The following is a 103,180-nucleotide window of genomic DNA, read 5'->3' as shown; positions in this document are numbered from 1 at the left end:
GAAAAACGGTCTACATCTTACACTATGTCCCTTTAAATCATTAAGAAGCCTTTTTTAAATTTATTCATGTGTTTTTATTTATTTTGTTTAATCTTATATTTTTCGTGATTTATTAGATTTTACTTTTATTTATCCTTACGTTTATATGTTAATCCACTTCAATATTCTATTGTTGTCTTTCCTGATTTGTTCTCAACTATGCTGTTTGGTGTTTAAATTCATTTGATATCTGCTGGGCCCCACTTCGGCGTTGGGGTTATGTAGTACAACTCTGTTGTGTAATATCTTCCAAATTAAAAACAAAAAAGTTATTAAAAAACACTAGAAAGGTCCATCCATTCATTTTCTGAAGCCGCTTATCCTAGCAAGGGTCGCAGGCTTGCTGGTGCCTATCCCAGCGTGCTTCGGGCAGTAGGCGGGGGACACCCTGAACTGGTTGCCAGCCCATTGCAGGGTGACACTAGAAACACATGCTGACAAATATTGTACGTTTATGATGTAACTTTTACGTTTACGCACCTACAAGGGAAAAATCAATCAAGCTGTTTTCGTGCTTGTTGGAAAACTTTTGGCCGAGTGTCGAGCTGTAAGGTCCGCCCCTTAAGCGTCCCGCCCGTTGCCGCGCGTGCGATACCACGCGCTAATCAGCTGACGAGCCGCAGCCACGTCTGCGTGCGTGCGCGCGCGTATTTAAGCTTGTGGCCAAGCAAATGAGCGCCCACGTGGACGCGCACGAGCGAACGCCCTACGTCGTCATGCCTCCGCTGGAAAGGAGCCAGCAGCTGCACGGCAAACCTTTCAAGCAGAGGAAAAGCTTCGGTAAGACCCGGCTTGCCCCTAACAGGAGCCCAAGAGCTTTTTTTTTTTTGTGGTGAAAATGTCCTTTTGTTTCGTGTGTAGCCACCAGGAAGCAAGAAGTGGTGGGAATCCGCTCCAAGTTCCCCAACAAGATCCCGGTGAGGCTCTAACTTGGCTTGCACGCCCTCGCGCTACTAGAGGACATTTTGCAGCTCTCAAAATTATATTTTTCTGTGCGGCTTGAGTTGGAAGAAAAAAAAATGGTGCACCCCAATGATCCATCAGCTGATTTGCATGTTTGCGTGTGTGCGTGGACACCCCTTCATTGGCTTTATAACCAATGTTAAGGATTGACTGCACTGGAGAAGGAAACTTGGGAAACCGGCATGATAGCTTGACACCTTTACACCTGTGTCTTCAAACACTTTTATTTCCTCAGTAACGGGAAGTGCCAATCGTAAAGTTGTACTTTGCACAAGTATCAGTACTTTTTGAATTGTCAGGTGATCATTGAGCGCTACGAGCGGGAGAAGTTTCTTCCACCTTTGGACAAAACAAAGTTCTTAGTTCCTCATGAGCTCACCATGAACCAGTTTGTCACCATCATCAGGTAACACAAATGATGATCAGAGTAAAAATGCTTGGCTTTGGCTTGTTGAGATGGGATTGGTCACTTGAGCTATCTGTTAGCGTATTTAAGCTCCCTGGTCCTTCCAGGAATCGCATGGCTCTACTCCCCTCGCAGGCCTTCTACTTGCTAGTGAACAACAGCGGGCTGGCCAGCATGACGCTGAGCATGGCTCAGGTCTACGGGGACCACAAGGATGATGACGGCTTTCTCTACATGACCTACGCCTCCCAGGAGATGTTTGGACAGCTTTAGCGCGTGCGCTCAATGTACAGATCCAAGTTATTTTGCAGATTTTAATAAATAAATCTTATGTACATGTCGCTGCCGTTTGCCTGTAATGCTTGGCAGCAATATGGCTGCAAGAGGATATTATTTATTTTTTTTTTTTTGCTAAATTGCCATCCTCACCTTGTGCTCTCACACCTATGACCTTGAACGTGCTGGACGTGGTTTTGTGGCATTCGGGTTCACCTGCACGCCTGGATCGAGAGCCTAGCTGAGGATATGTGAAAGATGGGCAACCGACGCAAGTGGCACTATCCTGCATGTTTCAGATGTTCATCTCCAACACATTTTATTGCAGCAAGCAGGCCCAGTATTGGCTCATGGTGAACTTGCTGATTTGAATGGTGTGTTTGATCAAACCTAAAAGTTGCAGGCTAGAAGCCTGGAATTCCTCAGCCGTGGGCTCGTGTGACATGCATGCAAGGAGCACAGAAAGTGCTCTTTGGGTGAATGTAGTGCTTTTGCGAACCAATAAAGGTGCAAGTCTCTTGTCGTGACCCAAGAAGATCTTGTGTACACTGACGTCAGAAAAGCCCTGCGGATGAATACGATTCAAGAGTTTTGTCATACGTATAGTATTTAAAATATATATATACACAGTGGGCCCCCGTGTTACAAGATGAATCTGTTATGCGGTTGGGCTCGTAAGGCAAATTCACCGTATGGCGGGCAATCTAAACCTATGTTAAATTGCTAATGTGTTTAGAACCCCAGGTAAAAACATCAAAATTGTACACATTAAAAATTGGTACCAAAATAGTATAGTAGGTGCTATGTACATAAAATATACATGTATACAATCAGAAAACAAAAATAGGATTTATTTACCTTTGAGTGGCAGCGCTTGTTATGCCCAAATTCCCTAGTAAGGTTAGTCTAGACTTGGCTAGCTTCATATTTGTGGATTATCTCCAGCATCGTTTCCATACAAAATCTTACCTCTCTCTTTAACATCACTAACAATCTTGGGACCCATGGCTAACCCATTCAAGTTTGAATTAAGCAGTAAAATGCACTATACAGTTTTGTAACCACTCACAATAGAAGAAAGCTTTACCGTTCCGCCATTTTGAAACGAGTGAGGCATACGAATAGAAGACTACCATCTCCATGAGGAGATGCGGACCAATAGAAGACCAGTAGTGACGCAATGCATGGAGGCATTGACGGCAACAGAAAATAGGTGCAATTACCTATACCTAAGAGTATAAAGATAAGAAAAGTCTCCCAGTCATACTGGACTTCTGGACATCATGGTTTAGAAGAAAGACTTATGGGAGGACCTGTCTTAGCCGTGTGTGTGTGCCCGCAGCAAGGGAAACGGTTACTCGACCATTTCCAAGCGGTTTGGTCTCCCTGTGGCAACCGTCCAGAGCATAATAAACGACCACATGAGCACTGTTAAAAAACCTCAGCGGGCATGGCAAGAATTGTAAGGTGTATCTCAAACTTGCCAGGAACGTATGCTGAGAGGTTAACATCAACCCTCAGACCCCAACTAAGGCCCTAATACAGCCATGTCCAAAGTCCGGCCCGGGGGCCAAATGTGGCCCGTGGTCAATTTCCATTGGGCCCGCAGCCTCTGTCATAAAATCAATAACGTCTGGCCCGCATGGAGAATGAATACAATGGGCACCAGTGCTGTTACGTGCGTGTGCTAATTGCTGCCACCTATAGGCTCAATTAGGAACAGTAAATTAGTATATGAGTAATTGACTGTATGAGCCACTAACTTTCTAAAATGGCGACAATCAACAAAAGGAGGAAAGTTGACTGCGAGGACCGACGGTTCAAGGATGAGTGGAAATTGGACAATTTCTTCACTGAAATACGGAACAACTGTGTCTCCTTCATTTGTAAAGAGACAGTGGCTGTTTTTAATGTGTTCAATGTGAAGCGACATTACCAAGCAAAAAATGCTGACATATATGGCGAGATCACAGGTAATGAACGCAGCGAGAAACTGAAACATCTTGAAGCTAGTTTAATCTCACAGCAGCAATATTTTACAACTTTTACCGACAGCTGGATAAAGACAAGTTCCGAGAGATTCGAACATTTGGTAAGAAAATGCTAAGCTTGTTCGGGTCGACGTATTTGTGTGAGAAGACATTCTCAGTTATGAGATTTTACTCTTAAATTAAGAGCCGTGTGAGGACACAGCTTTCGGACTCTCACTTACAAGACATCTTGCGCATTCACACTACTGCCATAGAGCCACACCTGGCTTTTGTCCTGCACTCCACATCTCAGTTTCACCCATCACACTCATGCGGACAAGTCATTTTTCATTTACGATAAGGCTGAAAACGTTTTTTTTTTTTTTTTTTAGTTTTCACTCCATAATAATAACCATTTAAAAATCCAATCAACATTTATGGTTACTAATTTCATATTTTAAATGAGCCCTGCACTTGTTATGACTTTTATTTGTTCATTTCTCTGTTATTGTGTTTACATTTTTTTATAAATATTACACTGCCATGGTGTCATATTTTTTTACGTTTCAAATATAATTTGCACCTAAGAGTACAATTACTTCTGTTCAACTGTTACAAAAAGTTAGTGTTAAAAAAAAGTGAAGTTAAGTGAATATTCAATTTCAATATTTAATGTCAATTCAATTTTGATATGCACGTTTCAAAGGAACCAAAACACATGCTTAAAATAGCTGAAATGAAAATCAAAAAGCAAACGTGAAACACAGAACGGCTCGCTGAAATGTATTTAAATGTATTTAGTTATATGTAAAGAACGCCCGCCAAGGTTGGCCCCCCTCCATTTTTAACACACCAAATCTGGCCCCCTTTGCAAAAGGTTTGGACACCCCGGCCCTAATAGAAACACTTGACCAGACAGGGACGACTGTCTCAAGGTCTAGCAAGACTTAGGAAGACAACCCTGCTCAAGAAAAAAACATGGTGAGGCTTGCCTGGCTTTTGCCAGAGGTCACCTCCAGCATGACTCTAGATTTTGGTCAACCACCCTGAGGTCTGGTGAGACAAAGTTAGAGCTCAGCCACAACTGGATGGCCCAGAAGGACGATTATCCGAAACAAACTGTGAAGGCAGTGAAGAAATGTACAAGGTCAATGATGTGAATGTCTTAAAATAGTCAAGTCAGGATTCTGACCTAAATCCGATCAAAAACTTGTGGGGAAACCTAAAGATGAGAAAGATGGCTCGGAAAGTCACCGACTTGACCCAGCTTGAGGCCTTTGCCTGTGAACAATGGGCCAATATTCGACAGGAGGAATGCAGAATGCTGGTTGACACACATAGGAATGGTTTGGGGGTAGTCTTTTTAAAAACAAAGGCTATGGTATTGATTATTAACTAAGACATATTTTTGAACATAGCATTTTTTATTTTTCCATCACTAAAAGCCTGTTATATTTTGAGTTTCTTCAGTTGTGGATTATTTGATTCTTTTACTTTTTTGTTACATATCATGAAATCATGAACAATTTTGCATAACTCAAAAGGTTTTGCCAAAAACATGAAAAAAAAAATCCTAGGGTATGAATAATGTAGAGGACAAGTGTGTAAAATACTTCTGTTGTGATCATTTTTTTTTAGCCATATCACTCAGCACTAATACGTATTTGGACAATTTCAACTTGCAATGTCCCAATTTATTTAAATTTTCAAATGATCGGAATTGGAGAGAGGTATCAGGTTTGAATTTAAATTTTTAAATGTACTAAAACAATTACATTTATCACGACATATTAAATGGCAGAAAAATAAAATAAAATTATAGTATTCAACATAGCAACACAACCAGAAAAAGCAAAAGTGAACAGAGCTCGGTTGTTGTCGCGGGAGGCTAACGTAGTGTTTAACAATCATCATATCTGTCATTCAGAAATATCAATATGTACAAATTGAGCATTTGTGTTCACAGAAAGGATGGAGCTGCGTTGAACATGACTTGTTTAATATACCAGCTGTAGAACTGATCTGCCTCACTACCATGCAAAAGCAAAAAAACAAACAAACAAACAAAAAACACTCTGAATGTTACTTGGTTGAATAAAGACTCGGTTATCATCAGACCCTCCAAATCAGGTGCAAAATATGCAAAAGGGTCTTCCCTAATTTCAAACAACGGTTCAAAAGAATGCTTCAAACGCTCCTCCCCTTGTCCACAATTGGTGCACTTGAGAATAAAAAAAAAAAGTGTAATTCAGGAGTCAAGGCAAGAAAGAAAGGAGTCTCTAGGAAGGAAGGGTGGTATCAAACATCTCCTTCATGATTTAATGAACTTTGTGTCATGTATAAATATATACACTTTACAGATGGCTGGGCCACAATGGAGCACACGCTGGCCGATTAGCATCATGCTAGCACGTATTTACACTGGGGGGGTGCAGTGGTCGCAGCCGGAAGGCACCAGATCGGAGATTGCGTGCGTGCTAAGCGTGTGCTGCATTGTGAAATGAGGACAATGTGAAGACGTCAACAGAATCAAACAAGAAAAGAAAAGAAAAATAAAATAAAGAGGAAACAGAAACGCGTGCGGATTAAAACGGGGACGCGCGCGAGGAAAAAGAAGGCCTGCTGGCTTGCTTCCGTGCTATTGCTGACTCGGGGTAAAATTTGTGTGGTCGTCGTCGTGGCGGGGGTAGCTGCACGCACCGTTTGCAAGGCGGTCCTGGCGCCAGCCCGATCAGCAGCAGCCTCCGGACGAGGTGTTAACGGGCTTGCTCTGTATCTTGACGTTGGACTTGTCGGCGCCGGCAGCGGCGGCGCCAGGGCCCATGCGCTTCTTGATCTCGGCCGCCATAGTCATGAAGGCCTGCTCCACATTGGTGGCGCTCTTGGCGCTGGTCTCCAGGAAGGGGATTCCCAGGCTGTCGGCAAACTCCTGAACACAAACGCTTTCGAGGTCACGCCTCTCCCAATCAAAGTGTCACGGACTGGATCGACATCTTGAAGTTCATGTGCAAATCAAACGCAAGCTCGTATTTTCAGTAAAAAAAAATAAACCAATTGAGGGTTGACCCATATGGGATTTTGGAGCCCGATGCCAATCTATGCCAGAAGAAAATGAGCAATCATGGACCAATTACTTAGAATAAAAATATGAATTATATGAATACAGTAATCCCTTGTTTATCGCGGGGGTTACGTTCCCAAAATAACACGCGCAAAGTGAAATCCGTGAAGTAGCCAGCTTTATTTTTTTATTTTTATTTTACAATGCACTACTAAACTATAGAATAAAACCTGTTTTAAAGCCCCAAATTTGTTTGAATCAATCATTTTAATATAGTAATACAAAGCCCCAACTATGCCTCTTCGTCCTGAACCCGCACATTGTTATGAGTAATCATCGAGCTCTTTCTTTTTCTGAACAAGAAGATTTTATAAACGGATATGACCGGACATCCAATTAAAGTGAAGCCTCTTATATCATAACAATACACTTGAAATTTCAATTTATTACAAAAGAAATCGAGGTAAAAGTCAGATTTCCAAAGCTGTGCATTTCTCCGTTGCTCTCGGTAGGCACACAGACGTGTGCGTTTCCTCTCAGCACGCCTACGAGTCACGTGATTGGCTCACAGAGACCAGGCTGTCAATCAATGTGCTTACTAGCACGTTTGTAACGTGTGTGCTGAGCTGAATGCACACGGGCACAGGAGAGACGAAAGCAAGCTTTTGGATCCTCTTGCCTTTTGTAATAAATTGACAAGTGAAAAACCAATACAGTACAGCGTCAATATTTTATTTCGAGACAACAGTAAAGCCCCTGAGCCAATCAGGATTCAGAGCACAATGCGCTGTAAAAATGATCCACTGTAAAAAAATCCATGAAGCAGCGAACCCGTGAAAGATGAACCGCGATACAGCGAGAGATTACTGTATAATGTCATGTGTTGTATCGCAATGCATTTTAATCATATGCAGATTTTCCTGTTACCTATTCCTGATTGAGAGCGGGACTCAACAGTAAATATCCTGCTACTAAAAATAAATTCTGTAATCCCCTAAATATAAGAGGCGCCCTTCATTTTGGGGTTGAATTCTGGTATATATATATATATTTACTTGTTAAGTGTTTGCCACTTCCCACATTGTGAGCGGTCAGTGAATGCCTAACCAGTCTAACATTGAATGCGCTCCAAGCAGTTGTTTTCCTTATCCTTGCGACACAGCTTGAGTTCATTTTGCCATAAATACCCCAAATTGTGCACCAACCGTGTTGGGAGGCGAATAGAGAAATATTCCTGTGCATGAACAAGGACGGACTCGGATGGTTGTTTGGCCTGCTCGTGTCTTTGATTGAAAATAATATATATTGCTAACAGAAGCTGTTGTTAGCTGCAAAAAGCACTGGCTGCTCACAGCCAACTGGTCTGCCCTCTAGCATGTCCTGTTACGCAAATGACTGAAAATAAGAATATGGCCGAGCATTTTTATATCGGCCATATTCGGCTATGTTACCATTTATAAGACGGAACCATACCGTTGAACTTCGTTTTGGGGAAAAAAGTGTGTCTTACATTTGGGGAATTAAGATAAATAAATAAATGAGCTGTCCCTTTGACAGAGTGTGTTGCGCGGTCCAAGTAATGAGCTTCGAAGGCACAGGTGTCAAACTCAAACCCCGGGGGCCAGATCCAGCCCATCACATCATTTTGTGTGGCACACGACAGCAAAAGCAAATCAATCAACTTGATAAGGACTATGAACCCTTCTAACCTCACTTCCAAAATTTTAAACTGTCATGTCTAATAAATAATAACGGTGAGATTTTTGCAAGGTATTTTGGTTACTTTTGTTACAATAATTTCAACAATAATGCTACAAACTCATATCCCTTACTCGTGTTTTCAAAACTACGAGGTTTGTGGTCTACAGTAATAATACTGTGAGATGCTTAAACATCTACTACTTGTTTTCTCATCGTAACGTCCCAATGAGTTAAGTTGTATCTATAAAATGGCCAAATGACAAAAATGACCTTGCCACCCTTGTAATCTAAGGGCAATTTGTTGGCTGTCATATTCAACATGTATGCTTCGTTTATGTTTTTCTTTGTAGTCTATGATTCTTTAATTTTTCATAGCATAGCACAGCAGCATAGCATGCCAGTGAGACGCTGACCTTGGCTGTGGTGTAGTCCACCACTTTCTTAGTGGTCAGGTCGCATTTGTTGCCGACCAGCAGCTTGTTGACATTCTCGCTGGCGTAGCGATCGATCTCCTGGAGCCACTGCTTCACGTTGTTGAATGACTCCTAAAGCATGCACGCATGCATACACACACACACACACACACACACACACACACACACACACACACACACACACACACACACACACACACACACACACACACACACACACACACAAAAGATGTTTCTTGGCCACGTGATTAGGTACACCAAATAACAACAGCCCCGGCTTCATCAGCAAAATCTCTTTATCCCGCAGATTAAAGTACGTGGCAAGACATGGAGGCAATCAGAAGTTGTTGCCGGGAGATGGCGCGATTGCCACAGTGTTCTTTGTATCCTAAGCGTTGTAATGCTGTCTTGAACAAAGTTGAGAACATGTGCTACTACACTACCTTTGTTTCTAAAAGAATTTCAATCAAGGCAGACATATCGCACCTTAATTCGAAGATGCCGTTATGTATTTTAAATGCTAGCTATAATATAAAAGCAAAACTTGTTTGGAATTTTCTGTCATTTTCACTTTTTTCTAAAAAATGAGCTCGGCCAGACACCAAGAAAAACAAGTCCAAGAGAATGACAAAGACGAAGAAGACCTTTCATCACTTACCTGATCGGTGACGTCGTACACTACAATGATGCCGTGGGCGCCTCGGTAGTAGCTGGACGTGATGGTGCGGAAGCGCTCCTGCCCAGCCGTGTCCCACTGCCACACCACAACAGGGAGGGAACCAGCGACAACTCGTTAAAGGCGCCGTACCCGCCGCCTCACCCACGCGCTCGCTCATCTTCTCACAATCTGCAATTTGATGGTCTTTCCGTCCAGCTCGATGGTCCGGATCTTGAAATCTACACCGATGGTGCTGATGTAGCTCTCCGTGTACGTGTCGTCCTGAGGCAAACAACACAAACAGGCAGACGTACACACGCAACGCCCGCGCGCGCACACACACAGACACACACACACAGTCAGAAATACACAAACATGCAAAACAAACAGGCATACAAAAAGACAAACAGAAAAGATGAACATACAGACATTGGCGGAGGCAAAAACAAACAAGTTTAAGCGGTTGTCACGGCGTTGCCAGAAGAAGAAGAAGAACTTACTGCAAAGCGAAGCAGCAGACAAGACTTTCCAACGCCAGAATCTCCAATCAGCAGCAGTTTGAATAAATAGTCACTGGGGACAAACATACACAACACACACAAGTTGCTGAGTATGCCTTGTATACTTGTGTTTTTTTGTTTGGTTGTTTTTTTTTTTCGCCGCCCATTATGAGGGACGAACGTCGTGTCGTATTTTTAAACGGCTTTAGAATATACTGTGGAGTGCTTACAATGCAAATCTTACCATAAAATCCTTAAGAAAAACACCAGTTAGTAGTGAAAATACTTGAACCTAATAATTCAAAATGTTATTACAACGTACAATGCAAAAAATTTAAAACTCCCTAAAATTTTTCCAAGTTTGACAAAAAATACAACTGCAATGTGCAAAGCATTAAAATAAAACAGAAAAGTGATTTTAAAATCTTAAAAAATATTTTAAAAAATAAATCAAAGGTTTCAAATGAGCACGAAATCATCAATCAAAACAGCGGTCTACAGAGCAAGTTTATAAATATTTTGATTAATTAAACTCTCGCCGTTGCGAAAGTTTACGTCTGTGATTTCACTCCCCCTGGAAAATGTGGCGGAATTTAATACAAATACTTTCATCTACGCCTCTTTCATATTTGATTTATACATACATTTTTCGTTTGAAAGGTGTACTGAATTAAGTCGTGCAAGTAAATTATCACAAGCGTTGAGTGATGACGTCAAGCGGGAGTTACGTAATAACAACACGACTGTTAGCACTGATGCTAACTTTGACTCGCGGATGTGGCAACTTCCTGTTGGCAAAACTCGTGACTCTCCGTATCGCATCATATTTAAAAGCTCGTTTGTCGCCTTTCTTCTTGCTGTTTAGCATCCACGCAGCAATATACGTCATAGATATTAATTTATTTATTTGGGGGGTGGGGGGGCAACTCGTCAAATTTGTGACGTTCGGCTAAGACCAAGTAGCCGCCCGGTTAGCCCGCTAGCCGGTGAGATAATCGAGAAAGTCGACATCATGCGACAGTAGCGACAAGCCGGCATAGACACACGGGCGACACAATGTAAAACAACAATAATAATAATAATACGAGGCTAAATAGGTCTATACTGGTGCTGCTCTGGGCAGGAAAACAAAGCAGCTGACGTTAGCTTAGCTGCTGACAGCTCAGCCGGCCGCTGAAGCGTTCGTGTCTCCCGTCGATACACAACACTTACTATTCGGGATTCATCTTCAACTAGCGCTCAAGGACGCTCCTCGCGGCGGATTTGTCTGGACTTTTTGGTGGCAGGTCAGCCGCGAAGGGGAACGGACGCGGACGTAGCGGAGTCTCCAAAAGGCAGAAAAGGGAGAAAAAGAAGTGCCGAAACTGGTTGTCGCAGCCAGGACGGCGTAATCGAATCAAATATGGCTGTCAGCCCCGCCCACGCGGAAATACCAGGAGTGCGGCGTTGTGGGTAGTGTAGTCCCGTCTGCTTGCCAGGCTACTTTTTTGGGGCTAGACAACCGAGTGACGACAGTCTGAACTGCAAAAGTGACAACAACGCGTTGTGTTTGGGCTTGCACTGGCAGATACACCTCAAACCTTTACTCGTTTCTCATTTATTTGGAAAAAGGTGCATAAATGATGGGATGTGGATGATTGTGATCGTTTTTGGTTCTCCGCGACCACCACAATAATTCTTACATACAACCAATAAGGTGAGCTTTTATTGCAGACTTTCAACTTCAAAATGCGGCTTGGTCACAAATATGCTGAATGTCTTTGCCGGTTAATATTAAAGACATATATCCCCCCCCCCCCCCCCCCCCCCATAACCAACGAATGCACTTTTGTGAAACCATGCTGTTTCTTGTTCATATTTATTACGCACCAATCGGGGCAGCGTTCCCAATTTCGTGATATACCCGCAGTATATTTATATTTTAGGCATTTTATTTTAATGCGGGGTATTGACTGCATTGGTGTGTGTGGGTGTGTGGTGGGGCAGACATAAAAACATGAATGAGTGAATGTTTTTTGAGGCGCAACACTTTGGTGTCTCCTTTTGCTGTCTCAAACGGGCTCAATCGATAAAGTGGCGTGGTATGTTTGTGCTGAGAAATTCAGCTAAAGTTGCACAGAACAATGCAATCAAGTTGGATGGCAGCCAATGACTTCACTAAGTTTTACAAAAGGCTTTTCCAAACATTTCTGTGACTGGCTCGAAAGTCACATCCTAATTCAGCAAGAAACTTCAAGAGTTGTATGACAAATTTAGACAAGTTTTTTTCTCATATGTCACTGGCGTAAGGCTGCAACCTCACAAGCCACAATTTGGTTAACTTTTTTGTCAGAATAATTGTATATAGGCTATCCCATACTGTATTGAATAAATGTATATAGGTTATTCCATACTGTATTTGTTTTTTTGCAATAAGTATATTGGTAGATTAGTATGGATGGATGTTTTTGAAGAAATTGTGAGAAGACAGCACGTCTCCTACGGTTCTAGGAACAACAGGAGGCGCCATGAACCAACGCAAGGACGGAACACATAGTCTCAGTTTTTGTGTTCCTGAGAAAGAAGATCACACCAGCATGGAAGTGCACCTTCCTCCATCCCCATTATCAGAAACTGATTGTTTGCATTGTTGCCAGAGCTCTCCTCCAACCCTTCAGAGCAGCAATGGCTTTTGTGCCTATGGCCAACCCAAATGAATGAGGAGCGTACAAGATGTGCAGGTAGACCGGAAGAACCCCCCCCCCCCCCAAAAAAAAAAAAAAAAACAACAAAAAACACGCAATGTCACTCTGGCATTGTGAGCTGTCAAAATTAATCAAGTATTCGGTTATCAAATAAATTGACTTGTATTTAAATGATCAGTAACCATTTGGAGCCGTTCTTTACCTTAAAATTGTTCAAATCGTGTGCTTTCAGCCTTCAAATACCTGCTTTTACTTTTGACCAACCAGTATCAAAAAGGTTACTCCCTCTCATTTGATATTGTTTATTTTTTTTTCTTTCCAACTCACTAAACAATACCAAATAAATGCCAATAATTTGTAAACAGACAGTAATCAAGGACAAATGTTTTTCATACATTTTCAGGATAAAAAAAAGGTTTATTTGACGAATAGACTGAATAATTGAAGAAAGAAATAATTAATAAAAATATTTGATAGTGACAGCCCTACTGGTCATCTTATGTCATTTTTCTGTCATTTCAACACAGAGAGCCCATGATACCTGGCACAAGTTGTTTTAATTCACAGCATATTTACAAATCATGATATTTCACGAAAGCCTGAATACACTCACCACCCCTGCGCTGGAAAATGGAAAATGGCTGGGTGTAGCCTTTGAAGCATGATCATTTTGGCACCAGCGCTCGGTGACAAGACGACTTGGGACCCGCCAACTCAGATGGCGACGTTTCGGGCAGTTCAAAATATCCGGTGCAGGTCCGCCTGCCGTTTGTGGAGGTACAGGCGCGGCTTCATCAAAACCGGTTGTCGTCGGGGCCGTCATTTGACCTTCAAAGTATTTTGGCTTTCTTGCGTGCTTGAAAATCACGTGTTTTGCTCTTGATGGACTTGACCAGCAAAGATAAGCCAGGGTCCCTTGACGCCCGGTCTCGGTCCTGCTCGGGTACGCCGTCCCGCACGGGTGGACCATGGTCAGGGTCGGGCAGGCGCTCTGGCTGTTCCATCTGCTCTCGCTCCCGCCGGCGGCGCTTCTCATCCAGGATGCTCTGCGTAGCCCGCGTGCGCTTGTAGCTGGGGTGTGACGGGTCCAGGTTGAAGAGGTTGGACGTGAACACGGCCTGGAAGCGGGGGTCCGACACATCCACCTGAAAAGCACCGCGGCGCCATCAGCTCACAATCTACCTCAGCCGGGTTGGGCCGTGGCAAACTCTGACCTGGAAGTGGTCCTCGGGTGGCGCCTCTCCCTTTTTCATCATCTTTTTCTTCTTTTTCCTGCTCAGGTTCTGCTGCTCCACCAATTTGTCATAGTTGAAATGCTGGCGTCGCTCGTCCCCGTCGTCCTCGTCCATCAGCAGGGACATCTCAGCCTGAACATGCGCAACAGAACATTTCTCAATCGTTGAAACGGCATCTCAAACGGCATCGGGCCATATGTCTCACAAGTTCAACTTCCTGTTTCATGGTCGCACCAGCTAAGCTGAAAAAGCTTTGGGCCTGATGACTTGCGCATTTTCAACATCAACAAGTTCCATATTTGATCAATTTCAGATTTCATGTGATTCAAAGTAAAAACGGGCGAGTGCTGTTCAAGTTATCGCCAGTTGCATACTTGTGGGACGTCTTAAAATGAAAGTGACATTAGAAAAACGCCTTTAGTTTTATCCAATTTGAAGGAAAAAAAGGCTCTCCTGGGAAATAGTGGTCTTTCTTTAACTTTTCATGACCATGGATGAGAATTCACGTCTTTTAAAATGGTAATAAAAATAATAAAAGTCTCGTTTTTTTTGTTTTTTTTTTAAGGAGGGTAGCTGACACCCTTGACTAGTGCTTATCTAATGTGAAGCCATTTGAGCACTGTACTGACAACTGTGACCATTGGATGGTAGTGTTGACATACATACAACACATACATTACATATTTGTGATTCTAAGTAAGGAATAAAATACAGCATTTCATATGATAGCACATATGTTTACATAGACAGAGCACAAAATATTCTGTCGGTCCTGAACGATGAGTGAAAATGCAAAATGTACCGGCCTTCTAGAGGTTTCCTTCTTGGCACTGAAAGAGTTAAAATTATTTAATTGTTTGAAGGGAAAATTGCATGCATCAAAAAGTATCTGTAAATGGTATCGGTGACTTTGAGAGTTGAGTGGTGCGAACTCAAATTGGTATCGTTTCACATGCTCAATTTCACCATTTGATTTCATTTTAAATATTGCTTGACTTTCAGTTTTAACCTGATTCATTTCCAGGAACGGGCAGTCACTGACAGAAACTTGTTTTGCCAGCAATTTCATTTATTTATGTTTTTATCAGGTATTCCTGTATCCAACCTACAGACACCTTCTCAAGTAGGCAGCCCCGGTAATAAAGCTGTTAAAGTTTGGACTGATGAAACCAATTTAGTGCTTCAGGACTGCTTTGGCTGTATTTAAAACCGCAGCCGTGTGTGAAGACACTGTAGATCAGGGGTCACCAACATGGTGCCTGCGGGCACCAGGTAGAACATGAGGATCAAATGAGTAGCCAGCAGGCCTGTTCTGCAAATAGCTCACAAGTGATAGAACAGTGTGATTTTCTAGTAATAATACAAACAATTATGCATATATTACATGTACATACCATACAGTATTTCACTTGATTTACATTTTGACTAAATGATTGTTCACAATAATTAACGAACAGCTGTAGTAAATATGTAAATCAAGTGTAAAATGTAAATGTATACATGTATAATTGTTTTTAAAATTCACCAATTTTCTATCTAGTTGGTGACCCCTGCTCTACATTATGCATATCGCCACAACGGTTCCACGGATGATGCAGTCAACACTGCCATCCACACAGCGCTCACGCTCATAGAGGACAAGGAAACATTTGTAAGAATGCTCTTCGACGATTACAGCTCAGAATTCAACACAGTCATCCCTGACAAACTGACAGATAAACGCTTTACACTCGGTCTGGCACCCCACCTCTGCAACTAGGTGCTGAACTTCCTCACAGGCTGACCCCAATTAGTTATAATCCACAACCACACGTCCAGCACCAGAACTGTAAACACAGGGACACCCCAGGGCTGTGTGATGAGTCCCTTGCTTTACACACTCTTCACCTATGACTAAATTAGCATAATTAAGTACGTAGATGACACTACAGTCATTAGACTGACCACTGGTGGGGTCCAGACAGCTTATAGGAAAGAGGTGGCAGTCCTTGTGGCCTGGTGTCGGAGCAACAATCTCCTCCTCAACCAAGACAAGACCAAAGAACTAATCATTGACCCAAGGCGGCAGATGGAGCCACACAAACCACCACTGAATATGGGACAGAGGTGGAGAGGGTAAAAGTCTTCAAATTCCTTGGCACCTACATCTGCGAGAATGCCACCTGGTCCCACAACACTCGACAGAACATCAACAAGTCACAACAGAGACTGTACTTTCTGAGAAGAATGACATTTGGCATGCCAGCAAAGATTCTCAACAACTTCTACAGATGTACAATCCAAAGTGTCCTCTCCACCTTCATCACAGTCTGGTAAGGCAACTGTACAGTACAAGACAGGAAGGCTCTCCAGCGTCTGATCAAGACCTTCCAGTGCATCTGTGGAGCAGCCTTCCCCGCAATACAGGACATTTACCACATCAGGGTTCTTCAGAGGACACACAACCCCATCAAGGACACTACTCATCCACAACACAACCAGTTTGAACTGCTGCCATCAGGCAGATGCTCCAGGAGCCTGAGGGCCAGGACTGCCAGGCTGGCAAACAGCTGCTACCCACAGGCCATCCGAATTCTGAACAAATCCCTCACACACTAATCTGCCTCATCACCAGTCACTTTACTACATGCACACATGCGCTTTACAAACTCTGCACAGTGCAGGAAACCTGCTTAAATACATAATATTTTGCACTATCATCCTCCTATGAATACAGTTTCTTCCACTTCATCTACTCCATAATATGCTTAGAATGTAAGTCTATTCATTTATTAGTAGTTCATTATTACTGCCTTTATTGCTCTAATACTGTTTTTTTTTGTTTTTGTTCTGTTGGCTACTTATTATTTCACGCAAAGTTTTGTGATAACATTCATGCGTCTGCAATGTTGTGTGTGCGTGCATGACCTCGCGTTGTCGTTCATCCTCGGTGCGCTCGTCCCCCTTCTTATTCTTCTTTTTCTTGTCTTTGCTCTTGTAGTCTACGAAGTTGCGGGCAGAAAAACACAACATGACGGCCTGGGCGTCATGCGCTAGCTGACCGCGCGCTAGCCAAGACTCACCGGCAGACAGCAGCTCCTGCGCGAAAAAAGGGTCGCGGAGGTCCACAGGGTCGGGAAGTTGGTCGTCGCTCAGTTGGCCGTCCTGCAGATTGGAATGTTGCGTTAGCATTGTTGCATCAGTGTCGCTCGCGCCGCTGACGGCGCGGAAGCTGTAACCTGCTGGTGGAGCTTCTTCTTGGCCTTCTTCTTGTCACGCTTCTTCTGCAGGAAGTCCTCCCAGGGCGTGGGGGCCGCTTGCTGCTGCTTACGCTCCAGCTTTTTCTTCACCAGCTCCTCCGTGGCCTCCCTCAGGCCTGCGACAACAAAGCTCTTGTCACTTGGAAAGACGACGGATTTAAACCAGCAAGAGTGTTTCAAACGAAGTTTAGGATTTCAAACTCAGTTTTAAACTAGCGCTAGGTTTTCTATGGAGTAAGATGGCTGTCAAAAAGACCACTCTAAATTGCATTGACTTTGAATTGTGTTCATATGAGTACCACTCAAAATTGTGTTGAGTTTACTAATTGAAGAGTTGCGAGTGCAAGGGTCTTCATTACAACTCTGATTTGATCAACTATGACCACACGAGACACCGCTTCACGTCTCTGCATCAATCTCTCCTTTTGGATTCGTGGATCTGATCCTTTGCATTTGTGGATCTGGATATATAAATTAAAGTGACACTCGCCAAGCTACCAGGCAAAGGCAGTCGATCTGCGAGTCATTTGAGTCGCACATGCACAAAGCAGAAAAAAAATGGCCCGATTGAACACGAACTGAACCCCAAACAGAAGCTTCCAATAGGTCATTAGGTTTCAATCTTAAGTATAATGCGTGCTAATTTTTAATAATGCTCAAATGACGCTTTTGTGAGCAATTTAGGGCCAATTTAAAGTTAAATGGCAAATTTTGGGAAGCTTCTGTAACAGCAGAAACAAGCACTGCAGTTGATTTTGGAAAAACCCTTTTCTTTGAATTGCACACACCAATGCTTAAGTGGAATCCTTAACAAATAAAGATGAACTAATACCAATTAAAATAATTTACAGTATAATTTACAGAATCTCATAAAAAAAAAAAAACATTGTGATGGACCAATTTATATGAGTGATTTTCAAACAATTTATGGATGTGGAGTCACAGGTCATGAGCCTGAGAGTCCAATTTAATCAATAATTAACAAATAAATTGGACAGTAACATTGCAAACTATCAGCTGTTGATGTATGGGGTATGATCGCTGTCAAAAGGATGTATGCATGCGGGACTAATGGCCACGTGGATGACTCTCAGATCGAATTAGTTTGCCTTGTAGCTTGGTGTGTCGTCATCTCAATTTGCATATTCAATGCAAATGCGAAGGATCAGATCCATGAATCCAAACGAGAAATTGATGCAAAGACATAAAGCAATATCTCGCGTGGTCATAGTCCTGCAAATGAGAGTTGTACTCCCAAGTTTTGTATTCGTAACCTCAATACAATATAGAGTCACACTCGTATGAAAACAATTCAAAGTCAACACAATTTAGAGCAGGGGTGGGCAACTCCAGCCCTCGTGGTCCGGTGTCCTGCATGTTTTCCAGTTTTCTCTCCCTAACACACCTGATTTAAACCATTAGCTCATCAACAAGCTCTGCTGGAGCTTGAGAATAATCCTAATCATTTGATTCAGGTGTGTTTGAGAGAGAAAACAGGAAAACATGCAGGACACCGGCCCCCGAGGCCTGGAGTTGCCCACCCCTGATTTAGAGGGTTACTCATTCAAATTGTTATACACGCATACATCTTTTTGACAGCCATCTTATTCCATAGGTTTCGGATTTGGGATTTAAATCAAGGAGGCGGGGGAGTTGTAATGTGTTGAGTCAAGATAGGAAGAAGAAAAAAAACAAAAAACAGATTCTGTCCTTTTTGCAAAGGGCAAAAGAGGACGGGGGCTTTTGAAAAGGGCTGTTTGCAGTTAGTTTTGCGGCGGCCGCCCTACCCGGCACCCAGGTAACCTCCATCTCCATGCTTTGGTCCTCCTGCGGCCGGTCGGGTCCTCGCAGCAGCTGCCGGTACTTGTCCAGCTGCTCCTGGCTCTTGCCAACCTCTGGCGCCCGCTTGCATTGCTCTGCCTCAGCCTCCTCCTCTGCCTCCTCACCTTCACTGGATGACGACGCCAGGTAGGCCTTGAAGTCCATTTCCAGGAGCTGGCTTTTGTTGAACTTCTTGCTGAGAGCACTGACACGCTCCGGGTCCGTCTCATCCCAGGTCAGCTCCACCTGCACACGGTGGCGCACGCTTCCATTAACAAGATGGCCGCCGGCAGGGAGGAGCTAACGCTGCCTAAGTACACTTGACTTGGATTTGATTTGAAATGGAAATGGACAGGCTTGAGCTAATTCCTATGACATCACAGTGTAGAGCCAGCCGCCCGGTCACCTTTGATGTGGCACTGGCCGACGACGTGAAAAGTTTGGGCGTGTACGTGGCCAAGTTGATGTCGGTCGCCACGTCTTTGGGAGGGTCCTCGAACGTCATGTCGTCCGGGATGAACCTGGACACGGACACACGCACAAAAAAGAAAAACAATCACAAAAACACACGCAATCTAGAGTTTCAACAAATAGTTGCCAACTAATTGATAAAGATTTTGAACCTCCGATCCGTGGATTAAAACCCCTTTCCGTTGTTCAAATCCTCAAAATTTCAGCTTGTCAACAGTAATGCATGTATGCATTCTTGCAAAAACACCACACACAAAAAAAACAACATAATAATAATAATCACATACAAAAATTAAAAACATCACACAATACCACACACTTGGCTTTGGGGGGGAGTTGGCCAAGCCAGGTATGTCAACTAGTTAGACTAAATAGATGAAAGCTCTACCTGAAGCATGTTTTTTGCTACCCTTTTCTACAAGGACCTTTTTTGAAGACGTGTGCAATGTTGCAAAGGCAGCAAAGGGAGCAAAATGACTCCAGGGGACAAATTTGGGATCATTTGCAATTTAAAAAACAAACAAACAAACAAATAAACAATTATTTCTAGTCATGCTGTAGTAGTATTTGAATAAAAACAAAGAAAAAATAGAAAGAAAAACACCCACGCAAAGAGTGTGTTGACTCACAGCTCTTCGTGATTTAGGAGATATCGGCCTTCCATGAATAACAATCTTAGCTCATGGAGATTGCCAAGATAAAATTCAGCAAAAAGCATAGAATGCAAACAATCTATAGAGTGTATTCACTGAGTTCACGATTTCGCAAGTAGGCACCTTCTTGTGGGTCAAGCTTATACTTGTTTAAATGGTCAGTTATTGAAAAAGTCAGACTCCTCTACCTCTAACGTTACTTCTGTAAAGAGAACTTATGTGGAAAGTTTAGATCAATAGTCCCTGGAGCGATACAAGTCGAAATTTTGTTTGATAAACTTAATTGATCCGTACGAAGCGAAAAAAAACCTTGAAAACTTGAGACTGAAAATATCAGTACAATATCCCGATATCGTCAATTATTTAGTCAACACTGTAAGTGCATACTCATTAAAAGACATGAAACCTTACAAATCACTTGTCAATTCCTGCAACTATATTGTGTGTGAATGGGTGAAAGATGTCCAGCATCTCTCCGTCAACAATCAAATTCTCTTCATTGCTAACGTAAGCCATTGTATGCCATCCTAATGAGTTGGCCTGTATTGCAGATAAGGGAGAGAGAACCACTGGCCGCACACCTACTCCTCATTCTAATCAGGGGACTATTTAGGTACAGTCAGAGCTGGAGGGCGTTGCCGGATTATTACGTCTGCAGCCTTCCAGCGTCCATGCCAGTTCCTTGTTCCCTCAATTCTTAGCGCTTTTGCCAGAGTGATTTATTTGCTACTTTTTCTCTTTGTCTCCAGTCTCCCAGTTGGTCTGCATTTTGCTTTGTTACTTTGTATTCTCTGCGACGTCCTCCTGCTGGATGTGCCCCCAAGTCTTAGTAAGTTACTTGCCTTTTTGCATAGGCTCTTTAAACTGTACTTTGAGTCTCCTTATCATCTTTTTGTTGGAGTTTGAAGAACTTTTGTCAGACCCCACGCGGTGCGTGCTTTTTGTGCTAATAAACCTTTTTATCGACTCCACGCTCTTTCCTGTGTGCCCCCGGGGTTCACAATCAACCTGTCTGAGTCATGACTGTGACATTAACAGACTTGTAAAATAGAAATCGGCATGATATATTCCCATCACATAACAGTAAAACGTATTTTAGCAATCTTACAATACGCAATATAGACTTTCAACAAAACAGTCCGAACGCACTTTTGTGTATATTTCGTCAGTTGGAATTACATTCCATGTTTTTCTTCTACGCTCAGAGTTCCTTCGTGCGTTCGCATTCCTGGTGTCTGACAACAGGCACAGTATTCCGAAGAAGCTTCTTTTAACAGTGTTGTCCGCCCTATTGTTGCACCAGTGAATGACGCAGGTGTTTACCATTGTCAAGTACCTTTCACACGATCTCCTTGGCTTTTGTCACTGACCCCGGCAAGTGTCTGTTTGCCCCACAATATGGCCACCGGGTCGGGTCACTGACGTCACTTGAATACAGTGTGCCCCCAGTTTACGAAATTAATCTGTTCCACGGTTGGGATCGTAACGCGAATTTGCCGTATGGCGAGCAATCCAAATCTATGTTAATTAGCTAATGCGTGTAAAACCCCAGGTAAAAACATCAAAATTGTATATACGTATTCAAAATTGGTATCAAAATAGTATAGTATAGTAGTAAAATAGTGTTGCTTATATATAATATACTGTACATGAATACAATCAAGTAACATCATAAATAAATAAAAAAAAAAAAAAGGATTTATTTACCTTCAAAGTGAAGTGACAAGCTTATTATACCCATATTCCCTTGTGAAGGTAGCCTAGCCGAGGCAAACTTAGCCTTCTTTGTATTTCTTGGTTATCTAAAGCTTCGTTTGCATATTAATCATAGTTTTACTTCTCTAGCGTCACTAGCAATCTTAGGACCCATGGTTAACCATTTGAAGTTTGAATTAAGCACTAAAATGCACGATAATAATATTGAAAGCACTCTCACACGAAAAAAAGTCTTTAAGCAGCCATCTTTGTGACCCTGTGCGCAACCAATAGCAGACCAGCATCTTAGTGACCCGTGACGCCGACCAATAGTAGATCAGTATCTTAGGGAGTCGTGACGCCGACCAATAGCGGACCAGGATTGTAGTGAGGTAAGCAGTGACGGGTGTAACGACGTATGAGCGTGTTGCCCTTAGAAGACATGCCATGGTTGAATTTTTTTTTTTTTATGTCATAAAGGTGGAAAAATGGCGTAAAGAGGGGACAAAAAAAAAACGTCGCGGTCCACATCGTGAGGTGAAAAAAAAGGAAGGCAGGGAAGTCATAAACCGGGGGTCCACTATACTATCTATACTGGCTCTATACTAAGTTTTAGCTGTTCCAAATTTTAACCAGTGGGGGGCAGTTGAGCATGAGAGAGGCCCAGTAAGCAGGTCAAGAAGTAGAAGAACAGGAGATTATTATTGACCTAACCTGATAATGGTTAACAGGCTGGCCCTGACCAGGACCAGATGGATGGAGTGTTTTGATAATCAACCTCATAACGGATGTTTCATTAGAAAATTAACACAAGCACTGCAAAAGTCTTATTCAAGTTAATACCGTATTTTTCACACCATTTTTTTTTTTTTTTTTACTTGAGGACCACAAAGGGTTCTAGAATTTGACAAAAGGGTCGAACCAGGACCAGATGGATGGAGTGTTTTGATAATCAACCTCATAAGAGAAAAAAAAGTGTGATGTTTCACTAGAAAATTAACACAAGCATTATGAAGGAATTTATGTAATTTTATCCATGATAATGAAGCTTCACTGTGCATTGTGCCGTTTTCAACCTCGAATACGCATTTCAGTCAACTGACGCCCACAGGTCTCGGGCTGTGGGGACCTCCAATGTATCTCCATTGACCTGGCTATGGGACCACCCCTTTTGGTGGATCGGCGAATACAAAAGATGGGACTGGAGGACAAACCGGCATCATTTTCACAGTGACACGGGAATCTCTGTTTAGGACAATTGGCTTGTAAACTGCATTAGACAATTTGGTAACAATAAATCTTCAAAGTGTTGTTGACGCGATGAACGCGTGCATGTGTGTTTATCCCGGATCATACCCGAACCCGCAGGAATCTTTCACAAAGGTATGTAAACAATACTGCATTATTCAACTGGGTCTGGAATCAAAAATAAGTTAAACGTGAAAGATCCAACAATTACAAAAGTGTTATTCAAGTTACTACCGTATTTTTCACACTATTTTTTTTTTTTTTTTACTTGAGGGCCACAAGGGGTTCTAAAATTTGACAAAAGGGTCGAACCAGGACCAGATGGATGGAGTGTTTTGATAATCAACCTCATAAGAGAAAAAAAAAGTGTGATGTTTCACTAGAAAATTAACACAAGCATTACAAAAGTGTTATTCAAGTCTCTACTGTAATTTTCACACCATAAATTGCAATTTTTTTTGAGCCCTGTGTGGCTTATGTGTTGTGTGATTTACTTGCCACCAGGGGGCAATCCACCAGTACAGCAAATGTGTGTATGTGTTCAAGGTGTGAATTTATGGAAAAATAATGTGAATTAATGGCAGTGCTCACGGACTTTCAAAAATATTGTTTTAAAAATATGAAAATGATGTATAAATTGAATATGCTCTTGTTTAAGTGTTTGTGACGTGTAAATCTGATATAGATTTACATTTAAAAATTAAAACATTTCCATATATCATCTTTCTGAGTAAATATGTGATGTGTGACCTGCAGCTTATCTGTGACAAAAAAAAAAACGTGTTCAATTTTTGCTGCTGTGGCTTGTATACTGGTGCTCCGATTTTGCCTGCGTGCCAAACGCATAATTTTTGACAGGGGACACATACTTTCAAATCAACGCGTGTCCCTTGGACGCATTATTATTATTTTACATCAAAATTAATCATCATCTGTCTACTCTTATAATCTTATGAACATTTTTGACAACTTCGTCTGCCATGTTTGTTTTGATCTTGCGGAAAAAAAGAATGTTAATTGAGGGAAAAAAAAAGAACACAGCTTTGTTGAATATACAGTATGCTGCTCACGCCATGAGCCTCACCGCATCATCATGAAGTCCAGTGGTCCACAACCACTGGTCCACGACTCGGAACCGGTCCATGGATCAACTGGTACCAGGCCGCGTGGGCCGCACCCGAAATGTTTTGGTACTGATTTAGTTCAACAGTTCATTCATTTGTGCCTCGTTTGGCTTTTCTAGTCTAATCTGTACATGATCAAAGATGATTACAATGGAGAAAGTTTACACTTGAAATACCATTTTATTATAAAAGAAATCTAGGGAAGAGGTTTCCATCGGTCTGGTGAACATTTCTGTCTACTGCCTGTGTGTTGACAACATCAGCGCCGGAGTGCGCTTCATGAGTTATACAGTGCATGCCTGTGAAGTTTTAATCTACTCCCACAGGCACGCTCGTGTCAGTCACGAAGCGTACCCACAGCAATAGGCACCCACACACACACACACACACACACACACACACACACACACAGACATACAAGTATCTCCTGCGATAAACGAGGGTTCACTATATATCATGATTTTATCGGTCCAACCTACTTGGTAATAGATTTTCCATCATGAGGCCCAAAAGCCTAAACGAGTTTGACACTCCTTCTCTGGTAGGTGCAGAGCTTCTTAAAAAGTTGTCTTAACGGGCCATATTTTGCCCATGTTGGGAGTAGTTCCATCCACTCATAATAACAAAGAAAGAGTGAGCAACTCTCGTTCACCCTTTATTCTTACTTATAACAAAAACGCAGCCTACCTTAGGTCCAAGACGGAGCAGCTGCTCTCGTACTCGAAGCCATCACACTCCTGGTAGATCTTAGCAGCGGTGCCGGCCGAGTCGCACTCGGCCACGGCGTAGAAATACTTGAGGCGCTTGAACTGGTAGTCGCGCCTCTTCTCTCGGTACAATCTGAAGACACAGCACGCAAATCAGTCTATTTTGCCTTACCGCATTCAGCCTCGGCTCGCATTGCGAAACAAGTGACTATTTCGTATGGGGTCTTCTTTTTATTTTTATTTTTTATGAAAGAAATATTTGTCAAGGGAAAAAAATGGCACTAAGTTTTGCATAATAAATGGATGCTTTGCTTGTCGTTGTACTGCTAGGGTCCCCAGCCGTTTTATCATCACGGACTGGTTAAGACCGCTTAAGATTTTTATTGTGGACTGTAATTTTCCGCGGCACACCTGACAGTGTCTTGCGGCACACTACACTGGTTGAAAAACATGGTGTTAAAGGATAAATTAAAACAGTTCCAAAACATCATTATTTTGGGTGCGTCCCCAGAGCTGTTGATCCAAGGACTGGCACCAGGCCGCAGACTTGCACTTGGGGACCTTTGTTCTACTGCACGAACTTTGCATTATGGGAGTCAAGCTGAGCCACTCAAATAAGTCAATCAAAGGCTTGCAAATGTCAGAAGTTGTCTTTTAGTGCCCCCCAGTGGTTTTGGGGTTCCAACACAAAGATTTCTACTGCACCCCATTCGCGAGTTGCTGTTGAAAGGATTCATGAAAAAACCCTGGGAAATGCATAACAAAACATTGGGTTTTCAATATGTCCTAAATTGACAATACAGTATTTCCATTTTCTCATGGCAGTAAATGCGCCTGACATGGGCTAAATTTGACATGTGGAGGGTGTACTTCTCGATCTCCCGTTTTGCAAGCATTTAGAAGGGATGGTGGGATAGCATATTAAAAGACGACATGTTGTGACAATCTACGCGATAGCTTAGCCCCCTATTGGTTTTATTAGTATGCTTTTACTTTGACATTACACATCAAAACTAATCCAAAAGTCTAAGTTGGGTCAAAATGAAAATAGGCCAGAAGCCCCAGACACATGGCAAAAAAACACCATTAGCCTCATTCATTGATATTGAAGCAGTTGACAATATGAATGCTGTTTATTATGAAAGCTGGTGCTGGTGTGTTGGTGACGAGTGCCGAGACCATTTAGATCATTTTATTTGACATTTCCAGTGAATTTACAAGTCCAAGGAGCAATAATATTTATTTCGGGATTATTTTGAGCATTGTAAGTTTACTTAAGTTTAGTCATGCTTCCGCTGTGATATCATTCAGGCCAAATATAACTGCTTCTATTTATAGGATATGTACCGTGCCGACCGGGAAAGAGGGAAAATTGTGGTATGATGCCTAATGAAATGCATTGGGTAAAAAAATATTTTATTATTTTATTCATTTTGAAAGTTTTAAATCGTCACTTGATAAATGATAACAGGTACCATAATTCCCCAAATGTAAGACACACTTTTTTTCCCCCCAAAAAATGAAGGCCAGAAGTATGGGCGTGTCCTATAAACGTTAACTTTAAAATTGGATTTTAGAGGAAGATTGATCTGTGAGTCCATAACCCGAGTTTTGACGCACAGATGTACATTTTTATTTTGGCCATATTCTTATTTTAAATAATTACCGTAATGAGACAAGCTAGAGGAGGGGGACGTCAGTTGGCTGTTAGCATCAAGTCCCTGTTGCAGCTAACAACGGCTCGTGTTAGCTGAGCTTGTTACGGCATTATTTTCAATAAAAGAAGCAGGCAGCTGAACCAATGTCCGAGTCCACACACAGGAATATTGCGAAAACCTAAAGGAAATAATTATGATGTCTACAGCTGATTCTGATCTACAGTCATAAGGTTGAAACTAACCCTAACCCTGCTCAACTTCGGGTGTTTATGCTTTAGAAACATTCGATTTTGATGAACAAAAAGAAGCCCCCACATATAGCAAATAGGGAAAAACTGAGACATTTACTGCCCATTTGCAAGAAACCCGACTACATGTAGACAAGGCATTATTCTCTTTTGCAACAGTTTTGATATTGTTGCCAAAGTGTTGGTGTGTCTTATACATGGTAAAATAGAAAATACCAGAATTTCACATTAAAATTAAGGGTGCGCATGATAAGACACGAGTGTGTCTTATATTTGAGGGATTACGGTATTTATTTCTTGCTCGGGCACCTGAAAATACATGCACTTGAGGATGTCAATACCTAAGTGGACAAACGGCAATGTTTTGTAGCCATTTTTGCGAGTCAAACTAGGAAAGCTAGCAAACTACAAAAAGAAAGAAATAAAAAAGTGGCTTGGGTGGAGCGCGGCCCTCACGACGCGGTCACCTGTCGTCCTTGGTGTCGTCCTCGGAATCGTCAGGCAGCGCCCGAAGCTCCGCCGGTCCCTGGGACTCTTCCAGCTTGAGTCTCTCTTTGCCAAACTCCGACGGGTAGATCTGCAGTGGCAAAAACACAAAACCGACAGGTAAGTTTTCACTTGATTCTTATCTTCAACAACAGTATGTCCACTCGTCTACAGCGCATTCATGTAGTTCAACTTGAGCTGTGAAGCGCCTTATCTTGCTTCTTGCAACGCCAAGTGTTTTGCATATAAACAAGGCAACACTTGAAAGAAAACCTATATGTGAAACGTGCTCTCTACTGCAAGTAAAGCAGCCTTCATTTGCCTTCTTGGAGCGCACTCGATTGCTTTCAAAGGAGAAGGACAAGTCAAGACCATTGGTTCCCAACTTTTTTTTTCCCATGTATGTAGTCTCATGGAATATTTTTTCCAACATGGATGAAAACAAAAGATAGAAATGCAGTGCTCATTCTACCGCTGAAAACTGTTGGGTCATGCATGGGTCCCGACAGAAATGTTTGAAATCCAAAAATTACCCGAAAAAAAAATAAGCCTATTTGGAGCGCACACTATTGCTTTCAAAGGAGAAGGACAAGTCAAGGCCATTGGTTCCCAACTTTTTTTTCCCAATGATGTAGTCTCATGGAATATTTTTTTCCAACATGGATGAAAACAAAAGATAGATATGAACAACAACAGATATGAACAAATGTCACAGTACTATTTATCAAATAGAATGAACTTACATGTAGCATCTGTCATCGTCTTCTTCATACAACAGCCACATATATAACAGTCCATTTTGGTCGAAAGTCAGCTTTTCACTTTGAGTGTTCATTTGGCTAGATTCAATATGTCTGCTTTGTTCCTCTTATCAAGCTTTTGAATCATTTTCTTTTCGCTTCTTCACTCATTCTGCACTCATTGGCTCATTGTTACCTGACTGTGTATTATTTGACTTGTCACACATACAAAAATAAATGCAGGGGCCAGAAGATAGCACTTTTTAGAAGGCATTAGAAGGGGGGTTGAAAAAAAAAAAAAAAAACAGGATCCCAGAATCTTTGTAAGGACAAACAAGTCCACTGTGCAATTTAAAATAAATTTGAATGGTTTAAAAATTTGGCCCACAATTTGACAGTGATTTTTTTTTTCCTCCTGAAGGTAGACCATTTGAGAACCACTGCACCATCCAGATTCCAGGTTCCATCTTGATTTGAAAATATGCATCCTCCTTCATAAATAATTTGTCGAAACACAAGCACTGGTAATGTTTGTGGGTGGCTTGCACATGGTAGGACCTTGGTGCATTACCTTGACGGAGAGCACGGCGCCCCCTTCAGGCTTGAAAGAGTTGAGCATGGCCAGCAGGTCTTTGGCCTTGAGCCGGTCCCAGTCCACGTTGCAAACGGCCAATCGGCGCCAAACCTGGAAAAGGCGGTCGGGTCAGGCCTGCACCGGGGGCAGGCGGGCTCTCGGGCCCGAGCGAGCCCACCTGCTCGCTGCGCGGGGCATCCTTGCAGAGCTCGCCCCAGTCGTGCTGGATCTCCTCCTCCTGGCGCTGAAGGAAGGCGTCCGCCTCGTCCTCGTCCCCGTCCTCGTCCGAGCTGGTCTCCACATTGCCTTTGCCACGAGCCAGATCCGGACCACTGTCCTCTTCGGAGTCTGAGTCCGACTCCTCGTGCGACTCGCTGGCTTCCTTTTCATCTCCCTCCTCCTCCTCGTATTCATCACCTGAGCAGAAAAGTTGCTAGCAACAAAAGCTGCCCTGTCTTTCCCTCCAAATACAATGAAGTGCCTGACTGGAGCGAAGAACTAAACTAATGTTTTGATCATCGATGAATTGTTGAGTGCTCCTGTTGAACTTAATTACACATGTATGAAAACACGTGTGCCAAAATGAGAAATAGTATAATGATTATTTGTACTTGAGAACCCCTCGATTGAATCACTCGTATAACTGAATTACAAATGCTATTCGTCGTGATACAAAATGTTAATTAAATGCAAATGAGTTCATTGAAGATTGAAGCAGATATCATTAAGTAATTGAATCAATCGATTGAGAATCAAAAATCAATTCTGAATCAAATCGGAGACCCCAAAATCGGAATCGAATCGTGAGACAGTCAAAGATTGCCACCCCTAATATAGACCATGATTTCATTGGTCAGGCCCACTTGGGAATAGATTTTCCTTCATGCGGCCGGCAAGCTTAAACAAGTTTGGCACCCCTGCTCTAAAGCATGGGTGCATTTCACCAACAGCAAGCCTGCAAAGTCAGTGACATGAAGGCTGTGTAAAACTGAACTGGCGTTCCAAGGAAGCATCAACATGAGCATTTCAAACAAAAGCACTCCAGTATGGATGGATGTTCTTCGACTAAAGTACGCAGAAGCTTATTCAATTTGTCTGGTCTAATAATTGTCACGAGGAGGAAAAATAACAACCGCGTGACTCGCTTTCAGTCATTGGAGTGGCATTCAAACACCGGTCAAAGTGTGGGAACTCCGAAACAGACTGAACTTTGCTGCATTAAAAGACAAAAAAAAAAAAAAAAAGAACAAAAAAAAAAGAAACAATGCTCACCTTTGATTCATGAGCTGCCATACAATTATTTTGAATAAAATCATTGCCATTTGTATTGCTCAACATGAAAAAAAGAAGAATTATCCTTTTTTTATCCGCTGTAGCAAACAAAGACGAGCGGACTATTTTTTGTTGAAGAAAGGCCAAAACGTAAAGCAAATGGCTGCAATAATTACTGACAGCATTCTAAACATGTTTATTAAAAGGAATAAAAGGAGGGTATCAAAAAAATGATTGATATTTTGCTAAGCATTATAAGTTTGAGTCGAATAAAAAAAAATACACATACAGTAGACCCACAGGTTACGGTGTCCCTGGTTTGCATTTTTTTTTCAAGTTACAATGTGGAATATTGAGTTTTTTCGTCCCCTCTTTAAGGCATTTATCTGGCTTCACGATTAACACCCACACCTGTCATAACCTGTGGGGTTGGTTGTGTTTGTTGTTTTGCCTCCCTCTTGATGCGTTTTAGGTAATTGCTCTTATTTTCTGTTGTTAGTCATACTTAATTGTATGCATGTATATTATATATAAGTAGCACTTACTATACTATTTTGATTCCATTTTTAATATGTATATACAATTTTGATGTTTATACCTTGGGTTTTACACACATTAGCTACATAACATAGGTTTGGATTGCACGCCCTACGGCGAATTGCGTTACGATCCCAACCGCGGAACGGATTAATCTCGTAAACTGGGGGCCCACCGTATATATTTTTGGGGCTTTCTAGCTATTAGCACACGTTTACCTTAATTTGATTTATTTAATTTTGTTCTTTATTTTTGTGTAATGAATATACCGGTAATAATTCTACAAGTTTTAGAGTTACATCTATGTATGTAAATACGGCGATCCCTCTTTTTTTTGCGGTAAATTGGGACCGGAACAAGTTGACTCAAGTTGCAAAGTTAAGTTGAGTGTCTTGCAGGTCACTATAATGTCTTCTACAAGACACGTGATTGGCTCCTGGCGCGACCATCGACCAATGACGGCAGGCGTTGTAATATACTCCAGCTTGTTATTCACACCTTGTCGGACTCATTCGTAAAACACACAGGTTGTTCTTGCTTTTCCAAGACAGAGGAGCAAAGACCTTCACCGGACCGTTCGGAATCTCTTACCTAGATTTCTTTTATAATAAAATGGCATTTAAAATGTAAACGCTCATTCTTATCATGTTTGATCATGTAGATTTGACTTTAATCCGACATCCGGATGCCACTAATATGACCGCGGCTGCCGCAAGACTTTGTAGGATGGAAAGGGGTAACTTTTCCGTGACTGTATAAGGTTTAATAATTTAATATTTAAGTAAGTATGTGTACTGCATGTGTCTGTCTGGCATGCAGGAAACCGTCACAGCACGTCTCTTTCCGCAAAATAATCCCCCGCCCTAATCCGCGATGGAGTGAGGGCACGATAGGCGAGGCGCGAAATAGCAAAGGATCACTGAACTCTGTATTGTCTTTGAGGTGAACTAAAGGGCTCACAAGGTCATTTGGAATCTCCCTTAGAGATCATTTCAAGCAATAAATAAAAATAATTTTGATTAATCGCTTAATTGTAAAAATTATTGCTGATTAAACAACTACTGAAATAATCGTGAGTGACAGCCCTACAACCTCGTAAAAAAAGGGATCTGTATCATCTGTAGTCATCAATGGCACGAGCAAAACACTTATATTTTCAATATAATTACATCAAGGTTATTTCTATAATTGTTATGTCGCAAAAGAATGTCATTGTTATGCTGTTATGCAGGTTTTTCTAATTTAACTTGAGTGATATTTGTTTTCAATGAATATGGCGGCCACAAACATCACCCCTTTCCATCAAACAGATATTGAGCTTCCCTCACCCGCCTCCACTCGCTTGTCGTCCTCATCTTCAGAGATCTGGTAGAAGCGTCGGAGGTCCTCGGCAGTGGAGTGGTTGACGGGGCGCCCTCGCTTGTCCACCGTGTACTTGACTTTGAAGCGCTCATCGTGGAACATGGATGCGAAGCGCTTGTCGATGGTGATCTTTCGCTGGCTCTTGGGCATCTCCCAGAAACGCGGGTCCCGCTGGACGCGCCGGAAGCGCTCGTCCGCTGTCGGCGCCTCGTCTTGCCCGTTCTTGGAAGACATGGCGGCCACCTGGAAACAAAGTCATCACGTCACTTCTGCCATTGCCGTACTTGCTGTTTTACTTGACATTTATTTGCGGAGGTTATCCATTTCATCAGTAGTGGATTTTTTGGGTCTCTTCTTTCATGACATCTACTCCCTACTTTACAGCTTGTGTTCAGTTTTGTTGCTACACACCAAACTGTGCAAAATTTGCATCATACACCAGAGGTCCCCAACCCCCGGTCGACGGCCCATGGATCAAATGGTACTGGGCTGCATTGGCCGCACCCCAAATAATGATGTTTTGGAACAAGTTTATCCATCCATCCATCTTTTATAGCCGCTTATCCTCACAAGGATAGCAGGCGCTTATCTGAGCTTGGTTTATCCTTTTTTGTGTTTTGTTTAGCTTGATCATTGTTTTTTTTGGTGCTGCCTTTGGCCACTGTAGATATTGCATTTTGTAATGAAGAAGGACTGTGTGGCTTCATCTAACATGTTCTGTCTCAGCGAAATCTGGTCCACGAGTGTCTGTAAGTTCTACTTGATATAATACGCCCAAAATTAGTTTGTTGCCCCAACAACTTGTGACTGTGGATAACATGCTAGATAATGTTAGTTCTTATCTTCAGCATATTGTATTGTGCCGCCTTGGATGCGTTCTCGCTGGTTAGTATTTTTGTTTGTGCTAGGTATTTCCCTTGGCATATGTTAGCATATGCAAATGTTTTGCACTGAGAAGAACTCATGTGGGCCACATTGTAGTTTCTTTCAGAGGGCCAGTATGACTGTGAAGTCAAGATACATTTTAAGTGTGTTCGGCACACATTTACCAAGTTTTGAAATCAGAGGCAGGTAAAATCAGTTCAAAAGAGAGAAAAAAAACGCTTGTTTGAAGACAGCTTGCAAATTTGGCAGAGATGAAAATTTCAGGTCCAGAAAGTAAAAACCCTGCCACATTTTGGCTTTAGCCACTGGTACTTCTCTTTAACCTGCAGTAAAATGAGCTTATTAACCCGCTAGTTAGGTGGAAGTACTTGTGGCTAAAGCCAAACTGTGGCAGGGTTTTTACTTTCCAGATCTGAAATTCCAATCTCTTAAATTTAATATTTTAGCCAGAAACCTGAAGTCAAATCAGCATTTAGACGGCCACACAAAATGATGTGGCAGGCCGGATCTGGCCCCTGGCCTTGAGTTTGACACTCGTGATCTAGATAGACAGACAGTGCGCTATCAATGCACTTAACAGCCGCCAGAGGCTAAGCCCAAAAAAAAAAAAAAAAACACTCAGCCAAACAAGGCACATAGCTGTTAAATGATCAACTAACTCAGTTTCAAAACACCCAAATTATTTCATGGACCCCCTGCAGTCAGGCCACGACACCCCGGGGATCTGAGGACCCCACTTTGAGAACCACTGATGTAGAAACAGCTGTTAAAAAAACATTGAATTAAAAAAAAAAAAACAAAAAAAAAACTTAAGACGCTAAAAATGTCTATAGATTTACAAAATAGGTAGAGGTTCTGTTCATTCCTAAATGCTTGCAAATATAATTTATTTGATTGTGAAGTTTGAAAGTACAGTAGAACTCATTTACAACAAAATCATGTTTGCAGCCAGGAGAAGGGACAGGGGACTTTTCACTACAGCAAATCCATGTCTCGGCTGTAAACATAAAAAGTGTGTTGTGCAATCCACAATCTGACCAAAACATCCAACATTAAAAAAATAAAATAAAATTGCCAAATCTACAATAAGGATTCATTTTCATACTTGCATCAATGCCTTGCATAATGTCTTCACTTTGCTTCATCCATCTTGCATCTTTATTACTTTTATCTTGTCTTCAAGTGTTAAGCTTGGTTTAAGCTTGACTTGTCCGCGACTTCCGGCCTGCTCCACGCGTCAAAATGACATTATTTCGGCAACCACGCCCCTCCGCGAAAAGTCCACGTGGGCCAAATTTTTCGCAACTTCTGGAATATTTTTTACGAGCGGACAACATGTCAGGCGAACTATAGCTTATGGAAGTTTGCCGGTACAAACACCTTTATTATTCGTCTGAAAAGGAATACCGTGATCTAAATACCGTAAACAACTCCTGGCGAGCCCCACAGGGAGAGATGAAGAGTCTGTCTAGATCGTTTGAATCATCTATGATTCTCTTCCTGTTATAGAGTAGTGTGGTTTGTATGCTGTAGAGTCCATTTACTGCCACCTATAGTATGGGAGAATATCGTCTGACAGCGGGGGAAAGCTGTTCCAAGTACAGTGGGCCCCCGTGTTACGAACTTAATCCATTCAGCTGCTACGCTCGTAACTCGAACTGCTCGTATGACGGGCAATCCAAACCTATGTTAATTAGTGAATGCGTGCAACGCGTGTAAAAACCTTAGGTAAAAACATCACGACTTTATACACATATTAAAAATTAGTAACATAATCTACTGTACAGTTAAATTAAATAACATAAATATACAAAGGAAAAATTACATTTACCTTTGGGGCGACGTGATTTGAGCTGGGTGGAGTCGTAGGGGAGCAGAGACCAACCCGCAGAATTTATTGAATTATTTTCTTGAACAAGAACTTTTCTCAAACTAGAACATATCACCGGCGATTTCCTTCGCTTTAATCCATAATAGAAGAAGCCTCTCCATTTTGTTGCCGACCAAGGTCCGTCCCCTGGCAAGGAAAGTCTTGCCCTTAGAAGATTGCTGAGCGGTTACGGCCATACTCACGAGCAAGGTTAACTATGCGTGCACCTCCTTCGTATTTTTTTATTATCTCCTGCTTGGTTTCTATTGTCATCATCCTCTTACTTCTTCCTTTACCGCCACTTGCAATTTTAGAAGCCATGTCTAACAGATAAAGTTTGCAAAGTCTTCACAACATTCCTTCCTTCTATTTTTCACTCATTTTCTCTCCTTCCTTCTATCCCGACCAGCTGTGCCATCAAGCTAGATAAAGGCGTTCGACGTGACGCCGGCCAATAGCATATCCGCATCTCCGTGAGTGAGATCGGGACTGTGACCTTAATCGACCAATAGCATATCGGTATCTCCGTGACTGACTCCGTGACTGACACCGTGACTGAGACAGTAACTGTGACATTGTAAGAGCAATGGCGTTCAGCATGAACATTTGATTTCGTTGATGCTGCAATGCAAAAATAATTGTACAAACACTTTGACCGGCATGTCGGATTGTTCGTAAGACGAAAGGTATGTGCGTATGAGGTGGACAAAAAACGCAGCAGTCCACGCTCGTAAGTCGAAAAGTTCGTAAAAGTGGGAGTTCGTAGACCAGGGGCCCACTGTATAAAGAGCTGCAAAATGCGTACTGATGCGTCTAGTATAAATCAAGCTAGACTTTTGCTGCAGGCTTGTTTTTGCTATCGTGAATTTTAGTGCAAAGCTAATTCAGAAAAAAAACATTATGTATTACGCAAAAGGGGGATTTTTCTTTGTTTGGAGAAGTAAGAAAAAGGGAAAGGCTTCAATGCATTTATTTTTCACACTGGGTGGTATATTTGCACATGCAGGTTTTCGTTGTAGAGGAGTTTCACTGAATTTCCACCGAATGGAATTGAATTGACAGTTTGATGATTATGTTATTCAATGTTCTTCTTCCTTTTGCATGCAAAACAGGTTATGCTAACAGTGAGACATGCATGTTGTGGGACACATGTTCCATGTATAAGAATTACTATCAATCCATCTATTTTCTATAACCACTTATCCTCAAAAGTGTCGCAGGCTTGCTGGTGCCTACCCCAGCTGACTTCAGGCAGTTGTCAGGGGACACCCTGAAGTGGTTGCCAGCCAATTGCAGGGCACACAGAGTGTCAAGGTTATCTTTAAAAGTAGACTAAGACAAGCCCTGCTGCTAAACAGCAAAATAGTAACTCAGACCAGCCTAAATGGACTTTTTGTTGCCGGCAAAGGGAAACACTTGGCGTACATTCTCATACGTTGCCAACAGCGTTCTCCTCGCTCAAGCATCCCCGCCTGCTTTTTATTCATTCAGCAAAGCCTTGCACATTACAGACATAACACAAAAGAGATACCCGGGCGCCACCAACAGCTGGACCAAGGTCCCAGCTCATACTTTCCTGTGTCAACAGCTTTATCTAAGGACTGGGGCAAGATAAACTAGGTCTGCATAGATGGATAGCAATGCACACTATTATAGACAAGAAATAAGCACATAATGATAACAACCTAATATATGATTACCTTCACATAGAGACAATCAACCATTCACACACCCAATCACACCTAAGGACAATTTAGAATGTCCAATACACCGGCCATGCTCAGAGAAAACCCACGCGGGCTTGGGAAGAACATGCAAACTCCACACAGGAAGGCCCAAGCCAGGTGGATATGAAGTCGGGTCCCTTTAACTGTGAGGCAGAGGTGCTATTCAACTATGCCATTGAAGTGTTATACTCAAAACACGTTCCACAGTTGCAAGAGACAGCAATGAAACACAAAGACCACAAAAAATAAACAAGCAAATTTAAATTTCATTTGAATAGTTTCAATTTAGATTCGATTTGGTCATTACAGGGTGTGGGACTAGAAAAAATAGTTTAGGAAGTACTACAGGCTTAATTGGTATACTGAAAACTATTGTTGCAGGATTCTTTTCTCTTAGTTCTTTTTTAGACGTACTCAGAAACTGCGTGTTTTAGTATTGTGTGTGCAGATTATTTCAAATGTGATGGCTGGGAAGTATACACCAATTCTGGAATGACTAATCAATTATGATAGGTTGGTCTTTTTGAATTTATTGCACTGACAAGTCAGTATGGATGAACTTCCTGTTTTTGAAATGTAATGATGAAACAAAAGCAAGGCAATGTCACACGATAGTTTGTCCTCGCCACTGCTTTCCGAGAGCCAAAGCTACGGATGAACGTATGCGAAGGATAACACAATGTTGACTTGTTAAAAAAAATGGACACCATAGAAATGAAATGAAAAAGTTGCGTGTTGTTGAGCCATCGAGAAAACACAAAGACGCAATGGGAATAAAGTTGGGAGAGCTTTTCGAGGAAAACGCGCGTGCCGTAGTACTAAATGTAAATCTTACCACCAGATCGTGTCTTTTCAATATCCACTAGGATACACGTGCTTTCCCAGAATGCAACGCAGCTCAGTACTTCCGGGTTTAGCAAGACGGAATCCAAAGCGGGACAAACATAACAAACCGCGCGTGTATCGCCGCTATAGTATTTCAAGAGGCTGGTATGGCGTTGGAATGCTGTAATCTATCTTTCATCACTTTTTATATATTTTTTGTGGAAACAATGTGCCGTTGTTAGCTGTGAGAGCATTGTGTTGCAGTGTAATCTTGTAATAAATACTCTTCGCCAATAGGCGGCAGCACAGTTCTTTTGAGACAGGATCTTAAGGGGTGTTCGACGTCGCTTGATTCCCGTTGATAACACTTTGATTAAAATAACTCCGTATTGTTATTATAGTCTACAGACTTTTAAATTAAACATTTTCAGCTGATGGGTTGCATCGACAAAATGGATGCCTTGGCCCAGAAAAGGCTGAAAAACACTGGTTTACTCCACTTGCTGCTCTCTGCAACCCATATTTTTCCAAGTTGGACGTTAAAAAAAATCCAAAGTGAGCTTTGTTTGCAAAAAAGGCTTTGAAACCATACAGGATGTCAAATTTTAACATCAGAATTACACATGCTTACCAGTGGAGGCCCTAGAAACTGGTGTTAAGGATTTCCTTGTCGCAAGGACGTTTTGCACATGTTCACTTTCCACTCCGGGTTGGATGTTATCAGAGTGTTGGCGAAGATAGCAAATGTTGCCTTTTGTTTTGTTTCATTTCATTTTGTTTTCAAGGGTCAATCAGTGTTGCAATGATTTGCCAAACGTTCTTAAAATAATCCTCCCCCTTGAGCAGTATTTCGTCGATTTTGGGGTCATTTTTTCCCATCATTCTCGCAGTATTTTAGCCATTTAGTATTTATGCTATATTGACATATAACAAACAATCAACCAAGTGACAAAAGGCAATGTGTCGAAAAAGGAGAAAGGAATGGTTGGGTTCAAGCAGGAGCTCTGTGGACAGACAGACGGACGGACAGCCTGAGATTAGGCCTGCTGGGTGTCGGAACAGACCCCCGCACGCTAGTCGTGATCCCACCACAGCGCCGGCCACGTGAGTAATTTGTCGTGCACGCTAGCGACATAATCCCACGAGCACCGCTCTGCGCAGTTCACGCCTGCAGATGCCCATGGAGATGCATCCGCCGCCGCTGCCACCAACCCAACACCCTGGCTGCCGCCTTGACTGACCGGAATTCAAATCAACTCTGCTCAACTGAGTCACGTTTATTTGTATTGCCCTGAATCACTGATGTGTCAAAGGGCCTCACAGGTGAAAACAGAGTAAAACAGAACATCATAAATGCCCAATACAGTAGCATCCCCTGAACAAAGCTCCCAGTAAATCCTAATCTGGGGAAAATTAGAAACCTTCAGAAGGAACTGAGCAGCACCCTTCCAGGCTCAACAGGTTGCACTAGATGCCAAGTGTTAAAAATAATACATTGTGCTATATTAGACAGGAAGTTTCCAGTGCAAAAATGCCTTGACAGCAGGTGAATGCATTGTCAGCAAAGACTTGCATGGATTGAAGAGAGAACGCTCAAAAAATCACACGTCTCTTTCGAGTAGAGCGGCGTCGACCGATGCGACATTCTGGGAATGGCATGCAAACGGTGGCAGACAGTTAGACACTGATCGCTTTTCTGAGTTTTGTGAGAAACCTGGTCATAGTCTTTACTTGACCGAAATACAAGCAGAATCATATAGAGCTGCGACTGTGGCAAGACCATGCAGCCTATTGCTGGCATTTTGCATTATCCGTGCTGCTCAGTCCACTTGTAAATAGACGTACCTCACCTTGCATTCTGCACATGCACATTATTTTAGGTATCTGTACAAAAACGACCTACCTACAGTTAATACATGTTTTCTTATAAAACGTTCTGGTCAATGTGTGTCAAGATGAATCGTACAAACTCATGTTAGCTAGCACATCAAACACTTTAACAATGATGTTGGCTAGCTGCTAACGTTAGCCCCACCGAAACCATCTATTTTTGTAACATCTGTCTGTAACTGATCTTGAATTTGAATATTAACATTGAAATCGTGAAATACACTGACAGTTTTTTTTCTAAAGCACAAACAATGCATAACTATGCTGTGAAGCTAAGTAATAAAACGATTAAAAAACATTTGAAAAAGATGCTGTATCTTGTCATGTCATTAACGGTTTACAATACAATACAGATCAAACGATTTGTATTGTTTTTAGGCTTAAGACAACCTTCCACTGGATGTGTATGAGCATAATGAGACCCATTTAGAATGTCAAATCCATATTTCCAGTTATGGTGTTTAGAGTAGGTCATATAAAAGTTCTGTAATAATAGTGTAATGCATTACATGTCAAATTCAGTAATTTTGTAATGTAACAAATTACTTTGAAATGACAGTCATAATTGTGGTGGAAAATTAATATTCAGCCCGTATTAGTACAACATTTTGTTGTTCACTGACCACCTGGCATTGTGTTAACAAAGAAATTTCACTCTACCATGCATGAGAAATATTGGTGCAGCTAGGGTAAACTGACCATAATAGGTCAGCCAGTTCTGTCATGACCTGCCACGGTCTCCTCCTTGTGGGACTTTGTTTTATTGCAGGACAGGCCTAAGCAAGTAAGGGGTGGAACCACCGGCTGCGCACCTGTTCTCAATTCCATCATCTATTTAGCAGCCGGAAAAGGGCGGCGGCGGCGGATTATTCTCTGAACCTCCGTTGCGTCCCTTGCTTTTCGAGTTTGTTCTTATCGTATTTATTTGTCCGTCTCCTGGTTGTCTCCCTCAGTTGTTACTTTGCTTCGTGAGTATTTTCCGAGCTTTCTTTTGTCGTTACTTTTTCTCCCCTCGAGCCCGTTTTTCGAGCGCCTTATTTTGTAACTTGTTTTTGACATAATTTTCGACGTCGCCGTCCTGTTGGTTCCGCCCCTGTCGGGTTTTGATTTTATTTATTCTCTCTTCCCGTTCGCGTGTTACGTGCTCCTTTTGTTATTAAATTTCCTCCTCATGCGTTACTTTACTCATTTGTAAATTTACTCAACTCCGCTGCCTGATGAGCATATTGAACAGAGAACTGTTTCTTTTGTGTGTTTACGTCTGGTTTTCATCTTTTAGGCGTTTACTCCCGTGTGAGTGAATAAGAATCTTCACTTTTACGTGTCACTTCACACTCTCTTTGAGAACACCAGACTGTTGCCTAATTACAGAATTGCACCGAAGACTCGTGTCTTTGACGCTTCAAATAACAGAAACCTAAATAAGACATTGTGGCGGACACTAGGACCATGTCTCTCACCCAGTAGGCATGATGCTATGATCCTTTGATGCTTTGAACCTGTTGGCTTGGTCTTTGCTGTTTTGGACTTTGTTGTTTCAGTTTTGTGATGGCATGCGAAGAGTAAAGATCTCCACTAGCACAGCAACGTGTGGTTTCTTCGCCTCGCCACAACATTTTGATTTCCAGACTTTTTATCTATTCTGACTAAATTCTAAAAATTCCACAACATATGAAATAATGCATTACAGTTTTGAAGTAACTTGCCCAACACCGCCCATGACGATATAAACTTTGAAATGCAAAGACATAAAAGGCCTATAACATATTTTATTCTTTCCACAGTATATGTGCATATAAATTACATTTGGCACGTTGGTGATTTATTTCTTATTAAATATGTGTTTTATGAGACCAATTTTTCTAACCAGAAAGTAAAACGGCTCATTTACTCTTACCTAGCTGCTGTGCCATCCTTTGTCATGAGCACTCATCTTCTTTAGCTCCATGGCTGATGGAGACTATTCCAACAGCCTGAGTAACGGTATCAAAACAGGCATTTTACTGACATTAAAATGTAGAACGACATCAATACACTGCTCTCACTATCACGTGTTCCTCATATCAAACCAGTCCCTGTGAAAATCCAGTATTCAAAACAATAGTTCCGCCTGCTCGTGAATTATTGACTACTGACGTTGATTATCTCGCTGTGTGCTCTTTCAGGTTCCTTCAACCTAGAAAATGTAATAAATAACAAACCGGAAGGAAGACAACTAGCAGACAGGAACCTGACCTTCTCAGATCTCCATCCGGTCTGGTTACACACCCAGGCCGCTTATCATTTATTCATATGGGTTGGCCCGAGAGACAAAACCATTGCTGCCATTAAGGCTTGGAGAGACACATGGCAACATCCTTGAAAAATCAGTTTATGATCGTGGGGGTTGTAGGTACGAGTACATGCTGCCATCTTCTTTCACAGGAACACAAATATCGACCCCATGCTGTTCCGTCCCTGCATCGGCTCATGGCGCCTACTGTTGTTCTTAGAGCAGTAAGAGAAGTGCTGTCTCTTCACGCCTTCTTCACAACTCCAACAGAAAACATTCATGCCTAAAAATCTACCAATAGACTTATTGCAAAAACAAATATGTGTTAACATATACATTTATTGTAACCTGCTTCTAAACACACGTTTTGGCCACTTCAGCATTTTCTACATGAAATTGTTGTAGCTAATAAATGTTTGATTCTTCAGCTCTGGAACCAAAACCAAACTAAAAGACGTAGAAAAGGTTGGCGTGTATTTACTCTTGCACTAATGCCAGAAGCCAAAAACAAGTGCCCTTTTTATTCAGCAACATATTAAATTTGACAAGTATATTTGTTTACTTTTCAACTATACTGAGGTTCAGAAAATGAAAAAACTGCAAATTGCATGACCACTTATAATAAACTGGGTCAATTTATCCCGAAAAGTTTGCTGACAATTATTTAGTCAAAATCAGCATTAGTTTTGCTGGCTTCCTTGCCCTGTTGGCAAGCAATTGCGGACACAAAACGCATTTTGACAAAATTAAAAATGGTTACATTTTTAAAAATAGTTTAAACTGAATTGAAGAGTCATGAATGCTTTCACAATTTAATATAAGATAAAATGAAATGAACACAAATATATAATTTGGGGATTAAAAACCCAATGTTCTGTCAGAACACTATCAATGCACTCTCAACAGAGGCGGTGTCAAAAAACAAAGCCTAAGCCAAACAAGGAACAAATCTGTAACTGTTAAATGACAAACTAAATCATTAACAAAACACTGAAATTATTTCAAGGATCCCACTTTGAGAACCATTGGTATAGACAAAGTGCAATTGCTTGCTTGCTTGTTTGATTGACTTTTACGGTATTGAATTAGTAAGTAAAAAAAACAAAAAAAAAAACAATGTGGGCCATTCTATAATTGTGTCTTTCTATTTCTGTATGCAGCTCTAAGAGAAAAAAAACATTGGACACCCACGCATGACTGAGTAATAACACTTAATGAGAGATGCCACCTCTGAAGTGTTAAAAGGAGTGCTTTACTTGCTCCGTGTGTGCATGTTTGTGTGTATATTTATCGTGCTTGTGCATGCGTGTGTACTGCATGGAGGATTTAGGCCAGGAAGAATGAAAGGAGGCACTCGTCCGCTCTTGACATCCTGATGCCTTCGTCAAGTTTTTTGAAATGCATGCAGACTTCTTGCTAGCGTTTCAATTTGGATCTTGCACAATATTTCTGAACTGTAGCGTCATGGCCAAAAGTTTTGAGAATGACACAACTATTAATTTTCACAAAGTCTGCTCCTTCAGGCTTTTTAGGTGTTCCTGTCAGACGGTTCTAAGGTATAATAAAATACAATTAGAAGCATTTTAAAGTATCAAAAGCTCTTATTGAGAATTATACAGCATTAATGCACTAAGTCAATATTTGCAGTGCTGTCCATTCTTTTTCAAGACCTCTGCAATTCTCCCTGGCATGCTGTCATTCAACTTCTGGACCAAATCCTAACTGATGATGGCAGTCCGTTACTGCATAATCAATGCTTGGAGTTTGTCAGAATTTGGGGGTTTTTGATTGTCTACCCGCCTCATGAGGATTGACCACAAATTCTGAATGGGATTAATATCTGAGAAGTTTCCTGGTGAAGAGACCAACATCTTTACGTTTTGCTCCCCGAGCCATTTTGTTATAACGTTTGCTTTATGGTAAGGTACTCCACCATGCTCGATAAGGCATTCTTCATCACCAAACTGCCCTTGGGGGGTTGGGAGAAGTTGCTCTCTGAGGACGTTCTGGTACCATTCTTTATTCGTAGCTGTGTTTTTAGGCAAGATTGTGAGAGAGCCCAATCCCTTGACCGGAAAGCAACCCCACACATGAATGGTCTCAGGATGATTCACTGTTGGCATGAGACAGGACTGATGGTTAGTCCTCACCTTGTCTTCTCCGAGGAAGCATTCTTCCAGATGCCCCAAACAATCGGAAGGGGGATTCATCAGAGAAAATGACTTTGCCCCAGTCCTCAGCAGTTCAGTCCTTGTATCTTCTGCATAATATCAGTCTGTCCCTGGTGTTTTTACTGGTGGGAAGTGGCTTCTTTGCTACTGTCCTTGACATCAGGCCTTCCGCTAAACGTCTGCTGATGCACTCATACCTGCCTGCTGTCATTCCTGAGCAAGTTCTACACTCGTGGTGCAACAATCTCCACCTCAACACAGACAAGACCAAAGAACTGATCAAAGACCCAAGCCGGCAGATGGAGTCGCACAACCCACCACTAGTCATCAATGGGACAGAGGTAGAGCAGGTGAAAGCCTTCAAATTCCTTGGCACCTATATCAGCCAGGATCTCACCTGGTCCCACAACGCTCAACGGATCATGAAGAAGTCCCAACAGAGACTGTACTTTCTGCGGAGTCTTAAGAAATTTGGCATGCCATCAAAGACTCTTGACAACTCCTACAGACACACAGTCCAAAGTGTCCTCTCCACCTCCATCACAGTTTGGTACGGCAACTGTACAGCACAAGACAGGAAGGCTGTCACAGAGCAATCTGACTCGTTCCGACACAACAAAGCGATCTGTCACAAAGCCACCCATCACCCAGTATAAAGCCTGGCCCTTTCCCTTCGCAATCTGCCAGATTGTCTCCATGCGTCCAGCAGAGCCTTCCAGCAATACTTCAGACCAGATTATCCGTCCTGAAGAATTTTTGTTAGAACCCCACGCGGTGCATGCTTTTTGTGTTAATAAAACTTTTTCATGCTGTTTCCTGTGTGTCCCGCGGTTCACAAACCTGTCCGAGTCACGACAGTGACACTGCCCTTATTGCTCTATTATTGTTTAGTTTGTTTTTGTTTTATTGCCTATTTTATTATTTGCTTGATTATGGAATGTAGTCTGCTCAGGGAAGTGAACAGAATACGAATTTCATCAAGTAGTATTACTATGCATATGATAAAAGTCTTGAATCTTGAATCCCTTGACTTGAAACATCTTCAGGAGATGGTCCTGGAACTTGCTGGACTTTCTAGGGCGCCCGGGAGCCTGTTTGGCAACAACTGAACTTCTCTCCTTGAAGTTCTTGATAATTTGATAGATGGTTGACTGAGGTGCAATCTTACTCGCTGCTTTAGACTTCCCTGTTAGGCCCTTTTTTGTGCAATGCAATGATTCCTGCACTTGTTTCCATGCAGGTAACCATACTAACAGATGAGGAACAATGGTGTCATTCACCATCTTCCTTTTAGTCACTCAATCATGACAGATTGATCTCCAGCCTTGCCCTCAACACCTACACCTGTGTTAATGTGTGTGACACCTGTGTTCCATTGAAATGGCATTGCCTGGCCTTAGTGGAAGGGCTGAAATGCAGTAGAAATGTACTTTTAGTGATAAAGTTCATTTTCAAGGCAAAGAGGGACTTTGCAATTCATTGCAGTTGATCTGATCACTTCTCAACATTCTGGAGTTATATGCAAATTGCCATTATAAAAAGTGTCTAACATAGAAAATAGCAAAATTTGATCCCAAAATGAAGGGTGCGTCTTATAAATAATTACGCTAAATTGGAAGCAATTTGCCCACATTGTCCGCTCCTCGTTTGTTTGTTTGTTTGTTTCCTCGGCGGGCGCGTTGAATCCACGTGCAGATGTGGGTAAATCTCCCGGTTGACCTCAATCCCGGCGCAGGCTCCCGTGGGCACGTGAGCAGCGGCCCCGCCCCCTCCCGGCACACGAGCCCTTTTTTGCCCAACTCTTTACACCGCAAGCATCCATAACGGGGGCGGGCAGCATGCAGCGCGGCCTGCTGGAGAGCAGCTGGCGCCGCTTCGGCCCGGCGGGGCGCGCCTCCTACGAATGGGTCACCCCAGTGCCATCCGCGCGCGAGCAGCAGGTGAGAGCCCGACGCCAGAACCCCAAAAGTTCTGAAACTGAACTTTCAAATCGCCGCGCTGCTTTTTTTGCGCGTAACCAGCCTTTAACTAGCTGCTGAATATTTAGCCCGAGAGATGATTTTGTCTTGTATTTAAATTAGATTTTTTTTTAAATAAATAAAAAAACTTGAAATGTTTCATGATTATTAGTAACATTAATGTTTTCGGATGAATAGTGATGTCGTACTTAAACTCTTTTGGACAGTATAAAAAATAATACATTGGAAGTTGTTGTTTTAAATTTATATAAATACTGTATAGCATGATTTTATTGGTCCGGCCCACTTGAGAATGCAGTTTTCCTCCATGCAAGCTTAAACGAGTTCTCTTAAATTGCATGAAATGAATGGATGTTTCCTGTTATCATTTTTTTTCATTCCTTCATATAAAAAAAAACTATTTTAGAACCCATAAGATGCATCCAGCCTCTCTCACCATTAAAACACACCGTTTCCGCTTCCCCAACACTTCAAAACATCCCAGCTACCATAATGTTTTGAGATGAGAAGATTTTCAGCTCATCAGCAAGGATCAGCAGGCGTAGCCGCACATTGGACACAATGCTCTGCATGTCTGACTTCAAAATTTGCTTGAATGACAATGCTAGCGCAAACGGCTCAGGAGTTATGGTGACTTGAAAAACATCTCGCTGACTGGGTTAAACTTCTATGCGGGCCGTATGTTTGACACCAATGCTTCACATAGACAAATACACAGGCAGATCGATAGACAGAAAGGGTGGTGGATATGTGGACGTACGGACAGACAGACAGACAGACAGACAGATAGACAGATAGATAGGTAGGTAGGTAGGTAGGTAGGTAGGTAGGTAGGTAGGTAGGTAGATAGAAAGATTGCTATCTATATAGTTCGATCGACCGACCGACAGACAAACAAGCTGTCTGTCTTTCAAGCGAGACGAAGCTTGAGGGTGTGGCCTCTGGTTCTCCGTTATCTTGTGCGGCATCATCAGATCAGACTTTGCGTGTTGATGACTTGAGATGAGAAGATTTGCAGCTCATCAGCGAGGATCAGCAGGCATAGCCGCACACTGGCTGCAGCTGAAGCACTCATCGGCTCACCCGTACGCATGTCCATCCCCAGCTCCATCCTGAACCCTGGCATACTTGACCCCAGTCACCCCATTTGAAAAAAAAAATGTCTCGCTATGCCCCTGATATGTTTGAGTTTTATGTGTAAAAAAAAAAAATCAACGAATGAAAATTCGTCCAAAGTTTGTCCGGTCAAATGCCAGGCTGCATTCCCAAAAAGCAATGGAAAAGCTAATAGCCAAGCAAAGTTGAAAGGCAATTATGACAAGAAGCAAAACTGACGTGCGGCGCTGCTCGGCCTGCAGGGCTTCGACTGGAAGGACCTGGGCCATGACGGCAAGTACGAGGCGCTGCCATATGTGCTCCTGCCAGCAGCGGTTCTTCTGCTGGCCCTGCTGGCGCTGGTGCTCTCCCGCCGCTGCCGGGCCTCCAAGCCGGCCCCGCTCGACCTCATGGCACTGGAGTTGGGGGACGGCGAGAGCGGCGCCGAGCTGCTGACCTCGCTGAGCCGGCACGCCAGCACCGGCTCAGCCAGCTCCGATGGCGTCTTGCTGGTGGTCTACCTGCCGACCCCCTACCGGGAGAGCCTGGGCAAAATCGCCCGGGCCGCCAGCCTGGCCAGCTCCAAGGACACCGAGTCTGTCAAAATGGAGGATCCGGAGGCCGAGCTGTGCCCGGGGTTGGGCTCCGGCGGACGCTACGTCTGAAGGGGGGCTTTTGCTTTCCTAGCTTTTTCTGCCACCTTCTATCTCAAGCAACTCGGCTGCTGGACCCCCTGACATAATGCATTTCCAAGCCCCTAACCCAAACCTTAAGCAACTGTGGTCCTCGAGGGCAGCTATCCTGCCTTTTTTAGATGTTTTCGCCCTTCAACATACTTGATTCAACCCATTAGGGTCATGATCATTTCTGCTAATCAGCAAACGGTTTGAATCAAACATCTAAAACGTGAAGGATAGTGTCCCTTGGGAATCCCAGTTGCCCATTCCTGGGCTGACCCAAACCTCAGGCAAAATCCAATCCAATCCTTTTAAAGCAAGTCCCCTTTTCCTCAAAAAACGGGTTGAATTTGCGGGGTCCACCCAATGGTCTCCACAAAGGCACGCACACACACAACCCTTGTAGTGGGCCCAGCGAACTTTTTGGTGGAAAGCCGAGAGCCAATGACTCAATCAGGACCTCCTGTAGTTCCGTGTGGCGTCCGCCCTTTTGTGATGTTGTACTGCCCCCTGCTGCCAATACGTAATAAAGAAAACCGTGGAATGGAAAATGTGGCGTGTGTTGCGCTTCTCTCTAAGAACCTTCTTTCATTATCATTACTGACGTGAGTCATGATTGTCGAACAAACGTGTTTTTAAATTCAAAACGTCTTATCCTAAATTTAATAAATCAAACAACTTAATTCACTGAGCGTCATGAGCAAGAGTACATAAAAAACGGACAAATGGATTTTAATGGCTCAAAATGTGCAAATGAAAAATGCCCGTTTACTTTAATATACCGTAAAATAAAAACGTAAAAAAATAAAAGTAATTGGGCTAATAAAGGTTTAGTTATGACTAAATTAAATTCAGATAGCTAATGCGTTTAGTTTAGGTGAACTAGTAAGTCTTGTTAAAGAAATAGTCTATGCCCATTTTAATGTATCTAGAATCTAGCAATTATTTAATAAAGCATTTTGCACAGACCCTCTTTTATAAATCATATTCAAAGGTCATGAAAAGAAATTAAGTTTAAAAATAAATAGCAAAATAATTACTGTATTTTGTTCAAATCTGTACATACTGCAAAATACATTTGATTAATTATTGTTAATTATATTGCATTTTATTTCAGTAATTAAATTCATTCCAAGCATTTTTTAAAAAGAAATCAAGTGAATCACTAGACCAGGACCAATATGCTGGCCCTACATCAGGTGAACTATATTTACCTAACAACACCCATCTCTTCAATGGGTGTTGGCGCCTCAATCAGAAGTAGCCACTGGGAAGAAGTTGCACATTTTTAATGAAGAGTCAACGAGAAAACAAGATACAGCAAATCCGAGGAAGCCCTTGCTCAGATATGTTTTTTATTTTTTATTTTTTTACATCACTGAAAATTGCTTGAACATGTGCCACCTGCTCATCCGCATCCTTCAAAGAAGTTGGTGACTTGGTAACACTCCGCGTGGGCTCTCCGGAATATGTTCCTGCGGGTTGAACAAAGAGACACTTGCTAATGGCAAAGACGGACGCATGTTGGGACGTAGCATTTTACTGAATTGACCAATCTGACGTCGGACAGATTTGGAGCCCCTTACAAAGTAGTGCAAAATAAAACCCTGCATTCAAAAGTACTTTTTTTTCTTCTTCCACTAGTGGTATCAAAGCAAACTTCAAACAGCTGAAAGAAATGATTTGTGGGGACAACATGTGCACAGTCGTGCTTGCCAGCAGGGGGCGGAGACATGACAGGGTTGACAGCCCATCTTTCCTTCCATTGTCTCCCTTTCAATAGACGCCACTGTCTTCCTCAGTTGGCTGACGGATTGAAGGAACCTTCGTCAGTACTGTCTTTGGGAAATTGCGAAACGGACTCCGATGGGTCGTAAAATGGCAAGCGTTGAATGGAAGACAATGGATGTAAGTAAGGCTCGGCTTTTCAGCCACCCACACACTCCAAAGAGGGTGTGACCTGCCATTTTTCTCATTTGGACATCTCCCAGCATGAACTCAGTACTGGTGAATGGCACTGAACCTTTACCAGATTCAAGGTTCAAGGCTCTGCGTCTATGGCTTTCAAAAAGACGTATGCGCATGTCACCGTTCGTATGAGTACGCCTCTCGTGAGATACCACTTCACAACTTTGCAAGAAACCCTCCTTTGAATTTGTGAATCTCTCCTTTGGATTTGTGGATCTGATCCTTTGCATTGGTGCATCTGGATATGAAAATTAAGACGATGTCACGGGGAACTACCAGGCAAAGTCTGCGAGTCATTCACGCTGCGCATGTATAAAGCAGAAATAAATGGCCAAGTTGAATGTGAACAGAACGCCAAACAGAAGCTTTTAAAAACCCATCTTAAAGGATCATGTATGCGCAATTTTAGCAGTGCAAATAAAGACTTTTCATATTATCTATTGTTTACTTATTTATTGTGATTTACATGGCAGTTAATCTCTTCAAAAACTTTGTGACGGACCAATTTATAATATTTTTGAATGATTTTCAAACAGTATATAGATTCAGAGGTGGCTCGGTCGCGCAGCGGTTAGCACGTCTGCCTCACAATTCAGGGATCCGAGTTCAAATCCAGCTGGCTCTGGCCTTCCTGTGTGGAGTTAGCATGTTCTTCTTGAGCTCATGTGTGTTTTCTCCGGGCACTCCGGCTTCTTCCCACACTCCACAAAAACATGCATTGGACATAGTAAATTGTCTTTAGGTGTGATTGGGTGTGTGAATGCTTGTTCGTCTCTGTGTGCCCTACAATTGGCTGGCAAGCAGTTCAGGGTCTCCCTCACTTACTGCCCAATGTCAGCTGGGCTAAGCACCAGCAAGCCTGCGACCCTTGTGAGGAGAAGCGTCTCTAGAAAATGGATGGATGTAGATTTGGAGTCACAGGTCATTAGGTTGCAAGCTACGGTCATAAGCCTGTCAGTTCAGTTTCATTAAATAATTTATGAATAAATTGGACATTTACGAACAATCAGCCATTGATGTATAGGGTATGATCGTTGTCAAAAAGAAGTATGATGGAGCACATGACCCTCTAATGGACTGACTTTGCCTGGTACCTTTGGTGACGTCCCCTTCATTTGCATATCTAGATCCACAAATCCAAAGGAGCAATACATGCAAAAACGAGCCTTGTATTCAAAATACTATTTCCTCTCGTAAGTTTTCAATTGGTACACTTATCTCAATTTCGTGTCGTACTCATTCCAATTGTTAAACACCCATATGTCTTTTTGACAGCCATCTTACTCCATACACATCCCAATAATTTTGTTTTCAGAGCATCTCCTGAAATTCGTTATCATTGGCAATGAGTGTCTGTCACTTACATCCAATAGCGACTGACGGCAAAGCATTTCACGTCATCCGTGATGTCGTCGTCGATGAACGCTAGAATGGAAAAAAGGAAGCTCGTTCACCGGTGACGATCAAGAAGCTAGCAAGAACATAGAGAAGCTCAAAAATATTCAGCAATTTCCTCAAATACAAACACGGATACGCAAAAGTGATGTCGTCCTCATGATGGGTCTTGACAGCTATTTTGAAGTGTGCCAGGCTCACCCATTGCCATTTTGCATGCTAGTCTTGGTCTTGGGCTAAATACCTGTCTTGAGACAGGTTTCAAAGTGTTTCTGTCACATCTCGAACTCAAACGTATTTTCGTGGCCTTGTCTCGGTCTCGAGACCGGTCTTGACCATTTTTTAAGTGTTTCGGTCTCATCTCGAACTCAAATGTATTTTTGTGGTCTTGTCTCGGTCTCGAGACCGGTCTTGACCATTTTTTAAGTGTCTTGGTCTCGTCTCGGACGAAAAGGCATTTTTACAATCTTGTCTGTGCATTCGCGCATTTGTTTCTGTATTGGGCTCAAGACCAGTCTTGAGACAGTTCCTGAATTGTCTTGCTCTTGTCTTGGACTAAAGGGCATTTTCATGGTCATGTCTCTGTCTTGGCCTCCAGACCGGTCTTGACCATATTTGAAGTGTCCCAGTCTTGTCTCATAATCAAAGGCACGTTTACGCGTACTAGAGCGGGTCTTGAACATTTTTTAAGTGTCCCGGTCTTGTCTCGCACCCGAAAGCATTTTGACAATCTTGTCTTCGTCTTGAGTGCAATTTTGAAGTGCTCCGGTCTCATCTTGGAATCATAGGCATTTTCACGGTCTTGTCTCTGTCTTAGGCTTAACACCGTTGTTGAGTCCATGTTTGAAGTGTCTTGGTCTCGTCTCCATATCAAATGCAACTTTTACAGGCTTATCTTGGTCTTGGACAGACTTAGAATTTTTTATGCTGACCTGCTCAAGACCAGGTCAGTACTATTGTGATCGGTGTGGAATGTAGGTCTTCCTGGGGTCATCTGAAGTGCAGCACCCCCCGGTCTTTGTCTGGGTCATGGCTGCTGTCATGGCTACAGCACTACGGTCTACAGCAGGGGTGCTCAATGCATCACACGCAGTCAAGAAAAAACATCAGTTGTGGGACATCATTTGATTTTGTTGTTTTTTTAGCACTCTGAAGTGACGGTTGAACGTGACAACAGAACAACATTGTGTTTCATCAAATGCTGCTCACTCTCAAAGCTTATCAAGCAGACCGTTGTCACAACCATGCTTCCAGGAGGAACTACAAAGAATCATTGTGTGAAGGCCGTTGGTAACAAACATGATTTGTTATGGTAAAAAAAAGATGAGCTATTCATTTGTTATTATTATTATTATTTTCGTGGCCCAGCGGGAACAACCGCCAAGGCATACGCAGATGTTAAGTGTAAACTGGATGACTCACCAGCGCAAGGGGCGATGCAAAAGTTGTCCGTCCAAGGATTATCTGCGAAGCAAAAGTCCACGTCCGACAGCTGGAAAAGTCCGTAATAAGTACGGGAAAAAGGCGGCTTTGCCCCAGTGGGCGCGTCCAGCTCCCGTCGCCGCCGCCGCTGCTGCTGGACTCCCTCCGAGCTCCACAATCCAGCCACGTGCTTCTTCAGCGCCTCCATCTCGGCTTGCTGCGCTATCTGGACGCTGTCGGAATCGGGAAAATCTACGGGCAAGATTTCGGGCACTGGACTGAGTAACGCCGTGATTAGCTGTGGGCTCGTAGTTGTCTCAGAGGCTATCGTCTCTTCAATGGGTCTTATGGGATTGCTGGTTGTCGATTCGGTGGGTCTTGTGGCATTGCTGGTGGTTGTCGTGTCAGAGGGTCTTGTTGATGAGATGGTTGTTGTATCAGGGGATGTAGTGGTAGTGGTTGTTGGAGACTCAGGGGGTCTTGTGGAGGGTGTGGTTGTTGGTGCAGGAGATGTTGTTGTGGTGGTACTGGTTGTTATTTCAGGGGGTCTTGATGTGGTAGTTGTGGACTCAGGAGTTCTTGTGCTGTTGGTGGGTGTTGGTTCAGGAGACGTAGTGGTGGTGGTGCTGTTAGTGGTTGTGGAAGATTCAGGGGGTCTTGTGGTGTTGGTGGTTGTTGGTGCAGAGGATGTAGTGGTGATGGTAGTGGTATTTGTCGGAGACTCAGGGGGTCTTGTGGTGTTGGTGGTTGTTGATACAGGGGATGTAGTGGTGATGTTGCTGCTAGAGGTTGTGGAAGCCTCTGGGGGTCTTGTGGTGCTAGTAGTTGTTGGTTCAGGTGATGTGGTGGTGGTGGTATTAGTCGCTGTCGGAGACTCAGGGGGTCTTGTGGCGTTGGTGGTTGTTGGAGCAGGGGATGTAGTGGTGGTGGTGATGTTGGTGATTGTGGAGGATTCAGAGGGTCTTGTGGCGTTGGTGGTTGTTGGAGCAGGCGATGTAGTGGTAGTGGTACTGCTAGAGGTTGTGGAAGACTCAGGGGGTCTTGTGGTGTTGGTAGTTGTTGATGTAGGGGATGTAGTGGTGGTGGTGATGTTAGTGGATGTGGAAGACTCAGAGGGTCTTGTGGCGTTGGTGGTTGTTGGAGCAGGTGATGTAGTGGTAGTGGTGCTGCTAGTGGTTGTGGAAGACTCGGGGGGTCTTGTGCTGTTGGTGGTTGCTGGTGCAGGGGATGTAGTGGTGGTGGTGCTGCTAGTGATTGTCAGAGACTCAGAGGGCCTTGTGGTGTTGGTGGTTGTTGGTGTAGGAGATGTAGTGGTGGTGGTGCTGCTAGTGGTTGTCAGAGACTCAGAGGGCCTTGTGGTGTTGGTGGTTGTTGGTGCAGGCGATGTAGTGGTGGTGGTGCTGTTAGTGGTTGTCAGAGACTCAGAGGGCCTTGTGGTGTTGGTGGTTGTTGATGCTGGAGATGTAGTGGTGGTGGTGCTGCTAGTGGTTGTCAGAGACTCAGAGGGCCTTGTGGTGTTGGTGGTTGTTGCTCCAGGAGATGTAGTGGTGGTGGTAGTTGTCGTTTCAGGGGGCCTTGTAGTGTTGGTGGTTGTTGGAGATCCGGGGGATATTGTTATGTTGGTTGTTATTTGAATTTCGGAGGGGATTGTGGTATTCACTGTTGTTGGAGCCTCTGGGGCTCCTGTGGTGTTGGTTGTTTCTAGAGGAGCAGGGGGTCTTGTTGCATTGGTTGTTGCCAGAAGTTCAGGGGGTCTTGTTGCATTGGTTGTTGCCAGAAGCTCAGGGGGTCTAGTTGTGTTGGTTGCTTCCTGCAGTTCAGGGGGTCTTGTTGCATTGGTAGTTTCTTGAGGTTCAGGTGGTCTTGTTGCATTAGTTGTTACCAGAAGTTCAGGAGGTCTTGTTGCGTTGGTTGTTGCTAGAAGTTCAGGGGGTCTTGTTGCGTTGGTTGTTGCCAGAGGTTCCGGGGGTCTTGTTGTGTTGGTTGTTGCCAGAGGTTCAGGGGCTATTGTGGTGTTGGTTGTTGCCAGAGGTGCAAGTGGACTTGTGGCATTAGTTGCAGTGAAGACGGGCAGTGTGGAGACAGTCCTTACCGAGCTGGTGTTCAAATTTGACATTTTCTCCAATTCACATATGACTGTAAACCACAAAGAGAACATTCATTGGTGTTGGGATGCATTACAGGCTCGTGTCCAAAACCTTAACACCTTTATCATTTTGTGTGGAGTTTGTTAAGATGCAGACGGCATCTAAGAGAGTTCTCACCAACTGATGTGATCATCTCCCGGAACCTTTCGATGCTTTCAGGCAGATAGATGGCCTCTTGAAGTCTCATCTTGAGTTCACATCTGGTGACCATGCGGCCCTGGGACAAATTTGGTACCAGAAGCGCGAGGAGCAGTGGTGGCATCACCCATGCTAACCTCATGTCAGGAGCTGCTATGAGGAACAAACTCGCACCGTCAGAACTCAAAGAGTGCTTAGAAATGTCTTTTGATTGACTCTAAGAAAATAAAGTCACTAACCGGTTGAAGATCATGCGGTGAATGGAAGGATGGAAGGATCAGGAAGCAAGTGCAACCTCGCCCGGGCGAGGAAATGGCTGGCGAAGCTCTTTCTTAATTTTTTCAGGTGCAAACAGAGATCACAGAATCAACACCTGCAGATGCAAAATTCCAACGTAACTGTCATGGTCTGGGTTTGTGTGAGGTTTGAATTCTGGTTTTATTTTCTTGCCCTTGGTATAAGTGTCTTGATTAGTTTGATAGTGTCCAAATGTCCTTGTCAACCCGCTCCCTTGTGTTAGTCAATCAGCTCTGCCTATCATCTCTTGTCCGGGTGTTCTTTATGTTGTTTCATCAGTTTGGCTTGTACAGTGGGCCCCAGGTTTACGAGGTTAATCCGTTCCGCAGTTGGGATCATAAGGCAAATTCGCCGTATGGCGGGCAATCCAAACATATGTTAATTAGCTAATGCGTGTAAAATCCCAGGCAAAAACATAAAAGTTGTACATACATATCAAAAAATTGTATCAAAATAGTATACTAAGTGCTACGTATATATAATATACATGTATACAATTAAATAACGATTTATTTAAGGATAAGGATTTATTTACCTTTGAAGAACGTGACAAGCTTGTTATGGCCATATTCCCTAGTGAGAGCAGCCTAGGCTACGCTATCTTAGCCTTCTTTGTATTTCTTGATTATCTCCAGCTTGGTTTCCGTCTTCTTACTTCGATCCTTAACATCACTAGCAATCTTGGGATCCATGGCTAACCAATTAAAGTTTGATTTAGGCACTACATGCACAATAAATACCAGATTGAAAGCACTCTCAAACAAGATCAAGTCTTTAGGCAGGCATCTTTGTGACCCCCGTGTATCGACCAATAGCAGACCAGCATCTTCATGACCCTGTGATGCCAACCAATAGTAGACCATTATCTTAAGGAGTTGTGATGCCGACCAATAAGAGACCAGCATTGTAGTCACGTAAGCGGCGACGCGTGTATAGATGTATGAGCGCACACTGAACGCCATGTTAGATTTTTCGCGCACACTGACTGGCATGTTGGATGTGTCGTAAGGTAAAAGTAATGGCGTATATAGAGGACAAAAAGAAAAAACATTGCGGGCCACATCGTAAGGTGAAAAAAATGTAGGACAGGGACATCGTAAATCAGGGGTCCACTGTAGTTAGCTCCCTGCTGTCGGACCTCTGTAGTCGCTTGCTGTCTTGTTTTTTCCACGCCCTGGTTCCATTTACCCTTTTGTTTTATTAAAATAGCTTACTGCACGAATTTTGAGCATCTGAGCGTCCCCTGCACTGGGGTCCACAATTCCCACATCCACGCCGAACCCTGACACAACTATGTAGACTCGGAACGAAACTATTTTTAGACTACTAGACTGCAGACTCAAAAAGTCACTTGGACGAAAGACAGGTTGACATGACAGTGCAATGTTCTATCAGAGAAGCTAGAGAATAGGTGTGGAACCCCAGGGGCTGGTATCCTGCATGTTTTCTTGTTTCCTTTCCCCAAAACAGCTGATTCAAATGATTAGTTCATTAGTAAGCTCTGCAGGAACTAGAAAACAATTTGAATCAGGTGTGTTTGGGCGAGAAAATTAGAAAACATGCAGGATAAAGGGCCTTTGAAGAGTAGAAGTTTGACACCTGTGCCCTATTCCATATTTGCATGCATTTATCCACTGAAACAAATGGACCTCAATTTACCTGGACCATGTATGGTCAGTAATTGCATCAAATTCTCCAGTAGTTTGAAGCAACATTTTCTACATTTGCCTCATTTTAACAAACAATGTGTTTGCTCTGACTACTTTTCCACTTCTTTTTCCGAGTTAAAAGAATGTGCGGCTTACAGTACATGTTGGTTTCAATAGGGAATTCAGTCGTTCGTCCTGTATTTCCAATCATGTAATATGCTTTTGCGTCTAGTAGTAGTTTGGGCTCCTGTTGCTTGGGGATTTTCAGTGTTGCCTTTGGAACAGTGTACTCCTCCCATGTGCGGCACGCACATCTCGCGCTCCATCAGATCAGGTTACCCACACATGCAATTAAGCTTTCACACGCACACAAAACCTTCCGGGTCTTCAGCCCGATTGATCGAGTGCTTTTGTCAGGTTCAGGAAACTAGAACAGCTAATAAACAACAAACAGGAAGGAAGACAACTAGCTTTTATCTTGTGAGGAGAGTGGACAGGAACCTGCACCTTCTCAGACATCTTTCCGATGTAACTGAACATCTAGTCCGCGCCTCATTTATTTATTTGGGTTGGCCCTAGCTGTCATGTCAAGCTGTCTTCCGTCCAAGACACTTTTTGTGTCTTGAGTCGAGTAGTTTAAACTCCTAGGAGTTTAGTTCCTGAGTCTACAGTTCCAAGTTGCGGTTAGTGTCATGGTTCGCCCTTGACGTGGGTGCGTTCAGGAAAGCTCAGAGGCAGAGGGATTCATGCAGTAAGCCATTTATACCCTGGGGGAAGTTTTGAACCGACTTGGGCTTTTTTATTTTTTGTTTATGTGGGATAACAAAGGAAAAGCATACAAAAAGTACACTAGGAGGCTAAAATCTTGCATAGATTGTCAAAACATGTCGATTTTCGATATGCCGTCCAGGTACACCCTGCACATGTCAAATTTAGCTAGTGTAGTGGTCATTTACGGCCATTCAAAATTGGAAACTGTCCACTTTTCAAATATTGAAAACTTGATGTTTTATCAAGAATTTCCCTCGACTTTTGCATGAATCCTCTCAATGGCATCTCGCGAACAGGGTGCAAAAGAAATTTTTGCGTTGAGACCCCAAAATCACCGGGAGACGCTAGCAGGCAACTTATGACATTTGCATCTTTTCATTGACTTTGTTGACTGACTTAGCCTGGACCCCCAAAATGCAAGTCTTCAAAAGTCATAATACTCTAATTATGACATAAGAGATATTCCTATTTCAATTTCATAAATATATAAATACAAAGCGTAGATACTTTGGCTATTATTGCATTTTTATCATTTTTGTACATAAAAAGAGCGTAAAAGTATTTTACGTAAAATGATCCCCCCCAACAAAAACAAAAAAACAAACAAAAAAAAATTGTATGGATAGAGCTGATACCACTGAATATTTTGAGGGGTTGAAAGTGAAAATGTATTTATACTTGACGATGTTATGACCCTTTCGAAGTCAAGAAAAAACAGTTTTTCAAGTACGGAATAGGTATATGCTTTATGATACTGTAAATGCCTTTGATCAGTCTATGTCATTTTTTTGGTCAGTGTGTTTTTTTTCCAATTTACAGGATTTTTATTTTTCCCATTTATTTTTTACATTATTTTATATATACTTTATTTAGTCATTATTTATTGTGATTTAAAGCAATAAAACCCTTTGCCACACTTCTTAGAATTTTTCCAGACAGGCATTTACATTTTCTTTCATTTAGTAATTTCAACTTTGATGGAAAAAAAAAAATCTGTGAAATGAATGTTTATAGCGAGGGAACACTGTACTTCTAAACATTTCTTCATTATAAGTGTTTTATGGTTATCATGAATGCTTTTTCATTATACTGTATGTTTTTTCCAATTTACAGAATTTTTTTCTTTTATTTGTATCTTTTTCCGTTTTTGCTCCCATTTATTACGTTTCAAAGCAATAAAACCCTTCGCCACAAATCTTCTAATTTTGCAATACAAGGCAGTTACATTTTCTCTCATTAACAATTCCAACTTTGATGAAAAAAAAAAAAAAAAAAAAGTCAGTGAAAGGCGAAGCGCATTATAGCGAGGGAACACTGTACTTTATTACTTTGTTATTTTTTTAAGCAGGCTGTTTTCCTTCATTAGAAGTTTGATTTTTTTTTCGGTTATCTTAAATGTTTTTTCATTATACTGTATATACTGGATACTGTATATGTTTTTTTTTTTTCAATTTAAAGGATTGTGGTTTTTATGTTTTTTTTCCCATCTATTTATTACATTATTTTAGATGGACATTATTTATTTTAAATAATAATATAACACATTTTATCATTTTCCCAGATAGACATGTATGTTTTCTCAGATTCAATTGCACTTTCACGATCGATAGGAAAAACAAAAATCAGCGAAATGCGAAGCACGTTATAGCAAGGGAACACTGTAATTTTTTTACGTTTGATTTTTTTTTTTTTTTGAAGCAGACAGTGCATCTCCTTGAAAATTCGATCCAGATCCAGATGAAGAAAATGTGATAGAATGGAACGAGGTCAATTCAAAGCGACAACATGAAAAAGGATGACACCACAGTTGATATTTGGGGGGGGGGGCAACAGAACTGGATTTGGATCAATAGCACACAAACACACAAGAATGAATGCAGAGTTGCGTGCAAAGCCAAGAAAAGTGTTCTCACCAGGTGTTGACGCTGGCTCGCAAGCTGGCTCGTTGTCGTTTGTGTCAGTGGAGCAAACTCCCACATGTGAGCTCGGACGGCGCTTGTAGACAAACCTGTTTGGATTTTTGCCTTGTAACATCCTGATTCGTCATTGGCCCCGCTTTCTTGGACCCGAGTCAAAAGCGCACGCCCGCGGTGTCGTCAAGCCCAGCCATCGCGCTGTGTCTTCGCTCGGGGTAATATGTGGCCCGCGGGCTCAAACTGGTCCTCCGGAGGAGATGTTCCTGTCTTTTCATAATGGAAAGACACTTGCAATATCTTTTTTGCTAAGAAATGAGATAACCACGCAAATGCTGCCTGTTTCCACATTTTGGAAACAATATTAGACACGCATTATGCAATTTTTTTTTTCTGACGTTTCAGAAAGGTTATTAATATTTGGTTAAGTGTGGCATTAATATTGTGATTTTTGTTTATCTTTATCCCGGTCAACATCCCAGATAATATTTGGTTTTGTGCTGCATTAATTTATTTAAAAAAAAAAATTCACATTCCATTTCCTAGATAATATTTGGTTATGTGCGGCTTTTATACTGTTATTTATTATCATGTTTTTCCCAGGCAAGATCCCTGATAATATTTGGTTATGTGTGGCATTAATATTGTTATTCATTTTCATTTTTTTCTGGTCAAGATCCAAATAACTTTTGGTTATGTGTGGCATTAATGTTGTTATTTATTTCCATTTTTTTCCCCCCAGTCAAAATCCAAGACAATATTTGGTTATGTGTGGCATTAATACTGTGATTTTTGTTCATCTTTATCCCAGTCAAGATCCCAGATAATATTTGGTTAGGTGTGGCATCAATATTGTTATTTATTTTCATTTCTTTCTCGGTCAAGATCCCAGATAATATTTGGTTATGTGCGGCATTAATATTGTGATATATTTGGATTTTTTTCCTAATCAAGATCCCACATAATATTTGGTTATGCGCGGCTTTTATTCTGCTATTTATTTTCACGTTTTTCCCTGGCAAGATCCCAGATTTTGTGCGGCATTAATATTGTTATTTATTTTATTTATTTTCCTGGTCAAGATCCCAGAAAAAATTTGGTTAGGTGCGGCATTGATTTTGTGATTTATTTTCTTTTTTTTCCCTGTCAAGAGACCAGATAATATTTGGTTATGTGTTTCAGAGTTAACAAAGGGAGACAGAAGAAGAAAACAAGTATTCATTTTGAGTTTGATCTGCTATCTTACTCGCCACCAGGGGGCACGCTCCACTAGTAGAAGCAATCAGGCACGTTGCTGTTGTGTTGGTGCAGTATTCTAACGATTCCAGTGTGTGTGTCCGTAGTTGAAAATATGTTGGCACTGCTTGTTTCTAAACGTGCAGGCGTGTTGCTGTTGTGTTGGTGCAGTAATTTAACGATTTCAGTGTGTTTGTGTTAAGTTTTTTTTTTTCTCTCCAACTGCCTCAAGCACATCACAACCTTAAAATCGTTAGCACGTTGTTTATGCTGTAAATTTGATGATATAGTTGAAGCTAAAACATCTCAATTCATGTATAAGGCACAGGTGTCAAACCCAAGGCCCGGGCCCAGATCCGACCAGCCACATTATTTTATGCAACCAGCGAAATGCTGTTTTGACTTCAAGTTTCTGGCTAAAATACTAAACTTGCAAATTGCCTTCAACTTTTGAGATTTGGGGGAAAATAATCAACCATTTTCTTTCTTCCAACTATCTCTTTTTGAACTGTTATTACAAGCCTCCGATTTCAAAACTAGCTAAGTGTGTGACAAACACATGTACTGATGTACATTAATTGCTGTGTCCAAAAAGAGTCTTAAAAATATAGTACTGTATTAGAAAAATACAAACGATTATTTATCAACTAAGTTTATAAGTTATATGTGAAAAATAAGAAATACTCATAATAAGAAATATGTGTATGCATTTGGGTGTCTATGCATATATACATACAGTATATGTATATGTAGAGGCGTGACTTTTTGTGATATGAAACAATATCTATAATAACAACATGAGTAAATAGAATACAAGTACGACAAGATAAGTCTTGTATTTCTTCCTAATTGAACATAAACCTAATAAAAAAACGTCATAAACGTAAACCTCACTGAACTGAATATCTACTGACAATTTCTTTTACTTTATTCTTTTCTGTTCTCAAATTTTGAAATGTGTTTATAATATGTTCCATTTAATCAATCAAGAGTAGTCCAATGTCGCAAAAGGGACCCACATACTTGGCTCCTCCCCTTTTGCCAGCTTGATCGTCTTGGGAAGCAGGATTGCAAAAGTCTCCAAAATGTATTCAGCAAACAATGTGGAGATTTCAAAATACACAAAGCTTAAAAAAAATAAATAAATAAAATAAAAAGTACACAAAGCTAAAAAAAAAAAAAAGCACATGGGGAAAGATGACTACAGGAATAAGAAAAATGAAGCGTCACAGTCTGAAAGAAACTGAGGACAAAACAATAAAGGAGACAACAGGGCACCCAAGTAGAAGAATGTAGTGGAGTAAACTGATGCACTGGACTCATCGTCAGTAAAATGGCAGCTTGTGGACTTTAGTCACAATTGAGGTAAAAGATGTGTGCGGCTCCCACTAGGTAACTACTAGCAAGATCGGCAAGGATAGTAGCATCAAGATCAAATTTGCTGGCCTTTCGACCTCAACACTGGAGTACAAATAATCCTAGGTATCAATGCCGATAGCAGCCTTATTTCAAAGTATCGACGATTTGTGGCCGTTTTACAATCAGGAGCCAAAATTGAGAAGCGTAGAAATTTGACAATTTCATAAAGCTGTCATTAAACAAATATTTTTTCCCCGCAGGAAATGTTATGTATCTAAAATAGGTGTGGTATCGGTCCTTGGTATTAATGACGAATCACGAATTGAGTGTTTGTACTGGTGTCGATGTCTTAAAAAATGTGTAATGCGGCAATGCATCCCAAATTGTATTTCCAAAGCTTGTAACTATTCATCATATAAATTTCAATGAAGCAAATCAAACTATATGCTTAAGAAAACGGATATCCGAAAGGTCCAAAGCTTGAAAAACAAAAAAAGAAAAAAAAATCGCCACTGGTATTTCGACTTAGACTTTTTTTTTTTTTTAAACAAATGTTTAAAATTTGAATGTGACTTCTGAGCAGCCCTTCTAGCAAGCTAGCTGGACCACTCATGGAGTTTGCTATCCATACTGCAAACGTACGGTCACCGTACAAACTAGCTCCTTCACCAAAATTGTGGCTAAAATGGAGGAAACAGAATGGTTAAATATCACCACATTGGCCCTCAAAGGCCAGCGGGATTATGCCATGAATGGCAAGTGGCCAGCGCAGCCCTGTTGATCATGGTCACGATTATTTGAAATCATATCAGTCAACAAACAAGAAGATTGCAGGATGCATTTGAAAGTGCCAAAATAAATAAATAAATAAATAAATAAATAAATAATAACAACTGTGAGGAAAATTTTGCTTAATTGCTCATGTTTTCGACGAAAGAAAGCGAAGAGGAGCGTATTGTCATTTGCCATCAAAGATGTTGTGCCGCAACCCGTTTCTCTGAGTTATTTTTAGGAACCAATCAGAGACTCTCATTCATTTCCTCTTCAGTGTATTCCAAAAATTCCACAGCGTTGAAACTTGGTAAAGGAAAAATGTATTTAATTTGATGCACACAACAAAAACATTCTCCGCTGAGGTGTGTCCTGCACTTGACAAACCCTTCGCCTTTTTTTTTTTTTTTTTTTTTTTTTTGGACACAGAAAAGTTTCCAGACAATGTTGACAAGGCTCCCTGCCTTTGTTGATTCTTGTGAATTTAGGAAACAAGTTGATCCCTAACGACCAATCAAAACGCAAAATTCCAAAAATAAGGGAAATTCCTGGCTAACGTCAATCCAATACCTCTGCAAAAGTCAGAAAGAGTTGGTTGGCAAAGATGGGAAGAGCAGATGAGAGCTCATTGGCACTGGCTGAAGTAGTCATTGAAGAGGTAGCACTGATGTCCCGCCGTCCTCAGCATGTACCTGACAAGTGCAAAACACAACCTTTTAGACATACACACCTCAAATCATCTTGCCTAAACCCCCCACAAAAAAAAAATCATCTTGTATTTGCCACTGCTTCTCAATTCCTTCTTGCAAATCCCTCCTTAGAAAAGGGAAAACATTTTGCCCCCAACTCCCAGGAGCCTTATCAAATATGTGGCCCGGGGGCCGCAAAGAGGTTTAAAGCGGCCCGAGATGCTTTCCAAATCATGCTAACTCCTGAGCTGTTTGAGCTAGCAACATAAATCTAATGGATTTTGAAATCAGAGAAGCTTTGTGTCGATACTGCATGACATGATGGCACCCGGCATGTTGTCAAGTGCACAGGAGCTCCAATAGCTTCAACATTTTAACCTGAAGAAAAATGTATAAAACAATGTTTCTAAATCATACAAACATTAAGGTGATTCAGAATTGTATTTTTTTTTTAACGAAATAGAAAAAGTTACACTCTTGCCGAGTTTGACAATGAGAGTGCTGTTGCACCACCTGGTGGCACGGATGGGCCATTATCAGTTCACAACCCGTACATGTCCCTCCTAGAATGACGATAAAAAATAATGTCATAAATTACAATGAAATTATGTCATGAAAGGCTAACTGAGGCACAAAATGTTTTGCTGACGCCATGGCACTTTTTTCCGCGTTGTGCGTGGCATTAACTGAAAGAGGAATTGCAAAAGTGCCTCTTGTCTTTTCCCAACGTGCTTTAATTTTAAGTTAACAACTACTTTAAATGTAATTATTTGAGCTCAAGAAAAACAAGCTCTTAACACCCCCCAACACACACGCAGGTTAGCACATATGCAAATGAGCAAGAGTTTGGAATGAAGTTGGTTTTGTTATATCTCACTAAAACGACTTCCGTGTGCTCTCTCCTTATGCAATGCAAGATGCCGGATGCAATACTGCCACCCTGGGTTTTAAATTAGTCATTACATGCCCTAAATACCCCTCCCCTCTGGATCGTGCCAAAGGCTATCAGCATTTATGGCGCTCCCCCTCTGTCGGTGTTTACAAATAAAGCCTAGCCCCCATGATGGCACTTTAAAGGACAAAAATTACGCAAACATGAAACAGCTGGACGGAACGAGAGGCGGCGTGGAGGAGACACTAGAGCTTGGAACATGCTCATGACAAGTGACACAAATTACACTAACGACAATGCCAGGAATAAACGACATTAACCCAAAAGCGAAATAACTCAAATTCCACAAAATAAAACACAGACAGAACGTGACACCAAAAGCAGGCAAGCTTTAAAGGGCTAGTGTGCAAGATTTAGGCCGTTTTTCATTACGGACAGCAGGGGGTGCTGCAGGTGCTGCATTTACCATTGTCCGCAGCTATAACAAACATGGTCGCTTCCCGAGAAGTGCCACCCACCATGTAAAATAATTTCATGATAACTGGACCTATGAGTACAATGAAACCCCAGGTTACGGCATCTGTGGCTTACGTTTTTTTTCACGTTACGATGTGGAATACTGAGTTTTTTCGTCCCCCCTTTCAAGCATTTATCCTTATTTACGATTAACATCAACTGCCACGACCTGTTTGTTGCCCGCGGTGAGAGGTGCAGAGCTGGTGTGGGCATTCTTGTTGCCCCCAAGCTCCTGGTCCTGACTGTTGTTTGTGGCTATGCACCAAACAGCAGTTCAGAGTACCCACAGTTTTTGGAGTCCTTGGAGAGTGTGCTGGAGAGTGCTCCCTCTGGGGACTCCCTCGTTCTGCTGGGGGACTTCAATGCTCACGTGGGCAATGACAGTGAGACCTGGAGGGGAGGGGCGTGATTGGGAGGAACCCCCCCCCCCCCCCCCCCCCCATCTGAACCCGAGCAATCATGGATTGTCCATAACGAACACCATGTTCAAACATAGGGGTGTCCATATGTGCACTTGGCACGAGGACACCCTAGGCCGCAGTTCGATGATCGACTTTGTGGTTGTATCATCTGATTTGCGGCCGCATGTTTTGGACACTCTGGTGAAAAGAGGGGCGGAGCAGTCAACTGATCACCACCTGGTGATGTGTTGGAACCGATGGTGGGGGAGGATGCCGGCCAGACCTGGCAGACCCAAAACGTATCGTGAGGGTCTGCTGGGAACGTCTGGCAGAGTCCCCTGTTAGAAGGAGTTTCAACTCCCACCTCCGGCAGACTTTATCCCACGTCCCGGGGGCGGCGGGACATTGAGTCTGAGTGACCATGTTTTCTGCCTCCATTGTCGAGGCGGCTGATCAGAGTTGTGGCCGTAAGGTGGTCGGTGCCTGTTGTGGCGGCAATCCCCGAACCCGCTGGTGGACACCAGTGGTAAGGGATGCCGTCAAGCCTATTGGGCCTTTTTGGCCTGTGGGACTCCAGAGGCAGCTGACAGGTAACGGCTGGCCAAGCGGCGTGTGGCTTCGGTGGTCGCCAAGGCAAAAACTCGGGTGTGGTAGGAATTCAGCGAGGCCATGGAAAGCGACTTTCGGACGCCTTCAAAGAAATTCTGGGGCCACCATCCGGCGTCTCAGAAGAGGGAAGCGGTGCACCATTGACACTGTGTACAGTGGAGATGGGGCACTGCTCACCTCAACTCAGGACGTTGTGAACCAATGGGCAGAATACTTCAAAGACCTCCTCAATCCCACCGACACGTCTTCCTCGGAGGAAGCAGAGTCTTCGGGCACCAAGGTGCAGCTCTCATCTCTGGGGCTGAAGTCACTGACGTGGTCAAAAAACTCCTTGTGGCAAGGCCCTGAGGGGGGATGAGATTCACCCAGAGTTCCTGAAGGCTCTGGATGCTGTAGGGCTGTCTTGGCTGACATGCCTCTGCAACATCGCATGGACATCGAGGACAGTGCCCCTGGATTGGCAGACTGGGGTGGTGGTCCCCCTTTATAAGAAGGGGGACCGGAGGGTGTGTTCGAACTACAGAGGAATCACACTCCTCAGCCTCCTCGGTAAGATCTATTCGGGGGTGCTGGAGAGGAGGGTCCATCAGGAGGTCGAGTCTCAGATTCAGGAGGAGCAGTGTGGTTTTCGTCCTCGCCGTGGAATAGTGGACCAGCTCTACACTCTCGGCAGGGTCCTCAAGGGTGCATGGGAGTTCACCCAACCACTCTACATATGCTTTGTGGACTTGGAGAAGGTGTTCGACCGTGTCCCTCGGGGATCTATGTGGGGGGGGGGCTTCAGGAGTATGGGGTACCGGACGCCCTAATATGGGCTGTTCGGTCCCTGTACGACCAATATCAGAGCTTGGTCCGCTTTTCTGGCTGTCAGTCGAATTCGTTTCCAATGAGGGTTGGACTCCAAGGCTGCCCTTTGTCACCAATTCTGTTCATTACCTTTATGGACAGAATATCTAGGCGCAGCCAAAGCGTTGAGGGGGTCCGGTTTGGGAGCCTCAGCATTGCATCTTTGCTTTCTGCGGATGATGTGGTGCTGTTGGCTTCTTTAGGCCATGACCTCCAACTCTCACTGGAGCGGTTCGCAGCCGAGTGTGAAGCGGCTGGGATGAAGATCAGCACCCTCAAATCTCCGCAGGGTGTCCGGGCTCTCCCTTAGAGATAGGGTGAGAGGCTCTGTCATCCGAGAGGGGGCTCAGCGTCGAGCCGCTGCTCCTCCGCGTTGAGAGGAGCCAGTTTAGGTGGTTCAGGCATCTGGTTAGGATGCCCCCCAGACGCCTCTCTGGTGAGGTGTTTCAGGCATGTCCCACTGGAAGGAGGCCCCGGGGACGACCCAGGACTCACTGGAGGGACTATGTCTCTCGGCTGGCCTGGGAGCGCCTGGGGATTCTTCTGGAAGAGCTGGATGAAGTGGCCGGGGAGAGGGAAGTTTGGGCTTCCTTGCTCAAGCTGCTGCCCCCGCGACCCGACCCCGGAAGACAGCGGTAGAAGATGGATGGATGGATGGATGGATGGATGGATGGATGGATGGATGGATGGATGGATGGATGGATGGATGGATGGATGGGCTTGACTCACTCAATAGGTTTTCCAGCACTTATTACCGAGATTTATGACAGAAACCCGCACCGTGTTGATGGGAATGGCCTGGCTTCTGGCTAAGACAGATTTAAAAAAATCTTGGCGACAAGTTATCTGAAGTCTAATTAGCTAAAAACTCCAACTTAAAATTACAACGCTAGAAGGAGCGTAACCAAATGGATATAATATGACACGAAAAGAACAGAATATGGAGAATAATTTTATAAATAAAAAATATATAATATATGTATTTAGTAAAAGTAATTAGAACTGAAATTGACTTTCATTATAGTTATAATTATTATGGTTTATTATGACAATGAAGTTGGGTTATGTTAAGCCAGGGGAGAAGGCCTTGATGGCCTACACACGCCATCTATCTATCTATACACACACACACACATATATGTATATATATATATATATATATATATATATGCACACAATTATATACACAATTATATAATTATACTACCAACAATTCGAAATAAATGGAATTTGGCTTCTCGATGCAAAACAATTAAGGTGATTATAACACATCCAAATCAGATGAAAAACTTAACATATAAAGTAAAAAGAGAGAAGCCTTAGCGTGTTTTTTTTTTTTTTTTGGTCATTGTTTTGCATTTCAACCATTAAAGAGACACTGTGTAAGATTTGACAGTTTTTCATTACGGACAGCAGGAGGTGCTGCATTCACCATTGTCATAGCTATAACAAACATGGCAGCCTCCGGAGGTGTGCCAACCCCATGTAATATAATTTAATGATAACTAGACCTACGATCATATTTAAAACATACCGTTGGTCGTTAAGAGCACATTTATTTGCAAGTTTTTGAAATTTATAATCATTTAGTTTATTACTTTTTAATGAAAAACGGTCTAAATCTTACACAGAGACCTTTAAGCACACAATAATTTCCATTTGAAGAATTAATAGAAACGGATATAATTGTACTCAAGGTCAATTGATTTCTTAGCCGTTGTGGCACCCCTTAGCATCTACCTATTTGGTCTGATCTGGTCTGCCTCCCTATTGGTTTGCATTTAATTCAACTTTTGGACACTAGATGGTGGCAGATCAGAAGCCATCACATGAAGCAAGTTTCAAGGAAGAATGTCCGGAGCTTGGAGCAGTGAGATTTGAATGATATGTTTTGGCAGAAAAAGAGGATGATGACGCGGCGTCATGACAAAAAAAGCCACAAAGACAGCTAAGCTACATTAGCATTGTGATTTGGTTCCGGCTTAGTCAACCAAACAACGTCGGGTACTGGACGATTATCTCAATGTGAAAGGAACATGGATGTGCTGAAGAATTGTCATGTGACTTACAGCCAGAAGAGACTGTCCACGAAGCAATCAAGGTCGTCTGTGATGTCGTCGTTGGTGAATGCTAAAAAAAAAAAAAAAATAAAATAAAAATAAGAAACTTGAAACCTGTTGTACGTGCATAGCTTTTATATGCTGAGTTGTTCTACATGTACTTCAGGGTCAAAGTTGTTGTTTTTTTTCCTTTCCTCAACTCTCTTATTTAGTTCGAGTGTTTTTCGGTCATACAGTCAGATCGACATGTAATTCTGATTGACTTCTACATGTCATCAGGGTCAGTAAAATAGTTCTAACTTTGCTCACTGGTTATTGAGGAGGGTCTACATACAATCCTAGCTCAATCCTTTGGTTTCGTGTTTTTCTAATTTCCTGAGATGTTACTTTCATTATTTTTGGCCATACAGGTGAATCGAAACACAATTCTGGTTCTACATGTGATCCTGGTTCAGCGAGGTAGTTCTACACTTGGTTCCCGCTTTTTGACTAAATTGTATGTTAGTATAATCCTTGCTCATGTGTGTTTCAGGTTTCTCTTGTTGGTTCTTTGTGTGTATTTTGGGTGGGTGACTTGGTTCTCATAGTAAGTGAAATGGTTCCAAATTTGGTTGTTGAGAATTTCTACATCAAATCCTAGGTTACCCATTTGCTTTTGTGTGTTTTTTGTTTCCTTTGTTGGCACTTTATGTATTTTGAGGTCATCAAGTTGAATCAGCACTCAATTTGGGGTTAATTTCGGGTCGGTGAAAAGGCCCTACACTTGGTTTCTACTTTTTGAGTTGATCCTAGAAACAATCCTCAGTTTCTGATTTGGTCTTGTGTATTTCTTGCTTCCTTATTTCACTCTTTGTACAATTATTTTGGTCTGTTTAGATAAATCTATACGCAATTCGTGTTCTGCATGTGATCCTGGGTCAGTGATATGGCTCTACCCTTGGTTCCTGCTTCATTATTAGGTTCTAGAAAGAATCGTTGGTCACCGATTTGTGTTTCTCGCTTCCTCATTTGGTTCTCATTTTGAGGGTCATACAGTTAAATCTGCTTGGGCATGTTATCCTGGGTCAATGAGAGGGCTCTACACTTGGTTCCTGCTTTTGAGTAGATTTCTAGAAACCATTCTCTCTCTCTGATTTGGTTTTATGTGTTTCTTGCTTCCTTATTCGGTTCTTTGAATCATTTTTAAGTCATACAGTTAAATCTACACGCAACTCTGGTTGTGTATGTGATCCTGTGTCTGTGAGAGGGTTTTACTCTTGGTTCCTGCCTTTTAATTAGCTTCTAGATCTAATCCTAGGTACCTGAATGAGTTTGTGTGGTTCTCGCTTGCTTATTTGTTTCTTTGTGTGTGTTTAATGTCATACAGTCGTATGGAGGTGCAATTTTGAGTGAGTGACCCTGTTCTTGGATTCATTTGATTGAATCTCTTGGATTCATTTGATTGAATCCAACCAGAAGTGAGCAACCCGAGCCGAAAGATCTGATCAGCTACTATTCCATGATGAACAAGGCCGATCGGATTGCCGGAGGCACTCACCGTCGCAAGTGGTGTTGCAGACGTTCTGGCTCCATCGGGCCGACGACTGACAGAAGTAGCTGTCGGAGAGCTGAAAGAGGCCGTGGTAGCCCAGCGACCATTCCCGAACCACTGCCTCTCCGCCGCTGCTGCCGTCGCCGTTCAAGTTGTCGTCGGCAATCGTCAGCATCTGTTCGTCAAACTTGTTCTCCTCCTCATTCAGGAGTTCCATCAGCTTCAACCACTGGCTGAGTTGGAACTCCACGCCGCCGTCCTGGTCCACATAAAAATATTCACCTTCTTCGTCATAAGGAGCTTCACCGCCCTCGGCCAAAACGTCTTCTTCTCCCTCCGCTACGGGTTCTTCTTCCTCGGGTACGGGTTCTTCTTCCTCGCCTACAGGTTCTTCCTCAGCTAAGGGTTCTTCTTCCTGCCCTGGGTCCTCACCTAAAGATTGATCTTCCTGAACCTGATCCGGGTTGCCATCACCGCTGATGTCATTTGCTCCATTGAGCGTCTGGTTAGAGTTGACGGTTTGGTTGCCGACGTCAGTTTGGTTTGCCGGTGTCGTCAAGACGACACTGGTGTTGCTTGAGGCATTGGTGCTGACTGTTTGGTTGCTCATGGAAACGCTGCTGCTGTTGTTAAGTGGAACGGTGGTGGTTGTAGTGGTCCTAGTGGTGGTGGTTGTCGTAGTGGTGGTGACGCGGTGGCCGTAGACATGTACAGTGCTGGTTTCCAGGGAAGAAACTCTTTCCAGATGGCAGACGACTGTGGCCAGAAAAAAACAAACAAAAATTAAATTAGTGGTTTAAATAGTAGCTGTTGACACCAGCACGACTGCCAAAAAAAAAAAAAAAAAACACCACCAACAACAAAAATGAGTCTTGGAAGTCATATCAATGAATGGCGCTGACATAGGTAGGCAAGGCGTCGGTGACGTCGTGGTTACTTACGCATAGTCAAGACAATGTCTGTGAGATTTTGCGTGCGTTTTGACAGCACGATCTTCTCCCTGAGTCGGTCTCGCAGCTCGCATCTGGATACGGTGCGCCCACTGCACTCAAACGCCAGCAGCGCCAACAGCAAGCACAGCACCCTCATGTTGCCCAAGTCTGTCAGCAGCACACATGCACGCCAAGAACATGCTCAAAAATTAATGCTAGCAAACAAATGAGATTTTTTAAACATCTGGATTCAGCATTGCAAATTTCAAGGTTGTGGTGCTCCTGTAACGTTATTAAATTAATCATATACATATATGACTACTACATATATATACTGTATATATAGAATAGGAGAACGATGGTTCGACTTGGAGTTATTACTATTTGTTTGATATGGTAGAGCTCTATTCAATAGGAATGATGCTCTTTTGTTATTTTAAAAACAATTGAATGAACAACAATAAAAAACATGTACGATTTTCGCGCTGTTTCAAACTAATCCAAATCCGAACCCATTGCCTTTATTTTTACCATGAACAGTAAGAAAAAGAAAGCCACCTGATTGGCATTGTCCGAGCACCAAACTATGTGAACTGAACAATACATGGCAATGCGCAGAAAAAGTGGAAGCGTCTTACCTGTTAAAGTGAGACTTCCAAATGTGTGTGCCTGTGCTTGGAAAGGAAAGTTTGTCGTGCCGTGGACCAACCTGTTTTGCGCTCCTATCTGCAACATTCTTTTAAGTTTCCATCACGCTTAGAGGAAATGCAAGAGCTGTTTTTTTTTTAAATGGGAGAATGAACAATCAGTATCTATAACAGATGCATTTTATTAGCAAGTAGTTGGTGAGCAGGAAGGGACCCAAGGAATTTGGCCAGTTTTTCAAGCTGCGCTTGTGGCCAAAAAAAACTCAATTTATATATATCAAATACTACTTGTTGAAATGACGACAAGAAAGCCACTTGTAGCTTTACCTAGCTCCAATTCCCCAATTTGAAATTCTGTGAATCTATTCCTACCCTCTCTACAAAAAAAAAGAAGCTGGTTTTAATCAAGAAAATGGCACTGAATTTTAAATATAAATCGACAAACATTATGCAAAAGGCCATGTAAAGAAACAAAATCTGCTTTCCTAATGTGAAATAATTCAAGTTGTGTGCGCTGTAGTCCTTTAATGTGCGGATGTTCCTATAAGGGGTGTGGTCCAGTGAGTAATAGCAAGTGTATACATTTTCTGTTTGTCTCGTCAAGGGTGTCAAAACACCATACAGCCCCTAGGAAGTATGGCTGGGAAAATAACTCTTCATGAAACACATTATTTATTCAGTTATTTATATTTATATTTATCTCCTCTGGACGGCACAATTGGTTTAACCCTTTAATAACTGGACTAAGAAATTATCTTTGAAAAGAAAATCCTCACATTTCCTGGTGACAAGGAATACAAATAACAAAATCTTCTTCATCAAGATTTCTGCTGTATGTATGTGTCTATATAAAAAAATCACAATGTTTATATTGAATATGTGTTGCATTTTGGTTGATCAAATACAAATATTACATTTGACCCAAGTACGTCCGAGGCGGGCGTCCATTTGTATACTGTTCCGTCATTAACAGACCCATCGGAGCGCGTACCCCCCTCCATCGTCATCAGTTCCACTGTTTTTGTAAATCCGCCCAAAGTGTAATCATCGGTCCGGAAGTCCGTTGACTAACGGCATCACTTGCGTCAACAAAATCCTTAGAGGGCCTCTAGAGGGCGCTGCTGACAATCCAGTTTGAAACCGGTTCGATTGGTGGATTGACTGGCCTGTTTCACACAGACACTTGCGAGCGAGAACAATCCAGGGGACTTGAAACAGACTTTTGGTGCAGCACTTAAGTTTTTAAGAATGTTTTTGTAAGATAAGCGCACTGCTCTGTGGGAAAGCGCAGCTGCAAGTCGTTTCAGAATCCACCCAATTAGCACATGTTTGGCTTTCTAGCCATACATATACGCATATTTGTCACGTTTTCTTATTGCTCATTCCGACGTGCTTTTTCTCACTTCTCATTATTTGATGACAATGAGAAAACAACAAAACTTAGAGTTGTTGGTGCACGCCGGCAGCTACTCTAAGCATGTTTGTCAAACAAAGAGTCTACACAGTAATCACTGGGGGGGAGGGGAGGGGTGGTATAGATTTTGGGAAGCCAAAGAGTACAATGATGTAGTCCTTGTTTTATTTTGGTTTTCAAACTACATGATAACGAAGAAAGACGCTCATCTGCAGACAAGTGAGAAAATTCAGCAGCACGTGACATGAACGCACGCACACACAGACAACAAAAGGCAGGGAGCAACAAAAGCCTTGGATGCCATGACTAGAGAGAGGCTGCCTTCACGTACACTGCGTAAAACCCTCACTTAACGCGGAGCGTGGAGGATGTTGAAAATCCGGGTCCTTTGCGTGTGGCGTTAACTTAACATGTGTCTTTTTGCTTTTGGGCAAAACAAAAAATGTGCTCGTAAAGGCCCAGAAACGAGTATTTTGAATCAAAAATTCACACCAGAAAACATGCTGTACATCATTCAAATTAGTGGGGTGTCATATTTTGACGGAACGTCCACTTTTTCCCCTTGTCAACATTAGCACAAACAGACTCGGATTAAGCGTAATTATTTGCCGGGGGGGGGGTTCTCCCACGTCCTGCAGTCCACGAAGGCATCAGCGACATCAGCAGCAGCCTCCCGGGTGGGTCAGTCCTGGCTTGGCTGCTCGTGACGTGCCGACCGAGCCGAGTGGAGCCGAGTGGAGCCGAGTCGAGTCGAGTCGAGCGGGAGCGACTTTTCCTGGCGTAGCAGTGGAGGGACACGAGCGGCGTTTGTTAGTCTGTGCGTCCGTTTGTCCTCCTCCGTCGCCGCCGCACTCTCTCCGTCTGTCCTTTTCGGGCCCCGAGACCGGGGGCTATGGATCTGTCCGCCTCCTGCGCTCGGCACTGAGGGACCATCGGATGCTCGAGCGGCCGTCCGGGCGGAGGGGGAGGACTGGGAGGGGGCATCCTGGTCGTTCTTGGACCACCAGGTGAGAGGGCCGCCGGGCACCGAGGCTGGAAGGGCCGCGAGACCAAAATTTTTATTTATTTTTTATTTTTTTTTAAGGGGGGTGGTGGTGGCGGGTGAGCAGCAATGTTAGCACGCTAGGCTAGCTGCGGTTAGCGGGGTTCGCGCTCTGGAGGGATGCTGCCCTTCCGGGGGGGGGGGGGGGGTCGTGTCTTGGCGTCGCCATGCCGTACACCCCCCACCGCCATTTTCAATTCGAATTGATATGAAGGCGGCATCACGGCCACTTTAGCTACATTTAGCACCCCCCTCCCCCCTCCCGCTAGCATCCGCTGAGTGAAAGACGCCCGCCCGGCTCCACGCCGCCTCCTGCAAGCCACACGCCGGGCGACGCATCGAACAAGCGGCGGTCGCCTTTCGCCGGCCGGCAGACATTTGCTCTCCTCGGAAAGAAAATGGAAGCCCGCCTAGCGGATGTTGTTATGTAACAAATAAATGAGCGCATGCACGCCCTTGAAACAAAAGCTCCGGTTCCGTTTGTTGGATCGGAAGCGACCCGGTTTGAGCGCTGCTGCTGCTACTCGGGAGGGTCGCGACTCAGGAAGCGCAACACCGGCTTCTCGGCCATTGTTGTCGGGTTTTGTTGACATCCACAGTCGGAGGAGCCTCATGAGGCCATAGCACGTTTGCATGGATTGCTGTCACCTTCCTTGATGCGGCGAGGCCACTCGAGCTAACGTTCTTGTCGGCCCACAGAAGAATAAAGCATACAAAATAGAAGTAGCAAGCGTCGCTCTGATCAGAGTAGAAGTCACCAGTTTTGATAATCAAATGATAGGTTCCATAGAAAACGCGCATCCCTCCCACACAAATAAAATCCCTCCCACACAAGCAAGTCTTCAAGAATCTATTGCTTTTATTTCAAGCAATGCCATGCTTAGGTGTTTTTTTCCCAGATCCCCCGTTGTGCCCCTTCCATGGGGAGCATAGTTTGAGATGAGCATTTTTTTAAATTGTGATGTACTGTAATTCCACAAATATGACACACTTTTTCCCAAAAAACGAAGGCCAAAAGTATGGGTGCTTCCTATAAACGCTAACTTAAAGATTTGATTTTTTATTTAATTCGACAACCTTCAAAGAAGATTGATCCTTCAGCTACATAAGCCGAGTTTTGATGCAGCTTAGCTTGTTACAGCATTATTTTCAATAAAAGAAGCAAGCGGACCGTTTGAGTCTATCCTTGTTCACAAACAGGAATATTGCCAAAACTGAGAGGATCATGCAAAAGTTATGATGTCTCCAGCTGATTCAATTAAGAGTGCACATGGAAAGGTATTTGACTCGTTTATTAATTGTGTTCTTTTGGCATATCACACACAATTATAAACTTGGTAGAACACGGATGGTGCGCAACTCTCGGTATTTATGTCAAAATGAATTTGAGCTGTGCCTCAACTGCCCCTAGAAAAGTCAACAATCCACTGACCTGGGCTTTGTTTGCTTTCCCGGCAGGCTGACTCACCAGGGTAGCGTCTGACCACAGCAGAAGAGGAAGAGGAGGAGGAAGGACACGAGAGAAGAAAGGAAGGAAGGAAACAAGGAGGCAGGAGAGAGAAGGTGACACGAAGGAGACAAGGCAAGCCCGGGAGAATCTGTGACGAGGAGGAGACCCTGCCACCATGAGCGACCAGAACGTCGTCAAGGAAGGATGGGTGCAAAAAAGAGGTGACTTCATCGCCCATCAATCACTTTGTCAGTGTGTCACAGTGGCTAGTGGTTAGCACATCCACCTCAGAACTCTGAGGTGGCCGTTTCGCTTCCGATTCCCACCTTCCCGTGTGGAGTTTGCATGTTCTCCCTGTGCCTGCATATTTTTAAAGTGTTTTCAAATATAGGGCGCACTGCATTACAAGGCACAAAGAATAGAAGCTACAGTAGTGCCTGGGCTTGCGTTATGCATCCACTAGATGGAGCTGCACTAAAAATTAACCCAACAAAACCAATTAGTCACGCAAACTTTATTAATAGACAATCAGAAATTAAGAATAAAAATAATTTTTGGAACAATAATGGGGAAACTTACCTCTTAATTACATTAAAACACAGTTTAGATCAATGCCAAGCCCAATCAAAAGTTTAAAAGAATATAATTATGATGCAACTATCGGTAAACGTTCAACTTTCATTTTTGAATCAAATTGCAACCAAAAACCATCAAATATATTGTTTTGTTGATTTAATAACAGTTTCTGGATTGATTTGATAACATTCTTTTTACAAAACTGGCTGTTTTTGCACCTGGTCCCCATATTAATTGCTTCAGAATTGGAGGAGATACAGTCTTTCAAAATTTCAAAAAATGCAAGCTTCCAGAAGAAATATGAAGACTTAGATTTGCTTGTGGATGATAACTGATTTGACGATGTTCGAGCTTGGAAAGCTGGAGGAGGCTGCTTCCTCGTTTTATAGTCACGAAAAACCGTCATCGCGAACTTGCCTGCCACATTCCTCAAAGGGGCAGTAACATGATATTAAAATACTTTCCACAGTGTAATATGTGCATATAAATGATATTTAGCACATAAGCAATTTAATTTCTTATTGAATAGGAGTTTTATGGTACTGATCTTTCTAACCGGGAAGTAAAACGGCTCGTTTGCTGTTACCGTAAAGCTGCTGCGCCATCTTGCAGCTCAGGCCGCACAACATGCATCCATCCATCATGGTGACCGCACATCCTCACGAGGTTCACAGCTGATTAGGACTACTTCAACAGCGTTAATAAAAGGGACAAAAGCAGGAGTTTAACTGACATTCAAATGCAAAATTCATTCCTCCTATAAAATCAGTCAGCTAATAAATGAAACGTTGCTGTTTACTTGGCCGCCTCGGTGCAAAATCTCTCTTCTCCAACAGCAGAATGAAACCGGAAGTAAAACACCTGAACGTCTCCTCAGAAACGGTGGAGGTGTATTTACTCTCGCACAGGCTGTGGTGGTGGGGACTTGCCAATTGCACCTGCCTTGCTTCTGTCGTCACAAGCGAGCTTCAAGCTGTTTTCATCTGCACGGGCGGGGCCGGCTTGAGAGCGCACAATAAGCAAGGAATGCTTAGAAATGCATAAATGAAGGAAAATAATACGTTGGCATTATTTAGGGTGACAAATCAACATTGGAACATGCTTAAAAGCTCCAAAAAGTTGACTTTTCATGTTTAAAATACAAAACAAAAGGTTGATGCGTAAATTCTTGTGGGCAGGCGAGTACATCAAGAACTGGCGTCCTCGCTACTTTCTGCTGAAGACGGACGGCTCCTTCATCGGCTACAAAGACAAACCGCAGGATTCGGACCTGGCTTACCCCCTCAACAACTTCTCTGTCGCAAGTAAGATGTGAAAACATCCCTTTACTGTGCAGGATGTATTTGACTCAACCTTTTTTCAGTGTTGTACCCCCTGTGAAATAATTTTTCAGCCAAGTTCCCCTTGACCAGCGCAAAGCATTTGAGGTTTACCAAAAATTTAGTATTAGTATTAGTATTTAAAAAATGACGTCAGTGTCTGATTTATTTAACTTTAGAACCTTTCAAACTTCATTTGTACTGGTCCTCAAAAAAAAAAATAAACCTAACCATTTAACTTAATTATTTATAAATATTTATCCACAAAAAATAATCAACATTAAGTGTCTGACTTGTTCTCAAGAAGAAATAATGATCAATAAATGTTTTTCCACAGAAAAATATTCAATATAAAGTGTCTTCTTTTGCTATCATAGTAGACATCTCTTCACAAAAATAAATCGTTAACCTAATTATTCATAAATAATTGTCCACTAAAAATAATGTTAATTCGTGGGTCTGTTCTCAAAAAGAAATAATTATCAATAAATGTTTGTTTATTTAATAAAAAATCTGATCATTTTATTATTTACAAAATCATCTTGCGGGCCGGATTAAACCCATGTGAGGGCCAGAACCAGCCCACGGGCCATAGATTTGACACATTTGATCGATAGAGTCCATGTCAGTTTCGCAATTCCCACACACCTAAATGGCATTGAAAGATAACATAAGATTCTCCTTTTCCAAATAAGAGGCAACGCATGCACGCATGCTTGCTACAAGTAAAAAAAACAAAACACTGAAACAGCAATAAAACTACAATAAATTGACATCGTGCTAAACAGGCTAACGAAAATGAGCCTTGATGGTGCAGTTATTAAACTTGAACTTGCGTATGTGTGTGTATGCTTTGTTCTCAGAATGTCAGCTAATGAAAACGGAGCGTCCCAAACCCAACACCTTCATCATCCGTTGTCTGCAGTGGACAACTGTTATCGAGAGGACTTTCCATGTGGACACACCGGACGAAAGGTGAGCCTTCGAATAACACAAAGGAAAGGGCACAACCAGGATTCAAAGACGGTTTTCATTTGTTTTGCATTCCTTTCTTTTTGATTTATTTTCTGAGTTATCCTTAGACTAGTGGTTCTCAACCCTCTGTTTTCAGTCATGTACTTCCTGTGAAATATGTTTTTAGCCAATTACCCCTTTACCAGTGCAAAGCATTTTTGGGTTTAAAAAAAAAAGACATCATACATACCATCGAACCCTCTTTCTCAAACACACCTGATTCAAATGATTAGGTTATTTTCAAACTCCTGCCCAGCTTGCTTATAAGCTAATCATTTGGATCAGGTGTGTTGGTGTTAGAAAACAGGAAAACATACAGGAGTTTGACGTCTATGATATGGAGGAATAACATAGACAATATCGAGCACAGGTGTCGAACTCCAGTCCTTGAGGGCCGGTATCCTGCATGTTTTGCAAACCTCTTTCTCAAGTACACCTGATTCAAATGATTAGGATCAAGCATTGTCTGCTTGCTAATAAAATAATCATGTGAGTCAGGTGTGTTGGGGGGAGAAAACTGTAAAACACACAGGATTCCGACTCTCACGGACTGGAGTTCAACACCTATGATATAGAGGTCTTCCTCTTTCTGTTGACATGTGAAGATCTCTTATGGCCCATGTGTAGAATTCCAGTCCTCAAGGGCCAGTATCCTGCATGTTTTCTATCCATCCCTCCCCAACATACCTGATTCAAATGGTTAGCTCATTAGCAAGCTCAGCAGGACCTTGAAAATGATCCTGATCGTTTAGAATCCGGTGTGTTTGAGAGAGAAAATTCAAAAACATTATACTGATACATTAGTTTGAAAACCTCAAAATTTGATTTTAAAATCCAAAATTGTCTCAAAAAGAATATTTCTTCATTTAATGGAGAGGTGTTCCCTAACACAAAAATTCCTTCATCCTACAAACAATAGAGATTGAGTGCTGAATGTTATTTTGGATGGTTTGCTTGTGACATTGGTGTGGAACTCATGTGCTGGAGGACTGGTATATCCTGCTGGTTCACCTGATTCAAATCTTATCTTATTAGCAAGCTCTGCAGGAGTTTGAAAACAATCCTAATCATTGGAATCAGGCTTTGTCTGAGAGAGAAACATCAAAAACACGGAGGATACCGGCCCTCCCGGACTGGAGGACATTTTGGTTTGAAAATTCTTGAATAGTCAACCTTCACTTTTCTGATTTTCTTCGTTTAGTTTTCTGATCTTCTTAGTTTTGTATTTTATTTATTTATTTATTTTTAGATTTGGTCTCAGGACAAATACATTTACTCAGAAACCGCATGTTTTAGTGTTGTGTGTGTAGATTATTTCAAATTTGATAGGCGGGATGTCAAATGTCCTCCAATTCTGGAATGACCCATTAACTCATTCAATTTTCAAGCTCCTGCAGAACTTGCTAATAGGCTCATATTATACGCACGTATTTTGACATTTTTTAAGAGTTCAGATATTGATTCTCAAATACTTGGGTGGTTAAATTGATACTTAAGTATCTGGGATTGAATGTCTGGCCTCTTGAAAAATGTGAAAACACATAAAATATTGATTAGCTTATTAGCAAGCTCTTTAGGAGTTTGAAAATGAATTTGAATCAGGTGTGTTTGAGAGATCGGGTTAGAAAACATGCAGGATACCCGTGGCTTATGATGTCATCCAAATGAAAATGCAACCCCTTGTTTTGGCTTTTTTTTTTTTTTTTTTAAACAATGTCAAATTTGTGGCAGGCACCCACGCTTGCGGCGAGCCCAATTGTAGATTTCCGGTGCAGGGGCACCCGGAGTGAGAATAAAGGCAGGAAAGCGGGTAGTGGGCGGGGGGCACGCACAATGGTGAGCACGGACGCTAACGGCCGAACGACCGGCAGGGACGAGTGGGCGGAGGCCATCCAGATGGTGGCCGAGTCGCTGGCCAAACAGGAGGAGGAGGGCATCCTCAGCAGCCCCACCTCGCAGATCGAGAATGTCAACGAAGAGGAGATGGACACCTCCATCAGCCACTACAAACGCAAGGTCGGTCCAGTCGCCCATCACCTCATTTCAGTAACAGTGCGGGCATGTCCTATGGCAGGGGTGTCAAACTCGTTATGGCTCAGGGGCATAGAGGAAAAGCTATCCTCAAGCAGGCCGGACAGGTCAAATCATCACTGTTAACAGTACAGTATATCTAAAAAAAAAAAAAAAAACATTTTTAGATTTTTGCCCTGCACATTGGCCTGGACCCATACAGCTCACAAATACAAGGGGTCAACTGTAAATATATTGTCAAAAGTACCACATTTTCCGGACTATAAACCGTACCGGTGTAGAAGCCCTGTCAGCAAAAACTGAGCAGATAACAGATGTCAGGGATAATCCGCTCTCGACTATAAACCGCAGGTCGTAATGGCAGATATTTACACAGAAAGATGGTCTATGGAAGTTTTTGTTTTCTATTCATTTCTTTTTAATGCCTGCTTATAGCAACATCTCCGACAGACTGAACATGCCTGTATGTTGAGCAGATATCTAGGAATATTTTCAACATAGCACCAACCGAAAACAGCAGATTTAAAGAGCGATTCTAACACAAAATCAATAGTTCCAAAGTGTCTTCTTCTGTCTCCTTTTGTTTTATTGATTACTTTAGTGAACATATAAACACATCGCACATTACTTACATATACAATCATAAATATATAAATGCAATTGTATACTGTACTGTCTATCAAATTTACATCTAAACATTTATACAAGGTCTTATTCAATTAAGACCTAATTTTTCTATTTTTAATAATATATTTTTAAAACTCTTTTTGAGCACAGCCCATGATTCACATATTTTCATTTCTGTTTCACAGTCGTTCCATAAATTGACACTTTGAACAGATACACACATTTACTTGACCGATGGATTGTCACCTGGTGGTGAAAAAAAAACAAAAAACCTTAAAGAGCAGATAAGCCACACTGGACTATAAGCCCCAGGGCTCAAATCATGAGAAAAAAGTCATGGCTTGTCGACCAAAAAATACAGTGAATTAAAAAAAGAATAAAGAAAGTTAAGTATCATGATGATATTGCATATTTGTTTTAAGTTGCATGAAACAAATGGAAATTTTCTATGATCTTTCTTTTTCATTTGTTAAAAAAAAAATACATATTTTGTATGTAACACATGATTAAGCGATTTAAGACTATGAAAGACACATATCCAAATGTCCCAATCAAAATCTGTTCAAATTTATTTCACAGAAAATTTGCACAGTGGACTTGTTTGTCCTTACAAAGATGCTGGGATCTGTGTGTGTGTGTTTTTTAACCCCCCTTGCCTTCTAAAATGCCTTCTAAAAAAGTGCTGTTTTTAGGCCCATAAAAAAAGTAAACTCAGCATTTTTTTTTTATGTATGACAAGTCAAAAAATACACAATCAGGTAACAATGAACCGGAAAGTAAAGAAGCGACAATGAAACTCAAGAAGAACAAAGCAGACATGTTGAAAAAAAAAACCACTCAATTAAAAAGCAGACTTTTTTTTTTTAACCAAATTGACCGTTATTATCAGTTGGTTGCGATATAAAGAAGATAATGACTGACGCGATATGTAAGTTCACTCCATTTTAGTACATTTACTGTGACATTTGCTGTGTTTCGCTCACATCGTCAACATGCAGTTTGAACCTTAGATTTACCGTATTTTCCACACTATAAGGCGTACCTAAAAACCTTAATTTTTTTAAAACGCTGATGGTGCACCAACAAGGTTGGTCATATTGACATTGGGTTATTATACTAATGAGAGTTTAGAGTTAATGTTTGAGTTATTATTGTTATTACTTTGAGTATTATTATATTGTGATTGTAAATGTTTTAAAATATGTCATGAATTGATGGTGCGCCTTATATGTGGAAAAAGTTTTAAAATATGTCATGAGTTGAGGGTGCGCCTTATAATCCGGTGCACATTATAGTGTGGAAAATACGGTACTTTGTTCTTTTTATTGCACAATTTTTGGGACTCCAAACATTTCTGTTGGAACCCTTAGTTTTTTTATTATTGCGAGACCCGGTGACCCAACAGTTTCCAGAGGTAAAATGAGCAAAATGACGTAGTGTCTCATTCTGGACACTGGGTGTGACCCACGTAATGACATGCGTAAAAAAACAAAACAAAAAACAAAAACAAAAAAAGAAAAAACTCATAAAGAAGAAGTCCTGACCCGCCAAATACATACAAATTGAAGACAAAATATTCCACTGATCGTTTCTACTATAGTAAAATCTAAAGGGGCCAAAGGTGAATGTGGCCCAGATGGATGGGGAATCTCTTCAGGGTGATTTTATGTGCGATGAGCAGTAGCACAACAAAGCTAAATGTTAACGCTCACGTGAGTGTTCCACTTGATGTCAATGAAGCTGGTCACTGACCACTCAGTCTTGTAAGTTGCTGTGCTCATCTTCGTATTGCTTGTAAAAATAAGAATTTTTCCGTATTGTTATGTTCGTTGTTAAGCACGAGGAAGCCTGCAAAGGAGGACTCGGTGATTTGTTATTGAGCACATGAGTACAAACATGATTGGCGACTCACAGCCGCTTGGGACTAGTACACGCTAGCTAATTTTTTGTTTGTTAGTTTTGTTTTGTTTTTAATTTGCAGTGCAGGTCTTTGTATCGTTTGTAAGCGTAAGATTTTTTTGCATGTTGTCACATTTGTTGATGAGCATGAATACTGAGTCAGTTGTTATTAGAGCACAAAGTGTGTTGTGGTTGACAGCAGTTTGGGATGAAATATGTGTACATTTTTAACTGTTTTTTTTTTTTCAGTTTTTTTTTTTCTATAAAAGAAGGGATCAGGCAGATCCACCATTGAGTAAATGCTTCAACATACGCACGGGCATTACAGTATAGAGAGCGGGCTGATGGGTTCGGTTCTGTTAATTTTTTTCCAATGCTTCACGGAATTTTGCAGGGACCAGAATAAACCTCATTGTGTGTTTGACACCTCTGGTCAACCAGAATTTTTTCCATTTTTATAGATACAGTATTCCTCAAACATTTGGATGGCAAAATAATACAACGGGTTGTTGTGTCCCCCCACATGTGACTTTTAGAGTGGCTAACGTCTTCTTTTTCCGCCCCTACCTATTGTGCAGACAATGAATGACTTTGACTATCTGAAGCTTCTGGGTAAAGGCACCTTTGGCAAAGTCATCCTGGTGCGGGAGAAGGCCAGCGGAACTTACTACGCCATGAAGATCCTCAAGAAGGAAGTCATCATTGCCAAGGTATGGCACCCACTACTTGCAGCACTTGCCCATATTGGATTTGGCAGGTTCTGGCGACCTAGAACATTTGATAAACAACAAACAGGAAGGAAGACAACTTTTTTTTTTTTTTCTGGCGAGGAGAGTGGACAGGAAACTGACCTTCTCAGATCCTCTTCGGGTTTTGGTTACAGGTTCTGTCCCCCCCCCCCCCCCCCCCCCCCCCCCCCCCTCTTTCATTCTTAAGAGTTGGCCCTAGTTAAAAAAAAAAACACTTGCTGCCCTGAAAAGTTAGTTGAGAAATTATGTCAGCAAGATAACAATCAGAATCTGATAGCTTCTGATAGTGGGGAACGTAGGTCGAAGTCCATATACTGGACCAGGAACATAGCGACAGACCCATTACTGTTTGATACTGTGATTAGGTCATCATCCCTGTGATTAGGTCTTGAGGTCATCATTCGTGTGATTCATTACAGCTGCAGGAGACATGATAATTCCAACAGAAAATATCCATACCAACCAATATACATGTTGAAGAAACAAATATGGCATAAGCTATATAAACTTATTCTAACAGGATCACTTGCAGAAGAGAGGAAAAAAAGCACGACCGTAGACAGCAGAGTAGAACAAAGCGGTAAAGAAAACAAAGGCGTGCAACCTTTTTGCAAAGGAGTCTCGGCAACACGGTTTAGCCTCCAATTTATTTGCTCTTGGCTCTTTCAGTGCCAAGGATGAGAATCCTCATCTTGTCAAATACCGTAATTCCTTAGATATAAGATGCACTTTTTTCCCCTAAAAACTAAGGCCCAATGTATGTGTGCGTCCTATAACGCTAACTTTTTTTTTCGACACCAGTTGAGGAAGATTGATCTGTCAGCCACATAAGCCGGGTTTTGCATTTTTACATCAGCCGCATTCTTACTTAATTTTTTTTTTAAAAAAAAGGTTGATAAGAATTCTTGTCACTGGAACGCAACCTGAATATTTTACATGACGAAAATACTCATCCACGGCACTGAAAGAGTTAATTAATAATTAGCCTAATGGAATGAGCTAGAGGAGGGGGACGTGAGTTGGCTGTTAGCATCAAATGCCTGTTGCAGGTAACAGCAGCTCCTGTTAGCTGAGGTTCTTACGGCATTGTTTTGAATAATAGAAGCGGGCAGACTGAATCGACGTTCAAGTCCATCTTCATTCACACGCAGGAATATTATGTAAACTGAGAGGATCATGTAAAAGTTACCATGCCTCCAGCTGTTTCAATTAAGAGTGCGCCGGTTAGAGAACACGAAAAGGGATTCCATTTAACTAATTTATTAATTGTGGTCTTTTGGCATATACACACAATCCTAAACTTGGGGAAACACAACACTTCAATTTTCTCAAAAGCTGACAGTGCGCTTAGTAAGCTGGTGCGCCTTATACCGTGCATAAACCGCCACCTTTAATTTTGGGGGGAAGAAAAAAATACTTGATCGGCATGTAAATTCTTCCATTTTTATTTCTGCATTTTAGCTCGATATTTTTATTTTTTATTTTTTTTTTACAATTAAAGTGTGTATAACACCCATGTTTTAATGTCATATGTAGACTGCTTTTCATTAAAAATGAATCAATTAAATTATTATAAATTTCAAAAACTTGCAAATAAATGTGTTCTTAACGTCCAGTAGTATGTTTTAAACATAATTATCGGTCTAGTTATCATGAAATGTTATAATATGGGAGGTGTCACTCCTCCGAATGTCGCCATGTCTGTTATAGCTTCAGTCAGTGGCGGAGTGTGTGTTGCTGTATTTACCTGATGCCCCTAAAGCTCCCAAGGGTGCATGTGAAATATTACACATACTCCCTTTAAATTTTGATTTGATTTATGTGCTCCAGTTTTTAAGCAATTTACATGGGGAAAGGCGCAAAATATTTGTAAAAGAAATTGCAATTTTATAAAATAAATGACCAACATTTTTTAAATCAACAAAACAATATATTTGAAGGTTTTTGGTTGCAATTTGGCTCAAAAATTTAATATTTAATTTAAAAATGTAATATTTAATTGAATCATAATTATATTCTTTTAAAGCTTCTATTGCATGCGCCTTATAATGTGCTGCGCCTTATACCATGCATAAATTGTGAGTTTTCATTTTTGAGGGACAAAAAAAAAAAACTTCATCATCATGTAAATTCTACATTTTTTGCCTAAGTATTTTAGTTATAAATGTAGTTTTTGCAATTAAAATTTTTACAACCCTCTGTTTGAAATTTTAATATGGCACATATACTCCAATGTTGAAGCAATTTATTTGGAGACAAGCCACAAAAAGCTCTTTTAAAGAAATCGTGATTTTATCGAATAAGTCCAGAAGCTGTTTACAAATCATCAAAACAATATATCTTAAGGTTTTTGGTCGTAGTGTGATGAAAAAATTGAAGTTTCATATTTAATTGAATCATGATTCTATTCTTTTAAACTGTCTTGGCGTTTGTCTAAACACTCTTTTGTAACTGTAATTTGTTTATTATTTATTTATTTAATGGGCAACAGCGTGCAGTGACATTGTTCACAATGGAAAATATGGCTGCACCAGACTGAGCAAGTCACTACATTCCATTATTTTAATGTAATCAAGAGGTATTTTTTTCCCCATTCTTCTTCCACAAACCATCTTTATTCTTGATTGCTGGTTAAAATGTTTGACTGACCTGTCTGATTGTTTTGTTGAGATTCCCTTTAGCGCAGTGCCATCTAGTGGATGCATAACGCGAGCCCAGCCACTTTTGTAGCTTCTCTTCTATGCGCTTTATAATGCGCTGCCCCCTATATTTGAAAACCGTTTTTAAAGGAGGCCATTCATTGAAGGTGCACCTTATAATCTGGTGCGCCTTATAGTGCGAAAAATACGGTACTAAAGGAATAAAGTAGAATCGTAGTTTTTTCTTTCACGTGATACCAGCCATGTTTGCATAGATATAGCACACAATTATTTGTCGGCCTTGAAAGACTCATCAAAAGGCTCTAAATTAGCTGTCGCTTTATCTCAGTTATTCTCAAATATTGGGGCGGGAGCAAGGCGATGCCAGAGGGGCCCCGGATGAGCGCAGGGAAAGGGCTTTGTTTTTGTGATGTGAAGTGTAATTCCAATAAAGTAATGGTTGGTATCTTTTTAGGCACTTTGATGCGTTTTTTTTCAGCTTTAGACTAACCTGTATAAACACTGTAATAGTTTCTTTTTTTAATGTCAAAATACTTACACAATTTTATAGATTATTTATAGTCGGGGCGATTGAGTAGGGACACAAAAGGTTTTCTTTTTCCTGGGTGGGGGGCCAAGCAAAATAAAATTGAGAAAATCTGCTCTAGGGGTTACCTTTTCCCATTTGGCTCCGAAAGCGTTAATTTGAATCGATGCTTGATGGAACTCTGCTGTCCTATTTTGCCACAGGATGAAGTTGCTCACACGCTGACAGAAAGCCGGGTCCTAAAAAACACCCGCCATCCCTTCCTGACGGTGAGTGAGTTCAAGTCCTAAATGGCCTTTGGAAAGCAAAAGCAAAGCCTCTCCTGCCTTCCCGTCTTGTGCTCCAGTCTCTCAAGTACTCCTTCCAGACCAAGGACCGCCTCTGCTTCGTCATGGAGTACGTCAACGGAGGAGAGGTCGGAACATGCTCTTATATCTTTCTTTGATTTTTTTTTTTTCTCCCACTATTTGACTACGTGGAAATGCTCAATGTATGTGGTACCAGCTGCAAAACAGTTTCTTCCTTCTCTTTTAGTTTATTTATTTATTTATTTATTTATTTTAGTTGGATCCTATCCCTGTCTTTTCAAATGTTCACCACGTCAGCTTGACAAAATTCCACCGAACAGCAGAAATAAATCAGTAGCACGGCCAGAGGTGGGCAACTTAAATTTTTTTGCTGGTCCCACATTGGTCAGAGCCCCACCTGATTTCTGTCGCTGTCGGTACGCCATTTTTTAAATTTGACCATTTTTTTCTTGTCTGTCATTGTCAGGTGCTGGACTACTCCTGTCTGCACTCACATTAGTGTGTATTTCTGTTTTAATACTTACACTTAAAGTGATCACCAGGTCCGCGGCCGTACAGAAAATATGAGCTAAGGGGTTTAACCCTAGGCTATGCATTTTTTAAATATCCCACAATTGAAAATAGCAGTCAGAAGTCAGAGTGCAGTTAACAATTACGTCCATTGGATAGCGTTATAATGCTTTATATGACATTTAAAACTGCCAGCCCTACAACTATGGAAGACGGTTTCATTAACATTTGTTTAAATATGTCTCAATTTCATCTGTCACATACACTACAGGTAAAACAAAGCATTGCTGAGGTTGACTTGACCAAAAACGTCTTTCATTAGGGAATTTTAAAAGTTCTATCTTAAAAAAAAATGGTATATCTTGCATTTCCTGGCCAACAGCCAATATATTTCCGGATACTTAAGTGTTAAGTCGATACTTAAGGCGTTGTTTATTTATTATACATAAATTTGTATACGATGTCCCTGCCTGACATTTTTTTCACTTCACGACGTGGACTGCGATGTTTTTTTTGTCCCCTATTTACGACATTTTTTTCGCTTTAATACACCAAAAAAACGCAACTTCTCTTCTCAACCATGGTTGTCATTGGCGCAACCAATGGTAAAAGGACTTCCCTACTGCCACTTGGTGGTTGCCAAAGGAGCCAAGATGATGTCCTCTGTTCCAATCCAATCCAACTTTATTTGTTAAGCACTTTTAAACAGCCACAGCAAAGTGCTGTACAAAACAATAAGAACATCGTAAAAACAGACACAATAGCTCAAGGATATAAAACGCTATTTCTGATAAGACGAATGAGTAAGGTTGAAACATCGAATAAAATCAAGGATAAAAAGAATAAAATAGTGAATAAAATGATTGGGATAAAAGAATATTTTGTTGTATTTGGTGATTGATTTGGAAAGGGTGCAAAGGTGACGGTCGTCTTTTACCTGCAGCTGTTTTTTCACCTGTCGCGGGAACGAGTGTTCTCCGAGGACCGCACGCGTTTCTACGGCGCCGAGATCGTCTCTGCCCTAGATTACCTGCATTCCGCCAAGATCGTCTACCGGGACCTCAAGGTAACATCCTTCTACTCTTGTTGTTGCGGCTCAACTTTTCAGCTTCAAAACTGCTGCTACGCATTCACTGCGCTTCATGATTGTATTCTTTGAAATGCAATTCTCTTCCGTTTGTGGGGTTGAGGAGCCTCAACAATTTGTTTTATCGCTATACAAAATTTCTCCCTTTGAACAAAACCTTTTTATTTCTTTTAATATCATTTTCAGTTACAAAGCGTTGGATTCGTTGTATATATATATATATATATATATATATATATATATACACAGTCGGTCCCCGGTTTACGAACACCCTCTTTTACGAACATTTCGACTTACGAGCGTGGACCAGGGAGTTTTTTGTCCCCCACTTACGTGCAAACCTTTCGTCTTACGAACAATCTGACATGCAGGCCATTCTATTAGTTCAGATATTTTCGCTCTGCTGCGTCAACAAAATTAATAGACGACGCTAGACACGGCAACATTGAACGCTATTGCTCTTACAATGTCTCAGTCACTGTCTCAGTCACGGTGTCAGTCACGGAGTCAGTCACGGAGTCAGTCACGGAGATGCCGATATGCTATTGGTCGATTAAGGTCACGGTCGGTCTCACTCACTGAAATGCTATTGGACGGCATCACGTCAATCACAGAAATGCCGATATGCTATTGGCCGAACGCCTTTATCTAGCTTGATGGCACAGCTGGTCGGGATGGAAGGAAGGAGAGAAAATGAGTGAAAAACGGAAGGAAGGAATGTTGTGAAGACTTTGCAAACTTTATCTGTTAGACATGGCTTCTAAAATTGCAAGTGGCGGTAAAGGAAGAAGTAAGACATGATGACAATAGAAACCAAGCAGGAGATAATAAATAAAAAAAATACGAAGGAGGCGCATGCATAGTTAACCTTGCTCGTGAGTATGGACGGAACCGCTCGGCAATCTTCTAAGGGCAAGACTTTCCTTGCCGGGGGACGGACCTCGCTCGACAACAAAATGGAGAGGCTTCTTCTATTACGGATTAAAGAGAAGGAAATCGCCGGTGATATGTTTTAGTTTGAGAAAAGTTCTTGTTCAAGAAAATAAATACATAAATTCTGCGGGTTGGTCTCTGCTCACCTGCGTCTCCACTCAGCTCAAATCACGTTGCCCCCGAGGAAAATGCCATTTGTCCTTTGTGTATCCATGTTATTTAAATTAACTACACAGTAGGTTATGGTACTAATTTTAAATGTGAGTGTAAATACGTGAAGGTTTTATTTCTGATTTCACCACGCGTTGCCAGTCAATGTGTACGTACAATTGACATCGTTTTACTACTTCAACGAAATCATCTGCTCACGCATGACACGGTAACTCTGATATGCTATTGCTCTTACAATGTCACAGTCACCGTTTCAGTCACGGTGTCAGTCACGGAGATGCCGATATGCTATTGGTCAAACGCCTTCATCTAGCTTGATGGCACAGCTGGTCGGGACGGAAGGAAAGAGAGAAAATGAGTGAAAAACGGAAGGAAGGAATGTTGTGAAGACTTTGCAAACTTTATCTGTTAGACATGGCTTCTAAAATTGCTAGTGGCGGTAAAGGAAGAAGTAAGAGGATGATGACAAAAGAAACCAAGCAGGAGATAATAAGGGAATAAACCCTAACCCAAAAAAGTCATATTTTCAAAGAATTATTCATTTATTTATTTATTTTGAGTATAGTGTTTTGGTAGTACAATGTAAAAGGACACCTTTATTGTCATTGTACAGCAAGTGTAGAATATTAGGTTGTGACAAAAAAAACATGTTTTTGAAAAATGTGTATCTACCTAGTCAATAAAACCTACTCAATATATGAAGTTGTATGTTTTGAAAAGTGCGATTTGTGATGTGTGTGAAATGTGATTTATTTTTTTTTGTTTTGTTTTGTTTTGTTTTTTTGCGGGCAGCTGGAGAACCTAATGTTGGACAAAGACGGACACATCAAAATCACCGACTTCGGCCTGTGCAAAGAAGGCATCACGGACACAGCTACCATGAAGACCTTCTGCGGGACGCCTGAGTATCTAGCACCTGAGGTCGGACTTGTCCCATGCTGTCAAAAAGTTATTTTTTTCTTTTGCGCTAGCCTTTTATGTTAACTCTTTCAGTGCCAAGCATTATCTGAAAAGGCAACTCCTAGAGTGCCAGCCGATTTCCCGCATTTTGACGCATCTTTCAAGGCCAACATAATATTTTATTGTATGAAGATGTAGACATTGGTGGTACCGTATAAAAGGTGGGACTCCATTCTTGACCTAAAAAAAGAGTATAGATTTAAGTTTCAATCATTTTCCATTCTTTACTAATCACTATTTTAGACAAAAGGAGAAAATTAGTGACTTTGACGCAAATATTGTTTTTACTAGCGTCTGAAAAATCTCGCAGTCCTTGCGTCAATAAAACATGAACAAAAAGAGTGAGAAGGTGTTTTTGATGGTAAAATAACAGTTTGCGTATGTATATAACTATGTACATTAAAACAGTGCTTGATTGTCATAACGTTAAGGGGAGCGCTGGCCACGAGGGTCATGGATCCATTCGTTCAAAAAAGAATTCTTTTCACCGGCACACAACCAAAGTATTTTATAGAAGGAAAATTCTCATCCACGGCACTGAAAGCGCCTACCTAACTAAATTTACAATTTCAGATGTCGGTAAATGTGTTCAAAAAGTCTTTTTTTTGTTTTTTTTGTTTTTACGAGCGAGGTCCGCTTGTACAGTGAGCGTCATGATTTGTTTTGCCGGCAGGTGCTGGAGGACAACGACTACGGGCGCGCGGTGGACTGGTGGGGTTTGGGCGTGGTGACCTACGAGATGATGTGCGGGCGCCTGCCCTTCTACAACCAGGACCACGAGAAGCTCTTTGAGCTCATCCTCATGGAGGAGATCAAGTTCCCGCGCACGCTGTCGGCCGACGCCAAGTCGCTGCTCTCCGGCCTGCTCATCAAGGACCCCAACAAGCGGTGCGAGCCGACTTTTCCCGTCGCCTTGCCGTCTTTTACACCTTCTCCTCCCCCAGGCTGGGCGGGGGACCCGACGACGCCAAGGAGATCATGCGACACAGTTTCTTTGTCAGCGTGGACTGGCAGGACGTCTACGACAAGAAGGTGAAAAAAGGGCACGGAAAGTCTTTCCTTGCCGTTTTTACGGGTTCCGGTCCGGGATGTATGCGGGGAAACGAGGAAAACGAGGCAGCTTGCAATACGTGTCCATATGCATAAAGAAAACAAGTCGCGCACACACAAGATAAACACAGCGCGGACGGTCATTTATCTACCCGCTCCCATTGAAGAATCAGTCAGGGAATTTTGCCCAATATTTTCTTTTAACCAGTGTAAAATGTGTCTGTAGAACCCAGATGTGTGCCCACTTATCCACAAGTGTGAAAACGTTTGTTTTTCGATGGGAAACAAACTGACATTTGTTTCCGTGGAATTGTACTTAACATCCTTGCCCCGCAACTCTTTCAGATGGTCCCGCCCTTCCAGCCACAGGTGAGCTCCGAGACGGACACGCGCTACTTTGACGAAGAGTTCACGGCGCAGACCATCACCATCACGCCGCCGGAGAAATGTGAGTGCAGCGCTGTCGAGTTGGAAAGAGGGAGCGTCCGGCTGACCCGCGTCTTTTTCTACCGCGCGCGCAGACGACGAGGACGGCATGGACGCCGCCGACAACGAGCGCCGGCCTCACTTCCCGCAGTTCTCCTACTCGGCCAGCGGGCGGGAGTGAGGGGCGGGGGGCCGGCCCCGGAACCCGCCTCGCCTCCACGTAGCCATTTTTAGGAAAACCAGTACCAGTCTCTCCTCTCTGTTGTCCCGGTGTGCGGGCGGGCGTGGGAAGCCGGGAAGTCTCTCTCGTGGACTTGAACCAGTTTTTTTGCACAGTGGGCGCGCACCCACACTAAACGGGAGTCGGCCGCACTTTTCCGCAGGAGGCCAACTTTCTTCGTATTTATTTTTGCTCTCCATCTCAGTATTACCTTCTTGGCCTCATGGTGGTGAAGATCGACCCCCCACTCCCCCTCCTTTTTCTAATTGCCCTCTTGTCTGAAGCAGATGACGACCAGGCGTTTGTTTTTTGTTTTTGTTTTTTTTTACTCTTTTCCGGGAACAAAGCACCAAAAACGTTGCCTTACGTGTGCACTCCACCCACCCCACCCGCCCACTTTGTTTTGCTCCAGACAAACATGCACGTGACTCTAAATCCCCAATTTTTCTTTGGCGTTGGCCCGTTGCCACGAAAACCTGGTGCAAACGGGCAGAGATGGCCTTTGGCATTTCTCGTCCTTGTTGCGCTCTCTCCACACACACACATATGGTCCACACAAACATGCGCACAAATACATGGAAACATCCTCATAGATACACACTAATACACACATATGTACACATACACACACATGCATACATGAGAACTCATGCACATCAAATACACATTTGCATGCACACACACTAAATAACTCATTCATCTTAATTTTTCCATCACTGATGTGTGTGTTTATGTATTAACACATTCAAATGCCAAAGACGTCATTTTCTTCTCTTTTTTTAATCTCTTTTTCAAGTGATTGGCTAAAAGAGTGACTGAAAATGGCTAGCACCAAAATAATCTGTTTCTTTAGATAATGAAGTAATCAATATAGGTTATTTTAATTGATGATTGATTTCTTTAGTACCTAGTTAATGGATATTGCTTATTTTAATTTAAAAAGCCGTCAAACTGTCTAAAGTTGATCCACAATGTAAAGAAGAAAAAAAACGCAACAGGGGTGTGGTCATCTTAACAGCTAAAAACAATATTTTCAGTCTTGAAGACTTTTCTTTTAGCCACAGACAACATAGTACATTAAAATAACTAATATTGATCATGAAAAATGGAAAAAGATGTCTAGACTCTTTAAAAAAAACACTTAAAAAAAGAGTTTAAAGAGTCCTCCCATTTGGGAGGGAAGAAAAGTTTTTTTTTAAAGAGTGCAGACATCTTTTGGCTAAAAATTTGGTTGGCTAAAAGTGTTGGCTCGCACTAAAATTATCCAATTGTTTAGGTGATCAAATGTTAAAGTCATCAATATCTATTTGATAATTGATTATTTTTGTACTTAAGAAAGCCATCAAATGGTTCAATGTTTCGCATTGTAAAGAAAAAAATGGTGCAAAAGGGGTGTGGTCATCATACAGTAGTGATCATAGTGGCTAAAAAAATGGTTAGGGTTAAAAAAAAAAAGGTAAAAAAATGTCTTCGGCATTGAATGAGTAAATACACATAAAGACACACAGTGACGTGAAAATGAAGCTTCATGAACACTTTTTTTTTAACTAGTCTAGATCATCTGCTCTTGTTTTGAGCGCACTGGAAATTTGATTGAATTTCTTCTAGCTCCTGGCAGCAAGCCATCTTGGGGAGTCAAAAAATATAATAAGTGAATCACGAGGCTTCATTTGTCCATCACAATGAAATCCCCGTTTGTCCGTCAATGCAAGTTTGCAGCCAGCACTGGCATAGTGCATCATCTCAACGCATGATTGACACCCCTACCCCAGCCCAAGCAGTGCGTCTTTTTCTCCAGGCCCAAACTCAGGAGTCGTACGTCTAGTTTGCCAGGACGCCATGGCTTTTCTTTGTTTTGAGTTTTGGGGAAAGCGAACAAAAAGCACGGCTTGTCTCCCTCTGGTGGAAATGAAAGGAAGAAAAGGAACAGTTTTTTGGCTTGAGTTCCCGACGCACGCGCGCACGCATTGATGCTTGTGAGGATGACCAATCACTTTGAGCGCAAAACCAGGCTTCCAGACGCAGAATTCCGTCTCGGTCCAGAAACATTCCCGTCAAGTGGCACCGCCTGGTGTCATGTACATATTTATGCAATACGTTCTCTTTGCCTGTGGGTGCCCCCCCCCCCCCCCTTTCTTTCTTTTCGAGCGGTCCAAGGCCTCGGAGGTGCCCCCCCCCCCCGCCACTTGCCAACTGTGTTTGTTTACCGTTACGACATGTTACAAAAGAAAAATAGTGGCACCCCCCCACGGGTTTTTCATCATCCTCACTTCCGAGTCCTTTGCCTGTTTTTCTTTAACTTGTTGAGCTGGGAAAATATGAAATGCACCTCGAGTTATATTGCTGGAAGAAGATGATTGATGATGGATTCATTAACTGAAGTCTTTTTTTTTTTTGTCCCATTAGTTTTTTTTTGCTTTTTTTTTTTTTTTTTTCCAGGAAGATTTGTTTTTGTTTTCTTACCAAAACGTTAGAGCAAGAACCCTGTAGTGGACTTGCTTTGCTGTGCTAGTATTTATTTTCAATTAAATTAAAACGAATACATTTCACACTTGGTTTTTACTCTTTGTTGTTGTTTGAATAATTTTGAGCATTTTCATATGATTTGATGATTCATATGATTCATATGATTGATTAGGTTAGGCCACATTTATTTAAAGTAAGTTTTCCAAGTACCCATTTTCAGTTTCTACTGTCTCCGTGGTTGGTAGCAGCTTGAGCAGGGAGGCCCAGATTCCCCGCTCACCGGCCACTTTGTCCAGCTCCTTCGGGAGGATGCCCATACGTTCCCTAACCGTCTGTGAGACACAGTCCATCCGGCGCGGCCTGGGTCGTCCCCAGGGCCTCCTCCCGGCGGGACGTGCCCGCAAAGCATCCTAATCGGATGCCTCAAGCACCTCAACCGGCTCCCCTCGACGCAGAAGAGCAGCGGCTCGATGCAGAAACATATTTCGGCCGCTCGTATCCCGGATCTGGTTCTTCCGGGTGCGACCCACAGCTCGTGACCATTGGTGAGTGGAGGGCAGGAACGTAGATCGACCGTTAAACAGAGCATTGCCTTTCAGCTCAGCTCTCTTCACCACGACAGAGCGGTACAGCGCCCGCATCACAGCTGTCCATCTCCCGTTCCATTCTATCCTCACTCGTGAACATGACTCCAAGATACTTGAACTCCCCTTGGGGCAGGAGCTGGATCCCCAACCTGGAGAGGGCATTCCACCCACGTCCTCAGACTTGGAGGTGCCGGTTTTCATTCCGTGAGAGTTGGAGGTCACTGCCCAAGGAAGCCAACAGTACCACGGCGTCTGCAAATAGCAGAGACAAAATACTGAGCCGCCCCATGCCATACCCCTCAATGCTACAACAGCGCCGAGAAATTCTGTCCATAAAGATGACAAACAGTGCCGCAACAAACAGCGGTCTTGGCTGTGTCTAACCCTCTCCGGAAAGGAATTCAACTTACTACTGGCAACGCGGACCAAACTCTGTCATCGGCGGTACAGGGGATGAACAGCCCGGATCTGGGATTTTGGTATCCTGTGCACCTGAAGCACCCCCCACAGGACTTTCCGAGGGACACGCTCGAACGCCTTTTCCAAGTCCACGAAGCACACGCAGACCAGTTGGGCAAATTCCCACGCGCCCTGGAGGATCCTGCAGAAGGCGTAAAGCTGGTCCGCTGGGATGAAAATCACACTGCTGTTTTGAGTCGGAGTTTTGACTTCCCGACAGACCCTTCTCCCCAGCACCCCTGAATAGACCTTACCAGAGATGCTGAGGAGTGGGATTGCTGTCTAATTCGAACAACCTCTCCGATCCGCCTTCTAAGAAGGGGATCTGCCAACCTGGTCTGCCATTCAGTCTGGGGGCCCTGTTCCCTTTTTCCAGGCAATGTTGTGAAGGCGTGTCAACCAGGTCAGCCCTACAAAATCCAGAGTCTTTAGGAACTCCGGGCAGATCCCATCCACACCAAGGTGTCTTTTTGACCTGACCATCTCGGTGACTTCGGCCCCAGAGATAAGTGAACCCACCTCAGACTCTCCAAACTCTACTTCCTCAGAGGAAGACACGCCGGTGGATTTGAGGGGGCTCTTCAAAGAGTCCTGCCAACCGGTTCACGACGTCCCGTCTCCACTGTACACAGTGTTAAAGGTGCACTGCTTCCCCCTCCCGAGACACCGGACAGATGGTGGACCCAAATTTCCTCCAAGCCATCAGTAAGTGATGTTCCATTGCTTTGCCCAACTCCTCCCACACCCGGGTTTTGCAGGAACGCCTTTTCCCCACAAAAGCACACTTGAACTTCAATAAACAAAGCAATCAAGCTGCGCAAGAACCAAGGATCTTCTATTTGTAGTTTAGCTTGATGTCACCACAACAGTTGAAAACACTAGATAAGTTATTTTAGCACGTAATTCACCCATTCACTGCCATTGAGGACAAAAGACATCAAACATCAATTTTCACAGGGCTGTCAGTGAACGAGGCAATTATTTCACCAATCATTGTAAGTTGCTGTCTTAAACAAAAAACAAACAAACAAACAAAAAAGCATCTTTGCAGAAATCAACATCTACTATTCACTACCATTGACGACTATATAAAACGTCAAAGATCCATTTTCACAGGGTTGGCAGTGAAACGTTGAAGGCATGTCCTAATGTTGATTTCTTACTCTAAACACCCTCAAAGTGTTGTTTTCTTTCATTGGTGCATTTCTAAGCATTCCCTGCTTATTTTGCGCTCTCACTCCCTGCAGATAAGAGCAGATAAATGTGACTTGAAGACAACCTAAGACGACGGTGCCTGTGCAAGACAAAATACTTCTGTTGGTTTTGTTTTGGTTCCAGTTGAGGTGCCAAGTAAGCGGCAACGTTTCGTTCGTGACAACGTTTTAGTGCAGAGAGCGCTGAAGTGGCCAAAACGTGTTCAGCTCCAGTAGTAAATAATTCCCCTGCGGGGGTGTCCCACAGGGACTGATTTGATAGAAAGAACATGTGTGAGCGCGGCATATCGATGCCGCTTTACATTTGAAAGTCAGAAAATGGCCCGTTTTTTTGAAGGAGGACCCAAAGTGCCAACAGTCAATGAATAAATGTACCATTCAATAATTAAATAAAAGTGTCATTAAATAATTAAAAGTTTTGTTAATTAATTAAAGTGTCATTAATAAAATGAATGTTTTATGAATTACATGTTTCGTTAATTATTTAATTAAGTAATTAAATATGTATTAATTATACATTTAATGAATGAATTAAAGTTTTTTATATTAAGGGCGCTTTTAACTAATTAAACATTTATTCAATGAATTACTCTTTTAATGACACACAAAGAGCAGGGTAACCAATCAGGTGTTAGAACCCGCCCATCAAACTTTGACGATCGAGGTTGACAGATAAACTAAATGCATGAAAACCCGCAACAGTGCGCCATTATTTAAGAGTCATTAAGTAAATAAATGTTGCATTAATTAAAAGTGTCATTCATTAAATACCTGCCTATATTTTAATTAAATGTGTCGTTAATTAAATCAATGTTTTATTAATTAAAAGTGTGATTAAACACATCTTTCATTTATTAAATGTGTCATTAATTAAAAATGTTTCTTACATATTTAAACGTTTTATTTAATCAATGACACTTTTAATTAATGAATGAAACATTTAATTACATTGATGACACTTTTATTTAACTATCGAATGGTACATTTGTTTATTGAATTTTGGCACTTACGGTCCTCCAAAGTGTTTTACGGGCGACTGGGGCAAACGCGCTACAACCGGCAGAACAAGAAAAAAAAACAGGAATGAGGCAAACTAACGAATTACAAATAACACCTGCAAACAAAAAAAATACAAATGCATTGAAAAAAACACGCTGCAAGTTGTACATGCTGCATTCAAAAAAACAAAAAAGAAGCAAAATTACAAAGGCAGAACATCTGTACACTTGTCTTTCTCGCAAAGGAAGTGAGTCGGGCCACTAGAAGACGCCACTGTACCAAAAATATCGCGAGACGAGACCAGATCCTCCTGAAAGTGTTTGAATTGACAACCTCATGAAGGAAAAAAGGTACGCTTGACTTTGAATCTTTTCAACTTTAGGACCTTGTGTTTTACTATGTTCTAAAGGAGTTACTTGGCTCGAAACCTGTTGATTTGGAAGGATTTGCATCTCATGAACTCAGATATGCATTTAAGGGACACTGTGTAAGATTTAGACTGTTTTTCTTAAAAAAACAAAAAACCAACAACAATAAAAAAATGATTGAATAAATGATTGCAAATTTCAAGCACTTGCAAATAAATGTGTTCTTAACGACCAACAGTATGCTTTCAATATAATTGTAGGTATAGTTGTCATTAAATCACAATACATGGGGGGGGGGGGGGGGCACTTTCCCGGAGGTGACCATGTTTGTTATAGGTACGGACAATGGTACCAGATGCAGCACCATCTGCTGTCCGTAATAATTAAAAAAAAGGTATGATTTTATACACTGACCCTTTAACTAGAATAGTATTTACATTAGCTACTTCCAGTCCGTAAATATAGACATGATCTCAGACGCGCGCTTTATGGAGTTGTAAATGTAAGCGGATTTTACCAACTACAAGATTGAGCTTTCTCTCATTTTTGCACTTTAAAAACTGGAGCAAATATCTGCGGCCGAGAATACAAAAAAAGATTACATCAATTGCATTAAGCCACAGCAACAGATCTGCCGAACCAAGAGGAACCAACGCCTTGGCACCACAACTTGGGAACCTTCAATGCTTTTTAACTATATTTTGCAAAGCCCTCATAGTAAAGAGAAAATCTTTTGCGCCCCCCCCCCCCCCCCCCCCCCCACTCACCACACTTAAGATAAAAAAAAAAATCTATAAAAATTGTATAAGTACACCGAAAACTATTATCATTTTTAACTTTAAAACAAAATAGCAATACAAATAAACTTTCAACAAAAATTGACTACTTTTTACAGCGTTTATACGGGTTACAGGTTCGTTTAAAACTGAGGAAAAAAAACAAAAAACAAGTGCATTAAAATGCCTGTAAACAAAAAAAATACCAATCCTTATTTTGTGGCAATTACACTTCACATGGCAAAAACACATCTTTTTCCCCGGGGCGTCCGCCCAACTATTTGAGAAGCAAATAAAGGCGGTGAAAATCCCACAAAAGAAAACTACTATCTAGTAGTAATGGAAAAAAACAAACAAAAAAAACTCTTCAGCATTCACACCAAACGGCATTGCTAAATTGTAATTTGTATAGCTGAAAAGTCATTAAGCACAAACGTTTGATTTAGTGCTTTTAATTTTTTATGCAGCAAATCAAAACAAAAATTCATATTGCCATTGGACTGTTGCAAGCGTTTAAAAGAAAACAAAACACAAGAACTTGTGACTCAACAAGCATTTTGGACTGTATCTGTGGGGACTGGCTTGTAAACTGGACCTGTTCCTTCGTATGGACCGGTCCTGTCCTGATGAGTCCAGTTTGGACTGTGTGTTTGAAGGGCCGCGTTGCTGCGGGCGAGACCTGTTTGGATCTAGTGCCAGTTGATGTTAGTCGGGCAGGGCGGGAGGCCAGTCCACATCTACGGACTGAGGGACAGGGAAGGCATTTATTTGAAGAAGAAAGGCAATGCAAATTGGAGGTAAAATATGGCATCCATTCAACAAATTGCAGACAGGCAAAGGCAATTTCAAGAGCCCACATCGTCATGTCAAATCCCTTCCCAGCACAAGCGTGCGGGTCCAAGCGCTCATGTGCTAGTCAAACTAATTTGCTCTAAAGCAGAGGTCCCCAATCACCGGTCCGTGGCCCACTAACGGTCCGTTGATGAACTCATTCAGTGGGGGTTCCAAAATATTGGCCTAATGAGTGATCAATGAGCGTGCTGTACAGCACCTTTGCCGGCATGGGAGTGAGCTCCGGGCTTTTAGATATTAAAAAAAAAAAAAAAAAAAGAGGCCCTTTAGGTCCAAAAATGGTAAAAATGTGAAAATGTGAAAAAGGTAACCACTGTAAATTTATACATTTCTGAAATTGAAATAGGAATATTTATTGTGTCATAATTAGAATATCATGAATTTTGAGCCGATCAGAGTCTCGTAGGCATGCCGAGAGCAAAAAGACCCACAGAGGCACACATAGCAATGGACAAATGCACAGCTTTGGAAATCTGATTTGTTTTGTAACAAACTGGAATTTGAATTGTATACTGTGATTGTTATTATGTTTGCTACGAGGCTTCACTTTAATTTTTATGTCTGGGAGCCGCGGCTTCGCGAGACTTCAAAGGATGGAAAGGGGTAACTGTTCAGTTAACGTATAAGGTTTAATCATTTAAGATTTAAGTAAATATGTTTACAGTACTGCAGAAATATTTGTCTTGGATTTTATTTTGAAAACTGACCGGATTCTCTTGGGTTCGAAATGAATGAGACGTATATGACAGGAACGGCCACTTGAACGCCAAAAACTCACCCGCAAATAGCCAAAATTGTCAATCATTAATTTACCCGCTTGGTCCACAATAAAAACCTCAAGCGTTGACCGGTCAACGGTGATCTCAAGATTGGGGATCCCTGCTCTGAGGGGGAAAAAAAAAGCTGTCCCTCTATATATAGTGTTTGCCCAGCTTTTGAGAGGCTTGTAGCACTGACCAAAGAAAGCAAGTTTCATATCCGAATGAAACGTGAGAGCTGGCACTCCAACCCTAAAACAACTGAGCAAAAATAGCATTAATGACACAATGGTACCTGCACATCGAGCTCCAGTATGTCTGTGTGCGTGTCTAGCAGCTGACACAAGTTGGGTTTGGTGCGTCCGAAGTCTCCATGGACAAACTCCTTGATGTAGCTGAGGGAGGCGCTTCAGGAGAACATGAACACGAGTGCTGTCTGTTGTGGCTCGAAGCAGATTACCATACACTCCAATGGAGCAAAAGTCGATTGCAATATGTTGGACAATGTTTGTAACAACAGTCTTTTTCATTTCGAGGCTGAAATGTTTCCAAATGGAAAATTTGACCCTCTCTTTACGAACCATTTCAAACGCGACTTTGTTTTGGTTTGCCAATTTGATGAGTGACACCCAACAAATTGACCCCAAGCAACGGATATTCCGGCTTGCTCTCCCCCTTGACCTGCGACATCATTTGGTAAGATGGCGTTGGCAAGGAGAAAAAACAAAACAAAAACAACAGCAACAAAAACCAAGAAGAAATGTTATCAAATACTTTCTTGGTAAATAAGGCATCTCAAAATGTATACGCATTACATACAGTATGTAGTGCTCATTTTACCTCTGAAAACTGTTGGGTCTCGCGAGACTAAAAATTCCAGACAGAAATGTTTGGAGTTCCGAAAATTGTGCAGTAAAAAGGACAAAGAGTCCAAGGTTCAAACTGCATTTACAAGACGTGAGCAAAAACAGATATTAACAAATATCACAGTCAAATTAATTAAAGTAGATCCGTAATCATTTTCTTCACATCGCAATCACGGATAAAGTGTTCATTTTGGTAGAAATGTCCGCTTTTTACTTTGAGTGTCCGTTTGTTTAGTTTGTCACTAATCCTAAAAAAAAAATGGGCCTGAAGATAGTACTTTTTTTTTTTTTTTTAAGAAGGGAGGGGGTTGAAAAAAAAAAAAAAAACGAGATTCCAGAATCTTTGTAAGGACAAACAATTCCACAGTGTGATTTTTCAGTTAAATATGGTAAGCTTGACACAAGGAGTAACGTTAGCAAATTTAGCATTAATTTAAGACAGACTTAAGTTGCTTTGCTAGCTAGGATTTCATTTACCTCCCTCATTGCTCCTGCTGCGTTCAAATGACTTTCTGATATCCATCTCAGTCTTACACTTTAAGCCAATTCCAAATATTTTTAACACGTTGTTGTCATTCCCTTAGCGTGGGGCTTTTCCAGGCCCTTTAATTGTGCTTAACAAGGCCATAGAGGTGAAAGAGGAGAGAAGAAAAGAGGTGAAAGAGGAGCGGAGAAAGGATACGTCCCGGCTTGCGTTTTCAGGCTCAGCTGGAAGTGGTGCTGGTCCAGCAAGTGGGCGCTCATGCTGTGGATCAGGCGCTGCCGTACCGCCAACGTGCGGCGGTGCAGGACTCTCAGAGGGGTCTTCTGGTCCACGCGCAGGTCCTGCGGGAAGAAAACAAAACACACAATAGCCCTGTCCTCGTCCCAGCTGGCCTTTTTGCCGTTGTGCCCGAATGGCACATTTACAAAAATAACTGTGTGCAGGCTTCCTACACGTTTGCGCGTGTCCTCGACTACTTGTGGCAATAAGTAAGGTCAAGAAAGGAAGGTCTCCAACTAGTTGGGGGAGCTACGTGAGGTCTAGAAAGGAGGGTCACCGACTAGTTGGGGAGCTAAGTAAGGTCAAGAAAGGAAGCTCCCCAACTAGATGAGGAGATAAGTAAGGTCAAGCAAGTAAGATCCCAGACGAGCTAGGGAGCCAAGTAGGGTCAAGAAAGTAAGTTGAGGAACTAAGTAAGGTCAAGAAAGGAAGGTCCCAGACTAGTTGGGGAGCTAAGGAAGGTTAACAAAGGAAGGTCCCCAACTCGTTGGCGAGATAAGTAAGGTCAGAAAAGTAAGGCCCCAGACGAGCAGGGGAGAAGAGGTAAGATCTTCAGCCCAAAATTATTATTACATTATTACATTCGGGTCGAGCTTCTGTCCCGCTAACTTCTTTTTTTTTTAATTATTATATATTTATGAATCATAAAAGGATGTGTGGAAATTAAATTCACTAATTGTTATAAAAAAATAATTTGGATAAAACAGAGGAGTCGTTGTATGGTAATTGCTATTTAACTACTAAACAGGAGCCGCAGA

General features: G+C 42.1%; 8 protein-coding genes across 12 annotated transcripts in view; 3 read left to right on the top strand and 5 right to left on the bottom strand.

Annotated features, from left to right (window-relative positions):
- The first annotated feature begins 494 nt into the window (after positions 1-494).
- Positions 495-1,745, top strand: map1lc3c (microtubule-associated protein 1 light chain 3 gamma). 2 transcript variants are annotated; one of them, XM_088419555.1, is made up of 4 exons: positions 495-819; positions 901-956; positions 1,302-1,408; positions 1,489-1,745. In XM_088419555.1, the coding sequence occupies exons 1-4, from the start codon at positions 711-713 to the stop codon at positions 1,679-1,681; spliced, it is 465 nt and encodes a 154-aa protein (XP_088275681.1). In that variant the 5' UTR covers positions 495-710; the 3' UTR covers positions 1,682-1,745. The 2 variants fall into 2 exon arrangements, with proteins under 2 accessions (XP_088275681.1, XP_088275682.1); XM_088419556.1 differs by having other exon boundaries at positions 513-819; positions 1,516-1,745.
- A 4,200-nt stretch (positions 1,746-5,945) lies between these two features.
- On the bottom strand, positions 5,946-11,421 carry LOC148420669 (ras-related protein Rab-1A). The gene is made up of 6 exons (XM_088418809.1): positions 11,221-11,421; positions 10,009-10,081; positions 9,695-9,790; positions 9,509-9,604; positions 8,830-8,961; positions 5,946-6,583 (listed from the first exon to the last, which is right to left on the bottom strand). The coding sequence occupies exons 1-6, from the start codon at positions 11,232-11,234 to the stop codon at positions 6,386-6,388; spliced, it is 609 nt and encodes a 202-aa protein (XP_088274935.1). The 5' UTR covers positions 11,235-11,421; the 3' UTR covers positions 5,946-6,385.
- Positions 11,422-13,088: 1,667 nt separating this feature from the next.
- Positions 13,089-41,004, bottom strand: esf1 (ESF1 nucleolar pre-rRNA processing protein). Of its 2 annotated transcripts, none has more exons than XM_088418808.1 (13): positions 40,857-41,004; positions 31,729-32,005; positions 28,770-29,008; positions 28,589-28,702; positions 27,259-27,368; positions 24,866-25,018; positions 19,394-19,508; positions 18,954-19,233; positions 17,146-17,282; positions 16,990-17,071; positions 16,835-16,908; positions 13,907-14,059; positions 13,089-13,837 (listed from the first exon to the last, which is right to left on the bottom strand). In XM_088418808.1, exons 2-13 carry the CDS (start codon positions 31,994-31,996, stop codon positions 13,523-13,525), a joined length of 2,040 nt encoding a protein of 679 aa, XP_088274934.1. In that variant the 5' UTR covers positions 31,997-32,005; positions 40,857-41,004; the 3' UTR covers positions 13,089-13,522. The 2 variants fall into 2 exon arrangements, with proteins under 2 accessions (XP_088274934.1, XP_088274933.1); XM_088418807.1 differs by lacking the exon at positions 40,857-41,004 and adding an exon at positions 37,080-37,128.
- A 4,202-nt stretch (positions 41,005-45,206) lies between these two features.
- LOC148420667 (uncharacterized) lies at positions 45,207-47,663 on the top strand. Its single transcript, XM_088420027.1, has 2 exons — positions 45,207-45,342; positions 46,740-47,663. The coding sequence occupies exons 1-2, from the start codon at positions 45,241-45,243 to the stop codon at positions 47,139-47,141; spliced, it is 504 nt and encodes a 167-aa protein (XP_088276153.1). The 5' UTR covers positions 45,207-45,240; the 3' UTR covers positions 47,142-47,663.
- A 764-nt stretch (positions 47,664-48,427) lies between these two features.
- LOC148420666 (uncharacterized) lies at positions 48,428-59,035 on the bottom strand. 3 transcript variants are annotated; one of them, XM_088419742.1, is made up of 6 exons: positions 58,854-59,035; positions 54,463-54,554; positions 54,203-54,376; positions 51,939-54,074; positions 50,486-50,546; positions 48,428-48,628 (listed from the first exon to the last, which is right to left on the bottom strand). In XM_088419742.1, exons 3-6 carry the CDS (start codon positions 54,363-54,365, stop codon positions 48,562-48,564), a joined length of 2,427 nt encoding a protein of 808 aa, XP_088275868.1. In that variant the 5' UTR covers positions 54,366-54,376; positions 54,463-54,554; positions 58,854-59,035; the 3' UTR covers positions 48,428-48,561. The 3 variants fall into 3 exon arrangements, with proteins under 3 accessions (XP_088275868.1, XP_088275869.1, XP_088275867.1); XM_088419743.1 differs by having other exon boundaries at positions 54,203-54,373; XM_088419741.1 differs by having other exon boundaries at positions 54,463-54,596; positions 58,854-58,911.
- A 3,495-nt stretch (positions 59,036-62,530) lies between these two features.
- Positions 62,531-71,491, bottom strand: LOC148420665 (uncharacterized). Its single transcript, XM_088418561.1, has 5 exons — positions 71,334-71,491; positions 70,705-70,863; positions 69,770-70,519; positions 68,242-68,302; positions 62,531-62,911 (listed from the first exon to the last, which is right to left on the bottom strand). Exons 1-5 carry the CDS (start codon positions 71,428-71,430, stop codon positions 62,845-62,847), a joined length of 1,134 nt encoding a protein of 377 aa, XP_088274687.1. The 5' UTR covers positions 71,431-71,491; the 3' UTR covers positions 62,531-62,844.
- A 1,918-nt stretch (positions 71,492-73,409) lies between these two features.
- akt3b (AKT serine/threonine kinase 3b) lies at positions 73,410-94,863 on the top strand. Its single transcript, XM_088419259.1, has 14 exons — positions 73,410-73,763; positions 75,257-75,469; positions 77,003-77,128; positions 78,007-78,118; positions 80,029-80,173; positions 83,293-83,424; positions 86,853-86,918; positions 86,996-87,064; positions 88,411-88,533; positions 90,451-90,579; positions 91,292-91,506; positions 91,563-91,650; positions 92,014-92,116; positions 92,190-94,863. The coding sequence occupies exons 2-14, from the start codon at positions 75,424-75,426 to the stop codon at positions 92,273-92,275; spliced, it is 1,440 nt and encodes a 479-aa protein (XP_088275385.1). The 5' UTR covers positions 73,410-73,763; positions 75,257-75,423; the 3' UTR covers positions 92,276-94,863.
- A 4,756-nt stretch (positions 94,864-99,619) lies between these two features.
- pus10 (pseudouridine synthase 10) overlaps positions 99,620-103,180 on the bottom strand; it is a 23,081-nt gene continuing 19,520 nt past the window's right edge. Inside the window, exons 16-18 of the mRNA XM_088419172.1 lie at positions 102,342-102,484; positions 101,089-101,188; positions 99,620-99,927 (exon numbers count right to left, since the gene is read on the bottom strand). Of these exons, the coding sequence (XP_088275298.1) occupies positions 99,889-99,927; positions 101,089-101,188; positions 102,342-102,484 (282 nt within the window). The 3' untranslated portion in view covers positions 99,620-99,888. The remainder of the gene's footprint in view (positions 99,928-101,088; positions 101,189-102,341; positions 102,485-103,180) is intronic.

The sequence above is a fragment of the Hippichthys cyanospilos genome, chromosome 7 (assembly GCF_059441005.1).
Source record: "Hippichthys cyanospilos isolate Australia breed blue-spotted pipefish chromosome 7, RoL_Hcya_1.0, whole genome shotgun sequence".
In the NCBI taxonomy this organism is placed as follows: domain Eukaryota; kingdom Metazoa; phylum Chordata; class Actinopteri; order Syngnathiformes; family Syngnathidae; genus Hippichthys; species Hippichthys cyanospilos.
Note: the sequence above shows the minus strand (reverse complement) of the source record. Positions and strands in the feature narration are given on the sequence as shown.

Coding starts and splice junctions, on each gene's coding strand:
- map1lc3c (XM_088419555.1), top strand. CDS start 711: ATGAGCGCCCACGTGGACGCGCACGAGCGAACGCCCTACGTCGTCATG. Junction 820..900: donor CAAGCAGAGGAAAAGCTTCG/GTAAGACCCGGC, acceptor TTTCGTGTGTAG/CCACCAGGAAGCAAGAAGTG. Junction 957..1,301: donor AGTTCCCCAACAAGATCCCG/GTGAGGCTCTAA, acceptor TTGAATTGTCAG/GTGATCATTGAGCGCTACGA.
- LOC148420669 (XM_088418809.1), bottom strand. Junction 8,962..9,508: donor TGTACGACGTCACCGATCAG/GTAAGTGATGAA, acceptor TGCATGCTTTAG/GAGTCATTCAACAACGTGAA. Junction 6,584..8,829: donor TGGACTACACCACAGCCAAG/GTCAGCGTCTCA, acceptor GTTTGTGTTCAG/GAGTTTGCCGACAGCCTGGG.
- esf1 (XM_088418808.1), bottom strand. CDS start 31,996: ATGTCTTCCAAGAACGGGCAAGACGAGGCGCCGACAGCGGACGAGCGC. Junction 27,369..28,588: donor GCGCCGTGCTCTCCGTCAAG/GTAATGCACCAA, acceptor TTGCCACTGCAG/ATCTACCCGTCGGAGTTTGG. Junction 25,019..27,258: donor GACGACACCAAGGACGACAG/GTGACCGCGTCG, acceptor CTGTGTCTTCAG/ATTGTACCGAGAGAAGAGGC.
- LOC148420667 (XM_088420027.1), top strand. CDS start 45,241: ATGCAGCGCGGCCTGCTGGAGAGCAGCTGGCGCCGCTTCGGCCCGGCG. Junction 45,343..46,739: donor CATCCGCGCGCGAGCAGCAG/GTGAGAGCCCGA, acceptor CTCGGCCTGCAG/GGCTTCGACTGGAAGGACCT.
- LOC148420666 (XM_088419742.1), bottom strand. CDS start 54,365: ATGAGGTTAGCATGGGTGATGCCACCACTGCTCCTCGCGCTTCTGGTA. Junction 50,547..51,938: donor TTGCATCGCCCCTTGCGCTG/GTGAGTCATCCA, acceptor TTTCCATTCTAG/CGTTCATCGACGACGACATC. Junction 48,629..50,485: donor GCCGTCAGTCGCTATTGGAT/GTAAGTGACAGA, acceptor TTCAACCCGCAG/GAACATATTCCGGAGAGCCC.
- LOC148420665 (XM_088418561.1), bottom strand. CDS start 71,430: ATGTTGCAGATAGGAGCGCAAAACAGGTTGGTCCACGGCACGACAAAC. Junction 68,303..69,769: donor CTGCAACACCACTTGCGACG/GTGAGTGCCTCC, acceptor TTTTTTTTTTAG/CATTCACCAACGACGACATC. Junction 62,912..68,241: donor GTGGACAGTCTCTTCTGGCT/GTAAGTCACATG, acceptor TGCACTTGTCAG/GTACATGCTGAGGACGGCGG.
- akt3b (XM_088419259.1), top strand. CDS start 75,424: ATGAGCGACCAGAACGTCGTCAAGGAAGGATGGGTGCAAAAAAGAG. Junction 78,119..80,028: donor GTGGACACACCGGACGAAAG/GTGAGCCTTCGA, acceptor AACGACCGGCAG/GGACGAGTGGGCGGAGGCCA. Junction 91,507..91,562: donor ATCAAGGACCCCAACAAGCG/GTGCGAGCCGAC, acceptor CTCCTCCCCCAG/GCTGGGCGGGGGACCCGACG.